This window comes from Oncorhynchus keta, chromosome 30 (genome assembly GCF_023373465.1).
Source record: "Oncorhynchus keta strain PuntledgeMale-10-30-2019 chromosome 30, Oket_V2, whole genome shotgun sequence".
NCBI lineage: Eukaryota > Metazoa > Chordata > Actinopteri > Salmoniformes > Salmonidae > Oncorhynchus > Oncorhynchus keta.
The window spans coordinates 14566816-14692021 of record NC_068450.1 but is presented as its reverse complement, the minus strand read 5'-3'; the positions used below and the strand labels follow the sequence as shown (position 1 = coordinate 14692021).

Below are 125206 nucleotides of genomic sequence, written 5' to 3'. Positions count from 1 at the left end.
TATTCACTTTGTATGTTGTCTACCTCACTTGCTTTGGCAATGTTAACACATGTTTCCCATGCCAATAAAGCCCTTGAATTGAATTGAATTGAGAGAGAGAGAGAGAGGGATAGGGATAGATGGAGAGAGAGAGAGAGAGAGAGAGAGAGAGGGATAGGGATAGATGGAGAGAGAGAGAGAGAGAGGGATAGGGATAGATGGAGAGAGAGAGAGAGAGAGAGAGGGATAGATGGAGAGAGAGAGAGAGAGAGAGAGAGGGATAGATGGAGAGAGAGAGAGAGAGGGATAGGGATAGATGGAGAGAGAGAGAGAGAGGGATAGGGATAGATGGAGAGAGAGAGAGAGAGAGAGAGAGGGATAGGGATAGATGGAGAGAGAGGGAGACAAATGTATAGATTAACAATTCCATACTAACACATCCCCCATGTTTTATTGCATCACAAACACCCCATTCCAATAAAACCACAATGAGAGGGAGGAGGGGTGTAATATCTGGTGCTGGGGGAAATTAAATCTGAAGTTCCTCGCCTCTGCTCGGGCACAAACACACATGCAGACACACACATTCAGTCACACACTCACGCACACACACAGAGACGTTAATCAGCAGCCCAGAGAGAAATCTAAGACCACATCTACACCCAGTGGAGGAAATCTGATACAACCGCTGCCCTCTCTTCTCCATCTCTTCTTCAATCCCTCTCTCTCTTCTCCATCTCTTCCTCAATCCCTCTCTGTCTGTTTCCCTCTCTTCTCCATCTCTTCCTCAATCCCTCTCTCTATTTCCCTCTCTTCTCCATCTCTTCCTCAATCCCTCTCTCTCTTCTCCATCTCTTCCTCAATCCCTCTCTCTCTTCTCCAACTCTTTCTCAATCCCTCTCTCTCTTCTCCAACTCTTTCTCAATCCCTCTCTCTATCTTTCTCTCTCTTCTCCATCTCTTCCTCAATCCCTCTCTTCTCCATCTCTTCCTCAATCTCTCTCTTCTCCATCTCTTCCTCAATCCCCCTCTCTCTCTTCTCCATCTCTTCCTCAATCCCTCTCTCTCTCTTCTCCATCTCTTCCTCAATCCCTCTCTCTCTTCTCCAACTCTTTCTCAATCCCTCTCTCTATCTTTCTCTCTCTTCTCCATCTCTTCCTCAATCCCTCTCTTCTCCATCTCTTCCTCAATCTCTCTCTCTCTTCTCCATCTCTTCCTCAATCCCCCTCTCTCTCTCTTCTCCATCTCTTCCTCAATCCCTCTCTTCTCCATCTCTTCCTCAATCCCTCTCTCTTTCCCTCTCTTCTCCATCTATTCCTCAATCCCTCTCTCTCTCTCTTTCCCTTTCTTCTCCATCTCTCTTTTTCTCTCCATTTCACTTCCTCTCTTATCTTCCTCAATCCCTCTGACTCTCTCTCCATCTCTTTCTCCTGGATAACGATGTGGTTATGATTCCGATATAATGCAATTATTTCAAATGTAAGTAGTGAAACTCATCAGGAGAGAATGATAAGTCCTTATTCAGTCTCCAGGCAAACATCAAAAAACCTCAAGCCTTGAAACGTTTATTTTTTCTGCTATTCTTCCAAACATGTTTCAGTGCCAAAAATAACCCTACTCTTACAGCTCGGAAAATAAATCATACTTTCAAGTAAAGACAAATACATGTTCCACTGGGACTTGCTGAGGTCATAGTGGGCCTTCTCTCTCTCTTCCCTCTCCTCCCGCTCTCCCTCCTTCTCCATCTCCCTCTCCTCCCTCTCTCTCTCTTCCCACTCTTCCTCCTTCTCCATCTCCTCCCTCCCTCTCCCTCCTCCTCTCTCTCTCTCCATCTATCCCCCTCTCTCTCGCTCTTTCTCCCTCCCTCCCTCTCTATCTCCCTACCTCTCCTCCCCCTCTCTCTCTCTGAGACTGGGAGTTTCCCTGAGCTATATAGTCCTACTGTCCACCCTGATCCCAGATCATAGAATAGGAACCAGTAAGCAGACATTCTAGTGTGAATGAGCTCGTAGGGCCTCGTGCCTTTGCCCACATCCTCTGTCTCAACACGCCCCAGACTGAGACCAGCTGTAGAAAGCTGACTTTCTCCTCATGTTGCAATCAGGTTGTCTCTCCAGGGTTGAATAGGTTACTTTCTAAATGTAATCCGTTACAGTTACTAGTTACCTGTCCAAAATTGTAATCAGTAACATAACTTTTGCATTACTCAAACTCAGTAACGTAATCTGATTATTTGCTCCTTAATTAAGAAGCGTTAGAAGACATAAAGCATCCATCAAACACATTTGGTGTGTCATCATAGTGGTCTCTGATTGGTGGTCATCATTTGGTGTGTCATCATAGTGGTCTCTGATTGGTGGTCATCATTTGGTGTGTCATCATAGTGGTATCTGATTGGTGGTCATCATTTGGTGTGTCATCATAATGGTCTCTGATTGGTGGTCATCATTTTTTGTGTCATCATAGTGGTCTCTGATTGGTGGTCATCATTTGGTGTGTCATCATAGTGGTCTCTGATTGGTGGTCATCATAGTGGTCTCTGATTGGTGGTCATCATTTGGTGTGTCATCATAGTGGTCTCTGATTGGTGGTCATCATTTGGTGTGTCATCATAGTGGTCTCTGACTAGCCTACTTCAGCAGTACTGTATCATTTTAATAATTTTAGTCAATAAGATTCTTGCTACGTAAGCTTAACTTTCTGAACATTCGAGACGTGTAGTCCACTTGTCATTCCAATCTCCTTGCATTAGCGTAGCCTCTTCTGTAGCCTGTCAACTATGTGTCTGTCTATCCCTGTTCTCTCCTCTCTGCACAGACCATACAAACGCTCCACACCGCGTGGCCGCGGCCACCCTAATCTGGTGGTCCCAGCGTGCACGACCCACGTGGAGTTCCAGGTCTCCGGTAGCCTCTGGAACTGCCGATCTGCGGCCAACAAGGCAGAGTTCATCTCAGCCTATGCCTCCCTCCAGTCCTCGACTTCTTGGCACTGACGGAAACATGGATCACCACAGATAACACTGCTACTCCTACTGCTCTCTCTTCGTCCGCCCACGTGTTCTCGCACACCCCGAGAGCTTCTGGTCAGCGGGGTGGTGGCACCGGGATCCTCATCTCTCCCAAGTGGTCATTCTCTCTTTCTCCCCTTACCCATCTGTCTATCGCCTCCTTTGAATTTCATGCTGTCACAGTTACCAGCCCTTTCAAGCTTAACATCCTTATCATTTATCGCCCTCCAGGTCCCCTCGGAGAGTTCATCAATGAGCTTGATGCCTTGATAAGCTCCTTTCCTGAGGATGGCTCACCTCTCACAGTTCTGGGCGACTTTAACCTCCCCACGTCTACCTTTGACTCATTCCTCTCTGCCTCCTTCTTTCCACTCCTCTCCTCTTTGACCTCACCCTCTCACCTTCCCCCTACTCACAAGGCAGGCAATACGCTCGACCTCATCTTTACTAGATGCTGTTCTTCCACTAACCTCATTGCAACTCCTCCAAGTCTCCGACCACTACCTTGTATCCTTTTCCCTCTCGCTCTCATCCAACACTTCCCACACTGCCCCTACTCGGATGGTATCGCGCCGTCCCAACCTTCGCTCTCTCTCCCCCGCTACTCTCTCCTCTTCCATCCTATCATCTCTTCCCTCTGCTCAAACCTTCTCCAACCTATCTCCTGATTCTGCCTCCTCAACCCTCCTCTCCTCCCTTTCTGCATCCTTTGACTCTCTATGTCCCCTATCCTCCAGGCCGGCTCGGTCCTCCCCTCCCGCTCCGTGGCTCGACGACTCATTGCGAGCTCACAGAACAGGGCTCCGGGCAGCCGAGCGGAAATGGAGGAAAACTCGCCTCCCTGCGGACCTGGCATCCTTTCACTCCCTCCTCTCTACATTTTCCTCCTCTGTCTCTGCTGCTAAAGCCACTTTCTACCACTCTAAATTCCAAGCATCTGCCTCTAACCCTAGGAAGCTCTTTGCCACCTTCTCCTCCCTCCTGAATCCTCCTCCCCCCCCCCCCTCCCTCTCTGCAGATGACTTCGTCAACCATTTTGAAAAGAAGGTCGACGACATCCGATCCTCGTTTGCTAAGTCAAACGACACCGCTGGTTCTGCTCACACTGCCCTACCCTGTGCTCTGACCTCTTTCTCCCCTCTCTCTCCAGATGAAATCTCGCGTCTTGTGACGGCCGGCCGCCCAACAACCTGCCCGCTTGACCCTATCCCCTCCTCTCTTCTCCAGACCATTTCCGGAGACCTTCTCCCTTACCTCACCTCGCTCATCAACTCATCCCTGACCGCTGGCTACGTCCCTTCCGTCTTCAAGAGAGCGAGAGTTGCACCCCTTCTGAAAAAACCTACACTCGATCCCTCCGATGTCAACAACTACAGACCAGTATCCCTTCTTTCTTTCCTCTCCAAAACTCTTGAACGTGCCGTCCTTGGCCAGCTCTCCCGCTATCTCTCTCAGAATGACCTTCTTGATCCAAATCAGTCAGGTTTCAAGACTAGTCATTCAACTAAGACTGCTCTTCTCTGTATCACGGAGGCGCTCCGCACTGCTAAAGCTAACTCTCTCTCCTCTGCTCTCATCCTTCTAGACCTATCAGCTGCCTTCGATACTGTGAACCATCAGCTCCTCCTCTCCACCCTCTCCGAGTTGGGCATCTCCGGCGCGGCCCACGCTTGGATTGCGTCCTACCTGACAGGTCGCTCCTACCAGGTGGCGTGGCGAGAATCTGTCTCCTCACCACGCGCTCTCACCACTGGTGTCCCCCAGGGCTCTGTTCTAGGCCCTCTCCTATTCTCGCTATACACCAAGTCACTTGGCTCTGTCATAACCTCACATGGTCTCTCCTATCATTGCTATGCAGACGACACACAATTAATCTTCTCCTTTCCCCCTTCTGATGACCAGGTGGCGAATCGCATCTCTGCATGTCTGGCAGACATATCAGTGTGGATGACGGATCACCACCTCAAGCTGAACCTCGGCAAGACGGAGCTGCTCTTCCTCCCGGGAAGGACTGCCCGTTCCATGATCTCGCCATCACGGTTGACAACTCCATTGTGTCCTCCTCCCAGAGCGCTAAGAACCTTGGCGTGATCCTGGACAACACCCTGTCGTTCTCAACTAACATCAAGGCGGTGGCCCGTTCCTGTAGGTTCATGCTCTACAACATCCGCAGAGTACGACCCTGCCTCACACAGGAAGCGGCGCAGGTCCTAATCCAGGCACTTGTCATCTCCCGTCTGGATTACTGCAACTCGCTGTTGGCTGGGCTCCCTGCCTGTGCCATTAAACCCTACAACTCATCCAGAACGCCGCAGCCCGTCTGGTGTTCAACCTTCCCAAGTTCTCTCACGTCACCCCGCTCCTCCGCTCTCTCCACTGGCTTCCAGTTGAAGCTCGCATCCGCTACAAGACCATGGTGCTTGCCTACGGAGCTGTGAGGGGAACAGCACCTCAGTACCTCCAGGCTCTGATCAGGCCCTACACCCAAACAAGGGCACTGCGTTCATCCACCTCTGGCCTGCTCGCCACCCTACCACTGAGGAAGTACAGTTCCCGCTCAGCCCAGTCAAAACTGTTCGCTGCTCTGGCCCCCCAATGGTGGAACAAACTCCCTCACGACGCCAGGACAGCGGAGTCAATCACCACCTTCCGGAGACACCTGAAACCCCACCTCTTTAAGGAATACCTAGGATAGGATAAGTAATCCTTCTCACCCCCCTAAAAGATTTAGATGCATTATTGTAAAGTGGCTGTTCCACTGGATGTCATAAGGTGAATGCACCAATTTGTAAGTCGCTCTGGATAAGAGCGTCTGCTAAATGACTTAAATGTAAAATGTAAATGTGGTGTGTCATCATAGTGGTCTCTGATTGGTGGTCATCATTTGGTGTGTCATCATAGTGGTCTCTGATTGGTGGTCATCATAGTAGTCTCTGATTGGTGTGTCATCATAGTGGTCTCTGATTGGTGGTCATCATTTGGTGTGTCATCATAGTGGTCTCTGATTGGTGGTCATCATAGTGGTCTCTGATTGGTGTGCCATCATAGTGGTCTCTGATTGGTGGTCATCATAGTGGTCTCTGATTGGTGTTCATCATTTGGTGTGTCATCATAGTGGTCTTTGATTGGTGGTCATCATTTGGTGTGTCATCATAGTAGTCTCTGATTGGTGTCATAATAGTGGTCTCTGATTGGTGGTCATCATTTGGTGTGTCATCATAGTGGTCTCTGATTGGTGGTCATCATTTGGTGTGTCATCATAGTGGTCTCTGATTTGTGTGTCATCATAGTGGTCTCTGACTGGTGTGTCATCATAGTGGTCATCATTTGGTGTGTCATTATAGTGGTCTCTGATTGGTGGTCATCATTTGGTGTGTCATCATAGTAGTCTCTGATTGGTGTGTCATCATAGTGGTCTCTGACTTGCTAAAGTGGGACAAACTTAAACTTGCGCCTTTTTGAGAAAACAGAAAGGTGTCATCTTGTTTTGTTTTTTTATGCAATCTGATTACGATATTTTTTATTAGGACACAAATGATGACATTTTTTGTAATCAGATTACATGTAATTTGTTATTCCCCAACCCTGCTCTCCATCTAATCTTCTCTATTCCCTTTCCACCTTCTCCAAACCATTTCCCCAGTCCTCTCTCTCTTTCTACCTCCTCCTCCCCTCGGGACAGTAGTGGAGAAGGTAGAACGTTTTAAGTTCCTCGGCGTACACATCACGGACAAACTGAATTGGTCCACCCACACAGACAGCATCGTGAAGAAGGTGCAGCAGCGCCTCTTCAACCTCAGGAGGCTGGAGAAATTTGGCTTGTCACCAAAAACACACAAACTTTTACAGATGCACAATCAAGAGCATCCTGTCAGGCTGTATCACCGCCTGGTACGGCAACTGCTCCGCCCACAACCGTAAGGCTCTCCAGAGGGTAGTGAGGTCTGCTCCGCCCACAACCATAAGGCTCTCCAGAGGGTAGTGAGGTCTGCTCCGCCCACAACCATAAGGCTCTCCAGAGGGTAGTGAGGTCTGCTCCGCCCACAACCATAAGGCTCTCCAGAGGGTAGTGAGGTCTGCTCCGCCCACAACCATAAGGCTCTCCAGAGGGTAGTGAGGTCTGCTCCGCCCACAACCATAAGGCTCTCCAGAGGGTAGTGAGGTCTGCTCCGCCCACAACCATAAGGCTCTCCAGAGAGTAGTGAGGTCTGCTCCGCCCACAACCATAAGGCTCTCCAGAGGGTAGTGAGGTCTGCTCCACCCACAACCATAAGGCTCTCCAGAGGGTAGTGAGGTCTGCTCCGCCCACAACCATAAGGCTCTCCAGAGGGTAGTGAGGTCTGCTCCACCCACAACCATAAGGCTCTCCAGAGGGTAGTGAGGTCTGCTCCGCCCACAACCATAAGGCTCTCCAGAGGGTAGTGAGGTCTGCTCCGCCCACAACCATAAGGCTCTCCAGAGGGTAGTGAGGTCTGCTCCGCCCACAACCATAAGGCTCTCCAGAGGGTAGTGAGGTCTGCTCCGCCCACAACCATAAGGCTCTCCAGAGGGTAGTGAGGTCTGCTCCGCCCACAACCATAAGGCTCTCCAGAGAGTAGTGAGGTCTGCTCCGCCCACAACCATAAGGCTCTCCAGAGGGTAGTGAGGTCTGCTCCACCCACAACCATAAGGCTCTCCAGAGGGTAGTGAGGTCTGCTCCGCCCACAACCATAAGGCTCTCCAGAGGGTAGTGAGGTCTGCTCCGCCCACAACCATAAGGCTCCCAGAGGGTAGTGAGGTCTGCTCCACCCACAACCATAAGGCTCCCAGAGGGTAGTGAGGTCTGCTCCACCCACAACCATAAGGCTCTCCAGAGGGTAGTGAGGTCTGCTCCACCCACAACCATAAGGCTCTCCAGAGGGTAGTGAGGTCTGCTCCACCCACAACCATAAGGCTCTCCAGAGGGTAGTGAGGTCTGCTCCACCCACAACCAGAGGGTAAGGCTCTCCAGAGGGTAGTGAGGTCTGCTCCACCCACAACCATAAGGCTCTCCAGAGGGTAGTGAGGTCTGCTCCACCCACAACCATAAGGCTCTCCAGAGGGTAGTGAGGTCTGCTCCGCCCACAACCATAAGGCTCTCCAGAGGGTAGTGAGGTCTGCTCCGCCCACAACCATAAGGCTCTCCAGAGGGTAGTGAGGTCTGCTCCGCCCCACAACCATAAGGCTCTCCAGAGGGTAGTGAGGTCTGCTCCGCCCACAACCATAAGGCTCTCCAGAGGGTAGTGAGGTCTGCTCCGCCCAACCATACTCTCCAGAGGGTAGTGAGGTCTGCTCCGCCCACAACCATAAGGCTCTCCAGAGGGTAGTGAGGTCTGCTCCGCCCACAACCATAAGGCTCTCCAGAGGGTAGTGAGGTCTGCTCCGCCCACAACCATAAGGCTCTCCAGAGGGTAGTGAGGTCTGCTCCGCCCACAACCATAAGGCTCTCCAGAGGGTAGTGAGGTCTGCTCCACCCACAACCATAAGGCTCTCCAGAGGGTAGTGAGGTCTGCTCCGCCCACAACCATAAGGCTCTCCAGAGGGTAGTGAGGTCTGCTCCGCCCACAACCATAAGGCTCCCAGAGGGTAGTGAGGTCTGCTCCACCCACAACCATAAGGCTCCCAGAGGGTAGTGAGGTCTGCTCCACCCACAACCATAAGGCTCCCAGAGGGTAGTGAGGTCTGCCATAAGGCTCTCCAGAGGGTAGTGAGGTCCACAACCATAAGGCTCTCCAGAGGGTAGTGAGGTCTGCTCCACCCACAACCATAAGGCTCCCAGAGGGTAGTGAGGTCTGCTCCACCCACAACCATAAGGCTCTCCAGAGGGTAGTGAGGTCTGCTCCACCCACAACCATAAGGCTCTCCAGAGGGTAGTGAGGTCTGCTCCACCCACAACCATAAGGCTCTCCAGAGGGTAGTGAGGTCTGCTCCACCCACAACCATAAGGCTCTCCAGAGGGTAGTGAGGTCTGCTCCACCCACAACCATAAGGCTCTCCAGAGGGTAGTGAGGTCTGCTCCACCCACAACCATAAGGCTCTCCAGAGGGTAGTGAGGTCTGCTCCACCCACAACCATAAGGCTCTCCAGAGGGTAGTGAGGTCTGCTCCGCCCACAACCATAAGGCTCTCCAGAGGGTAGTGAGGTCTGCTCCGCCCACAACCATAAGGCTCTCCAGAGGGTAGTGGGGTCTGCTCCACCCACAACCATAAGGCTCCCAGAGGGTAGTGAGATCTGCTCCACCCACAACCATAAGGCTCTCCAGAGGGTAGTGAGGTCTGCTCCACCCACAACCATAAGGCTCCCAGAGGATAGTGAGGTCTGCACAACACATCACCGGGGGCCATCAGACTGTTAAACAGCCATGACTAACATTGAGTAGGTAGTTGTGAAATTGTTAGATTACTTGTTAGATATAACTACATGGTCAGAACTAGAAGCACAAGCATTTCGCTACACTCGCATTAACATCTGCTTACCATGTGTACGTGACAAATACAATTTGATTTGATTTCTCCCTTTTTTCCCAACCCTCTACACCTTCTGTCCATCTTCTAGTCCTTTCCTTCTCTCCCTGTCCTTTCCTTCTCTCCCTTTCCTTTCCTTCTCTCCCTTTCCGTTCCTTCTCTCCCTGTCCTTTCCTTCTCTCCCTTTCCTTTCCTTCTCTCCCTTTCCTTTCCTTCTCTCCCTGTCCTTTCCTTCTCTCCCTTTCCTTTCCTTCTCTCCCTTTCCTTTCCTTCTCTCCCTGTCCTTTCCTTCTCTCCCTTTCCTTTCCTTCTCTCCCTGTCCTTTCATTCTCTCCCTTTCCTTTCCTTCTCTCCCTGTCCTTTCCTCCTCTCTCCTCCTCCTCTTCCCTCGATCAAGACCATTACACCAGTCCTCTCTCCTTATGCTACAGCTGAAAGCAGCTCATGTTCAAACACCCCTAGGACATCCTCCTTTAAACCACACACTGCCCCTCTCTCTCTCTCTCACTCCTAGAACATCCTCCTTTAAACCACACACACTGCCCCTCTCTCTCTCTCTCTCTCTCTCTCTCACTCCTAGGACATCTTACTTGAAACCACACACACTCCCCCTCTCTATCTCTCACTCCTAGAACATCCTCCTTTAAACCACACACTCCCCCCTCTCTCTCTCTGTCCTAGAACATCCTCCTTTAAACCACACACTCCCCCTCTCTCTCTCTCTCTCTCACTCCTAGGACATCTTCCTGTAAACCACACTCTCTCTCTCTCACTCCTAGGACATCTTCCTGTAAACCACACTCTCTCTCTCTCACTCCTAGGACATCTTACTTGAAACCACACACACTCCCTCTCTATCTCTCACTCCTAGGACATCTTCCTGTAAACCACACACTCCCCTCTCTCTCTCTCACTCCTAGGACATCTTACTTCAAACCACACACTCCCCCTCTCTCTCTCACTCCTAGGACATCTTCCTGTAAACCACATACTCTCCCTCTCTCTCTCTCACTCCTAGGACATCTTACATTAAACCACACACACTCCCCCCCTCTCTCTCTCCCTCTCACTCCTAGGACATCTTCCTGTAAACCACACACACTCCCCCTCTTTCTCTCTCTCTCTCACTCCTAGGATATCTTCCTGTAAACCACACACACTCCCCCTCTCACTCCTAGGACATCTTCCTGTAAACCACACACACTCCTCCTCTCTCTCTCTCACTCCTAGGACATCTTCCTGTAAACCACACACACTCCTCCTCTCTCTCTCACACTCCTAGGACATCTTCCTGTAAACCACACACACTCCTCCTCTCTCACTCTCACTCCTAGGACATCTTCATGTAAACCACACTCTCTCTCTCACTCCTCGGACATCTTCCTGTAAACCACACACTCTCCCTCTCTCTCTCACCCCTAGGACATCTTACTTTAAACCACACACACCCCCCCCCTCTCTCTCCCTCTCACTCCTAGGATATCTTCCTGTAAACCACACACACTCCCCCCTCTCTCTCCCTCTCACTCCTAGGATATCTTCCTGTAAACCACACACACTCCTCCTCTCTCTCTCACTCCTAGGACATCTTCCTGTAAACCACACACACTCCTCCTCTCTCTCTCTCACTCCTAGGACATCTTACTTGAAACCACACACACTCCCCCTCTCTATCTCTCTCTCTCACTCCTAGGACATCTTATTTCAAACCACACACACTCCCCCTCTCTCTCTCTCCCTCTCACTCCTAGGACATCTTCCTGTAAACCACATACTCTCCCTCTCTCTCTCACTCCTAGGACATCTTACTTTAAACCACACACACTCCCCCCCTCTCTCTCTCCCTCTCACTCCTAGGACATCTTCCTGTAAACCACACACACTCCCCCTCTCTCTCTCACTCCTAGGATATCTTCCTGTAAACCACACACACTCCCCCGCTCACTCCTAGGACATCTTCCTGTAAACCACACACACTCCTCCTCTCTCTCTCTCTCTCACTCCAAGGACATCTTCCTGTAAACCACACACACTCCTCCTCTCTCTCTCTCACTCCTAGGACATCTTCCTGTAAACCACACACACTCCTCCTCTCTCACTCTCACTCCTAGGACATCTTCATGTAAACCACACTCTCTCTCTCTCACTCCTCGGACATCTTCCTGTAAACCACACACTCTCCCTCTCTCTCTCTCTCACTCCTAGGACATCTTACTTTAAACCACACACACCCCCCCTCTCTCTCTCTCCCTCTCACTCCTAGGATATCTTCCTGTAAACCACACACACTCCCCCTCTCACTCCTAGGACATCTTCCTGTAAACCACACACACTCCTCCTCTCTCTCTCTCTCACTCCTAGGACATCTTCCTGTAAACCACACACACTCCCCCTCTCACTCCTAGGACATCTTCCTGTAAACCACACACACTCCCCCTCTCTCTCTCACTCCTAGGACATCTTCCTGTAAACCACACACACTCCTCCTCTCTCTCTCTCTCTCTCTCACTCCTAGGACATCTTCCTGTAAACCACACACACTCCTCCTCTCTCTCGCTCACTCCTCGGACATCTTCCTGTAAACCACACTCTCTCTCTCTCTCACACTCCTAGGACATCTTACTTTAAACCACACACACTCCCCCTCTCTATCTCTCACTCCTAGAACATCCTCCTTTAAACCACACACTCCCCTCTCTCTCTCTCACTCCTAGGACATCTTCCTGTAACCCCCCCCTCTCTCTCTCTCTCTCACACTCCTAGGATATCTTCCTGTAAACCACACTCTCCCTCTCTCACTCCTAGGACATCTTCCTGTAAACCACACACTCCCCCTCTCTCTCTCTCTCACTCCTAGGATATCTTCCTGTAAACCACACACACTCCTCCTCTCTCTCTCTCACTCCTAGGACATCTTCCTGTAAACCACACTCTCTCTCTCTCTCACACTCCTAGGACATCTTCCTGTAAACCACACACTCTCTCTCTCACTCCTAGGACATCTTCCTGTAAACCACACACTCTCTCTCTCTCACTCCTAGGACATCTTCCTGTAAACCACACACACTCCCCCTCTCTCACTCCTAGGATATCTTCCTGTAAACCACACACACTCCCCCTCTCACTCATAGGACATCTTCCTGTAAACCACACACACTCCTCCTCTCTCTCTCTCACTCCTAGGACATCTTCCTGTAAACCACACTCTCTCTCTCTCACACTCCTAGGACATCTTCCTGTAAACCACACACTCTCTCTCACTCCTAGGACATCTTCCTGTAAACCACACACTCTCTCTCTCTCTCTCTCTCACTCCTAGGACATCTTCCTGTAAACCACACACTCTCTCTCTCTCCTGGGACATCCTCCTGTAAACATACAGTGAGATGAGAAGGGCTGTCTGGTAAAATATTAATAGTCTGTTAATTGTTTGTTTATGGACTGGGTTGTGTTAATAGTCACAATAGTCCTGTTTATTACCATTCCACCACAGCCCTGTGAGCCCTGGCCACATAGTGTCGGGTTACACCTCCACAACTGGCTGATAAACCAGGACCAATGTCCCAAATGGCTCCCTGTTCACCATATAGTGCACTACTTTTGACCAGGGCCCGGACCAGGACATCTTCCTGTAAACCACACACACTCCTCCTCTCTCTCTCTCACTCCTAGGACATCTTCCTGTAAACCACACACACTCCTCCTCTCTCACTCTCACTCCTAGGACATCTTCATGTAAACCACACTCTCTCTCTCTCACTCCTCGGACATCTTCCTGTAAACCACACACTCTCCCTCTCTCTCTCTCACTCCTAGGACATCTTACTTTAAACCACACACACACTCCCCCTCTCACTCATAGGACATCTTCCTGTAAACCACACACTCTCTCTCACTCCTAGGACATCTTCCTGTAAACCACACACTCTCTCTCTCTCACTCCTAGGACATCTTCCTGTAAACCACACACTATCTCTCTCTCTCTCTCTCTCACTCCTAGGACATCTTCCTGTAAACCACACACTCTCTCTCTCTCACACTCCTAGGACATCTTCCTGTAAACCACACACTCTCTCTCACTCCTAGGACATCTTCCTGTAAACCACACACTCTCTCTCTCTCACTCCTAGGACATCTTCCTGTAAACCACACTCTCTCTCTCTCACTCCTAGGACATCTTCCTGTAAACCACACACTCTCTCTCTCTCCTGGGACATCCTCCTGTAAACATACAGTGAGATGAGAAGGGCTGTCTGGTAAAATATTAATAGTCTGTTAATTGTTTGTTTATGGACTGGGTTGTGTTAATAGTCACAATAGTCCTGTTTATTACCATTCCACCACAGCCCTGTGAGCCCTGGCCACATAGTGTCGGGTTACACCTCCACAACTGGCTGATAAACCAGGACCAATGTCCCAAATGGCTCCCTGTTCACCATATAGTGCACTACTTTTGACCAGGGCCCATTAGTGCACTATATAGTGAATAGGCTGCTATTTCTGACACAGCCAATATGTTGTGGAATTCAGAGTGTAGATGTTAATGTTAGTATTGTTTTATGTGCTGCTGCTTTGGTTTAGAATTGTTATTTTTTGTGCCCCAAGTCAAGTGGCCCAAAGGTTGACCACGTTGTCTCGTGAGATTTACTATCCTAAACATTCCCCTAATCAATTATGTTGTGGAACATTCTGTTAGCACAACGCCTACAATAGCCCAACCGCACAGGAAATCTCACAGGAATGTGACTTGTGACAATCTTACATAACAATCGTTTTACTGCAACAACAACAAAAATGAATATACAACTGCTGTACATTGAAATGGAACATATAAACTCATGAGACCATGTTGCAAACTAACACATAAGCAGTCAGAACTACAGAACTACTCCTTGGATATACATGTGGACTGTTTCTACTGTATGTTGTACTCTGGTGTGCATTGGGGAGAAATATACATCCGGTAGGAATGTAAACGAAGAGGGATATTTGTGACTATGATGTCACAAGTCTTGTCTCTACTCCCCAGTACTTCTACTACAGTGGAAATATATTCATGTACGAATGGCTGGAAGATTACAAACACACACAAATCAAATGGAATCTAAAAGTTCAAACGTAGTCGTCAACACGTGTATTTTTGATGATTTCAAATGTAGGAGACGCCAGTCCTTTGAAAGTCTTTTAAAGTCAAACCACAAGGGCAATGTTGCAAATAATATATTCGCCAGTCCTACGTCATTCATGAGGAGACAAATAGTTGTTAAGAGAGTTGGTTATAGAGCAGGAACTGAGAATGTGTGTGTGTATGAGTGTGTGTGTATGAGTGTGTGACAGTGTGTGTGTGTGTGACAGTGTGTGTGTGTACTTAACATGGCCGCCGTGCAGGATGTTACTCAGACAGATCTGGGCTTTTTACAGTCGGGTCTTTCGGATATCCAATCCAATGAACTAAAATAGACTAGTGGCGGTCAGTCAGAGTCATGTCACTCCTCCTCGCTGTGGCGTTCAGTCAGAGTCATGTCACTCCTCCTCGCTGTGGCGTTCAGTCAGAGTCATGTCACTCCTCCTCGCTGTGGAGAGATGTACTAAAACATTTCACTAACAGGATGTTTTTCATTTTTTATACAACCAGATAGTCTAGATGGACTGTTTTTTAAACCCACAGGAATCAGAGATTCAATGTGACATAGGTTCTGGTTTAGGCGGGTCTGTGGCTGCGTCCCAAATTAGACCATATTCACTGTATAGTGCACTAGTTTAACCAGAGGCCTGGTCAAAAGTAGTGCACTATAAAGGGCTCCATTTGGGACAACGCCTTGTAGACAAAGTGGCTGTTGAACTAGACTATTTCGGCCCTGTTCCAATCTCCATACAACTTAAGAGTACACGCTTCATACTAAGTGTCGTACTAGTGTGGACATTGGAACGCAGCTTAGGGGTTGAGCCAGCCCTTAAACCATATTCTTATCCGGTTTCATCAACATGTGAAGACTTCAACATAGAACATTGAGGGAAAGACAGATTGTAGAGGCATGTTCATGAATAATACATTAAGAAAGTTGTGAGATCAAAAAAGACGGTTTTGATTATAAGGAGTTCTTCATTTCGCATTCCTCTGCACATGATAATTTCCGTCTTTTCATGATGATATAAGATTGTTCCAGCATGTAGGACTAATGTGGTTGGTATCAATGTGGCGACTGTTTGTCTAACCCAGTCCGACATCACTGCCAGCTGGTCTTCATTTGCCTCTTGTTGCAGTAACAGGGCAGTCCACTAGATGGCGGTAGTTGAACACTGAACTTCTCTACTAACTTGTTGGTAATCATGTTTGCTGTGGGCTCTTTTTGTGCTGAGATATAAAAACTACAAGACCCATAAGCAGATGATCACTGGGGCCTATTCAGGATGCAACTTTTTTTCCCCCAGGAAGAGATAGAAATGTATTGTGTTTCTCAAGTAGAATTAGGGAATTGTGTTTGGCTTGGTTTCCTTCCTCCTGCAACATCGTGAACATATAACCTGAATAGAACACACCTTTTGGAATAGTGAGGTACGGTATTTATTTGGTAAGTAGACATATGAACTCAGATAGGATAAAGTATTGATGAAGCTCAATACTTCAATAGATGGTAACACCTTACCTGAGGGAGAAATATATGTTTTTTTATGGAAAATTGAGTCAGAAATTGGCACCCCATTCCCTATATAGTGCACTAGTTTTGACCAGAGCCCTATGGGTCCTACTCAAATGTAGTGCACTAAAAGGGTTGGATGTCATTTTGGATACAACCTGTATGTGTTTCCCTGTGACTTATAGAATACTTAAGATACAAATCACATGATGCCAAATAGAGACCCAGTGATGTGGAATATAGATAGTTATAGATAGTTTCATTTGTTAGAATTTTAAAGAAGTATGATTTGTTTTGATAGAATATGCAATGTATAATGCATTTCATATTTACAGATATTGTGTTATATATGAATGTCTGAAGAGTATGAATGATGTGTTATTCAGAAGAATTATGACTTATTTTGACAGTGTTAAACATATTACTACATTTACTGAAACTATGAAAGAGTATATAACAGTTAACTGAAAAGAGAGAAAACCAACAGTCTGAAATGTACATTCAGGATCAAACCCTAGCTTGAGATCAGGGGTTGTAATGTAATCAACCCTGGGGAGACCGACTGACCCCTCTCATTGAAGCCATGAAGTTCAAGGCCGACTGCGGTACTGAAGGCTGTTGTTTCCAGAAAGCAGGATCTCCCATAATAGTGAATGGGAAAATGGCAATCTTCGTTGTCAATATTAGAGAAAAAACTAAAAAAAACTAGCATTCAAACACAACCATGTTACCAATAATTGCTTATATTAGAACAGATGTATGTCCTTGAACTGATTATATATAAAAAAAAATACAATTGTACAAAGAAGTTATAAGGATAATTGAGTTGCTATTGTAGCCTGCAGTACCCTGGTCGGCCTTCGGTTGCAGGCAGCTCTGACCTATAGCCTGCAACGTCCCTTCCCGGAGTAGCTCAAACTGTGCATGTTATGTCGACATACATATCCCCAATGAGACGGCACTTTAGCAAGCTAAAACCGACTTCCTAACCTTCAAATGCGACATTGAGTCTTCACATAGGAATTAATGGTGGGACATCATTGACGGCTTTGCCCATTCATGTACAGACAATGGTTGGTCCTCTAGTAAGGTTTTTGTGATATATTGAACCAGGGCTGGCCCTAGCGTTTTGGGGCCCCACACCATGCGGGTAAAACATTTTATTGGGCCCCCTCTTGACGGCACAGATAAAGCAAATGTAAGTTTTAAAGTACATTTCCTGAAATTCACATTCGCATTTAGCTATGGGGCAGAAAATGTTGTGGTTTTAAATCACATTTTATCAAATTCTACACATTTTTCTTCAAATGGGACAGCCAGAAGATCTTGCAGATTTAAAGCACATTTCCAACAATTCTACAAATACTGCCAGGGGGTGGAGAGAAATGATCAAGTTTTAAAGCAAATTTCCTACAATTCTACACATTTTGCCATGACTTATGATATCTGAGTGAGAGTGACTGACAACATCAATAGAGGTCCCCTGGAGGTCAGGGTACATGCGTGCCTGGTCATTAGTTGGCCATGATTACTATAAGGCGTAGACAGCTGGCTAACTTACCAATCTAAATAAATGTTTGCTAACAAGGGCTAATTCAGAGACTGACACTGCTGATTCACTAACAAAAACTGCTGATTCACTAACAAAAACTGCTGATTCACTAACAGAAACTGCTGATTCACTAACAAATTAAAACATTTCACCTTGTGTATTTTACTTTAACTCTCAACATTAAGTTGAGACCCCGACTGAGTCCCCCCGCCCAAAAAAAAAAAGTACCTTGTGCCTAGGGCCTGCCCTGGGTTGAACCACTAGCAGGAAGTTTTGTGATAGGATGACCCTCTAACAAGGTGCATTGTGATAGGATGACCCTCTAACAAGGTGCATTGTGATAGGATGACCCTCTAACAAGGTGCATTGTGATAGGATGACCCTCTAACAAGGTGCATTGTGATAGGATGACCCTCTAACAAGGTGCATTGTGATAGGATGACCCTCTAACAAGGTGCATTGTGAAAGGATGACCCTCTAGCAAGGTGCATTGTGATGGGATGACCCTCTAGCAAGGTGCATTGTGATGGGATGACCCTCTAGCAAGGTGCATTGTGATGGGATGACCCTCTAGCAAGGTGCATTGTGAAAGAGGATTGGCTGAACTATGCCTGTGAGTATCTTGGGCACGTGAACGCTGACGATCTCAGAGATCATCTCTGGATAGCTGACTCTGGTGGGCAGAGACTGGGCCTGGATAAACAGATCATAGGTGAACTGGTGCAGCTTCCTCACAATCTGAGAGTGAGAGAGAGAGAGTGAGAGAGGGGGGGAGAGAGAGTGAGAGAGAGAGTGAGAGAGGGGGGAGAGAGAGTGAGAGAGAGGGAGAGAGGGGGAGAGAGAGTGAGAGAGGGGGAGAGAGAGGGAGAGAGGGGGGAGAGAGGGAGAGAGGGGGAGAGAGAGGGAGAGAGGGGGAGAGAGAGTGAGAGAGGGGGAGAGAGAGGGAGAGAGGGGGGGAGAGAGAGGGAGTCAATTGTCAGTAACACCAAAGCAGGGGGGGGGGGGGTTGAACAAGTCAGGGGTTAGTGGTTAGGGATAGAAGCAGGGCCGGCCCTGGGTATAGACGACATAAGCTGTTGCTTAGGGCCCCTGGCCACTACGGCCCCCAACCTCCCAAAATACTTTAGGAACTGAGTTGGGGTCTAAACTTACTGTTGAGAGTTATAACAGTAGAACACCAAGAGCTGTTGCTGGAACGTGCTGACCGGAAAACAGAACAAACCAAAGTTGTTCTCTTGTTTGACCTGGTCGCGGGTCGCGAAGGAACAAGGATGCGTCATATCAGGGTGTCTAGCTATAAGTTCAACCTGATCAATCAAACGGATGGGTGTAAGCAATTATGGTTATTCCAAATGCCCTCAACTAGGTGCCTTCGCTAGACAGACATAGAGAGGAGGGAGGAGGTAAGTGAGAAAGGATGAAAGTGAGAGGAGGTAGAAAAGAATGGAAGACAGACAGAGAGACAGACGAAGAGAGAGAAACAGAGAGAGAGAAAGACAGCAGTGTAAATGTACTTAGACTAGAGTATTTCAACACCTCTTCTCCTCCAACTTGTTAGGCAATCATATGTACCTACAGGGGAAGGTGGCCAGCCACACAGGAGGGTGATTTTTACTAAGGAGGAGGAGGCCGTGCTGACCAAGACGCATGCTAGCCATTTCGGAGCACATGATTGTCAAAATCAACCTACGCTTCTTCTGACAGGGAATTGTCTAGGAGGTGGACAGAAGGGAAATAACCTTTTATTTATCAATCACATTCTATTATATCTGAAATTATTAGGATTTCAATGAATATCATATCAGAGAGCACACAATGTTTCAATTTGTCACGTTGTGCCTAAAGGTCAGTACCCTGTCTAGCCTGCCAGAAGTTTGAGAGGGCGAAGACTGTGGAGCCGGAGTTGAAGCGCATCAAAGTTGTTTCATCATGGCACATGATCGGTGAGTGTCCCAATTCAAATTTCGGCCCGATAAGTTGTTTTGTAATGGTTGCTTTATTTGACCACAACAGTATTATAGAATGTGTGTGTGTGTGTGTGTGTGTCAGTAGCCTTACAAATATGAACATATGCATACTGTATGACACAGGTACGGATAAGAATAGAGTAATCTTCTCTCTAACACTTTAAATGTTAGAGGTGACCCTCATTGGACCTTTCACGAAATCCAGGAATGGCAACAGCTGCTGTCGAACGGCGACCCATCACTTTACCAAGTAGGTGGAGGCAATACCCATTAAGCTCAGTACAGGAAGAGAATGTGGAGGCAATACCCATTAAGCTCAGTACAGGAAGAGAATGTGGAGGCAATACCCATTAAGCTCAGTACAGGAAGAGAATGTGGAGGCAATACCCATTAAGCTCAGTACAGGAAGAGCATGTGGAGGCAATACCCATTAAGCTCAGTACAGGAAGAGAATGTGGAGGCAATACCCATTAAGCTCAGTACAGGAAGAGAATGTGGAGGCAATACCCATTAAGCTCAGTACAGGAAGAGAATGTGGAGGCAATACCCATTAAGCTCAGTACAGGAAGAGAATGTGGAGGCAATACCCATTAAGCTCAGTACAGGAAGAGCAGGTGGAGGCAATACCCATTAAGCTCAGTACAGGAAGAGAATGTGGAGGCAATACCCATTAAGCTCAGTACAGGAAGAGAATGTGGAGGCAATACCCATTAAGCTCAGTACAGGAAGAGAATGTGGAGGCAATACCCATTAAGCTCAGTACAGGAAGAGAATGTGGAGGCAATACCCATTAAGCTCAGTACAGGAAGAGAATGTGGAGGCAATACCCATTAAGCTCAGTACAGGAAGAGCATGTGGAGGCAATACCCATTAAGCTCAGTACAGGAAGAGCATGTGGAGGCAATACCCATTAAGCTCAGTACAGGAAGAGCATGTGGAGGCAATACCCATTAAGCTCAGTACAGGAAGAGAATGTGGAGGCAATACCCATTAAGCTCAGTACAGGAAGAGCATGTGGAGGCAATACCCATTAAGCTCAGTACAGGAAGAGAATGTGGAGGCAATACCCATTAAGCTCAGTACAGGAAGAGCATGTGGAGGCAATACCCATTAAGCTCAGTACAGGAAGAGAATGTGGAGGCAATACCCATTAAGCTCAGTACAGGAAGAGAATGTGGAGGCAATACCCATTAAGCTCAGTACAGGAAGAGCATGTGGAGGCAATACCCATTAAGCTCAGTACAGGAAGAGAATGTGGAGGCAATACCCATTAAGCTCAGTACAGGAAGAGAATGTGGAGGCAATACCCATTAAGCTCAGTACAGGAAGAGAATGTGGAGGCAATACCCATTAAGCTCAGTACAGGAAGAGAATGTGGAGGCAATACCCATTAAGCTCAGTACAGGAAGAGAATGTGGAGGCAATACCCATTAAGCTCAGTACAGGAAGAGCATGTGGAGGCAATACCCATTAAGCTCAGTACAGGAAGAGCATGTGGAGGCAATACCCATTAAGCTCAGTACAGGAAGAGAATGTGGAGGCAATACCCATTAAGCTCAGTACAGGAAGAGCATGTGGAGGCAATACCCATTAAGCTCAGTACAGGAAGAGAATGTGGAGGCAATACCCATTAAGCTCAGTACAGGAAGAGCATGTGGAGGCAATACCCATTAAGCTCAGTACAGGAAGAGAATGTGGAGGCAATACCCATTAAGCTCAGTACAGGAAGAGAATGTGGAGGCAATACCCATTAAGCTCAGTACAGGAAGAGAATGTGGAGGCAATACCCATTAAGCTCAGTACAGGAAGAGAATGTGGAGGCAATACCCATTAAGCTCAGTACAGGAAGAGAATGTGGAGGCAATACCCATTAAGCTCAGTACAGGAAGAGAATGTGGAGGCAATACCCATTAAGCTCAGTACAGGAAGAGAATGTGAAGGCAATACCCATTAAACTCAGTACAGGAAGAGAATGTGAAGGCAATACCCATTAAGCTCAGTACAGGAAGAGAATGTGAAGGCAATACCCATTAAGCTCAGTACAGGAAGAGAATGTGAAGGCAATACCCATTAAGCTCAGTACAGGAAGAGAATGTGGAGGCAATACCCATTAAGCTCAGTACAGGAAGAGAATGTGAAGGCAATACCCATTAAGCTCAGTACAGGAAGAGAATGTGGAGGCAATACCCATTAAGCTCAGTACAGGAAGAGAATGTGAAGGCAATACCCATTAAGCTCAGTACAGGAAGAGAATGTGGAGGCAATACCCATTAAGCTCAGTACAGGAAGAGAATGTGAAGGCAATACCCATTAAGCTCAGTACAGGAAGAGAATGTGGAGGCAATACCCATTAAGCTCAGTACAGGAAGAGAATGTGGAGGCAATACCCATTAAGCTCAGTACAGGAAGAGAATGTGAAGGCAATACCCATTAAGCTCAGTACAGGAAGAGAATGTGGAGGCAATACCCATTAAGCTCAGTACAGGAAGAGCATGTGAAGGCAATACCCATTAAGCTCAGTACAGGAAGAGAATGTGGAGGCAATACCCATTAAGCTCAGTACAGGAAGAGAATGTGGAGGCAATACCCATTAAGCTCAGTACAGGAAGAGAATGTGGAGGCAATACCCATTAAGCTCAGTACAGGAAGAGAATGTGAAGGCAATACCCATTAAGCTCAGTACAGGAAGAGAATGTGGAGGCAATACCCATTAAGCTCAGTACAGGAAGAGAATGTGGAGGCAATACCCATTAAGCTCAGTACAGGAAGAGAATGTGAAGGCAATACCCATTAAGCTCAGTACAGGAAGAGAATGTGGAGGCAATACCCATTAAGCTCAGTACAGGAAGAGCATGTGAAGGCAATACCCATTAAGCTCAGTACAGGAAGAGAATGTGGAGGCAATACCCATTAAGCTCAGTACAGGAAGAGAATGTGGAGGCAATACCCATTAAGCTCAGTACAGGAAGAGCATGTGGAGGCAATACTCATTAAGCTCAGTACAGGAAGAGAATGTGCTTAACTCTAAATTCTCTTCTGTATAACCCATTCAAAAAAGTGCTTGAAACCAAGAGTAGATTTTTGTTTGGTATGATACCCATCAAGGACGACTGGCGAGGACACCTCCAAGACAATGACGGACATCTTCAACACCCTCAGTCATGTTGAGTGACCGACGTCATGAACACTAGAACAAGTGATGGATGTTATAGGTTATTTTCTGTCACCAATGGTTTGTTTTATTTATTCTTTACTATTTGTTTTTCCGTGGTACATAAACAGACCTATTTCAATATCTTTCATTGTCAATAGATATTCCTTTCCTACCCCCTCCTCCAGGTTTGGTGAATGGACCAACCAGACCCTCATGTCATGGGCAAGTCCCTTGATTGGTACCAGGAAGGTTGGGAGAACTACTGGAAGGTAATTCTCTTTGCACACAACAGCAGCATCCAGGCCTCCACCGAGTACGGACAGGAGTCGCAGCTGTTGACTGAGGTAAAACAATGCAATTGTGTATACAATTATTGCATATACTGAGGTTGTTTGTCTATTGATATTTTTCTATAAGGTACTTTCAGATCACTGAAAGCCCACCTGATGTGGTGGAAGCTGTCGAACCAGCTCAGAACCCTTGAGGACTACAGTACCTGCAGGCACGGACTGAGGAGGATGTAGAGGTTTTTCACCAGGTAAAAATCATTGTCCGCTGTCAATTTATTTTCTGTCCCTCCAAGAGATATGTAAGAAATAGAATAGCATTTATTCCTGTTATCAGTCAATGTGAGACTGAACATGGACAAGGAGAAACAGAAGGAGAGCTACTGGAGCAGAATGAAGAAGGGGACCAAGTGCTGCGACTTCAGGGCCAATGACTAGGTTTGGAAGATGGAGGAAAGAAAGACGACACCTGGGAAACCTCACTGCTCTTTCGCTCCTAGCTGGGGTCACCATCAGTTAAAGTGAATATAGAAAATATCAGATGATAACTATTTGTATTTGCACACAAAATAACCTGAAGCTAGTTTTAGTTCCCCTAACACTGATATTTTTCTCTTTGTCTTCCTAGGGTTCCCTCGGTGGAAGCCAACAATCTTCTACAGTTGAAGCACTTGGACGGTCGACCACTGAAAGCACTGACGCCCTACACTTCAGTGAAGCCCAATAGACAAACTATGCTCAGCTTTGGTTGACAGAAACAATAAGAAAAGCAAGAAATAGTAGTTATGCTAAGCCTATAAAAATGTACTTCTCCAATATCCTACTCTATCATACTCTATTCTACTCTATCATACTCTATTCTACTCTATCATACTCTATCATACTCTATAATTCTCTATCATAGTCTATCCTACTCTATTCTACTCTATCATACTCTATAATTATCTATCATAGTCTATCATACTCTATCATTTTCTATCATAATCTATCATACTGGGCACATAATATGTGAGATACACAGATGGACTAAAAACACTCGCACTGCAAACACTCAGAACAAAGAGAGCATCAGTGCCTGAACTTTGCAGTCTCCCTCTTCAAGTCTCCCTTCTGAGACTGACTGCCTGTTGAGAATAGGTGACAGGCAGAACCACCCACCCACACAGCAACCCCCTCCTCTATATTGCACACACCAGAATTCAGTATTTTAGTCTATGATTGCCATGTTAGTGTAAAACAAATGAATGACACAACTGTACCAAAAACGATCTAAGTTTATGTATTAAAATCTGAAATATTGCTAGGTTGGTTTTCACAGCTGTTTCACACGGTGTTCATTGTTGTAAGGTATCCTTCGATGGTATTTATTTGTTCCACATGATTCATTGTTGTAAGGTATCCTTCGATGGTATTTATTTGTTCCACATGATTCATTGTTGTAAGGTATCCTTCGATGGTATTTATTTGTTCCACATTATTCATCGTTGTAAGGTATCCTTCGATGGTATTTATTTGTTCCACATGATTCATTGTTGTAAGGTATCCTTCGATGGTATTTATTTGTTCCACATTATTCATCGTTGTAAGGTATCCTTCGATGGTATTTATTTGTTCCACATTATTCATTGTTGTATCCTATGACCGACAATAAACACATATATATTCAACCACAAGGGTGTACCAATGAGCTATGTGAGATAGAACAACATTAATCCTAAAGGAGGTCTAGTGAAAATATATTATTTCAGCGTAGATAAGGGGAGGGACCGACAAGCCAGTGTATGAATCCAACAGATTTGCATATGAATGGAGTGGAAATTATCTGACTTCCTGGTCTGTAAGGTAAGTAACTTTAATGTGTCAAGCAGATTACACGTTTTATTTGACATTTCCGAAACGTAATAATGTTTAAGACATGGATTTCATGTTGTAATGTTAACAAGGTACCCAAAAGTAGTTTGAATGAATGTTTTCATTTTGTCAGCTAAATAAAACTTGTTTAAACAGCGAAATTGCTGCGGAAATCCGCCTTGTTTGCATAGCGATGATGAAAAGAACGTCATTTTAGGCTGTAATTAGGTAATCCCACCGTTGATATAGCAACGGAACGCTAATAATTTATCGAACTCCATTGTGACGCAGAAGGGGACACTATTTGGCCAAGGGACATTATTTGCCATGACAGGCCCACAAAAAGCTAGGCTGGCCCTTGGTAGTAGGTCTATATTATCTGCTGTAGGTAGTCCACTGGCTGGGTTAGCTAGAACAGGTGTTGAGTACGGGTTACGGGTTAGAGGTCAGGGATAGGTCAGTTCTGTGGTTGCCATGGCGCAGAGAGCTCTGTAAATATTGTACATATTTGAAGTTTTAGTTGTTTTCTTTTTTGATCAACTTTTTATTTTGTTAGCTAAGTAAGTTTTGATTGTATATATTGTAGCAATCCTGGGTTTATAAGTGCGGATATCGACTGCAAGAAGAGCATGTTGTTGCGTTCTGGGCTTCGGGCCAGAAGGTTGAGGGTTCGAGCCGCACTTCCTGCCTGATTCATTACAATATATTGATCCGCGGCAGTGCAAGATCGGCAAGTCAGTTATTTTACCAACTGAACCGAGAAGCTATTTAGCTACCAACTTTATTTGAAACAACAAGAGATGGCAGAGGCTTGGAGAATGTCCCAGTAGTTTAGGTTTTCCCCAGTAGTTTATTTCAAGGTGGACTATCACTTCTGACTGTAGTGAGCTTCATGCCATAAAGCTTAGCAGCTGCATTACTTCACCCAGGTTGGTGCTACATGTTTCTCAGAGGAGTTTCCAAGGGAAGAGGTGCCCTGACTTCTAACTTGTTTCCCCCCTGGATCTAAGCATCGTTTCACCCCTGCTCAACCCACATCTCGGCCCGCCCTTCATCTGGGCTTCAACCCTTCATCTGGGCCCCAGTTTTCATCTGGGCTTCAACCCTTCATCTGGGCCCCAGTCTTCATCTGGGCTTCAACCCTTCATCTGGGCCCCAGTCTTCATCTGGGCTTCAACCCTTCATATGGGCCCTAGTCTTCATCTGGGCTTCAACCCTTCATCTGGGCCCTAGTCTTCATCTGGGATTCAAACCTTCATCTGGGCCCCAGTCTTCATCTGGGCTTCAACCCTTCATCTGGGCTTCAACCCTTCATCTGGGCCCCAGTCTTCATCTGGGCTTCAACCCTTCATCTGGGCCCCAGTCTTCATCTGGGCCCCAGTCTTCATCTGGGCTTCAACCCTTCATCTGGGCCTCAACCCTTGGGCTCCCGAATGGCGCAGTGGTCTAAAGCACTGCATCTCAGTGCTTGAGGCGTCACTACAGACACCCTGGTTCGATTCCAGAGTCCCATACAGCGGTGCACAATTGGCCAAGTGTCATATGGGTTTGGCCGATGTAGGCTGTCCTTGTAAATAAGAATTTGTTCTTAACTGACTATCCTAGTTAAATAAAGGTTACATTTTTAAAATCATCTGGACCTCAACCCTTCATTTGGGCCTTGGTCGGTAGAGACGTGGACGGGTCAGGTAAGTGGACATGGAGAGTGGATTGGACACAGGATGTGACCTGTTGAACTGGCACCTGCCTCTGTGGATGACTGTGAAAGACTGTGGATGACTGTGAAAGACTGTGGATGACTGTGAAAGACTGTGGATGACTGTGAATGACTGTGGATGTGGATGACTGTGAAAGACTGTGGATGACTGTGAAAGACTGTGGATGACTGTGAAAGACTGTGGATGACTGTGAAAGACTGTAGATGACTGTGAAAGACTGTGGATGACTGTGGATGTGGATGACTGTGAAAGACTGTGGATGACTGTGGATGTGGATGACTGTGAAAGACCTTCCAGCTAGAACTGTCAATAGGCTAACTGAAAGATTAGACTGTTTTAAGATTGAGATTCTTGCTGTAATGAAAAGCGCTATACTAATTAATTATCATTATTATTATCATTAAATTACCGGACGTAGTTGTGTTAGCTGGAACAGGCGGTGTGTATGGGTTAGGGGTTAGAGGTCAGGGTTAGGTAATATTACCGAGTGTAGGAAGTCCAGTAGCTGTGTAAGCTGGAACAGGCGTTGTGTATGGGTTAGGGGTTAGAGGTCAGGGTTAGGTAATATTACCGGGTGTAGGAAGTCCAGTAGCTGTGTTAGCTGGAACAGGCGTTGTGTATGGGTTAGGGGTTAGAGGTCAGGGTTAGGTAATATTACCGGGTGTAGGAAGTCCAGTAGCTGTGTTAGCTGGAACAGGCGTTGTGTATGGGTTAGGGTTAGAGATCAGGAGGGGTGTCCAGGGTTAGCTGGAACAGGCGTTGTGTATGGGTTAGGGGTTAGAGATCAGGGTTAGGTAATATTACCGGGTGTAGGAAGTCCAGTAGCTGTGTTAGCTGGAACAGGCGTTGTGTATGGGTTAGGGGTTAGATTAGGGTTAGGAAGTCCAGTAGCTGTGTTAGCTGGAACAGGCGTTGTGTATGGGTTAGGGTTAGAGGTCAGGGTTAGGTAATATTACCGGGTGTAGGAAGTCCAGTAGCTGTGTTAGCTGGAACAGGCGTTGTGTATGGGTTAGGGGTTAGAGGTCAGGGTTAGGTAAACAGGCGTTGTGTATTTACAGGGTTAGGTAATATTACGGGTGTAGGAAGTCCAGTAGCTGTGTTAGCTGGAACAGGCGTTGTGTATGGGTTAGGGGTTAGAGGTCAGGGTTAGGTAATATTACCGGGTGTAGGAAGTCCAGTAGCTGTGTTAGCTGGAACAGGCGTTGTGTATGGGTTAGGGGTTAGAGGTCAGGGTTAGGTAATATTACCGGGTGTAGGAAGTCCAGTAGCTGTGTTAGCTGGAACAGGCGTTGTGTATGGGTTAGGGGTTAGAGGTCAGGGTTAGGTAATATTACCGGGTGTAGGAAGTCCAGTAGCTGTGTTAGCTGGAACAGGCGTTGTGTATGGTGTTTTTCTCCATGTTGGCTGGCCAGACAAACAAGCTCCTTGATGTAAGAGATCCTCAGCTCGTCAAAACACTTCTGATTCCTCAGACCCTCCACAGGGACTAAAAGACACAAAGAAATAAGCAAATATTGAAACAGATAATGATACAGTCACTTGGGTGTCAGTGTGTCAGTGATGTGACTCACTGATGCTGAAGAGGAGCAGAGCCTTCATACAAAGGAACTCTTCCTGGGTGACTCTGAGCAGACAGAACCTCTGGGACAGCAGACGGAACTGGACACAGTGTTCGTACATACTGGACACACGCATCCTCTGACTGGGGTGGGGGGGTGGAGAGAAGAGAGAGACAGACAGACGGAGAGAAAGAGGGTGAGGAGAGAGAGTGTAATGTTTGTTTATTTCTAGTCCCATTTTTTTATTGTCTATTCCATTTGGTAACATGTGTTTCCCATGCTAATAAATTGAATTGCGAGGGAGAGAGAGGGGGAGTTAGGATGAGAGGGAGTGAAAATTGATTCAGAGAGTGTTGTTATATAACCAATAATACAACATTTCAAATTTCAAACATTTCCCTTGTCTATTGTCTAGAGACAGAGAGAGATTGTCATCAATATTGTATTCAGCAAGACAATAGTACTCACTCGTTAAAGATGAGGTCAGGAGCGAAGTAGAGCTCTCTAGCATCTGTGTTAGTGTAAGACCTCCAGCCCAGAGCGAACACCATCAACCCCAGCCATGAAGACTGGATCACTGACATCTGGTCTTCTACATGCAGCTGTCTGAAACCTACACAGAGAACATCATCAACCCCAGCCATGAAGACTTGATCACTGACATCTGGTCTTCTACATGCAGCTGTCTGAAACCTACACAGAGAACATCATCAACCCCAGCCATGAAGACTGGATCACTGACATCTGGTCTTCTACATGCAGCTGTCTGAAACCTACACAGAGAACATCATCAACCCCAGCCATGAAGACTGGATCACTGACATCTGGTCTTCTACATGCAGCTGTCTGAAACCTACACAGAGAACATCATCAACCCCAGCCATGAAGACTGGATCACTGACATCTGGTCTTCTACATGCAGCTGTCTGAAACCCATTGTGCAGGGAGAATAAAATATGTGATGAGTAGAGCCCCCTCTGGTGGGAAGGACATAGAAAACTAGAACCGAGGCTACAGCACTGATATCAGTCATACACAGACCAGCTCTCTGTCCCCCAGCTCTCTCTATCACACCTGGGTTAGTGGGTTGGTACCATGTAGTGGTTAGGTAACAGTAGGATACAGGGTTAGTGGGTTGGTAACATGTAGTGGTTAGGTAACAGTAGGATACAGGGTTGGTAACATGTAGTGGTTAGGTAACAGAAGAATACAGGGTTGGTAACATGTAGTGGTTAGGTAACAGTAGAATACAGGGTTGGTAACATGTAGTGGTTAGGTAACAGTAGGATACAGGGTTGGTAACATGTAGTGGTTAGGTAACAGTAGGATACAGGGTTAGTGGGTTGGTAACATGTAGTGGTTGGTAACAGGTAACAGTAGGATACAGGGTTAGTGGGTTGGTAACATGTAGTGGTTAGGTAACAGTAGGATACAGGGTTAGTGGGTTGGTAACATGTAGTGGTTAGGTAACAGTAGGATACAGGGTTGGTAACATGTAGTGGTTAGGTAACAGTAGGATACAGGGTTGGTAACATGTAGTGGTTAGGTAACAGTAGGATACAGGGTTGGTAACATGTAGTGGTTAGGTAACAGTAGGATACAGGGTTGGTAACATGTAGTGGTTAGGTAACAGTAGGATACAGGGTTGGTAACATGTAGTGGTTAGGTAACAGTAGGATACAGGGTTGGTAACATGTAGTGGTTAGGTAACAGTAGGATACAGGGTTGGTAACATGTAGTGGTTAGGTAACAGTAGGATACAGGGTTGGTAACATGTAGTGGTTAGGTAACAGTAGGATACAGGGTTAGTGGGTTGGTAACATGTAGTGGTTAGGTAACAGTAGGATACAGGGTCAGTAACATGTAGTGGTTAGGTAACAGTAGGATACAGGGTTAGTGGGTTGGTAACATGTAGTGGTTAGGTAACAGTAGAATACAGGGTTAGTGGGTTGGTAACATGTAGTGGTTAGGTAACAGTAGGATACAGGGTTAGTAACATGTAGTGGTTAGGTAACAGTAGGATACAGGGTTAGTGGGTTGGTAACATGTAGTGGTTAGGTAACAGTAGGATACAGGGTTGGTAACATGTAGTGGTTAGGTAACAGTAGAATACAGGGTTGGTAACATGTAGTGGTTAGGTAACAGTAGAATACAGGGTTGGTAACATGTAGTGGTTAGGTAACAGTAGGATACAGGGTTGGTAACATGTAGTGGTTAGGTAACAAGTGGATACAGGGTTGGTAACATGTAGTGGTTAGGTAACAGTAGGATACAGGGTTGGTAACATGTAGTGGTTAGGTAACAGTAGGATACAGGGTTAGTGGGTTGGTAACATGTAGTGGTTAGGTAACAGTAGGATACAGGGTTGGTAACATGTAGTGGTTAGGTAACAGTAGGATACAGGGTTGGTAACATGTAGTGGTTAGGTAACAGTAGGATACAGGGTTTGGTAACATGTAGTGGTTAGGTAACAGTAGGATACAGGGTTGGTAACATGTAGTGGTTAGGTAACAGTAGGATACAGGGTTGGTAACATGTAGTGGTTAGGTAACAGTAGAATACAGGGTTGGTAACATGTAGTGGTTAGGTAACAGTAGGATACAGGGTTGGTAACATGTAGTGGTTAGGTAACAGTAGGATACAGGGTTGGTAACATGTAGTGGTTAGGTAACAGTAGGATACAGGGTTGGTAACATGTAGTGGTTACGTAACAGTAGGATACAGGGTTAGTGGGTTGGTAACATGTAGTGGTTAGGTAACAGTAGGATACAGGGTTGGTAACATGTAGTGGTTAGGTAACAGTAGGATACAGGGTTGGTAACATGTAGTGGTTAGGTAACAGTAGGATACAGGGTTGGTAACATGTAGTGGTTAGGTAACAGTAGGATACAGGGTTGGTAACATGTAGTGGTTAGGTAACAGTAGGATACAGGATTAGTGGGTTGGTAACATGTAGTGGTTAGGTAACAGTAGGATACAGGGTTGGTAACATGTAGTGGTTAGGTAACAGTAGGATACAGGGTTGGTAACATGTAGTGGTTAGGTAACAGTAGAATACAGGGTTGGTAACATGTAGTGGTTAGGTAACAGTAGGATACAGGGTTGGTAACATATAGTGGTTAGGTAACAGTAGGATACAGGGTTGGTAACATATAGTGGTTAGGTAACAGTAGGATACAGGGTTGGTAACATGTAGTGGTTAGGTAACAGTAGGATACAGGGTTAACATGTGGGTTAGGTAACAGTAGGATACAGGGTGGTTGTAGGGTTAAACAGTAGGATACAGGGTTAGTGGGTTGGTAACATGTAGTGGTTAGGTAACAGTAGGATACAGGGTTGGTAACATGTAGTGGTTAGGTAACAGTAGGATACAGGGTTGGTTGGTAACATGTAATGGTTAGGTAACAGTAGGATACAGGGTTGGTAACATGTAGTGGTTAGGTAACAGTAGGATACAGGGTTAGTGGGTTGGTAACATGTAGTGGTTAGGTAACAGTAGAATACAGGGTTAGTGGGTTGGTAACATGTAGTGGTTAGGTAACAGTAGGATACAGGGTTAGGTAACATGTAGTGGTTAGGTAACAGTAGGATACAGGGTTAACAGTAGTGGGTTGGTAACATGTAGTGGTTAGGTAACAGTAGGATACAGGGTTGGTAACATGTAGTGGTTAGGTAACAGTAGGAATACAGGGTTGGTAACATGTAGTGGTTAGGTAACAGTAGAATACAGGGTTGGTAACATGTAGTGGTTAGGTAACAGTAGGATACAGGGTTGGTAACATGTAGTGGTTAGGTAACAGGAGGATACAGGGTTGGTAACATGTAGTGGTTAGGTAACAGTAGGATACAGGGTTGGTAACATGTAGTGGTTAGGTAACAGTAGGATACAGGGTTAGTGGGTTGGTAACATGTAGTGGTTAGGTAACAGTAGGATACAGGGTTGGTAACATGTAGTGGTTAGGTAACAGTAGGATACAGGGTTGGTAACATGTAGTGGTTAGGTAACAGTAGGATACAGGGTTGGTAACATGTAGTGGTTAGGTAACAGTAGGATACAGGGTTGGTAACATGTAGTGGTTAGGTAACAGTAGGATACAGGGTTGGTAACATGCAGTGGTTAGGTAACAGTAGGATACAGGGTTAGTGGGTTGGTAACATGTAGTGGTTAGGTAACAGTAGGATACAGGGTTGGTAACATGTAGTGGTTAGGTAACAGTAGGATACAGGGTTGGTAACATGTAGTGGTTAGGTAACAGTAGGATACAGGGTTAGTGGGTTGGTAACATGTAGTGGTTAGGTAACAGTAGGATACAGGGTTGGTAACATGTAGTGGTTAGGTAACAGTAGGATACAGGGTTGGTAACATGTAGTGGTTAGGTAACAGTAGGATACAGGGTTGGTAACATGTAGTGGTTAGGTAACAGTAGGATACAGGGTTAGTGGGTTGGTAACATGTAGTGGTTAGGTAACAGTAGGATACAGGGTTGGTAACATGTAGTGGTTAGGTAACAGTAGGATACAGGGTTGGTAACATGTAGTGGTTAGGTAACAGTAGGATACAGGGTTGGTAACATGTAGTGGTTAGGTAACAGTAGGATACAGGGTTGGTAACATGTAGTGGTTAGGTAACAGTAGGATACAGGGTTGGTAACATGTAGTGGTTAGGTAACAAGTGGATACAGGGTTGGTAACATGTAGTGGTTAGGTAACAGTAGGATACAGGGTTGGTAACATGTAGTGGTTAGGTAACAGTAGGATACAGGGTTGGTAACATGTAGTGGTTAGGTAACAGTAGGATACAGGGTTGGTAACATGTAGTGGTTAGGTAACAGTAGGATACAGGGTTGGTAACATGTAGTGGTTAGGTAACAGTAGGATACAGGGTTGGTAACATGTAGTGGTTAGGTAACAGTAGGATACAGGGTTGGTAACATGTAGTGGTTAGGTAACAGTAGGATACAGGGTTGGTAACATGTAGTGGTTAGGTAACAGTAGGATACAGGGTTGGTAACATGTAGTGGTTAGGTAACAGTAGGATACAGGGTTAGGGGTTGGTAACATGTAGTGGTTAGGTAACAGTAGGATACAGGGTTGGTAACATGTGGGTTGGTAACATGGATAGTGGTTAGGTAACATGTAGGATTACAGGGTTTGGTAACATGTAGTGGTTAGGTAACAGTAGGATACAGGGTTAGTGGGTAACATGTAGTGGTTAGGTAACAGTAGGATACAGGGTTGGTAACATGTAGTGGTTAGGTAACAGTAGAATACAGGGTTGGTAACATGTAGTGGTTAGGTAACAGTAGAATACAGGGTTGGTAACATGTAGTGGTTAGGTAACAGTAGGATACAGGGTTGGTAACATGTAGTGGTTAGGTAACAGTAGGATACAGGGTTGGTAACATGTAGTGGTTAGGTAACAGTAGGATACAGGGTTGGTAACATGTAGTGGTTAGGTAACAGTAGGATACAGGGTTAGTGGGTTGGTAACATGTAGTGGTTAGGTAACAGTAGGATACAGGGTTGGTAACATGTAGTGGTTAGGTAACAGTAGGATACAGGGTTGGTAACATGTAGTGGTTAGGTAACAGTAGGATACAGGGTTGGTAACATGTAGTGGTTAGGTAACAGTAGGATACAGGGTTGGTAACATGTAGTGGTTAGGTAACAGTAGGATACAGGGTTGGTAACATGTAGTGGTTAGGTAACAGTAGGATACAGGGTTGGTAACATGTGGGTTGGTAACATGGATAGTGGTTAGGGGTTAACATGTAGGGTTATACAGGGATACAGGGTTGGTAACATGTAGTGGTTAGGTAACAGTAGGATACAGGGTTGGTAACATGTAGTGGTTACGTAACAGTAGGATACAGGGTTAGTGGGTTGGTAACATGTAGTGGTTAGGTAACAGTAGGATACAGGGTTGGTAACATGTAGTGGTTAGGTAACAGTAGGATACAGGGTTGGTTGGTAACATGTAGTGGTTAGGTAACAGTAGGATACAGGGTTGGTAACATGTAGTGGTTAGGTAACAGTAGGATACAGGGTTGGTAACATGTAGTGGTTAGGTAACAGTAGGATACAGGGTTGGTAACATGTAGTGGTTAGGTAACAGTAGGATACAGGGTTGGTAACATGTAGTGGTTAGGTAACAGTAGGATACAGGGTTGGTAACATGTAGTGGTTAGGTAACAGTAGATACAGGGTTGGTAACATGTAGTGGTTAGGTAACAGTAGGATACAGGGTTGGTAACATGTAGTGGTTAGGTAACAGTAGGATACAGGGTTGGTAACATTTAGGTAACATGTAGTGGTTAGGTAACAGTAGGATACAGGGTTGGTAACATGTAGTGGTTAAGTAACAGTAGGATACAGGGTTAGTGGGTTGGTAACATGTAGTGGTTAGGTAACAGTAGGATACAGGGTTGGTAACATGTAGTGGTTAGGTAACAGTAGGATACAGGGTTAGTGGGTTGGTAACATGTAGTGGTTAGGTAACAGTAGGATACAGGGTTGGTAACATGTAGTGGTTAGGTAACAGTAGGATACAGGGTTAGTGGGTTGGTAACATGTCAGTGGTTAGGTAACAGTAGAATACAGGGTTAGTGGGTTGGTAACATGTAGTGGTTAGGTAACAGTAGGATACAGGGTTGGTAACATGTAGTGGTTAGGTAACAGTAGGATACAGGGTTAGTGGGTTGGTAACATGTAGTGGTTAGGTAACAGTAGGATACAGGGTTGGTAACATGTAGTGGTTAGGTAACAGTAGAATACAGGGTTGGTAACATGTAGTGGTTAGGTAACAGTAGAATACAGGGTTGGTAACATGTAGTGGTTAGGTAACAGTAGGATACAGGGTTGGTAACATGTAGTGGTTAGGTAACAGTAGGATACAGGGTTGGTAACATGTAGTGGTTAGGTAACAGTAGGATACAGGGTTGGTAACATGTAGTGGTTAGGTAACAGTAGGATACAGGGTTAGTGGGTTGGTAACATGTAGTGGTTAGGTAACAGTAGGATACAGGGTTGGTAACATGTAGTGGTTAGGTAACAGTAGGATACAGGGTTGGTAACATGTAGTGGTTAGGTAACAGTAGGATACAGGGTTGGTAACATGCAGTGGTTAGGTAACAGTAGGATACAGGGTTAGTGGGTTGGTAACATGTAGTGGTTAGGTAACAGTAGGATACAGGGTTGGTAACATGTAGTGGTTAGGTAACAGTAGGATACAGGGTTGGTAACATGTAGTGGTTAGGTAACAGTAGGATACAGGGTCAGTAACATGTAGTGGTTAGGTAACAGTAGGATACAGGGTTGGTAACATGTAGTGGTTAAGTAACAGTAGGATACAGGGTTAGTGGGTTGGTAACATGTAGTGGTTAGGTAACAGTAGGATACAGGGTTGGTAACATGTAGTGGTTAGGTAACAGTAGGATACAGGGTTGGTGGGTTGGTAACATGTAGTGGTTAGGTAACAGTAGAATACAGGGTTGGTAACATGTAGTGGTTAGGTAACAGTAGGATACAGGGTTGGTAACATGTAGTGGTTAGGTAACAGTAGGATACAGGGTTGGTAACATGTAGTGGTTAGGTAACAGTAGAATACAGGGTTGGTAACATGTAGTGGTTAGGTAACAGTAGAATACAGGGTTGGTAACATGTAGTGGTTAGGTAACAGTAGGATACAGGGTTGGTAACATGTAGTGGTTAGGTAACAGTAGGATACAGGGTTGGTAACATGTAGTGGTTACGTAACAGTAGGATACAGGGTTAGTGGGTTGGTAACATGTAGTGGTTAGGTAACAGTAGGATACAGTGTTGGTAACATGTAGTGGTTAGGTAACAGTAGGATACAGGGTTGGTAACATGTAGTGGTTAGTTAACAGTAGGATACAGGGTTGGTAACATGTAGTGGTTAGGTAACAGTAGGATACAGGATTAGTGGGTTGGTAACATGTAGTGGTTAGGTAACAGTAGGATACAGGGTTGGTAACATGTAGTGGTTAGGTAACAGTAGGATACAGGGTTGGTAACATGTAGTGGTTAGGTAACAGTAGAATACAGGGTTGGTAACATATAGTGGTTAGGTAACAGTAGGATACAGGGTTGGTAACATGTAGTGGTTAGGTAACAGTAGGATACAGGGTTGGTAACATGTAGTGGTTAGGTAACAGTAGGATACAGGGTTGGTAACATGTAGTGGTTAAGTAACAGTAGGATACAGGGTTAGTGGGTTGGTAACATGTAGTGGTTAGGTAACAGTAGGATACAGGGTTGGTAACATGTAGTGGTTAGGTAACAGTAGGATACAGGGTTGGTGGGTTGGTAACATGTCATGGTTAGGTAACAGTAGGATACAGGGTTGGTAACATGTAGTGGTTAGGTAACAGTAGGATACAGGGTTAGTGGGTTGGTAACATGTCGTGGTTAGGTAACAGTAGAATACAGGGTTAGTGGGTTGGTAACATGTAGTGGTTAGGTAACAGTAGGATACAGGGTTAGTAACATGTAGTGGTTAGGTAACAGTAGGATACAGGGTTAGTGGGTTGGTAACATGTAGTGGTTAGGTAACAGTAGGATACAGGGTTGGTAACATGTAGTGGTTAGGTAACAGTAGGATACAGGGTTGGTAACATGTAGTGGTTAGGTAACAGTAGGATACAGGGTTGGTAACATGTAGTGGTTAGGTAACAGTAGGATACAGGGTTGGTAACATGTAGTGGTTAGGTAACAGTAGGATACAGGGTTGGTAACATGTAGTGGTTAGGTAACAGTAGGATACAGGGTTGGTAACATGTAGTGGTTAGGTAACAGTAGGATACAGGGTTAGTGGGTTGGTAACATGTAGTGGTTAGGTAACAGTAGGATACAGGGTTGGTAACATGTAGTGGTTAGGTAACAGTAGGATACAGGGTTGGTAACATGTAGTGGTTAGGTAACAGTAGGATACAGGGTTGGTAACATGTAGTGGTTAGGTAACAGTAGGATACAGGGTTGGTAACATGTAGTGGTTAGGTAACAGTAGGATACAGGGTTGGTAACATGCAGTGGTTAGGTAACAGTAGGATACAGGGTTAGTGGGTTGGTAACATGTAGTGGTTAGGTAACAGTAGGATACAGGGTTGGTAACATGTAGTGGTTAGGTAACAGTAGGATACAGGGTTGGTAACATGTAGTGGTTAGGTAACAGTAGGATACAGGGTTAGGGGTAACATGTAGTGGTTAGGTAACAGTAGGATACAGGGTTGGTAACATGTAGTGGTTAGGTAACAGTAGGATACAGGGTTGGTAACATGTAGTGGTTAGGTAACAGTAGGATACAGGGTTGGTAACATGTAGTGGTTAGGTAACAGTAGGATACAGGGTTGGTTGGTAACATGTAGTGGTTAGGTAACAGTAGAATACAGGGTTGGTAACATGTAGTGGTTAGGTAACAGTAGGATACAGGGTTAGTGGGTTGGTAACATGTAACAGTAGGATACAGGGTTAGTGGGTTGGTAACATGTAGTGGTTAGGTAACAGTAGGATACAGGGTTGGTAACATGTAGTGGTTAGGTAACAGTAGGATACAGGGTTAGTGGGTTGGTAACATGTAGTGGTTAGGTAACAGTAGGATACAGGGTTGGTAACATGTAGTGGTTAGGTAACAGTAGGATACAGGGTTAGTGGGTTGGTAACATGTAGTGGTTAGGTAACAGTAGGATACAGGGTTGGTAACATGTAGTGGTTAGGTAACAGTAGGATACAGGGTTAGTGGGTTGGTAACATGTAGTGGTTAGGTAACAGTAGGATACAGGGTTGGTAACATGTAGTGGTTAAACAGTAGGATACAGGGTTAGTAACATGTAGTGGTTAGGTAACAGTAGGATACAGGGTTGGTAACATGTAGTGGTTAGGTAACAGTAGGATACAGGGTTGGTAACATGTAGTGGTTAGGTAACATTAGGATACAGGGTTAGTGGGTTGGTAACATGTAGTGGTTAGGTAACAGTAGCATACAGGGTTGGTAACATGTAGTGGTTAGGTAACAGTAGGATACAGGGTTGGTAACATGTAGTGGTTAGGTAACAGTAGGATACAGGGTTAGTGGGTTGGTAACATGTAGTGGTTAGGTAACAGTAGAATACAGGGTTAGTGGGTTGGTAACATGTAGTGGTTAGGTAACAGTAGAATACAGGGTTAGTGGGTTGGTAACATGTAGTGGTTAGGTAACAGTAGGATACAGGGTTGGTAACATGTAGTGGTTAGGTAACAGTAGGATACAGGGTTAGTGGGTTGGTAACATGTAGTGGTTAGGTAACAGTAGGATACAGGGTTGGTAACATGTAGTGGTTAGGTAACAGTAGGATACAGGGTTAGTGGGTTGGTAACATGTAGTGGTTAGGTAACAGTAGGATACAGGGCTGGTAACATGTAGTGGTTAGGTAACAGTAGGATACAGGGTTGGTAACATGTAGTGGTTAGGTAACAGTAGAATACAGGGTTGGTAACATGTAGTGGTTAGGTAACAGTAGGATACAGGGTTGGTAACATGTAGTGGTTAGGTAACAGTAGGATACAGGGTTGGTAACATGTAGTGGTTAGGTAACAGTAGGATACAGGGTTGGTAACATGTAGTGGTTAGGTAACAGTAGGATACAGGGTTGGTAACATGTAGTGGTTAGGTAACAGTAGGATACAGGGTTGGTAACATGTAGTGGTTAGGTAACAGTAGGATACAGGGTTGGTAACATGTAGTGGTTAGGTAACAGTAGGATACAGGGTTGGTAACATGTAGTGGTTAGGTAACAGTAGGATACAGGGTTGGTAACATGTAGTGGTTAGGTAACAGTAGAATACAGGGTTGGTAACATGTAGTGGTTAGGTAACAGTAGGATACAGGGTTGGTAACATGTAGTGGTTAGGTAACAGTAGGATACAGGGTTGGTAACATGTAGTGGTTAGGTAACAGTAGGATACAGGGTTGGTAACATGTAGTGGTTAGGTAACAGTAGGATACAGGGTTAGTGGGTTGGTAACATGTAGTGGTTAGGTAACAGTAGGATACAGGGTTGGTAACATGTAGTGGTTAGGTAACAGTAGGATACATGAAGAATGGTTTACCTGGCATGGCTTTAGCCCAGTTCACCACAGACACCAGTTGTCTCTCTCCCAGCTCGTTGAGGCTGGACAGTAGGGAGGCGAAACAGTCTGGCTGGGAGGTGTCATGGCCTGCGTTGACCATTCCTGGCTCAATGGAACTCAGAATGTTGAGGAGGGAGGGGCGTAGACTGGGGGAGGGACCAAGAGCGAGAGCCTGCGACGCAGCACAGCCTGCAGAGAGGGATATGAGATGAAACAAGGCAAGGTGAATTGAGACATGAGATGAGAGACTAAATGAAACCAGTTGAGACTGAATATGTGCTGCCTTTCAACCAGGGTCGGGGTAAATTCTGAATTGAGTTGTAACTGCTTTCTTAGTCAGGGCTCACTTCAAAAAATAGCATTCTGGATAAGAAAAATATTTTACATATGGTAATATTGATCCTCACATTTAGCCTGTGGGGAAACGGTGGATAACTGTAATCCCCCAGTCCCCTCTCCAGTCCTCTCTCCTCCCCTCTCTCCAGTCCTCTCTCCAGTCCTCTCTCCAGGTCTCTCTCCTCCCCTCTCTCCAGTCCTCTCTTTGCCGGGTGCCTGTGTTCCCCCCTCCACTCCTCCTTTCAGCGGGCCAGCTCCCCTCAGCTTGCGGCCTGAAATGCACCACACACAGAAGTAGGACAGAGAGAAAGGCCCCATTACCACTAAGAGATATAAAGGAGTCTGAGGAGCGGGGTGGAGAAAAAGAAAGCTATTTTTCCATTCACATTACATCATTGCCGTGGCTGCTGGCCATGTGACATTCTTGGTCCGTAGCTCAAATTGACCGTAAATATCACAGTAGCCACTAGCGAGAAGGCACAAACTATTTAACAATGACAAGAGACTTTTCTTCCAAAATATTACACTACTTGATAATGCAACAATTCACAAGCATGTACAATACAACCAGAAAGCATTCAGACCCTACTTATTCTAAAATTGATTAAATATATTTTTTCCCTCAACATTCTACACACAATAAATACCCCATAATGACAAAGTGAAAACGGGTTTTTAGAAATATTTGCAAATGTATTAAAAATTAAAGAAAAGCTGAAATACCTTATTTACATAAGTATTCAGACCCTTTGCTATGAGAATCGAATTTCTGCTCAGGTGCTCATCCTGTTTCCATTGATCATCCTTGAGATGTTTCTACAACTTAATTGGAGTCAACCTGTGGAAATGGGAGAACCTTCTTTGAAGGACAACTATCTTCGCAGCTCTCTACCAATCAGGCCTTTATGGTAGAGTGGCCAGACGGAAGCCACTCTTTAGTAAAAGGCACATGACAGACACATTTTGACATGACACATTTTTGCTTTGTCATTACGGGGTATTTTGATGTCATTACGGGGTACTGTGATGTCATTACGGGGTATTGTGATGTCATTACGGGGTACTGTGATGTCATTACGGGGTATTGTGATGTCATTACGGGGTACTGTGATGTCATTACGGGGTATTTTGATGTCATTACGGGGTACTGTGATGTCATTACGGGGTATTGTGATGTCATTACGGGGTACTGTGATGTCATTACGGGGTATTGTGATGTCATTACGGGGTACTGTGATGTCATTACGGGGTATTGTGATGTCATTACGGGGTACTGTGATGTCATTACGGGGTATTGTGATGTCATTAAAAGTACAAAGACCTACTTTACAACTAACCAGACTTCATTTGGATCAATATCATGCAAACCATTACATGTGGCAAAGGCTAAATGTGACTGAAAACATGGGTATCAATGACTCCGCTGCAATGACCTGTTTTATGGGTGATTGTCATGAAATCAGTTTTAAACATGTATGGAGCTAATTGAATTACAAAACCATGATGCATCTGCAAAAATCAACTATCATTCTGAGGACTAAGATGTCTAGTTTTTAATACATTTTTGCCTGAATTTTGTACATTTTTCCATATTCTCATTACCGCAATGCGTCTGGATTAAATTATTGGGTCATTTTATAAAATTGTACTTTCGAAAAACCTAACTGATTTGAATAAAACACAAAATATGTCACTACAGTTTGTCCATAAATAGAGTTGCAAAGGGTTGGAAACTTCCCGGTAAATTTCCAGAAATTTTCCATGGGAAGTTAAGCCTGGGAATTTTGCTTAAATTCATCAAAAAAGTTAGCTTATAACAGTGAACCTTTTTTGTGGGATACACATTAAGGCAATTCTAGGTCTTGTGGCATATTTTGGTTAAACTATCCCCAATTCAATGGAATTGCAACCCTCTGCATGCACAGTGTATTCTTCCATCACATGTACAGCTGATTCTCAAGATCTCCACACTAATGAGATGCTATTGAGCCCACACTACTACACTGTCTGAGCCAAGGACTACATGCTTTCTGGTAAGTTTGGATTACAATACTGGGTGGGGTGAATATACACTACCTTTCAAAAGTTTGGGGTCACTTAGAAATGTCATTGTTTTTTATAGAAAAGCTCATTTTTTGTCCATTAAAATAACATCAAATAGATCAAAAATACAGTGTAGACATTGTTAATGTTGTAAATGACTATTGTAGCTGGAAATGGCAGATTCTTTATGGAAAATCTACATAGGCCCATTATCAGCAACCATCACTCCTGTGTTCCAATGGCACATTGTGTTAGCTAATCCAAGTTTATCATTTTAAAAGGCTAATTGATCATTAGAAAACCCTTTCGCAATTATGTTAGCACAGCTGAAAACTGTTGTCCTTATTTTTATTATTTTTATTATTTATTACAAAAAACACAAGGAAGGGGTAACACTAAAGTATTACATGTGAGGATGCGTGTGCATCAGTGATATAAAATATATGTCATAGTTTCCTTTTTCATGATCAAAATCTTGTGAAACCCAAACCCTCCAAGATCCCCCCACAGTTCCCCAATAGCTGTCCCTCAACCATTCAAGACCCCTCCCACAGTCTCCCCCAGAAAAAATAAAATAAAAATACAACTAATTCCATTCCCTACCCCCAAGAACCCCCCAATGCACCAACAACCAAGAACCCCCCAATGCACCAACAACCAAGAACCCCCCAATGCACCAACCACCAAGAACCCCCCAATGCACCAACCACCAAGAACCCCCAATGCACCAACCCCAAGTACCCCCCAATGCACCAACAACCAAGAACCCCCCAATGCTCCAATAACCAAGAACCCCCCAATGCACCAACAACCAAGAACCCCCCAATGCACCAACCACCAAGAACCCCCCAATGCACCAACAACCAAGAACCCCCAATGCACCAACCACCAAGAACCCCTAATGCACCAATAACCAAGAACCCCCCAATGCTCCAACAACCAAGAACCCCCCAATGCACCAACAACCAAGAACCCCCCAATGCACCAACCACCAAGAACCCCCCAATGCACCAATAACCAAGAACCCCCCAATGCTCCAATAACCAAGAACCCCCCAATGCACCAACAACCAAGAACCCCCCAATGCACCAATAACCAAGAACCCCCAATGCACCAACAACCAAGAACCCCCCAATGCACCAATAACCAAGAACCCCCCAATGCACCAACAACCAAGAACCCCCCAATGCACCAACCACCAAGAACCCCCCAATGCACCAACAACCAAGAACCCCCCAATGCACCAACAACCAAGAACCCCCCAATGCACCAACTAACAACAATGCAAAAAAATATATATAATTATACATTTAAAACAAAGGACATAAAGGACAACTGAAATCATAACAGCAAAGCCAACTATATATGTTTGTGTGCATGTCTGGCACTATTACATGTATGTGTGTGTTCTTGTTTGTGTTTATTTGAATGAGAGTGTGTGTATATGTGTACAAACACCTGCACGGCATCAGCCTCTGGCAAACCGCCATTCGTTGGAAAAACACTGCCACAGTGTCATTCAAATGTACTTTTATTATGTTTTATTTAGACCCCCCTTTATCTTTGACCATGATTCTCTCTCACACAGCAACTCCACTCCCACTTGTCTCCAATTCCACATCCCAACCCTCAGCTTCCCTCAGACGATCCCATCTATCTCTGCTGGCTACCCACTTCGTGTTTTTACGCAACACATATCTTTCAACTATGCTATGATATTTAACATACAATTTCAATCTATCTAATTAAATCTACAGATTGCGTGTTGAAGATAAATACTTTTACTAAGAGTATTAGTATATTAGTAATTGACTGACCCGGTCTCTCCAGATCTCCTAACAGTACTATTTGTAGGGTCAATTTTAGATCAATGCTATTCATTTTCAGCCATTCCTGAACTTCAGACCAGAAACAGGCTACCTGAGGACAATACCAAAATAAATGGTCTATTGATTCTGTATCCACACAAAAAAAGCATGAAGTCTTGAATCTTGCGTTGTTTTATATATCAACTCATACACCCTGTACCATGGAATCGGTACATAAAAATATATATATATATTTTGCAATCTGTATGACACAGTTGTCAACATCCTGGTCCTCAAATGAAACCGGTTTACTTTCCTATTTATGCTATTTTTATTCCTCTGCCAGTTTTGATCCTTTATATTGGGCAGACAGACCAGTTCCCTACCTCCTCCCGCTGCCACCTGCCTCCTCCCGCTACCTCCTGCCTCCTCCCACTACCACCTGCCTCCTCCCGCTGCCACCTACCTCCTCCCGCTGCCACCTGCCTCCTCCCGCTGCCACCTGCCTCCTCCCGCTACCACCTGCCTCCTCCAGTTTTGATCCTTTATATTGGGCAGACAGGCCAGTTCCCTGCCTCCTCCCACTGCCACCTGGCTCCTCCATTTTTGGGGCAATGCTGTAATCCATTGGTTGTACTCTTGGAATGAGCAGACCTTCCCTTACTTACAATTCTGATAACTCCATGAAGGACATAACTCTACCATTACAATTTACAATATCATTTAATATCATTTTCAAACATCTTTCCCATAAATACAGGTATTTTATCAAGCAGCACATTTGAGTTCAGCCATAATATTTGTTGTAATATTTGTTCTATCTTTTCAGGGGGATGAAATTGTAATTGTAGCTCTGCAATGCTTGTTTGAAAAAAACAGATACTTTGAAAAAAGTATCACTTTCAATGAATCGAAAATGAGACACGGCAAACTGCACAAAGGCCATTTTAAACAATGGATGAGCTTTTCTTATTAATCTACTTGAGAACCATTTAGGGTTCAAATAAAACTTTTGAATAAGTGAAGCTTATTCCCACCCAATTCATATTCATTGTATAGATAGGCTCGTTTTATTTTGTCTGGTTCAGTGTCCCAGATAAAGCGTAATATTTTTTGCTCATATGATTTGAAAAACGAATCATCAGCAGTAGGCAGCACCATAAGTAAGTAAACTGAGATATATAAACTTTAAATAGACAGGTATTTACCTCTCCAGGGTTGAGATATGACTAAGGAGCTAATCAGGGCAATTTTTCCATAAATAGACAGGTATTTACCTCTCCAGGGTTGCAGGAATTTGTCTATTTTTACAAGTTTTCTATTGAAATTCATTGTGGAGAGCGTATTTATATATTTTGTGATGTGAATACTGAGTATGTGTACTTAACCATCAGCCCATTTTATAGGTAAGCTGCAGGGTAATGTAAAAGTTGCATTTTTTAAGTATCCAATACGTAATATTGTACACTTATCATAATTAGGTTTTAGTCCAGAGTCCAGTTTTTGTGTGATGCAATGAATCATTGGGGATCATTCATTATTCCCTTTCTTTTGTTGTTCAGTGAAATCATCCCATGTGAAGAGTCAACTCATTTAATTAAAGTTCAATGAGAAACAAAATTGTTTTTTTATTTCTATTGGAAGGACTTAATCATTTGCAATTATGTCTACTTATGATAAGGTAAAATGTTTATGTTTCTGTCTCCATATGATGTGGTAAATATATCCAATGCAAAAAACATCTACATTTAAATGGTATTACCATTCATTTGCCTATATTTCCATTAATTTGCATATATTTCCATTAATTCCCATATATCCCCGTTAATTCCCATGGAAAGTTTCCACCTCTGAATATTCCCCAAAATGTGCAACCCTATCCATAAATCCTAAAAATATTATACTAGTTGAAGTTTACATTAAACTATAATATTTATTAAGTGTAAATCATTACCGTAACCCTTTTATCAACTTCCTGTAGAAACTCCATAAAGTTTCATCCACCCATGATGCATCACCACTATCTTGAGGAGTAGTAGGATTTAATGTATCTACTTATATGCCTTCAGAATGCGGTTCTTATTCTCAAACAACCCCTTTACCCCATTTGGCCTTTTCATTACTGGAATGGTTAACAAGCTCAAATTTAGAAAAAGTCCAATTTAATTTAATTATAATTGTATAATTTAATTTTGTATATTTTGATTTTCGGTGCATTTTTTTTTTTAAATCAGGCATTTTCATTCGGGAAGCAATGTAAGAAATATTGGCAATTGATTTGTTTATTACTTTTTGGGGATTGTTGCAGTGATGGAATTGTGGAATTTGTGGTAAAATGCATAATATCTTCTAAAATAATATAATAATAATAATAATATAATATAATAATAATAATAATAATAATAATATAAATATAATAATATATGCCATTTAGCAGACGCTTTTATCCAAAGCGACTTACAGTCATGTGTGCATACATTCTACGTATGGGTGGTCCCGGGAATCGAACCCACTACCCTGGCGTTACAAGCGCCATGCTCTACCAACTGAGCTACAGAAGGACCACATAAAACAACATAATGATAATTATGAAAAATGCTCTGATCCCATCTGAGCCAGGGGAAACGTACATGTTTTTATAGCCTAAGCTATGCATTTATAGCCTAAAATAGGCCCATTTATTTGTGTCCTGAGAAAATGTGAATGTGATCAAACTTCGTGTAGCTAGGCTACCTAGGCCTTTTTAATCCAAAACGATTGGCTTGAACTAATGAATTAACACAATAGTGATGACACACTGTATGAGTATCTTTTCCATGACAGATGTAAAACCCAACACCATACACAGCCAGCTCAGCCCTGCTAGTCTCTGTCCAATCCCAGTTGTTCTCTATGTGTAAAGGGTTTTCATCCTTCCTAGGGCCAGAAGTTTTTCCAGGAATTTTTTTAAATGACCTTACAGCTGATTTATTACAACAACTAGGGATCTGGGAGTTGGTTAAGGTTACTACAAGCTAAACTCTGTTCATCTACTTGCGTGTACGTGGGTGGACTAGGATTCTATTTTTGGCGTGTACGTGGGTGGAGTAGGATTCTATTTTTGGCGTGTACGTGGGTGGACTAGGATTCTATTTTTGGCGTGTACGTGGGTGGACTAGGATTCTATTTTTGGTGTGTACGTGGGTGGACTAGGATTCTATTTTTGGCGTGTACGTGGGTGGACTAGGATTCTATTTTTGGCGTGTACGTGGGTGGAGTAGGATTCTATTTTTGGCGTGTACGTGGGTGGAGTAGGATTCTATTTTTGGCGTGTACGTGGGTGGAGTAGGATTCTATTTTTGGCGTGTACGTGGGTGGAGTAGGATTCTATTTTTGGCGTGTACGTGGGTGGACTAGGATTCTATTTTTGGCATGTACGTGGGTGGAGTAGGATTCTATTTTTGGCGTGTACGTGGGTGGAGTAGGATTCTATTTTTGGCGTGTACGTGGGTGGACTAGGATTCTATTTTTGGCGTGTACGTGGGTGGAGTAGGATTCTATTTTTGGCGTGTACGTGGGTGGACTAGGATTCTATTTTTGGCGTGCACGTGGGTGGAGTATGATTCTATTTTTGGCGTGTACGTGGGTGGAGTAGGATTCTATTTTTGGCGTGTACGTGGGTGGAGTAGGTTTCTATTTTTGGCGTGTACGTGGGTGGAGTAGGATTCTATTTTTGGCGTGTACGTGGGTGGAGTAGGATTCTATTTTTGGCGTGTACGTGGGTGGAGTAGGATTCTATTTTTGGCATGTACGTGGGTGGACTAGGATTCTATTTTTGGCGTGTACGTGGGTGGAGTAGGTTTCTATTTTTGGCGTGTAAGTGGGTGGACTAGGATTCTATTTTTGCATATAAAAAAAATGAATATGATAAATAATACAAAATAAAATATACCCAGGTAATATTCGTCTACTTGCCGGTGTAACCTAAAACATTATTCCAGTTAAATATGCTGCTTGTGTATGTATTCCCACATCAGCCTACAGCACTTTCTACCATTTTATAATAGCCTGTAATCACAAGTTATTACTGCTAAACAAAATACCTTTTTGGGTAGATTCTAACAAGGCTACAATGTTGTTTGGTTTGTTGTTTGAACAGTAGCTCAGATTATATTTGCTTATCATTGCAAAATATGCTTCTTTGATGCATAGCCTATAGCCTATACTGTTGATCAGATGAAGGAATCAAGCAAACATCATTGCCTACACAACACTGCCCCCACGGGAAGGGTACGTGGAATGTCAGTGCGCACTGCAAGGAGCCTCCCCTTTCATAACAAAAAACAACATTGCGACACTATGCTACGTCGCCGCCATTTGAGTATTCTGTGTAGTAACCTTTTGGTTAGCCTACTACCAGATCAAGAAAACTCTGAGCCCCAGGAAAATAACTCCCCCCCCACAACTGGGACCTGTGGTGCCACATCTGAAATCACTACACAATGTTGCAAACAGTTTTGCCAACTATTTTTTTGATATCTGCTATTGGCCCCTTGATTTCTCTCTAGATGACGCTTTTGCTGTTGCCACGACGACATCACAGCACCATTTTGACTTGCTGCTGCACAGCTGCACTCCCCGACATAACGTTTTCCCCTCCTCTCTCACCGCACACCCCCTCCCCTGGTGCTTCTCTGCCTGTGCATGCCCCATTGCTGTGACTTCTGTTGCACAGACCGCTTCTCCCACTCTTGTATGTGGCAGAATTGAGTTGGGAAAAGTAGATACATGCTGTCAAAACTCCCCAAAGCAGCCTGAAAAGCAGCCTGAAAAGCAGCTGAATTTACCAATGAAAGTCACAGGATAGGGAGTAAAACACATGGTCAATTAAAACCTACCTAAAGACCTAGTCATGATTCCTGCTTCTTCAAAGACCCTGTAACCAAAATACAAGTAGATGTGTCTAGCCTTCCTCCCCTCTTATTCTCTGCTCCCCTCTTCTCCCCCTTCTTTTTCATGATCTCTTTCTCTCCCTCTCTCCATTCAACGGCCATGTATGTTATGGTAAAAGTTGTAACCTTTGAGGCTCATTCCAGACCGGAAGCATCTGCTGAGACGACAGGAAGGACAGTTCTTCCTCCTCAGCTTGTCGATGGTGCAGTCGTTACGGCTGGCGCACAGGTGATTCTGCTTACCTGGGGACACAAAAACAAACAAGGCCGCTACAGGGAAGTTGGATATCCCATTTCCTGTATGTGTGTGGGGCTCCCGAGTGGTGCAGCGGTCTAAGGCACTGCATCTCAGTGCCAGAGTAGTCACTAAAGACCCTTGTTCGATTCCAGGCTTTATCTCAACATGCTGTGATTGGGAGTCCCAAAAGGCGGCACACAATTGGCCCAGGGTCGTGGTGAGGGTTTGCCCGTGGGTAGGCCGTCATTATAATTAAGAATTTGTTCTTAATTAACTGACTTGCCTAGTAAAATGAATGTAAACAAAGTGATATATGTGTGTGTGTATGGCTCACCCTCTGCAGCCCTCTTGAAGAACACCTTGCAGCTCCCACAGGTAACAGCTCCATAGTGACAGCCTGATGCCTCGTCTCCACATACCTTACACACCCTCCGGTCAGAGAAGTACACTGGCAACATATCCTCACATCTGAAACAAACACACATCTGTAAACACCTAACACTCTTTCAGATCTTACAGATACACTCTCACTGGCAACATATTAGAGGGCGACCGATTATGATTTTTCAACACCGATGCCGATTATTGGAGGACAAAAGAAGCTGATACCAATTAATTGGACGATTTTTAAAATGTATTTGTAATAATGACAATTACAACAATACTGAATGAACACCTATTTTAACTTAACATATAAGTTAAAATAATAAAATCAATTTAGCCTCAAATAAATAATGAAACATGTTCAATTTGGTTTAAATAATGCAAAAACAAAGTGTTGGAGAAGAAAGTAAAAGTGCAATATGTGCCATGTAAGAAAGCTAACGTTTCAGTTCCTTGCTCAGAACATGAGAACATATGAAAGCTGGTGGTTCCTTTTAACATGAGTCTTCAATATTCCCAAGTAAGAAGTTTTAGGTTGTAGTTAATATAGTATTTATAGGACTATTTCTCTCTATACGATTTGTATTTCATATACCTTTGACAATTGGATGTTCTTATAGGCACTTTAGTATTGCCAGTGTAACAGTACAGCTTCCATCCCTCTCCTCACCCCTACCTGGGCTCGAACCAGGAACACATTGACAACAGCCACCCTCGAAGCAGCGTTACCCATGCAGAGCAAGGGGAACAACTACTCCAAGTCTCAGAGCGAGTGACGTTTGAAACGCTATTCGCGCACACCCCGCTAACTAGCTAGCCATTTCACATCGGTTACACCAGCCTAATCTCGGGAGTTGATAGGCTTGAAGTCATAAACAGCTCAATGCTTGAAGCATTGCGAAGAGCTGCTGGCAAAACACACGAAAGTGCTGATTGAATGAATGCCTACGAGCCTGCTAGTGCCTACCATCGCTCAGTCAGACTGCTCTATCAAATCAGACTTAATTATAACATAATAACACACAGAAATACGAGCCGTAGGTCATTAATATGGTAGAATCCGGAAACTATCATCTCGAAAACAAGACGTTTATTCTTTCAGTAAAATAAGGAACTGTTTCGTATTTTATCTAACGGGTGGCAACCTTAAGTCTAAATATTCCTGTTACATTGCACAACCTTCAATGTTATGTCATAATTACATAAAATTCTGGCAAATTAGGCGGCAGTAAATGTTGCATATACACTGACTCTGCGTGTAATGAATGCAAGAGAAGTGACACAATTTCACCTGGTTAATATTGCCTGCTAACCCGGATTTATTTTAGCTAAATATGCAGGTCTAAAAATATATACTTCTGTGTATTGATTTTAAGAAAGGCATTGGTGTTTATGGTTAGGTACACGTTGGAGCAACGACAGTCCTTTTTCTCGAATGCGCACCGCATCAATTAATTACTGCATTCGCGTAACAGGCAGGCTCCTCTTGGAGTGCAATGAGAGGCAGGTGGTTAGAGCATTAGACTAGTTAACTGTAAGGTTGCAAGATTGAATCCCCGAGCTGACAAGGTAAAAATCTGTCGTTCTGCCCCTGAACAAAGCAGTTAACGCACCGTTCCTAGGCCATCATTGAAAATAAGAATATGTTCTTAACTGACTTGCCTAGTTAAATAAAGATTAAATAAAGGTGTAAAAAAATATATATATATATTTTATATCGGCCAAATCGGTGTCCAAAAATATAGATTTCCGATTGTTATGAAAACTTGAAATCGGCCCTAATTAATCGGCCATTCTGATTAATCGGTCGACCTCTACTGTAAACAGAGGTCGACGTGGGTAACACTCTTTTAGATCTTACAGCTACACTTCATAACCACACACACACACACAGACGGACGTACACACACACACACACACACACACACACACACACACACACACACACACACACACACACACACACACACACACACACACACACACACACACACACACACACACACACACAGACAGAAACACACAAATCACACAACACACACCTAACACTATTTCAGATCTTACAGCTACACCCTCACATCTGAAATGCACCTAATGCACCTACCTGCCTATACCTGCTGATCTGCACATACTTGTCTATTGATGTGGGATTGAGTCATGCAGATTCTGTCTAATTCAGTTAGCAGCAGAATCTGTTAACCAGACGGTGTGGACTACGGGCTCAGATCAACATTACACTACTTTTGAGGTATAACAAGTCTGACAAACTTTACATTTTAAATTAGCCAGCTACCCGTTTAAAGGGTGACTGCGCTTCCTGAATTGGCCTCGTTTTAAATTTGGTTCATTAATAAATGCTAGGGGCCATGACTGAATTCAAACGCGAGTTGGTTTCGGGGTGTGGTTTGATGTGGGTACCTCGTGTGTGTTTGCAGGTGGAAAGAGGTAGACAAATTATTTAGCCAATTACTGTCAGTAAGCTGGTGTGCGACTGTGTCAAAGTTGGTTTGACTTTGGATAGCCTTTCTATAAATTAAATGGTCCTTGAATGTGAATTAATTCAACTTGATCCGTATCCGCTACTAGATCTTTGACTGACCCACCACACCACAGCATTGGCAATAAGTGTGATATCATTATGAAAGCTGCAATATATATATGTTTTTGGGCGACCTGACCAAATGCACATAGAAATGTGAGTTATAGATCCGTCATTCTCATTGAAAGCCAGTCTAAGAAGCGGTAGATCTGTTCTATGTGCGCTATTTCTATGCTTCCCGTGCTTAAGTTTTGTTTTTGTGCGTTTTACTTTCGGTTTTGTACAACAGCTTCGAACAATTGAAAATACAATATTTCTAGTTATGGAAAACATATTTCACAGCGGTTTAGATGACACAATGATTTTCTACACAATACTTGCTTGTTTTATCACATTAACTGAAATTAGAATTTAACTATTAGAATTTTAGCAACCAGGAAATGTCTGAGCGATTTCTGCACAGTGCATCTTTTAGTGAGTGTTGCCTTATGTCCTACTGGGCCTTGTTGATTGAGACTAAATACATTACACCTGGTTAGTTGAAGGCCAGCGTAAAGTCAGCTGGAAGCCTATTACTCTAATACTCATGAAATAAACACTGGTTAGGGAGGTAAACAGTGGTGTCAGAGACAGACACACTGCTGGGTCGCAGTCACGAGACTGGCCATGCTGAAAGGGACAGTGGCTATAACCTATCACTTGCAGTCTGTCCTCTCCAGCATGGGGATATTGTCGTGAGTCTCTGTGGCAGCTGGTGCAGGGAATTTAGGTCATTATAACAGATAGCATAAATGCTATTATAACCTGGGTGGTTCGAGCTCTGAATGCTGATTGGCTGACAGGCATGGTATCAGGCAGTATACCATGGGTATGACAAAACGTTTATTTTTTTTACTGCTCAGGAGTTTGTGGTATATTTATTTAACTAGGCAAGTCAGTTAAGAACAAATTCTTATTTTCAATGACAGCCAATGAACGGTGGGTTAACTACCTCGTTCAGGGGCAGAAAGACAGATTTTTACCTTGCCAGCTCGGGGATTCTATCTTGCAACCGTTCAGTTAGAAATCCAACACTCTAACCAGATATGGCCACATACCACACCCCCTCGTGCCTTTTTGCTTCATTGAATTTGACATATTATAACATCTGATATTACTGTTGTTTTGTTATGATTACATAGTTAGAGAAGCTCAATTAATTTGCCTCTGGTCCGCTTGGTCTTACGTGAAAACAAAACAAAGAAACAATTGAAATAATATGTCTTATAAAGAGTATATCTACTACCTCAGCCCGGAGTCAGCACTCATCCATCCAGAACTCTCCTTCTTGATAGCGGAGTGATACACTTGTTGAAGACCGCTTTCATGCATCACACTTTGGTAACTTTGATCCTGGACATGACCCTCTTGTGGCATCCCAGGGTCATAGTCCTGATAGTTAACCCCAGGGGGACAGGCTTTACGTGCTCCACAAGACATGCAATTTCCGTTGTCCAAATATTTACAGAACCAAGATCCACCCGCCACCGGACAGGGTCCCTCGTGTCCTGGTTCGGTTTTGTTCAGGCTGCTTTTGATGAGGCCATTGACGGTCGATTGATCTGTAAATTCCCTATCAAATAACTGGGTTGGGGCGTCTTTACGGAATGGAGAAGGTAACAGTTCGTCAAACTGAGAGGGCACCGAGAGCGCAATAGCGTTATCCAAATTCACGAACATGTCCGAGTTTTTACGGAGACCTCGGGCCATTTCCAACTCGTGCATAGGCCTCGTCACCTTCCATGCGCTGTCCCTTTCGCGCTCGAGGGTCTGTAAAAAACCGACATAATTTTGTCCACAAATGTCTTGATGTACTTCGAACGATGGCCCGAGATCATTTGATTTAATTCTCGTTTTCCTCTGCATCTGGGTGGTTAACTCTGAGGTCATACTTGCGCCAGCACCAAACTCTGGAGAAGACTCCTCGGAGACTGAAAAATGGTTTCCATGATTTGGGCCGCAGTCTGCAGAGAAGGCAGGGCCGCTCCGTCCATTATCCACTATCTCGTTTAACTGCGAACTCAAACCTAAAGATACTGACACCGCGTCACATAACTCCTTGGCTGTATCTGATATATTGGTGCAACTCTGCATTGTTGTTTTGATTTCTTCCCAGGCGCGGAGAGTTCCAAAAAAAGACTTGCTCTCGAGGTCTCCGGTTTTCACTGTAGGCCTAAAGCACGAGGAGCTACTACATTTTTTTTCCCGTGGTGAGAGTAGACGCAACTACGTTAAATCTTAACGTAACCGTGTAACCAGAGACTCCTGTTATGTCGTTATGTCGGGCCACCACCTATAACCTCCCCGAGCTGAACTACGGGAGACTACAGGACATGAACAACAAATCCCTTCTTACGCCTCTGCGTTTTGCTCATTCGTTGTGACCTCGGGGAGGGAAAGGCTGGCGCGTGTCCAAGTTGTGACTCGTGTAGGGTAAAGTGCATTCTCTACCGTGTTATTACTGTCTGTTTATAACACCGTGTTCTTCATCTATCAGTTACTTATTTGACGGTTACAATGACTGTAAAGTATATTTAAAATATATTTTAAATAAAGTTGTAGAGAGTCTGAGTGTTGTTGCTGGTTCGTCATATCTCACAGTCAAAACAGACGTGTACACTCTTCCTCCAGTGCAATAACACAACGATAGTGAGTTGTCCATGTTTTTCGGACCCACAGACACTCCTGTAATCTGTTTAGAAACAGCGATTGAGAGCTATGGCACATCCTTCGTTCTGTTTGTGTCACATGACAGCAACATGTCAGCTGTCATAAGATGACTAATAATTATATGGTATCTGTTAAGACAGCATTATGAATTTATGTAGCCTATTTTACAACCTAACATATTTTCTGGAAAAATGTACTAACTATGACTGAAACTGTTTGTCCCACCTAACTATGTGTGCTCTTGAGCGGCGCGAGGCGTCACTACAGATCCTGGTTCGATCCCGGGCTGTATCACAACCGGCCGTGATCGGTAGTCCCAATAGTGCGCAGCACAATTGGCCCCCTGCGTCATCCAGGTTAGGGGAAGGTTTGGGCCGTCATTGAAAAATAAGAATTTGTTCTTAACTGACTTGCCTAGTTAAATAATGGTTAAATATTAAACTATTTTAAGATGAATTCACTAACTGGGAGTCTGCTCTTGTAACTGAGCTGTTCAATGGCCTACTTCTCACAGAAGATAACTGTATTTTCCTGAGAGAGAGATATTGTCTTCCAGTGTAGTAGACCTCAGATTTCATAACACTTTAAAAAACTAAAAGACGATGTTGTTTCAACGTCAGGCAGCCAGCTACAATAGGATTGTGAGTTTTGTTCAATAACATTTTTGTTGAACAAACTCACAATCCTATTGCAGCTGGTTTTCTTACAGTTCTACTTTGAATCACAATATATATATATATATTTTTTACAGCACTTACTGTATCCTATCAGTCATATCAGGCCTACTGAAAAAAACACTCCTTACAAACAAATGTCACACACATACTGCAGACACAAACACATGACACACACTGCAGACAAACACATGACACACACACGTACACACTGCAGACACACACACACACACACACACACACACACACACACGTACGTACACACTGCAGACACAAACACACACACACACTTCAATCATAATAGCCTATAACAGATGACCAGAGTGACAATCATAACAGATTGAGACAGTAGCTATATGCACAGCACTCAACACATATTCAACATTGGTTAATGGTATTTATTTGACTCATAGCAAAACACTTAACAAATGTGGTGCTCATTTATATCTGTGAAATGACATCCATTGTAAATAACCTCTAACCGTTCCTCTCACTAAACTATGCATACACAAAAATATGGGTTTTATAGTGTATCAGCTAAGGATTATTTTGCATAGATGCATTTCAAGATTGCAAAACCCAAAAGCAACAGGAATGATGTAGTAATAATGTCATCACTCACTTTGATTGTTGAACTAGTAGCCTACAGTCTGTAGTCCACAGAATTTGACTTTAGCAAACATACAGCCAGTAGATGGCAATCTTTAGTCACAGTGGACAAAACACTACTGGGAAGAGGCAGTGGGGTCTTACAAAGTCAATAAAGCAATGTTGACGTTATAATTACACTGTACCTGTTGACGTTATAATTACACTGTACCTGTTGACGTTATAATTACATTGTACCTGTTGACGTTATAATTACACTGTACCTGTTGATGTTATAATTACACTGTACCTGTTGACGTTATAATTACACTGTACCTGTTGATGTTATAATTACACTGTACCTGTTGACGTTATAATTACACTGTACCTGTTGACGTTATAATTACACTGTACCTGTTGACGTTATAATTACACTGTACCTGTTGATGTTATAATTACACTGTACCTGTTGATGTTATAATTACACTGTACCTGTTGACGTTATAATTACACTGTACCTGTTGACGTTATAATTACACTGTACCTGTTGACGTTATAATTACACTGTACCTGTTGACGTTATAATTACACTGTACCTGTTGACGTTATAATTACACTGTACCTGTTGACGTTATAATTACACTGTACCTGTTGACGTTATAATTACACTGTACCTGTTGACGTTATAATTACACTGTACCTGTTGACGTTATAATTACACTGTACCTGTTGACGTTATAATTACACTGTACCTGTTGACGTTATAATTACACTGTACCTGTTGACGTTATAATTACACTGTACCTGTTGACGTTATAATTACACTGTACCTGTTGACGTTATAATTACACTGTACCTGTTGATGTTATAATTACACTGTACCTGTTGATGTTATAATTACACTGTACCTGTTGACGTTATAATTACACTGTACCTGTTGACGTTATAATTACACTGTACCTGTTGACGTTATAATTACACTGTACCTGTTGACGTTATAATTACACTGTACCTGTTGACGTTATAATTACACTGTACCTGTTGACGTTATAATTACACTGTACCTGTTGACGTTATAATTACACTGTACCTGTTGACGTTATAATTACACTGTACCTGTTGACGTTATAATTACACTGTACCTGTTGACGTTATAATTACACTGTACCTGTTGATGTTATAATTACACTGTACCTGTTGACGTTATAATTACACTGTACCTGTTGATGTTATAATTACACTGTACCTGTTGATGTTATAATTACACTGTACCTGTTGACGTTATAATTACACTGTACCTGTTGACGTTATAATTACACTGTACCTGTTGACGTTATAATTACACTGTACCTGTTGACGTTATAATTACACTGTACCTGTTGACGTTATAATTACACTGTACCTGTTGATGTTATAATTACACTGTACCTGTTGATGTTATAATTACACTGTACCTGTTGATGTTATAATTACACTGTACCTGTTGACGTTATAATTGCACTGTACCTGTTGACGTTATAATTACACTGTACCTGTTGACGTTATAATTACACTGTACCTGTTGACGTTATAATTACACTGTACCTGTTGACGTTATAATTACACTGTACCTGTTGACGTTATAATTACACTGTACCTGTTGATGTTATAATTACACTGTACCTGTTGACGTTATAATTACACTGTACCTGTTGATGTTATAATTACACTGTACCTGTTGATGTTATAATTACACTGTACCTGTTGACGTTATAATTACACTGTACCTGTTGACGTTATAATTACACTGTACCTGTTGATGTTATAATTACACTGTACCTGTTGATGTTATAATTACACTGTACCTGTTGACGTTATAATTACACTGTACCTGTTGATGTTATAATTACACTGTACCTGTTGATGTTATAATTACACTGTACCTGTTGACGTTATAATTACACTGTACCTGTTGACGTTATAATTACACTGTACCTGTTGATGTTATAATTACACTGTACCTGTTGACGTTATAATTACACTGTACCTGTTGATGTTATAATTACACTGTACCTGTTGACGTTATAATTACACTGTACCTGTTGATGTTATAATTACACTGTACCTGTTGATGTTATAATTACACTGTACCTGTTGATGTTATAATTACACTGTACCTGTTGACGTTATAATTACACTGTACCTGTTGACGTTATAATTACACTGTACCTGTTGATGTTATAATTACACTGTACCTGTTGACGTTATAATTACACTGTACCTGTTGATGTTATAATTACACTGTACCTGTTGACGTTATAATTACACTGTACCTGTTGATGTTATAATTACACTGTACCTGTTGATGTTATAATTACACTGTACCTGTTGATGTTATAATTACACTGTACCTGTTGATGTTATAATTACACTGTACCTGTTGACGTTATAATTACACTGTACCTGTTGATGTTATAATTACACTGTACCTGTTGACGTTATAATTACACTGTACCTGTTGACGTTATAATTACACTGTACCTGTTGACGTTATAATTACACTGTACCTGTTGACGTTATAATTACACTGTACCTGTTGACGTTATAATTACACTGTACCTGTTGACGTTATAATTACACTGTACCTGTTGACGTTATAATTACACTGTACCTGTTGATGTTATAATTACACTGTACCTGTTGATGTTATAATTACACTGTACCTGTTGACGTTATAATTACACTGTACCTGTTGATGTTATAATTACACTGTACCTGTTGACGTTATAATTACACTGTACCTGTTGACGTTATAATTACACTGTACCTGTTGACGTTATAATTACACTGTACCTGTTGACGTTATAATTACACTGTACCTGTTGACGTTATAATTACACTGTACCTGTTGATGTTATAATTACACTGTACCTGTTGACGTTATAATTACACTGTACCTGTTGATGTTATAATTACACTGTACCTGTTGACGTTATAATTACACTGTACACCTGTCTATATGACTTCCATTCAAATACAGATTCAGTACAGACTCTTGTTCTCTCTCTCTCACTCACTCACTTCTCTCACTCACTCATTCTCTCACTCACTCATTCTCTCACTCACTCATTCTCTCACTCACTCATTCTCTCTCTCTCACATGGACTCAAACTCGTCGATGCGTTGCTTGGTGTTGCCCTGTCGTATCAGACGGAGGGTCCTGTACTTGTCCCGGCCGGCCTTAACGTTCTCCGCGTGGATCAGGTCGTTGGGAGTATTCTTACTGTCGTCTCGAGCGCTGGCCAACTCACTACTCAGGACCTGAGGACAACCGGAGAACAAGGACACAAATAAACTGGTGGAGCGTCAACATAATGTACTAAAACATTGGACAGAATGTGTAGGACATGTGTAACGCATGTGGTCTCAGAACTATATCTCTCAGCTCAGAGCGGGAGGACATTTTTACATTTAGTCAGGATGGAACCCAACCAGGTATAAAGGGTTATTGTTAGGTTAAGGTCATAGGTTAAATGTTAAGGTAGGGTCTGACCTTTGTATAGCCATTCATTCTTCTGGGCCTCTGTTATAGTCATGAATTAGGGTCATGGGTTAGGGTTAAAGTTCATGGCTTATGGGTTAAAGGGGAACGCCACTCAAAAACTATCTTGTGGTATTTGTTTAATTAGTCCACTGATGATACAGTTCCAAAATGATTAGCATGTCAGCAGACAAGTTTTCAAGATATTGGACTTTCAGGAAGAGGTGTTCACGTCATCACGATGATGTGTCCCAGTGACACTTTGCTTCTTGAGAACTTGACTGTTGGCCAGTGACACTTTGCTTCTTGAGAACTTGACTGTTGGCCAGTGACACTTTGCTTCTTGAGAACTTGACTGTTGGCCAGTGACACTTTGCTTCTTGAAAACTTGACTGTTGGCCAGTGACACTTTGCTTCTTGAAAACTTGACTGTTGGCCAGTGACACTTTGCTTCTTGAAAACTTGACTGTTGGCCAGTGACACTTTGCTTCTTGAGAATTTGACTGTTGGCCAGTGACACTTTGCTTCTTGAAAACTTGACTGTTGGCCAGTGACACTTTGCTTCTTGAAAACTTGACTGTTGGCCAGTGACACTTTGCTTCTTGAAAACTTGACTGTTGGCCAGTGACACTTTGCTTCTTGAGAACTTGACTGTTGGCCAGTGACACTTTGCTTCTTGAGAATTTGACTGTTGGCCAGTGACACTTTGCTTCTTGAGAATTTGACTGTTGGCCAGTGACACTTTGCTTCTTGAGAATTTGACTGTTGGCCAGTGACACTTTGCTTCTTGAAAACTTGACTGCTGACAATGCAAAACATTTTGTGGGACTAATGGGAAAAAAGTTCCTAGAGTTCCCCTCTGTGTTTCTGACCTTGAGGTGTTTCTGTAGCCGCTTGTTCTTCTGAGCCTCCGTCATGCGTTCCTCCTCGCTGCGGTCTCTGACCATGCCTGGTGATGTCAGCTCGGCGCTGGCCTCGTCGCTGCTCTCGTCGGTCTCGTCGTGGTCCCCCTGCACACAGTCCTGGATGTCTTTAGTCTTCAGAACGTCTTTGGCCCGCTCCAAATCAACCTCCACCATGACCGTCTGACGACAAACACACACATGACCGCTCACAGTGGATAGTGCTATCACACATACACACACACACACACACACACACACACACACACACACACACACACACACACACACACACACACACACACACACACACGCTCGCTCGCATTGAAGCACTGTGGTTAGATAGAGGGTTGCGTCAACACACACACACACATTCATTTATTCTCTCTCACCCTTTTCTGCCATCTCTTTGTATTGTCGTCCTTCTCCTTCTTTACGTCCTCCAGAAAGGAGATGTTAGAGGTCAGCAGCTCGGTGGCCTGGAAGGAGAACCTTAGAATAATACAGGAGCCTCCTAATGTGTATGTGGTTGTCTATCTGAATGTCTGTGCACGTGTCTGTGTGTGGCTATCTCTGTCTGTCTGTCTGTCTGTCTGTCTGTCTGTCTGTCTGTCTGTCTGTCTGTCTGTCTGTCTGTCTGTCTGTCTGTCGCTATCTGACTGTCTGTCTGTCTATCTGTCTGTCTGTCTGTGGCTATCTGACTGTCTGTGCACGTATCTGTGTGTGTGGCTATCTGACTGTCTGTGCACGTATCTGTGTGTGTGGCTATCTGACTGTCTGTGCACGTATCTGTGTGTGTGGCTATCTGACTGTCTGTGCACGTATCTGTGTGTGTGGCTATCTGACTGTCTGTGCACGTATCTGTGTGTGTGGCTATCTGACTGTCTGCGCACGTATCTGTGTGTGTGGCTATCTGACTGTCTGCGCACGTATCTGTGTGTGTGGCTATCTGACTGTCTGTGCATGTATCTGTGTGTGTGGCTATCTGACTGTCTGTGCATGTATCTGTGTGTGTGGCTATCTGACTGTCTGTGCACGTATCTGTGTGTGTGGCTATCTGACTGTCTGTGCATGTATGTGTGTGTGTGGCTATCTGACTGTCTGTGCATGTATCTGTCTGTCTGTCTGTGTGTGGTGGCTGTCTGTCTGTGTGTGGTGTCTGTCTGTCTGTGCGTGTGTGGCTGTCTGTCTGTGTGTTGTGGCTTTCTGTCTGTGTGTGGTGGCTGTCTGTCTGTGTGTGGTGTCTGTCTGTCTGTGCGTGTGTGGCTGTCTGTGCATGTATCTCTGTGTGTGTGTGTACCAGGTTCTCCTGGTTCTTCATCTGGCTCTCTGACTGCTGTAGGAGGGATGCCTTGGCCTCTTCCGCTGCTCTGCGCTCTTTCTCCAGACGCTCTGTCTCCTCCTGGGCAAACGTCCTCTCCTTCTCCAGCTCCAGGGCCCTGCGAGTCTGCTCCTCCAGCTCTATATATATATATATATATATATATATATATATATATATATATATATATTTATACACACACACACACACACACACACACACACACACACTGTCAGAAGACAGAAAGAGTCTGACCTTCCTGAGCTTTCTTGGTCTCTTCCTCAATCTGTTTCAGTCTACCCATCAGCTCCATGGTTTCTCTGGCGATCTTCTCCGTCTCCTTCTCCGCATTCACTCTCTTCTTCTTCTCGCTCTCAAGCAGAGCTCTGGAACGAGGGATATGAGGGATGAGTAAACACCTGCTAACAACATTATCTCTCTCTCTCTTTCCCCCTCTCTCTGTCCTCACTTATCCATCTGTCTCTTAGCCTTCTCCTCTCTGGCCTGGGCCTTCATCTGCTGGACCTCGATGGTGTCTGGCTTCCTCCTCCTCATGTACAGGTCATGGTTCCCCATGCACAACGCCAGGATACGTTTGTTGATCCGCAGACGAGGGGCGTAGAACACAAAATCCTGAAAGAGACCCAGTCACCACAAATGTAGTTATCAGTGCCTCTTGTGGTTATCAGTGCCTCTTGTGGTTATCAGTGCCTCGTGTGGTTATCAGTGCCTCTTGTGGTTATCAGTGCCTCTTGTGGTTATCAGTGCCTCTTGTGGTTATCAGTGCCTCTTGTGGTTATCAGTGCCTCTTGTGGTTATCAGTGCCTCTTGTGGTTATCAGTGCCTCTTGTGGTTATCAGTGCCTCTTGTGGGTATCAGTGCCTCTTGTGGGTATCAGTGCCTCTTGTGGGTATCAGTGCCTCTTGTGGGTATCAGTGCCTCGTGTGGTTATCAGTGCCTCTTGTGGTTATCAGTGCCTCTTGTGGTTATCAGTGCCTCTTGTGGTTATCAGTGCCTCTTGTGGTTATCAGTGCCTCTTGTGGGTATCACCGCGTCTTGTGGGTATCACCGCCTCTTGTGAGTATCAGTGCCTCGTGTGGTTATCAGTGCCTCTTGTGGTTATCAGTGCCTCGTGTGGTTATCAGTGCCTCTTGTGGTTATCAGTGCCTCTTGTGGTTATCAGTGCCTCGTGTGGTTATCAGTGCCTCTTGTGGTTATCAGTGCCTCGTGTGGGTATCAGTGCCTCTTGTGGGTATCAGTGCCTCTTGAAAAAATAATGTGACCTTTATTCTGTACTTAACAAACTATCAGAGGTTTGAATTATAACCAAATATACAGCAGACAAAGAAACAGAGGTGACGTACTGGGGCTTTCTTGTCCATGGGCTTTATAACAAACTTCCTGTCGTTGAAGGAAATGTTTCTGATCTCACTCCATGGGAAGCCGATCTTAGGGGTCATCCTATAAAGAAAACACTGTAGAATAGTTCACTCCAAAAGCAAAGTTTATCCAATGGTTTCACACTTCAAAAGTAGTCTAATATCATGATGAACATATGGGGAATTCAGATGTAATTAAAGGTTCCTACCTGTCAGTGTTCTGGTATATATTGAGGCCCAGAGCGTCTACCCCCAGCCACAGCTCTGAACCCTTCTTGTTCTTGATGCTGAAGTAGTTGACTCCATACATCTCTAGATCCTGAGCTATCTTCAGATACTCCACCATGGCATCCTCCCTAGAGACAGACAGACAGACACAAACACATGTACAGGACCAGATACAGACACACACAGACAATCAGTGCAATAGAAGTAAGCCAGTGTTAATTTGGATTGGACTGTGAGTAGAGAGGACTGTGAGTGAGGACTGAGAGGACTGTGAGTGAGGACTGAGAGGACTGTGAGTGAGGACTGAGAGGACTGTGAGTAGAGAGGACTGTTAGTGAGGACTGAGAGGACTGTGAGTCAGGACTGAGAGGACTGTGAGTGAGGACTGAGAGGATTGTGAGTGAGGACTGAGAGGATTGTGAGTGAGGACTGAGAGGACTGAGTGATCTTACCTCAGCACTCCCTTGTGTTCCTCATGCCACACCTTTATTCTATTCTCCCACTGCTCCTTGTTCAGCTTGTGCTGCTCCAGAACTCTGGGGGTAGAGGACATGAGAAGGGTTTGATTAAAGGGGTAGAGAGAGGATGGTAGACTAGCGGTTAAAATGTTGGGCCAGTAAACCAAAAAAAGGTTGTTGTTTCAAATCCCCTAGCCGACTAGGTGAAAAAATCTGTTGATGAAAGACACTTAACCCTAATTGCTCCTGTAAGTCTGCTAAATGAAATGGAATTGACCCCAACACTAATCTAAGTATGGGAGACAACAATCAGAGGAACGTTCAGGGAGACTTGGAATAGATCTCTCTTCAAAATGATCATAGAAGATCAACAAATTCAGTGGACCATTTCACCAGTGCAGCTTCTGTTTGTGGGCTGAGGTATGTCACACAGGGGGATGTGGAGAGATGACACACCTCTGGGGAAGCAGCTTGTCCCTGCTGAGGTATGTCACACAGGGGGATGTGGAGAGATGACACACCTCTGGGGAAGCAGCTTGTCCCTGCTGAGGTATGTCACACAGGGGGATGTGGAGAGATGACACACCTCTGGGGAAGCAGCTTGTCCCTGCTGAGGTATGTCACACAGGGGGACTGGGAGAGATGACACACCTCTGGGGAAGCAGCTTGTCCCTGCTGAGGTATGTCACACAGGGGGACGTGGAGAGATGACACACCTCTGGGGAAGCAGCTTGTCCCTGCTGAGGTATGTCACACAGGGGGATGTGGAGAGATGACACACCTCTGGGGAAGCAGCTTGTCCCTGCTGAGGTATGTCACACAGGGGGATGTGGAGAGATGACACACCTCTGGGGAAGCAGCTTGTCCCTGCTGAGGTATGTCACACAGGGGGATGTGGAGAGATGACACACCTCTGGGGAAGCAGCTTGTCCCTGCTGAGGTATGTCACACAGGGACGTGGAGAGATGACACACCTCTGGGGAAGCAGCTTGTCCCTGCTGAGGTATGTCACACAGGGGGATGTGGAGAGATGACACACCTCTGGGGAAGCAGCTTGTCCCTGCTGAGGTATGTCACACAGGGGGATGTGGAGAGATGACACACCTCTGGGGAAGCAGCTTGTCCCTGCTGAGGTATGTCACACAGGGACGTGGAGAGATGACACACCTCTGGGGAAGCAGCTTGTCCCTGCTGAGGTATGTCACACAGGGGGATGTGGAGAGATGACACACCTCTGGGGAAGCAGCTTGTCCCTGCTGAGGTATGTCACACAGGGACGTGGAGAGATGACACACCTCTGGGGAAGCAGCTTGTCCCTGCTGAGGTATGTCACACAGGGGGATGTGGAGAGATGACACACCTCTGGGGAAGCAGCTTGTCCCTGCTGAGGTATGTCACACAGGGGGACGTGGAGAGATGACACACCTCTGGGGAAGCAGCTTGTCCCTGCTGAGGTATGTCACACAGGGGGATGTGGAGAGATGACACACCTCTGGGGAAGCAGCTTGTCCCTGCTGAGGTATGTCACACAGGGGGACGTGGAGAGATGACACACCTCTGGGGAAGCAGCTTGTCCCTGCTGAGGTATGTCACACAGGGGGACGTGGAGAGATGACACACCTCTGGGGAAGCAGCTTGTCCCTGCTGAGGTAACCAGGGAAGTGGTAGTCCTTCTTGTAGTCTCCATGTTTGGTCTGAACAGAGTAGGAGGCCAACAGCACAGCCGTCTCCGGAGGACAGTAGATATCATCATTCAGGATGCCTTCCTTCACCTGCAGTGACAAACAGTGTGTGACCAGCTCGTATGTTTGTCTGACCTGTGTACATCCTTATACACATACATGTACTGTATGTGTAGGGGAGAGTGGGGTAAGTGGAGCCACCCTTGTTTCTAGAAAACCATACATAAAATAAATTATGTGACCAAATATTTAGGAAGAGGTCATCGGAGTTTGTGAAGGAAGAAACCACATGGAAAAAGTGGGAAGCAAGTTAGGTCCAGCATTTTTTTTTGCACAAAGTCAAATATGAGTATTTTGTTGTAGGTTTCGTGATGCTTGTATCTAAACTATATATTGTATCTAAAAAATATATTGTTTTAAAATGTTCTATTGATCAGTTGGGGTCTCTATAAGCTACAATATGAGGTCCTAAACCTGGCATGAAAGTGCATCCTTGTAGCTGTATGGGTTAATATAGTCAAAATGTTTGCCTTAGAGTAAGTTGAGCCAATGGCCACCGTACGCGATACAAACGATGATCACATTTAGTCCGTTTTATGTATAATGTGCATAGTATTTTTGCAATGTATCATGCAAATGAACTCAAGATAGTACTTTTTTTATTGTTAAAGAGCAAACATCCTCATGCTCCGTGTATACAGACGTAAAACAAGCAGGGTTCTAGCCCCCCCGCGAGGTTCTTCAGAGAGCAGCCAAGGAAGTGAGAGAAGGGAAGAAGTCCATTAGAGCAGCAGAAAGGGAGGAAAACATAGACTGAATGACATCGAAGAGGTACTATGGTGGAGAAATTACAAGATTATGTTGCATCGAGTAGTTGTTTTATGCAATAGAATAGGCTTCTATTAGTACTTGCTCATCTGTGTCTGTGACCTGAGAGGAGCCTCTGAGGCTTATTCGCTGACAATTGATTTAATGGGTTGGTGATAGAACCGACAGCATGCATTTCCTAGAATGAGTTGGTGTTTGTTCTGTAAGGTACCGGGGAGAGACGGCTCGGGTATGAGAGGATAGTGATGAGGAACCTTGTCTCAGGGGCCAAACTCTGGTTTCTATACAATAAGAACAGTCTTCACAGCAAATGCTATCTGGCTGGGGGAAACTCCTTTCTCATATATCAAGTCTCACCTTTTGACCCATTCCACACATCTGTTGTTTGTCATGTAGACTAAGAAGGTGTATCTTTGCTATAAGAGATATTTGTATTCGTTCTCTGTCAGAGCTACTCAAACGTGTTGGGTCGACCAGCCTCACTCGCTGTTTTATTAGTATCTTTTGAGTAAAGTAAAATACTGATTGGTGATTGACCTTGTTTCTCCTCATTATTGATTCCAATTCCACGACAGTACATTGCCAAAAAAGATAACGAACATGTACCTGGGCCTCTGGGCCTCAATATGAATGTAGGCATACATTTAAGATATACCATACACCACACCCCCATTCCATGAATTCAACTTTGACCTACCAGCAACCACACCATCACCGACTTACCCCCAAGGCGACTCAACTTCCCCTGTCCCTATGCTCAACATACCCCATAAGTTGTGCCAAGAGATCAGCTCGAATGTTTACATGAATTCTGATTATTTACAACAGAGATGGGCAACCTTGATTGGGTTGCCCCACCTCCCACCCAAAATCTGAACACATCATGAGGGGCTGCAGTGGCTCGAAGGTCTGCATAACCTCCCTGGCAGTGAGAGCCGGCCCTGGCCTTTTGAGGGACCTACATGACATTTTGTTGATTTAAATGTTCCTAAGTGAAATGTTGTATAGATCCTTCTTGACAGCGGAGAGGAAATGGGACATTTTAGTGGAGAAATGCTGTAATTCTACACATCTTTCCATGCGTCAAAGAAGATTTATAACTAATTCCATGCCATTCTACTGATTTTGTCATGGGGTGTAGAGAATTTTCTTCACATTTTGTCATAGTGTGGGTAGAAATGTTTGCGGTTTTTAATATGATATCTGAGTGAGAGTGACCTAGTATTGACTCCGTTTTTAATATGATATCTGACTGAGAGTGATCTAGTATTGACTCAGTTTTTAATATGATATCTGAGTGAGAGTGACCTAGTATTGACTCAGTTTTTAATATGATATCTGACTGAGAGTGATCTAGTATTGACTCAGTTTTTAATATGATATCTGAGTGAGAGTGACCTAGTATTGACTCAGTTTTTAATATGGTATCTGAGTGAGAGTGATCTAGTATTGACTCAGTTTTTAATATGATATCCGAGTGAGAGTGACCTAGTATTGACTCAGTTTTTAATATGATATCTGAGTGAGAGTGACCTAGTATTGACTCAGTTTTTAATATGATATCTGAGTGAGAGTGACCTAGTATTGACTCAGTTTTTAATATGATATCTGAGTGAGAGTGACCTAGTATTGACTCAGTTTTTAATATGATATCTGAGTGAGAGTGACCTAGTATTGACTCAGTTTTTAATATGATATCTGAGTGAGAGTGACCTAGTATTGACTCAGTGCTCTTTATAAGAGCCTATTTTGGATTTTCTATTCCTTTACCTTTGATATTGAACATTGCATTGTTGAGGAAGAGCTTGTAAGTAAACATTTAATCTGTACTGTTCACGCCTGTTGTTTCCTGTGAACGTGACACATAAACCTTGATTTGATGTACAGTATGTGTGTGTGTCTGGCCAGCTCATGTGTGTGTGCGCTTGTGTGTATGACCTGCAGGAAGAAAAGTCGTTGCGTGGCCTCTTGGATCAGTTCCTCAGCTACATCTTCAGGGTAGAACTTGGCCCTGAACTTTATCAACAGAGGGTTCTCCCTGCGTACATCCTGAGCTGTCACCTGGGAACATTGCAACAACATGAGTGAGTAAATAAGTGAATGAATGAACGTGGAAGTGTGTGAGACAGTTCTGTATGTTGTTACTGTCTGAGCAGAGTAGATAGGATGTACTCACCCTCTTGTTGAGTTTGAGCCAGGTAGAGAAGCCTTTGCTGTCCTGGTACTGTAGGCCAAAGAACCAGGTCTCTCTCAGCCCGATGGTTTTCACTATCTACACAACAATGAAGAAAAAGATTGTCCGTTGTGCAGGAAACAGAGATTTTTCTGTCTGTCTGACTGCCAGTCTGTCTGTCTGTCTGCCCGCCAGTCTGTCTGTCTGTCCGTCTGTCTGCCCATCTGTCCGTCCGTCCTTCAGTCTGTCCGCCAGTCTGTCTGTCCCCCAGTCTGTCTTTCCGCCAGTCTGTCTGTCCGCCAGTCAGTCTTTCCCGCCAGTCTGTCTGTCTGCCAGTCTGTCTGTCCGCCAGTCTGTCTTTCCGCCAGTCAGTCTGTCCACCAGTCTGTCTTTCCGCCAGTCTGTCTGTCTGCCAGTCTGTCTGTCCGCCAGTCTGTCTTTCCGCCAGTCAGTCTGTCCACCAGTCTGTCTTTCCGCCAGTCAGTCTTTCCGCCAGTCTGTCTGTCCGCCAGTCTGTCTGTCCGCCAGTCTGTCTTTCCGCCAGTCTGTCTGTCCGCCAGTCTGTCTTTCCGCCAGTCAGTCTGTCCACCAGTCTGTCTTTCCGCCAGTCAGTCTGTCCACCAGTCTGTCTTTCCGCCAGTCAGTCTGTCCACCAGTCTGTCTTTCCGCCAGTCTGTCTGTCTGCCAGTCTGTCTTTCCGCCAGTCAGTCTTTCCACCAGTCTGTCTGTCCGCCAGTCTGTCTGTCCGCCAGTCTGTCTTTCCGCCAGTCAGTCTGTCCGCCAGTCTGTCTTTCCGCCAGTCTGTCTGTCCGCCAGTCTGTCTGTCCGCCAGTCTGTCTTTCCGCCAGTCAGTCTTTCCGCCAGTCTGTCTGTCCATGTACCTGGTTGAAGAGTTGTTTGCCAGTGGTGCTGGGCAGGATGGCGAACTCCAGCTCAGCGTCCATGGTGGTGACGCGAACATTGATCTACCAGAGGGCATTCACACAAACTGGAGTATGAATGGGAGGAGAGAGAACTTAATAGCCTATTAAAACACATAGCTCGAGTAATGGTTAGTATAATGGGTAGTTTGGCTTATAATAGGGGACAGGCATGCAATGTACTAAGAGGCTAATCGAATTGTATGTCTCTTAATATTATTGTAAAATGGTGTGCTAGGTTTTTTGTGAGGTAAAAGGCCCCAAAAATATAATATAATTATGTTTCTTACATTTTTCTGTTCAACCTGCAGGATCATCCAATCGCAAGAGGTCGTAGGGGACTACAATCAAAACATGAAGCCCACAAGGTATTTTTAAACGTGAAATATTGTTTAGGGAGAATTCTCAGAACAAAATAGAGTTGAGAGTATTCTCAGAACAGGGGAAGGTTTATTCTAGGATTCCATGATCCACACAGAACTGTAGTGTAGGTTTCTGTTGTTGCGGTCATTGTTTTAATGTCAATCATGTTAGTGAAAGTTCCCACATTGTGTGGACAATAACTTTTTTCTAATAAAGTCTAATCTACCCCAGGTATCCACCGCTAGGGTTTCTGAAGTGGGTTTTAACACTGATTATGGAGCAAACTGGAATAAAGTTACGAAACAGCAGAGATCAGAGCGGGCCATGCCAACTAGGGAGGCCCATAAGTAGTCCAATTCTCATATGTTTTATGTTGATCATATCGGTCTACTCTGGCCAGAATACTTCAACCACAAAAAATATGGAATGTTTCTACAAGTAAAATGTTTATATTACTCAAAAGAGCTAAGATATAAAAGATTGAGTTTCAAAATTGAGTGAACTCACTGTACTACAAGTATCACACAGAACGATATACTGTTGTGTTGAAGCTCAAACTTATAAAAACCATTTGTGTCTGATTTGAGTGGTTAACAAACGATCACTTCACTTATAACAAACACGGTATAACTCAGGGTAGTAACATGGTAAGCCTTTAAAATGGCTGAAAACAAACACGGTATAACTCAGGGTAGTAACATGGTAAGCCTTTAAAATGGCTGAAAACAAACACGGTATAACTCAGGGTAGTAACATGGTAAGCCTTTAAAATGGCTGAAAACAAACACGGTATAACTCAGGGTAGTAACATGGTAAGCCTTTAAAATGGCTGAAAACAAACACGGTATAACTCAGGGTAGTAACATGGTAAGCCTTTAAAATGGCTGAAAACAAACACGGTATAACTCAGGGTAGTAACATGGTAAGCCTTTAAAATGGCTGAAAACAAACACGGTATAACTCAGGGTAGTAACATGGCTGAAGCCCTTTAAAATGGCTGAAAACAAACACGGTATAACTCAGGGTAGTAACATGGTAAGCCTTTAAAATGGCTGAAAACAAACACGGTATAACTCAGGGTAGTAACATGGTAAGCCTTTAAAATGGCTGAAAACAAACACGGTATAACTCAGGGTAGTAACATGGTAAGCCTTTAAAATGGCTGAAAACAAACACGGTATAACTCAGGGTAGTAACATGGTAAGCCTTTAAAATGGCTGAAAACAAACACGGTATAACTCAGGGTAACATGTAAAATGGCTGAAAACAAACACGGTATAACTCAGGGTAGTAAAAAAATGGCTGAAAACAAACACGGTATAACTCAGGGTAGTAACATGGTAAGCCTTTAAAATGGCTGAAAACAAACACGGTATAACTCAGGGTAGTAACATGGTAAGCCTTTAAAATGGCTGAAAACAAACACGGTATAACTCAGGGTAGTAACATGGTAAGCCTTTAAAATGGCTGAAAACAAACACGGTATAACTCAGGGTAGTAACATGGTAAGCCTTTAAAATGGCTGAAAACAAACACGGTATAACTCAGGGTAGTAACATGGTAAGCCTTTAAAATGGCTGAAAACAAACACGGTATAACTCAGGGTAGTAACATGGTAAGCCTTTAAAATGGCTGAAAACAAACACGGTATAACTCAGGGTAGTAACATGGTAAGCCTTTAAAATGGCTGAAAACAAACACGGTATAACTCAGGGTAGTAACATGGTAAGCCTTTAAAATGGCTGAAAACAAACACGGTGGCTGAAAACAAACAAACACGGTATAACTCAGGGTAGTAACATGGTAAGCCTTTAAAATGGCTGAAAACAAACACGGTATAACTCAGGGTAGTAACATGGTAAGCCTTTAAAATGGCTGAAAACAAACACGGTATAACTCAGGGTAGTAACATGGTAAGCCTTTAAAATGGCTGAAAACAAACACGGTATAACTCAGGGTAGTAACATGGTAAGCCTTTAAAATGGCTGAAAACAAACACGGTATAACTCAGGGTAGTAACATGGTAAGCCTTTAAAATGGCTGAAAACAAACACGGTATAACTCAGGGTAGTAACATGGTAAGCCTTTAAAATGGCTGAAAACAAACACGGTATAACTCAGGGTAGTAACATGGTAAGCCTTTAAAATGGCTGAAAACAAACACGGTATAACTCAGGGTAGTAACATGGTAAGCCTTTAAAATGGCTGAAAACAAACACGGTATAACTCAGGGTAGTAACATGGTAAGCCTTTAAAATGGCTGAAAACAAACACGGTATAACTCAGGGTAGTAACATGGTAAGCCTTTAAAATGGCTGAAAACAAACACGGTATAACTCAGGGTAGTAACATGGTAAAATGTAACATGGTAAGCCTTAGTAAAATGGCTGAAAACAAACACGGTATAACTCAGGGTAGTAACATGGTAAGCCTTTAAAATGGCTGAAAACAAACACGGTATAACTCAGGGTAGTAACATGGTAAGCCTTTAAAATGGCTGAAAACAAACACGGTATAACTCAGGGTAGTAACATGGTAAGCCTTTAAAATGGCTGAAAACAAACACGGTATAACTCAGGGTAGTAACATGGTAAGCCTTTAAAATGGCTGAAAACAAACAAAATGGCTGGTATAACTCAGGGTAGTAACATGGTAAGCCTTTAAAATGGCTGAAAACAAACACGGTATAACTCAGGGTAGTAACATGGTAAGCCTTTAAAATGGCTGAAAACAAACACGGTATAACTCAGGGTAGTAACATGGTAAGCCTTTAAAATGGCTGAAAACAAACACGGTATAACTCAGGGTAGTAACATGGTAAGCCTTTAAAATGGCTGAAAACAAACACGGTATAACTCAGGGTAGTAACATGGTAAGCCTTTAAAATGGCTGAAAACAAACACGGTATAACTCAGGGTAGTAACATGGTAAGCCTTTAAAATGGCTGAAAACAAACACGGTATAACTCAGGGTAGTAACATGGTAAGCCTTTAAAATGGCTGAAAACAAACACGGTATAACTCAGGGTAGTAACATGGTAAGCCTTTAAAATGGCTGAAAACAAACACGGTATAACTCAGGGTAGTAAACATGGTAAGCCTTTAAAATGGCTGAAAACAAACACGGTATAACTCAGGGTAGTAACATGGTAAGCCTTTAAAATGGCTGAAAACAAACACGGTATAACTCAGGGTAGTAACATGGTAAGCCTTTAAAATGGCTGAAAACAAACACGGTATAACTCAGGGTAGTAACATGGTAAGCCTTTAAAATGGCTGAAAACAAACACGGTATAACTCAGGGTAGTAACATGGTAAGCCTTTAAAATGGCTGAAAACAAACACGGTATAACTCAGGGTAGTAACATGGTAAGCCTTTAAAATGGCTGAAAACAAACACGGTATAACTCAGGGTAGTAACATGGTAAGCCTTTAAAATGGCTGAAAACAAACACGGTATAACTCAGGGTAGTAACATGGTAAGCCTTTAAAATGGCTGAAAACAAACACGGTATAACTCAGGGTAGTAACATGGTAAGCCTTTAAAATGGCTGAAAACAAACACGGTATAACTCAGGGTAGTAACATGGTAAGCCTTTAAAATGGCTGAAAACAAACACGGTATAACTCAGGGTAGTAACATGGTAAGCCTTTAAAATGGCTGAAAACAAACACGGTATAACTCAGGGTAGTAACATGGTAAGCCTTTAAAATGGCTGAAAACAAACACGGTATAACTCAGGGTAGTAACATGGTAAGCCTTTAAAATGGCTGAAAACAAACACGGTATAACTCAGGGTAGTAACATGGTAAGCCTTTAAAATGGCTGAAAACAAACACGGTATAACTCAGGGTAGTAACACGGTAAGCCTTTAAAATGGCTGAAAACAAACACGGTATAACTCAGGGTAGTAACATGGTAAGCCTTTAAAATGGCTGAAAACAAACACGGTATAACTCAGGGTAGTAACATGGTAAGCCTTTAAAATGGCTGAAAATCACAACTCACAAAATCACAAATCCAACAAAAACAGCCAAGAAACTAAGCACTGTGTCCAGAACAGATCCTAGAATAAACTTTTCTAGCCCATTATTCTGTGTCACAGAGAAACAGAGACAGGGCTATGGGAAAAATGTAGCCTTGTCTTACTGTCAAATGCTAAATGTACACAATCTCACACTAATCTTACACAGACAGCCACATTTTAACTTCAAGCCAGATGTTGTAGGATAAAGACAATAAATGGATACTCACAGAAGACATTTGTAGATCTTTAATCTACTATGTTATTAAGTTCCTGAGAGGTCCTTCTTTAGGCATTAGCTTCCTCTACACAGTCATATGAAAGTGCTTGCAATATTCACTGGGATTATGGTGAATTTAAAAAATCCATTGTTGTGTTCTCAGGAATAATCCAATGGCAGCCCAGGAATCTAATTTAAAGTGGATTAGGGCAGTGTACTAACACTTGACCCTCACAGGCTCACCGCAAAATAGCACCCAAGACACTGATTTTACATCCACCTTTAGAATACAATAATTTCGAATGAGATATACGATAAGACAATGTTGATAATATACTGTAGTACTGCCTTAACATTAGACCACATTGCCACTAGCCAAGGTAAAAGTACTTACTAAGCCCAACACTCAAGGCATTTTTTCCTAGTTCTATGTACAGTTGAAGTCGGAAGTTTACATACACTTAGGTTGGAGTCATGAAAACTCGTTTTTCAACCACTCCACAAATTTCTTGTTAACAAACTATAGTTTTGGCAAGTCGGTTAGTCCTTGTTCGGGCGGCGTGTCGGCGATCGATGTCCCCGGCTTTTTCGCCATCGCCGCTCCATTTTTCATATGTCCATTTGTTTTGTCTTGTCCCATACACACCTGGTTTTCATTCCCTAATCAATCTACATTTAATTAGCCCTCTGTTTCCCATCATGTCTTTGTGTGTAATTGTTTATTGTTATGTGGTTTGTCATGCGCACTACTTTTGTTATTTCCGTGGTTTTGGCACTTTTATTGTGCTGTCAATTTGGAAGCAAATTAAAGTGCGCCTGTTTGCTACACTCTGCTCTCCTGCACCTGACTTCGCCTCCGCTACACACTCTTAACAGAATTACACACCGAACCATAGAGTCAGCAGGAGCAGGTACCCTAGTTAGAGGAGTCGAGAAGCACGCCCAGGAACATTCGTCAATGTTAAATCAACTTGGTGCCATGATGGATCGCACTGTTCAAACCATGGACCGCTGGGAGAGACAGGGAGTCTCTCCAGTGCCTCGACCAGCACAACCTCTACCAGTCCCAGGCCGGAGCCAGTCCCAGTGGGATCCGTCTCTCCCTTCCCAGGGAGTATGATGGAACAGCAGTACAGTGCCAGGGATTCTTGTTACAACTGGACCTCTATCTGGCCACTGTGCACCCAGCTCCCTCAGGAAGGGAGAGAGTGGCTGCCCTCGTCTCCTGCCTCACGGGAAGAGCGCTGGAGTGGGAAAACTCTGTGTGGAGTGAAGGACCACTTCGAGGAGTACACCCGTCGCTTCCGGGCCGTCTTCAACCATTCACTTGAGGGTAGAGCGGCGAGGGAGAGGCTCTTCCATTTGAGGCAGGGGACGAGGAGCACCCAGGAATTCGCCCTGGAATTCCGGACCTTGACCCCCGGAGCAAGCCGGAACGACCACTATCGATGCAGCCTACGAGGGGGCGTCTGACGTGAGCTGGCCAGCAGGGATGCCACCATCTCCTTTGACCAACTGGTGGATTTGTCCATCCGGTTGGATAACCCGCTGGTCACCCGCGGACGTCCAGAGGGGGCTCTGTCGGTTCCATCTTCCAGCACCTCCGCTTCAGGCACAGCTTCAGGCACAGCTGGGAATTTTATCGACAGAGCATTAGCCATTAGGTTAGGAATCCCCATTTTTCCTGAAGTTAGACCCTTCCCAGTACACACTCTGGATAGTCTACCATTAGGGTCCGGGCTAATCAGGGAGGCCACCATCTCCTTGGCCACGGTTAAGCAGGGGGATCATGAGGAGAGAATCAGCCTCTTCCTCAGCCTTCCCTGGTTGGCTCTGCATAACCCCACTATTTCCTGGCAACAGAGGTCTCTCACAGGGTGGTCGCGAGAGTGCTCGCGAGGTGTGTAGGGGTTGCCGTTGGTGCTACCATGGCACCAACACCACGGTGGAAAGTCCAGACCGGGTCTCCACCGTGCACATCCCCCCAGAATATGACGATTTGGCTCTCGCCTTCTATAAAAAGAAGACGACTCAATTACCACCTCATCGATGGGGGGGGGGGATTGTGCAATAAATCTCCTGGCAGACGCTGCGCTTCCCAGGAGTCACGTGTATCCCCTGTCGCAAGTGGAGACAGTGGCTATGAATACATATGTCTCTGAATCCCTGCGTCAGGGGTACATTCGGCCCTCTATTTCACCTGCATCCTCAAGTTTATTTTTTGTGAAGAAGAAGGATGGAGGTTTACACCAGTGTATTGACTATAGAGGTCTCAATCAAATCACGGTGAGGTACAGTTACCCCCTACCTCTTATTGCCACGGCGATTGAGTCAATGCATGGGGCGTGCTTCTTCACAAAACTGAATCTGAGGAGTGCGTATAACCTGGTGCGTATCTGGGAGTGAGACGAGTGGAGGACAGGGCATTATGAGTACCTCGTCATGCCGTACGGGTTGATAAATGCTCCATCAGTTTTCCAATCCTTTGTAGACAAGATTTTCAGGGACCTGCACGGGCAGGGTGTAGTGGTGTATATCGATGACACTCTGATTTACTCCGCTACACGCGCCGAGCATGTGTCCTTGGTGCGCAAGGTACTTGGACAACTGTTGGAGTATGACCTGTATGTCAAGGCTGAGAAATGCCTGTTCTTTCAGCAGGCTGTCTCCTTCCTAGGGTATCGCATTTCCTCATCAGGGGTGGAGATGGAGAGCGACCGCATTGCAGCTATGCGTAATTGGCCGACTCCCACCACGGTAAAGGAGATGCATCGCCTTTTAGGGTTTGCCAATTACTACCGGAGAGATTTATCCGGGGTTTTGGCCAGGTTTCTGCTCCCATTACCTCACTGCTGAAGGGGGGTCCTGTACGGTTGCAGTGGTCGGCTGAGGAGGACAGGGCTTTTGGGCAGCTAAGAGCTCTGTTTACTGCGGCTCCCGTGCTGGACCATCCGGATACCTCTTTGGCATTCATAGTGGAGGTGGATGTGTCCGAGGCTGGGATAGGAGCCGTGCTCTCACAGCGCTCGGGTACGCCACCGAAACTCCGCCCCTGTGCTTTCTTTTTGAAGAAGCAGGAGATATGGAGTGCAGATCCGGGGAAGCTCAGATGAGTGGTAGGAAACTAGATGTGGAGGCTGAGGTTGAAGTGAGCTGGGTTGGAACAGGGTAAACAGGTATGGAGAGGAATCCAATGGAGTGGTGGTGTGGTGAATCCAGAACAGGGTAGCAGGGTGGTGAGATGTGGAACAGGATACTGGTACCAGAGTCAGAGCGGCAGAACTGCAGTGAGAGGATAAACAGCGTTGGGCAGGGTAACAGGATCTTGAATAATCACAAATTGCTAGAATCATAAACTGACTGAGCAGAGATTACGATCTGGCAGAGTGGAAGTGGCAGGACTGAGTATTTGTAGAGGTCTTGATTATGGAACGGGTTGCAGCTGGTGAGGATCCGCTCTGACTCCAGCACACCTGTCTCCAACCACACAATTACAAACAAACAGAAAGGGAGGGGGATAGAGAGAGTGCACTGGAGGAGTGGCTGCAGGTCAAGGAGACACCGGATGTCCACTAGGGTGTGTGGCAGAAGCAGATGTGACACTTCTGACCCACTGGAAATGTGATGAAAGAAATAAAAGCTGAAATAAATCATTCTCTCTACTATTATTCTGACATTTCACATTCTTAAAATAAAGTGGTGATCTTGACTTAGAACAGGGAATTTTTACTCGGATTAAATGTCAGGAATTGTGAAAAACTGAGTTTAAATGTATTTGGCTAAGGTGTACGTAACCTTCTGACTTCAACTATATGTCTCTCATTATTTTTTAAACTCTACGGGATTGGTTGAACTAACTAGAGCTAATGTGATTTGCATGACGCTGTAAGTAAAAAAGAACATTTCCTCAGGACATAGGGGCAGAAAGCTTAAATTCTTGTTAATCTAACTGCAATTTACAGTAGCTATTAGTGAAAAAATGACATGCTATTGTTTGAGGAGAGTGCACAACAACAACAAAAACTTTTATCACAGTAACTGGTTTGATACATTCCCATCTGAAGGTAAAATAAGGTTGTAGTGGCTTCGTCTTTACCATAGCCACTGCCCAAGCCTGAAGCGGGGTTGTTTGGTACGCATACAGTCCACACTCAAGGTTTCCAAACGGCCAAACATTCGATGACATCCAGGGATATGGTGCAACAAAAATGTTTATTCTTCTTATATCTAACAAATAAATGATTCTCCAATCAACTTAAAGCATAGATGACTTTATATGGAAAATACATATTATGACCTGTCTGTATGTCTGTATGGTAAAGACGAAAGGAAGCCACTACAATCAAGTCAAAAAACTATACCGCTCCCGCATCTAGCAAGGACTCCCTCTCCCGAAGGCCCAACTTCCTGCCTTTATCCTAACACACTTAGGATAAATGAACAGGCAAGAGGGGGGGCCAAATGGCTGAGTTACACTAACAACAAATTAATATATCTCAATCAGGTAAATATAAATCTTTTTTTATTTTTTTTATTTTACCTTACCAGGCAAGTCAGTTAAGAACATATTCTTATTTTCAATGACGGCCTGGGAACAGTGGGTTAACTGCCTGTTCAGGGGCAGAACGACAGATTTGTACCTTGTCAGCTCGGGGGTTTGAACTCACAACCTTCCGGTTACTAGTCCAACGCTCTAACCACTAGGCTACGCTGCCGCCCCATCATAAAGGTACGTACATAATATTTCATCATTTACATTAATATTTAATATATTTACACAAATATACATGGAGCTCCATATGTTCGGTCTTTTATACAAATATGTCCAAATCGGCTCTAACAAAGGTACTTCAGTAATCTTGCTCTGATTTGTCATCCTGAGGGTCACAGAGATAAAAAATGTAGCATAGTTTTTAGTCTGATAAAATCCATTTTCATATTCAAATGTAGGAACTGGGTTCTACAGTTTGAACCCCTGCTGTGTCTGCCCAGTGGTAAGCTAATTATCCATCATTATGACATTCCTGTGAGTGTGTAAACTATAAAAATGTATGTTCTCTATAGTTACGTACTTGAAAATGTATCAATTTATCAATTTGGGCACCTTTGGGCAGACTTGATACAACATTTTGAACAGTAATGCTGTGGTTCATTGGATGGTTCATCGGATCAGTCTAAAACTTTGCACATACACTGCTGCCATCTAGTGAACAAAATCTAAATTGCGCCTAGACTCCTAAATTATATTGTCAGAGTCGTGTGTATAGGTGGCAGGGAAGTCAGGCGCAGGAGAGTCAAGCCACGTAACATGCTCCATAACACTAATAAGAATAGAATATAAACAAACATGGGTACGAGGACCCGTCGCGCACCTATACAATAAACACAACACTGACAATATACAATCTCTGACAAAGACATGAGGGGAAACAGAGGGTTAAATACACAACAGGTAATGAATGGGATTGAAAACAGGTGTATGGGAAGACAAGACAAAACCAATGGAAAATGAAAAATGGATCAATGATGGCTAGAAGACCGGTGACGTCGACCGCAGCCCACCGCCCGAGAGGCAACGACTTCGGCAGAAGTCGTGACATATATAATGGCCTTTCTCTTGCATTTCAAAGATGGAGATTATTTTGGGGGGAAAACAAATGTTTTTGTCATTGCATTATCTTTTACCATATTTTACGAAAACTAATTTCACATTTCCACAAACTTCAAAGTGTTTCCTTTCAAATAGTATTGTAGCGACCCGCACAGACAGCTGTGTGTTATGTGTTAGGCTAGGAGGTGGTTGTGTTGTACTGACCAGTACCCGGTGTTCGCGGGGTCCGACCTGTCAATCAACCTGCTATCTGCCAATCACGGGAATGCCTGGAATGTTCTGATGCCGGGCATCCTGGTGGTTGGCGGAGTGGCGTGGAGGGGGGTTGGACAGGGGGGTGGAGCATTGGAAGTTAAGACCAGGTTCAGCCTTTGTTCTCTCTCTCTTACGTCTGGGTTTCACAAGAGAAGGTCACGATTGGCTTGTGGGTTATCTGTCATCTATTTGGCGTGTGCTACGGCCCAAACAGTAGCCTGTGTAAAGTTGGTGTAATAAACCGTCAATTCGTAAACTCAAGCCTCTGTCTGGACAATTGTTCATTTATGATCTAGTCAGGTCATTACAGTATCAAGAACATGCACATGCTTGCTTCAGGTCCTGAGCTACAGGCAGTTAGATTTGGGTATGTATTTTAGGCGAAAATGGAAAAAAAGAGTCCGATCCTTAGTTGTTATTTGGTTAAAAAAAAATAGAATATATATAAGCACCTTTATGAGTAATGTAGAGTTTAGACAGTTTACACCATCATAAAGAGGATTACATTCAAACAATGCAACCGTTTCTATTAAAAGGCTAGAACAACAATACAACCGTTTCTATTAAAAGGCTAGAACAACAATACAACCGTTTCTATTAAAAGGCTAGAACAACAATACAACCGTTTCTATTAAAAGGCTAGAACAACAATACAACCGTTTCTATTAAAAGGCTAGAACAACAATACAACCGTTTCTATTAAAAGGCTAGAACAACAATACAACCGTTTCTATTAAAAGGCTAGAACAACAATACAACCGTTTCTATTAAAAGGCTAGAACAACAGTATAACCGTTTTTATCAGACAGTGTCTGTCTGAAACAATGTAACAGTTTCCAGCTGGGGTCACTGAAGTACAATACACTTCGCCACTGTTTCTCCGCGCATGCGTGGTGCTTCACAGCGACTGTTACAGCTGACGGGATTGTTTTGATTAGCTGGTCGGCAGACCACCCTGGCCTTCAATTAAGATCTAATTTATCAGTCTAAAGACAAAACCATGGGGGACGAACAAGACATAATGTGCAAACTAGAAAACATTATGGAAATACGGTAAAAAATAATCAATAAAGTATATTCTTCTTCAAAGAAACCACATCTGGTAAATGTAGCTGGATGGCTCAGGAAAAGATCAGAGAGAGGAATTGTCTCGCCAGCTGATATTAGCGTCTTGGCTTTGTTATTGGGCGAGGAAGCTAGCTATATGTGTCGACAGAGCCTCGAGCAAGGTTAGCAAGCGGAGGAACTGCAAAAAAAACATGTTACAGAATAGCTTGCTAGCTGTGCATTATATATAATCAATCCAACTGTTTGCATCAACAAAAATCCAGATGCGAAGTGCTTTGCCAGATTAGCGGCTACCTGGCATTTTAGCTAGCAAGCTTTTTGTCATTAGCCAGGTTGTTAATTGGCTAACCATGGTTCATTCTTTTGGAACCAGTTACAAATGTACATATTGTTGAATAGATGTGCCGCTGTATAGCTTCGCGTCAGTAACATCAGTAGAAAAAATATATAGTTACACCAGTTATAACAATGTCATATGGTGCACGTCCATCTTTATGTCGGCTATGCATGCATTCTATTACTTATTCCCATGACAAATAGTATCTCTCCTTATTTCACAGTAAACTAATCGATTGCAACAGAAAACAGGTCTCTTGAAAAATGTGTATCTATCTGAAGAGACTAACCAGGTTAAATAATGTAGAAACAATAGAAGATGCCTTAGGGCAATTGGTTTCTTATTAAGCATGATTGAGTGACAGGAAGTTGACTGACAGAACGTTGTCTTTGTGCCTTCTTCCCTGTAATCAAAATAAGTGCATTAGTAAATAGCCCAGTGGTAGGTTAACGACCTAATGTTGTGTAATTGGTAACTAGTGCATTAGTAAATAGCCCAGTGGTAGGTTAACTACCTAACGTTGTGTAATTGGTAACTAGTGCATTAGTAAATAGCCCAGTGGTAGGTTAACGACCTAATGTTGTGTAATTGGTAACTAGTGCATTAGTAAATAGCCCAGTGGTAGGTTAACGACCTAATGTTGTGTAATTGGTAACTAGTGCATTAGTAAATAGCCCAGTGGTAGGTTAACTACTTAACGTTGTGTAATTGGTAACTAGTGCATTAGTAAATAGCCCAGTGGTAGGTTAACTACCTAACGTTATGTAATTGGTAACTAGTGCATTAGTAAATAGCCCAGTGGTAGGTTAACTACCTAACGTTGTGTAATTGGTAACTAGTGCATTAGTAAATAGCCCAGTGGTAGGTTAACGACCTAATGTTGTGTAATTGGTAACTAGTGCATTAGTAAATAGCCCAGTGGTAGGTTAACTACTTAACGTTGTGTAATTGGTAACTAGTGCATTAGTAAATAGCCCAGTGGTAGGTTAACTACCTAACGTTGTGTAATTGGTAACTAGTGCATTAGTAAATAGCCCAGTGGTAGGTTAACTACCTAACGTTGTGTAATTGGTAACTAGTGCATTAGTAAATAGCCCAGTGGTAGGTTAACTACCTAACGTTGTGTAATTGGTAACTAGTGCATTAGTAAATAGCCCAGTGGTAGGTTAACTACCTAACGTTGTGTAATTGGTAACTAGTGCATTAGTAAATAGCCCAGTGGTAGGTTAACTACCTAACGTTGTGTAATTGGTAACTAGTGCATTAGTAAATAGCCCAGTGGTAGGTTAACTACCTAACGTTGTGTAATTGGTAACTAGTGCATTAGTAAATAGCCCAGTGGTAGGTTAACTACCTAACGTTGTGTAATTGGTAACTAGTGCATTAGTAAATAGCCCAGTGGTAGGTTAACTACCTAACGTTGTGTAATTGGTAACTAGTGCATTGGTAATAACTACTGTGTATTGTTGGTAACTACTGTTTTGCAGTGATAACTAACTAGTAATGCATTGGTAATAACTACTGTTTTACAGTGATAACTAACTAGTAATGCATTGGTAATAACTACTGTGTATTGTTGGTAACTACTGTTTTACAGTGATAACTAACTAGTAATTCATTGGTAATAACTACTGTGTATTGTTGGTAACTACTGTTTTACAGTGATAACTAACTAGTAATGCATTGGTAATAATTACTGTTTTACAGTGATAACTAACTAGTAATGCATTGGTAATAACTACTGTTTTACAGTGATAACTAACTAGTAATGCATTGGTAATAACTACTGTTTTACAGTGATAACTAACTAGTAATGCATTGGTAATAACTACTGTTTTACAGTGATAACTAACTAGTAATGCATTGGTAATAACTACTGTTTCACAGTGATAACTACCTAGTAATGCATTGGTAATAACCACTGTTTTACAGTGATAACTAACTAGAAATGCATTGGTAATAACTACTGTTTTACAGTGATAACTAACTAGTAATGCATTGGTAATAACTACTGTTTTACAGTGATAACTAACTAGTAATGCATTGGTAATAACTACTGTTTTACAGTGATAACTAACTAGTAATGCATTGGTAATAACTACTGTTTTACAGTGATAACTAACTAGTAATGCATTGGTAATAACTACTGTTTTACAGTGATAACTAACTAGTAATGCATTGGTAATAACTACTGTTTTACAGTGATAACTAACTAGTAATGCATTGGTAATAACTACTGTTTTACAGTGATAACTAACTAGTAATGCATTGGTAATAACTACTGTTTTACAGTGATAACTAACTAGTAATGCATTGGTAATAACTACTGTTTTACAGTGATAACTAACTCGTAATGCATTGGTAATAACTACTGTTTTACAGTGATAACTAACTAGTAATGCATTGGTAATAACTACTGTTTTACAGTGATAACTAACTAGTAATGCATTGGTAATAACTACTGTTTTACAGTGACAACTAACTAGTAATGCATTGGTAATAACTACTGTTTTACACTGACAACTAACTAGTAATGCATTGGTAATAACTACTGTTTTACACTGACAACTAACTAGTAATGCATTGGTAATAACTACTGTTTTACACTGACAACTAACTAGTAATGCATTGGTAATAACTACTGTTTTACACTGATAACTAACTAGTAATGCATTGGTAATAACTACTGTTTTACACTGATAACTAACTAGTAATGCATTGGTAATAACTACTGTTTTACACTGATAACTAACTAGTAATGCATTGGTAATAACTACTGTTTTACACTGATAACTAACTAGTAATGCATTGGTAATAACTACTGTTTTACAGTGATAACTAACTAGTAATGCATTGGTAATAACTACTGTTTTACAGTGATAACTAACTAGTAATGCATTGGTAATAACTACTGTTTTACAGTGATAACTAACTAGTAATGCATTGGTAATAACTACTGTTTTACAGTGATAACTAACTAGTAATGCGTTGGTTAAACTGTGTTTTCTGTCATTTCAGGAATAAGACGGTACAGATGCAGAAGATCAAGTCTCGTCTGAAGTCAGAGTTTGAGTCCCTCGAGTCTGAGGAGAAACATCTGAAGGAATACAAACAGGAGATGGACCTCCTAATGCAGGAGAAGATGGCCCATGTAGAGGAGCTACGACTTATACACGCTGATATCAATGTGGTGGGTAAAGAGAGACAGAGAGAGAGAGAGTGTGTGAGAGGAAGAGGCAGAAACCACTATTTTACTATTTGATCTGTTTTTTTTTAATGGAAAACCAGATGTGTTAGGCTTAGTTATAGCGAAACACATCCATTCAGTTCTTAATTTTTAAGTTGATTGCAATAGTGATATACCCTGGGTGAACCAAACATTAAGAACACCTTTCTAATGTTGAGTTGCACCCTGCCACACTTTTGCCCTCAGAACAGCCTTACATTTTCTGGCATGGACTTTAAGTGTGGAAAGCACTCCACAGGGATGCTGGCCCATGTTGGCTCCAATGCTTCCCACAGTTGTGCCAAGTTGGCTGGTTGTCCTCAGGGTGGTGGACTATTCTTGATACACATGGGAAATTGTTGATCGTGAAAAACCCAGCAGCATTGCAGTTCTTGACTACCATACCCCTTTCAAAGGCATTTCAATCTTTTGCCATTAACCCTCTGAATGGCACACATTCACAATCCATGTATCAGTTGTCTCAAGGCTAAAAATCCTTCTTTAACCCGTCTCCTCCCCTTCATCTACACTGACTGAAGTGGATTTAACAAGTGACATCAATAAGGGATCATAGCTTGTAATGTTCATAATGTTTTGTCCACTCAGTGTATTTTGGTCTTTTAGTAGTAAATATAGTTTGTTTTCACCCCTAGTGTTTCAATTCCACCACTGGAATCGTGACGTAGAGGCACCTTGAGAAGGTTCCTATACATCATCTCAAGGGAGGGGTTCGGTATGAAATACACTCCCTTCTAGATGTGCTGGGTGGTACCACCTCGAGGGAGGGGTTCGGTATGAAATACACTCCCTTCTAGATGTGCTGGGTGGTACCACCTCGAGGGAGGGGTTCGGTATGAAATACACTCCCTTCTAGATGTGCTGGGTGGTACCACCTCGAGGGAGGGGTTCGGTATGAAATACACTCCCTTCTAGATGTGCTGGGTGGTACCACCTCGAGGGAGGGGTTCGGTATGAAATACACTCCCTTCTAGATGTGCTGGGTGGTACCACCTCGAGGGAGGGGTTCGGTATGAAATACACTCCCTTCTAGATGTGCTGGGTGGTACCACCTCGAGGGAGGGGTTCGGTATGAAATACACTCCCTTCTAGATGTGCTGGGTGGTACCACCTCCAGGGAGGGGTTCGGTATGAAATACACTCCCTTCTAGATGTGCTGGGTGGTACCACCTCGAGGGAGGGGTTCGGTATGAAATACACTCCCTTCTAGATGTGCTGGGTGGTACCACCTCGAGGGAGGGGTTCGGTATGAAATACACTCCCTTCTAGATGTGCTGGGTGGTACCACCTCGAGGGAGGGGTTCGGTATGAAATACACTCCCTTCTAGATGTGCTGGGTGGTACCACCTCCAGGGAGGGGTTCGGTATGAAATACACTCCCTTCTAGATGTGCTGGGTGGTACCACCTGCAGGGAGGGGTTCGGTATGAAATACACTCCCTTCTAGATGTGCTGGGTGGTACCACCTCGAGGGAGGGGTTCGGTATGAAATACACTCCCTTCTAGATGTGCTGGGTGGTACCACCTCGAGGGAGGGGTTCGGTATGAAATACACTCCCTTCTAGATGTGCTGGGTGGTACCACCTCGAGGGAGGGGTTCGGTATGAAATACACTCCCTTCTAGATGTGCTGGGTGGTACCACCTCGAGGGAGGGGTTCGGTATGAAATACACTCCCTTCTAGATGTGCTGGGTGGTACCACCTCGAGGGAGGGGTTCGGTATGAAATACACTCCCTTCTAGATGTGCTGGGTGGTACCACCTCGAGGGAGGGGTTCGGTATGAAATACACTCCCTTCTAGATGTGCTGGGTGGTACCACCTCCAGGGAGGGGTTCGGTATGAAATACACTCCCTTCTAGATGTGCTGGGTGGTACCACCTCCAGGGAGGGGTTCGGTATGAAATACACTCCCTTCTAGATGTGCTGGGTGGTACCACCTCCAGGGAGGGGTTCAGTATGAAATACACTACCTTCTCGATGTGCTGGGTGGTACCACCTCGAGGGAGGGGTTCAGTATGAAATACACTACCTTCTCGATGTGCTGGGTGGTACCACCTCGAGGGAGGGGTTCGGTATGAAATACACTCCCTTCTCGATGTGCTGGGTGGTACCACCTCCAGGGAGGGGTTCGGTATGAAATACACTCCCTTCTAGATGTGCTGGGTGGTACCACCTCGAGGGAGGGGTTCGGTATGAAATACACTCCCTTCTAGATGTGCTGGGTGGTACCACCTCGAGGGAGGGGTTCAGTATGAAATACACTCCCTTCTCGATGTGCTGGGTGGTACCACCTCGAGGGAGGGGTTCAGTATGAAATACACTCCCTTCTCGATGTGCTGGGTGGTACCACCTCGAGGGAGGGGTTCGGTATGAAATACACTCCCTTCTAGATGTGCTGGGTGGTACCACCTCGAGGGAGGGGTTCAGTATGAAATACACTCCCTTCTCGATGTGCTGGGTGGTACCACCTCGAGGCTTACTATAAAAGCAGGTGACAGTGTGCCTTATTTGGTAATGGTCTTGGTAAGTGGAGTGTGCCAGTATATTTAGCATGATGCTTCCTTGACCAGACTGTTGACGTTACACAACATTCAAAAGGGCAGTAAAGGCACATTTCTGCATTGGAACAAATTCTAGGTTTTTGTTGACCATTTCATACACATCTATGTGCTTTTATGAAGAAGAACAAATCATATACAGAGGCAAGAAGAAAAGTATGTGAACCCTTTGGAATTAGCTGGATTTCTGCATCAATTGGTCATCAAATTTGATCTGATCTTCATTTTAGTCACAACAATAGACAAACATAGAGGGATTAAACTAGTAACACACAAATTAGTGTATTTTTCTTATCTATATTGAATAAATAATTTAAACATTTACAGTGTAGGTTGGAAAAAACATGTGAACCCCGAGGTTAATGACTTCTCCAAAAGATCATTGAAATCAGGAGGCTGCTAACCTGGAGTCCAATCAATGAGTATGAAATACACTCCCTTCTCGATGTGCTGGGTGGTACCACCTCGAGGGAGGGGTTCAGTATGAAATACACTCCCTTCTAGATGTGCTGGGTGGTACCACCTCCAGGGAGGGGTTCGGTATGAAATACACTCCCTTCTAGATGTGCTGGGTGGTACCACCTCCAGGGAGGGGTTCGGTATGAAATACACTCCCTTCTAGATGTGCTGGGTGGTACCACCTCGAGGGAGGGGTTCAGTATGAAATACACTCCCTTCTAGATGTGCTGGGTGGTACCACCTCGAGGGAGGGGTTCGGTATGAAATACACTCCCTTCTCGATGTGCTGGGTGGTACCACCTCGAGGGAGGGGTTCAGTATGAAATACACTCCCTTCTAGATGTGCTGGGTGGTACCACCTCGAGGGAGGGGTTCGGTATGAAATACACTCCCTTCTAGATGTGCTGGGTGGTACCACCTCGAGGGAGGGGTTCGGTATGAAATACACTCCCTTCTAGATGTGCTGGGTGGTACCACCTCGAGGGAGGGGTTCGGTATGAAATACACTCCCTTCTAGATGTGCTGGGTGGTACCACCTCGAGGGAGGGGTTCAGTATGAAATACACTCCCTTCTAGATGTGCTGGGTGGTACCACCTCAAGGGAGGGGTTCGGTATGAAATACACTCCCTTCTAGATGTGCTGGGTGGTACCACCTCCAGGGAGGGGTTCGGTATGAAATACACTCCCTTCTAGATGTGCTGGGTGGTACCACCTCGAGGGAGGGGTTCGGTATGAAATACACTCCCTTCTAGATGTGCTGGGTGGTACCACCTCGAGGGAGGGGTTCGGTATGAAATACACTCCCTTCTAGATGTGCTGGGTGGTACCACCTCGAGGGAGGGGTTCGGTATGAAATACACTCCCTTCTAGATGTGCTGGGTGGTACCACCTCGAGGGAGGGGTTCGGTATGAAATACACTCCCTTCTAGATGTGCTGGGTGGTACCACCTCGAGGGAGGGGTTCGGTATGAAATACACTCCCTTCTAGATGTGCTGGGTGGTACCACCTCGAGGGAGGGGTTCGGTATGAAATACACTCCCTTCTAGATGTGCTGGGTGGTACCACCTCGAGGGAGGTGTTCGGTATGAAATACACTCCCTTCTCGATGTGCTGGGTGGTACCACCTCCAGGGAGGGGTTCGGTATGAAATACACTCCCTTCTAGATGTGCTGGGTGGTACCACCTCGAGGGAGGGGTTCAGTATGAAATACATTCCCTTCTAGATGTGCTGGGTGGTACCACCTCGAGGGAGGGGTTCACAGTATGAAATACACTCCCTTCTCGATGTGCTGGGTGGTACCACCTCGAGGGAGGGATTCAGTATGAAATACACTCCCTTCTAGATGTGCTGGGTGGTACCACCTCGAGGGAGGGGTTCACAGTATGAAATACACTCCCTTCTCGATGTGCTGGGTGGTACCACCTCGAGGGAGGGGTTTCACAGAAGACTGGCTTTGTGCAGATAGCCAACAATTTACGACGTTTGGAATGAGACTAACGTGAGGTAAAGTAAATAATTCATTAATTCGAAGACTAATTGATCAGATAAAATATCTGAAAAGTTATTTTAGGAAATGATAACTTTGTAATCTGAATATTTTTCCTTGGTTCCCCCCACTTCCTAGTTAATTAGTTACGCGATTAATCAGTTGATTGCGTAATAACTAATTACAGAGAATCTTTGATAAAAACTATAAGTCTTCAGTTAATGAGAGTAAAGACACGACAGGAGGAATGGTCCAAAATTCCTCCTGACCGTTGTGCCGGTCTGATCCACAACTACAGAAAACATTTGGTTGAGGTTATTGCTGCCAAACCGGTTATTACATCGAAAGGTCCACATAGTTTTTCCACCCTGTACTTGTACACAGTGTGTTCAATAAAGACATGACAACGTAGAATTATTTGTGTGTTATTAGTTGAAGCAGACTGTGTTTGTCTATTGTTGTGACTTAGATAAAGATCAGATACAATTTTATTACCAATTTATGCAGAAATTCAGGTATTTCCAAAGGGTTCACAAACTTTCTCTTGCCACTGTAGGTTCTGAAAATCATGTTAAATTCATAGCCACAGCCATCGTAACAAGAAATAGATGACAATGGTGGTCAAATCAACTCATTGTATTTTTTCCCAACTGCTACGGCTGATTGGCGTTGCAGTCTGCTAAAACAGGTGGCTCATAGTTCAATGGTTGTGAGCAGTAATCTCACATGGGGCAGATTTTTGTTATTTACAATAGCCATCCCATGCCCACACACTTCCAATTCTGAAAAATGAAAGCCTACCTGTGAGAGGGGTAACCCTGGCAGTAGTTTTAGGATTTTATACACTACTGAAAACCAATTTGTGAGTTAATTTGACCATTGGAAAAGCACTAATGGGTTTGATTGAATTGAGCCTCTAATCTTAATTTTCAAAATGATGCACTTTTCTCCCCAACACCACAATAAATGTGAGTCCACATTCCCAATGGGGAATTCAATTTTACACTGTTAGTGGTACTAGATGTCAGTAACTCTGCACCTCAACACAGTCAGATAACTGTCCAGAGTTGTGTTTGGTAATAGATGTCAGTAACTCTGCACCTCAACACGGACAGATAACTGTCCAGAGTTGTTTGGTAATAGATGTCAGTAACTCTGCACCTCAACACAGTCAGATAACTGTCCAGAGTTGTTTGGTAATAGATGTCAGTAACTCTGCACCTCAACACAGTCAGATAACTGTCCAGAGTTGTGTTTGGTAATAGATGTCAGTAACTCTGCACCTCAACACAGTCAGATAACTGTCCAGAGTTGTGTTTGGTAATAGATGTCAGTAACTCTGCACCTCAACACGGTCAGATAACTGTCCAGAGTTGTGTTTGGTAATAGATGTCAGTAACTCTGCACCTCAACACAGTCAGATAACTGTCCAGAGTTGTGTTTGGTAATAGATGTCAGTAACTCTGCACCTCAACACAGTCAGATAACTGTCCAGAGTTGTGTTTGGTAATAGATGTCAGTAACTCTGCACCTCAACACAGTCAGATAACTGTCCAGAGTTGTGTTTGGTAATAGATGTCAGTAACTCTGCACCTCAACACGGTCAGATAACTGTCCAGAGTTGTGTTTGGTAATAGATGTCAGTAACTCTGCACCTCAACACGGTCAGATAACTATCCAGAGTTGTGTTTGGTAATAGATGTCAGTAACTCTGCACCTCAACACGGACAGATAACTGTCCAGAGTTGTGTTTGGTAATAGATGTCAGTAACTCTGCACCTCAACACTGTCAGATAACTATCCAGAGTTGTGTTTGGTAATAGATGTCAGTAACTCTGCACCTCAACACAGTCAGATAACTGTCCAGAGTTGTGTTTGGTAATAGATGTCAGTAACTCTGCACCTCAACACTGTCAGATAACTGTCCAGAGTTGTGTTTGGTAATAGATGTCAGTAACTCTGCACCTCAACACGGTCAGATAACTGTCCAGAGTTGTGTTTGGTAATAGATGTCAGTAACTCTGCACCTCAACACGGTCAGATAACTGTCCAGAGTTGTGTTTGGTAATAGATGTCAGTAACTCTGCACCTCAACACAGTCAGATAACTATCCAGAGTTGTGTTTGGTAATAGATGTCAGTAACTCTGCACCTCAACAAGGTCAGATAACTGTCCAGAGTTGTGTTTGGTAATAGATGTCAGTAACTCTGCACCTCAACACGGTCAGATAACTGTCCAGAGTTGTGTTTGGTAATAGATGTCAGTAACTCTGCACCTCAACACAGTCAGATAACTGTCCAGAGTTGTGTTTGGTAATAGATGTCAGTAACTCTGCACCTCAACACGGACAGATAACTGTCCAGAGTTGTGTTTGGTAATAGATGTCAGTAACTCTGCACCTCAACACGGTCAGATAACTGTCCAGAGTTGTGTTTGGTAATAGATGTCAGTAACTCTGCACCTCAACACGGACAGATAACTGTCCAGAGTTGTGTTTGGTAATAGATGTCAGTAACTCTGCACCTCAACAAGGTCAGATAACTATCCAGAGTTGTGTTTGGTAATAGATGTCAGTAACTCTGCACCTCAACACGGTCAGATAACTGTCCAGAGTTGTGTTTGGTAATAGATGTCAGTAACTCTGCACCTCAACACAGTCAGATAACTGTCCAGAGTTGTGTTTGGTAATAGATGTCAGTAACTCTGCACCTCAACACGGACAGATAACTGTCCAGAGTTGTGTTTGGTAATAGATGTCAGTAACTCTGCACCTCAACACGGTCAGATAACTGTCCAGAGTTGTGTTTGGTAATAGATGTCAGTAACTCTGCACCTCAACACGGTCAGATAACTGTCCAGAGTTGTGTTTGCTCACAATGCACAACATTTTATTCTCAGATTGCTTCAGTGGACTTCTGGCAATTACACTTTAGTGAGAAAGTGTTGGGGTCAGGTACAACTACATTTACCCAATCCCAAAATTAATATTCATGAACAACTCCCTCACCCACAACTTCTCACCTGAAAGCATTTTTGCAAAATGTGAAGGGATTGGGCAAAGGCTGAAATTGGGTTGAGATTTACAGAAAAATAACAAACTATTTAAGGTTCTTTCTCCTCTCTCTCTCTCCCCTTCTTCTCCTCCCTCCTTCTCCTCTTCTTCCTTCTCTCTCCCATCTCTCTCCTTCTCCTCTTCTTCTTCCTTCTCTCTCCCATTCTCTCCTTCTCCTCTCCCTTATTCTCTCCTTCTCCTCTCCCCTTCCATCTCTCTCCTTCTCCTCTCCCCTTCCATCTCTCTCCTTCTCCTCTTCTTCTTCCTTCTCTCTCCCATTCTCTCCTTCTCCTCTCCCCCATTCTCTCCTTCTCCTCTCCCCTTCCATCTCTCTCCTTCTTCCTTCTCTCTCCCATTCTCTCCTTCTCCTCTCCTCTTCCATCTCTCTCCTTCTCCTCTCCTTCTTCCTTCTCTCTCCCATTCTCTCCTTCTCCTCTCCCCTTCCATCTCTCTCCTTCTCCTCTTCTCCTTCCTTCTCTCTCCCATTCTCTCCTCCTCTCCCCTATTCTCTCCTTCTCCTCTCCCCTTCCATCTCTCTCCTTCTCCTCTTCTTCTTCCTTCTCTCTCCCATTCTCTCCTTCTCCTCTCCCCCATTCTCCCCTTCCATCTCTCTCCTTCTCCTCTACCCTTCCATCTCTCTCCTTCTCCTCTTCTTCTTCCTTCTCTCTCCCATTCTCTCCTTCTCCTCTCCCCTTCCATCTCTCTCCTTCTCCTCTCCTTCTTCCTTCTCTCTCCCATTCTCTCCTTCTTCCTTCTCTCTCCCATTCTCTCCTTCTCCTCTCCCCTTCCATCTCTCTCCTACTCCTCTCCTTCTTCCTTCTCTCTCCCATTCTCTCCTTCTCCTCTCCCCTTCCATCTCTCTCCTTCTCCTCTTCTCCTTCCTTCTCTCTCCCATTCTCTCCTTCTACCTTTTCTCTCCTTCTCCTCTCCCCCATTCTCTCCTTCCTTCTCTCTCCCATTCTCTCCTTCTTCCTTCTCTCTCCCATTCTCTCCTTCTCCTCTCCTCCTCTCCTTCTTCCTTCTCTCTCCCATTCTCTCCTTCTTCCTTCTCTCTCCCATTCTCTCCTTCTCCTCTCCCCTTCCACCTCTCTCCTTCTCCTCCCCAGATGGAGAGCACTATAAAGCAGTCAGAGAACGACCTGAACAAGCTACTGGAGACGACGCGGAGGCTCCATGATGACTACAAACCCCTGAAGGAACATGTAGACGCCCTGAGGATGACCCTGGGCCTTCACAGACTTCCCAACCTCAACGAAGAGGAGGAGAAACTCTCTCTGGAGTCAGTACACTTACTATACACACACACACGGTCGCACAGGCCCTCACACACACATCAACTTGTTCTCTGTGCTATCTTCTATCTGTTGCCATAGTTACTTTGAGAAACAGAAGGCAGAGTGGCAGAAGGAGCCTCATGAGCCCACAATCCCAGAATCCCTTGCAGCAGCGGCTGCTGCGGCCCAACAACTCCAGGTCTCCCGGAAACAAGACGCCCGCCAGACTGCCACTTTCAGACAACAGCCCCCTCCCATGAAGGTACACAATACACACCCTCCCATGAAGGTACACAATACACACCCTCCCATGAAGATACACAATACACACCCTCCCATGAAGGTACACAATACACACCCTCCCATGAAGATACACAATACACACCCTCCCATGAAGGTACACAATACACACCCTCCTATGAAGGTACACAATACACACCCTCCTATGAAGGTCCATAGTACACACCCTCCCATGAAGATACACAATACACACCCTCCCATGAAGGTACACAATACACACCCTCCCATGAAGATACACAATACACACCCTCCCATGAAGATACTCTGCACCTCAACACAGTCAGATAACTGTCCAGAGTTGTGTTTGCCTTGCACAATACACACCCTCCCATGAAGGTACACAATACACACCCTCCCATGAAGGTACACAATACACACCCTCCCATGAAGATACACAATACACACCCTCCCATGAAGGTACACAATACACACCCTCCCATGAAGGTACACAATACACACCCTCCTATGAAGGTCCATAGTACACACCCTCCCATGAAGATACACAATACACACCCTCCCATGAAGGTACACAATACACACCCTCCCATGAAGGTACACAATACACACCCTCCTATGAAGGTCCATAGTACACACCCTCCCATGAAGATACACAATACACACCCTCCCATGAAGGTACACAATACACACCCTCCCATGAAGATACACAATACACACCCTCCCATGAAGATACACAATACACACCCTCCCATGAAGGTACACAATACACACCCTCCCATGAAGATACACAGTACACACCCTCCCATGAAGATACACAATACACACCCTCCCATGAAGGTACACAATACACACCCTCCCATGAAGATACACAATACACACCCTCCCATGAAGGTACACAATACACACCCTCCCATGAAGATACACAATACACACCCTCCCATGAAGGTACACAATACACACCCTCCCATGAAGGTACACAATACACACCCTCCCATGAAGATACACAATACACACCCTCCCATGAAGGTACACAATACACACCCTCCCATGAAGGTACACAATACACACCCTCCCATGAAGATACACAATACACACCCTCCCATGAAGGTACACAATACACACCCTCCCATGAAGATACACAATACACACCCTCCCATGAAGGTACACAATACACACCCTCCCATGAAGGTACACAATACACACCCTCCCATGAAGATACACAATACACACCCTCCCATGAAGGTACACAGTACACACCCTCCTATGAAGGTCCATAGTACACACCCTCCTATGAAGGTCCATAGTACACACCCTCCTATGAAGGTCCACACCCCCTATGAAGGTCCATAGTACCCACCCTCCTATGAAGGTACACACCCTCCTATGAAGGTACACAGTACACACCCTCCTATGAAGGTACACAGTACACACCCTCCTATGAAGGTACACAGTACACACCCTCCTATGAAGGTACACACCCCCCTATGAAGGTACACAGTACACACCTTCCTATGAAGGTCCATAGTACCCACCCTCCTATGAAGGTACACAGTACACACCCTCCTATGAAGGTACACACCCCCTATGAAGGTACACACCCCCCTATGAAGGTACACACCCCCCTATGAAGGTACACACCCTACTATGAAGGTACACACCCTCCTATGAAGGTACACACCCCCCTATGAAGGTACACACCCCCCTATGAAGGTACACACCCTACTATGAAGGTACACACCCTCCTATGTAGGTACACACCCTCCTCCACCCATCTGTACCTACACAATAATGACACTGTACTGACTTGTGTATGGACATAGTAATGACACACTATAACATCTCTGTCCTCTCTCCAGGCCTGTCTGTCATGCCACCAGCAGATCCATCGTAACGCTCCTATCTGTCCACTGTGTAAGGCCAAGAGTCGCTCCCGCAACCCCAAGAAACCCAAGAGGAAGCCTGACGAGTAGACACACACACACCTCATATTGCTACATTTCAGTAAAACACATCTTCATAACCTTCTCCATGCCATGGAACCTGCATTTAGTATTAACTTCATTATCCTAAGTGTTTTTTAATGGTGCTAAAGTGTTGAAATGTAATTGGTTAAGGTTTAATAGACCGTAACCATGTTATATGCAATAATACAAACCATTATACTGTAGCTGTACCCATGTTGTGATTGGTTCAGGCATTATAAATGTAAAACTGACTGAATGTACTTGTTACTCTGTATTTAGTATGTTTACATTGCATGAACACTTTCCCTGGCTGAGCTATAATGACTGTGTTGTAACTGTTTGTGATGATATGAAAGAGGGTTTTATTGTTGCAGCGTATAACCCAGGAAGTTGTTCTAATGTTTACTGAACACATAAGGAAGGGGTGGTCAAGGACTGAGAAAACCATGACGCTTGTTTGCTTTTAACAGTGTTGTAATGTGAAACTTTAAAACAAGAATTCAAAAATAAATGGCTGTTTTGTACTGCAGTTGGAATTGTATTTTCTTCTAGACGAAGGTGAACCTCATTATAATACAGGGTCACACACAGGGCTCTGATCAGAAGTAGTGCACTATATGGGGAATATTTCAGATAGGTCCGCATGTTGTATAGTGCCAGTATGAAGGTACCTTCAGCTCAGTTCTTGTACTGTCATCAAGAAGTCGTCAGGTTAACATTCTGGGCCTTCAGGGTAATTCTTTATTGACATTCTGTTGGCAGGTTACATCCAGATTCCTGTTCCGTCTCCAAGGTAACCCCAGGTTGCTGTGACTCCCTGCTGGGGGTCAGAGGTCTTGTGGAGGCTCCTCAGCAGCTCACCCAAATTGCACACTGGGAGAATCTCATTTACATACTCCTGGCATCCTCTCTCCTTACCTCGTCAAAGCCCATTGGATGAGAAAGCCAGAGGTCCATCCCCTCTGACCTTCTCCTCCAATCGGTTTAGAGAAATAGAGAGGACGTGAGGAGTATGTAAATGAGATTCTCCCACGGCGTCCTCCAACACCAAAACACAGACTGATTTACCTAAATGAGGGACATTCTGTTCCCATAGGGCTTCTGCTTCTTGGGATTGTTTGCAGTTAAGAGAGCCGGTTAAGTGTACAAGAACATAAGGACAGAAACGGATTATAATAACATGGCAGCAGCTACAGAACCAAAACAGAAAAGAACACACATACTATGAGCAGTCTGGATGGTACCGTGTGTGTAGTACCCTGTTGTAGAGGTGTGTGCTGTGTTGTACCCTGTTGTAGAGGTGTGTGTGGTGTTGTACCCTGTTGTAGAGGTGTGTGTGGTGTTGTACCCTGTTGTAGAGGTGTGTGCTGTGTTGTACCCTGTTGTAGAGGTGTGTTGTACCCTGTTGTAGAGGTGTGTGCTGTGTTGTACCCTGTTGTAGAGGTGTGTGCTGTGTTGTACCCTGTTGTAGAGGTGTTGTGTTGTACCCTGTTGTAGAGGTGTGTGTTGAGTTTTACTCTGTTGTAGAGGTGTGTGTTGAGTTTTACCCTGTTGTAGAGGTGTGTGTTGTGTTGTACCCTGTTGTAGAGGTGTGTGCTGTGTTGTACCCTGTTGTAGAGGTGTGTTGTACCCTGTTGTAGAGGTGTGTGCTGTGTTGTACCCTGTTTTAGAGGTGTGTGCTGTGTTGTACCCTGTTGTAGAGGTGTGTGCTGTGTTGTACCCTGTTGTAGAGGTGTGTAGTACCCTGTTGTAGAGGTGTGTGTTGTGTTGTACCCTGTTGTAGAGGTGTGTAGAGGTGTGTGCTGTGTTGTACCCTGTTGTAGAGGTGTGTGCTGTGTTGTACCCTGTTGTAGAGGTGTGTTGTACCCTGTTGTAGAGGTGTGTGCTGTGTTGTACCCTGTTTTAGAGGTGTGTGCTGTGTTGTACCCTGTTGTAGAGGTGTGTGCTGTGTTGTACCCTGTTGTAGAGGTGTGTAGTACCCTGTTGTAGAGGTGTGTGTTGTGTTGTACCCTGTTGTAGAGGTGTGTGCTGTGTTGTACCCTGTTGTAGAGGTGTGTGTTGTGTTGTACCCTGTTGTAGAGGTGTGTAGTACCCTGTTGTAGAGGTGTGTGCTGTGTTGTACCCTGTTGTAGAGGTGTGTGCTGTGTTGTACCCTGTTGTAGAGGTGTGTGTTGAGTTGTACCCTGTTGTAGAGGTGTGTGCTGTGTTGTACCCTGTTGTAGAGGTGTGTGCTGTGTTGTACCCTGTTGTAGAGGTGTTGTACCCTGTTGTAGAGGTGTGTGCTGTGTTGTACCCTGTTGTAGAGGTGTGTGCTGTGTTGTACCCTGTTGTAGAGGTGTTGTACCCTGTTGTAGAGGTGTGTGCTGTGTTGTACCCTGTTGTAGAGGTGTGTGTTGTGTTGTACCCTGTTGTAGAGGTGTGTTGTACCCTGTTGTAGAGGTGTGTGGTGTGTTGTACCCTGTTGTAGAGGTGTGTGTTGTGTTGTACCCTGTTGTAGAGGTGTGTTGCACCCTGTTGTAGAGGTGTGTGGTGTGTTGTACCCTGTTGTAGAGGTGTGTGCTGTGTTGTACCCTGTTGTAGAGGTGTGTTGTACCCTGTTGTAGAGGTGTGTTGTACCCTGTTGTAGAGGTGTGTGCTGTGTTGTACCCTGTTGTAGAGGTGTGTGCTGTGTTTTACTCTGTTGTAGAGGTGTGTGTTGAGTTTTACCCTGTTGTAGAGGTGTGTGTTGTGTTGTACCCTGTTGTTGAGGTGTGTTGTACCCTGTTGTACATTTACATTTACATTTAAGTCATTTAGCAGACGCTCTTATCCAGAGCCACTTACAAATTGGTGCATACACCTTATGACATCCAGTGGAACAGCCACTTTACAATAGTGCATCTAAATCTTTTAGGGGGGTGAGAAGGATTACTTACCCTATCCTAGGTATTCCTTGAAGAGGTGGGGTTTCAGGTGTCTCCGGAAGGTGGTGATTGACTCCGCTGTCCTGGCGTCGTGAGGGAGTTTGTTCCACCATTGGGGGCCAGAGCAGCGAACAGTTTTGACTGGGCTGAGCGGGAACTGTACTTCCTCAGTGGTAGGGAGGCGAGCAGGCCAGAGGTGGATGAACGCAGTGCCCTTGTTTGGGTGTAGGGCCTGATCAGAGCCTGGAGGTACTGAGGTGCCGTTCCCCTCACAGCTCCGTAGGCAAGCACCATGGTCTTGTAGCGGATGCGAGCTTCAACTGGAAGCCAGTGGAGAGAGCGGAGGAGCGGGGTGACGTGAGAGAACTTGGGAAGGTTGAACACCAGACGGGCTGCGGCGTTCTGGATGAGTTGTAGGGGTTTAATGGCACAGGCAGGGAGCCCAGCCAACAGCTAGTTGCAGTAATCAAGACAGGAGATGACAAGTGCCTGGATTAGGACCTGCGCCGCTTCCTGTGTGAGGCAGGGTCGTACTCTGCGGATGTTGTAGAGCATGAACCTACAGGAACGGGACACCGCCTTGATGTTAGTTGAGAACGACAGGGTGTTGTCCAGGATCACGCCAAGGTTCTTAGCGCTCTGGGAGGAGGACACAGTGGAGTTGTCAACCGTGATGGCGAGATCATGGAACGGGCAGTCCTTCCCGGGAGGAAGAGGAGCTCCGTCTTGCTGAGGTTCAGCTTGAGGTGGTGATCCGTCATCCACACTGATATGTCTGCCAGACATGCAGAGATGCGATTCGCCACCTGGTCATCAGAAGGGGGAAAGGAGAAGATTAATTGTGTGTCGTCTGCATAGCAATGATAGGAGAGACCATGTGAGGTTATGACAGAGCCAAGTGACTTGGTGTATAGCGAGAATAAGAGAGGGCCTAGAACAGAGCCCTGGGGGACACCAGTGGTGAGAGCGCGTGGTGAGGAGACAGATTCTCGCCACGCCACCTGGTAGGAGCGACCTGTCAGGTAGGACGCAATCCAAGCGTGGGCCGCGCCGGAGATGCCCAACTCGGAGAGGGTGGAGAGGAGGATCTGATGGTTCACAGTATCGAAGGCAGCCGATAGGTCTAGAAGGATGAGAGCAGAGGAGAGAGAGTTAGCTTTAGCAGTGCGGAGCGCCTCCGTGATACAGAGAAGAGCAGTCTCAGTTGAATGACTAGTCTTGAAACCTGACTGATTTGGATCAAGAAGGTCATTCTGAGAGAGATAGCGGTAGAGCTGGCCAAGGACGGCACGCTCAAGAGTTTTGGAGAGAAAAGAGAGAAGGGATACTGGTCTGTAGTTGTTGACATCGGAGGGATCGAGTGTAGGTTTTTTCAGAAGGGGTGCAACTCTCGCTCTCTTGAAGACGGAAGGGACGTAGCCAGCGGTCAGGGATGAGTTGATGAGCGAGGTGAGGTAAGGGAGAAGGTCTCCGGAAATGGTCTGGAGAAGAGAGGAGGGGATAGGGTCAAGCGGGCAGGTTGTTTGGCGGCCGGCCGTCACAAGACGCGAGATTTCATCTTGAGAGAGAGGGGAGAAAGAGGTCAGAGCATAGGGTAGGGCAGTGTGAGCAGAACCAGCGGTGTCGTTTGACTTAGCAAACGAGGATCGGATGTCGTCGACCTTCTTTTCAAAATGGTTGACGAAGTCATCTGCAGAGAGGGAGGAGGGGGGATTCAGGAGGGAGGAGAAGGTGGCAAATAGCTTCCTAGGGTTAGAGGCAGATGCTTGGAATTTAGAATGGTAGAAAGTGGCTTTAGCAGCAGAGACAGAGGAGGAAAATGTAGAGAGGAGGGAGTGAAAGGATGCCAGGTCCGCAGGGAGGCGAGTTTTCTTCCATTTCCGCTCGGCTGCCCGGAGCCCTGTTCTGTGAGCTTGCAATGAGTCGTCGAGCCACGGAGCGGGAGGGGAGGACCGAGAGCCGGCCTGGAGGATAGGGGACATAGAGAGTCAAAGGATGCAGAAAGGGAGGAGAGGAGGGTTGAGGAGGCAGAATCAGGAGATAGGTTGGAGAAGGTTTGAGCAGAGGGAAGAGATGATAGGATGGAAGAGGAGAGAGTAGCGGGGGAGAGAGAGCGAAGGTTGGGACGGCGCGATACCATCCGAGTAGGGGCAGCGTGGGAAGTGTTGGATGAGAGCGAGAGGGAAAAGGATACAAGGTAGTGGTCGGAAACTTGGAGGGGAGTTGCAATGAGGTTAGTGGAAGAACAGCATCTAGTAAAGATGAGGTCAAGCGTATTGCCTGGCTTGTGAGTAGGGGGAAGGTGAGAGGGTGAGGTCAAAAGAGGAGAGGAGTGGAAAGAAGGAGGCAGAGAGGAATGAGTCAAAGGTAGACGTGGGGAGGTTAAAGTCGCCCAGAACTGTGAGAGGTGAGCCGTCCTCAGGAAAGGAGCTTATCAAGGCATCAAGCTCATTGATGAACTCTCCAAGGGAACCTGGAGGGCGATAAATGATAAGGATGAGGTGTGAGGTAGAGGTGTGTGTTGTGTTGTACCCTGTTGTAGAGGTGTGTGCTGTTTGTACCCTGTTGTAGAGGTGTGTGTTGTGTTGTGTTGTACCCTGTTGTAGAGGTGTGTGCTGTGTTGTACCCTGTTGTAGAGGTGTGTAGTGTTGTGTTGTACCCTGTTGTAGTGGGTGTGTTGTGTTGTACCCTGTTGTAGAGGTGTGTTGTACCCTGTTGTAGAGGTGTGTAGTTTATCTCCAGTGTGTTAATGTCCAGTTGCGTAGCCTTCTTCCTGATGAAGGTGTTCAGGGCTGCCTGCTGCTACATACACACACACACACACACACACACACACACACACACACACACACACACACACACACACACACACACACACACACACACACACACACACACACACACACACACACACACACACACACACACACACACAGCATGCATGTGTCAGTAAATTAGTCAGCCAGTAGAGACATACAGCTCAAAAGATAAGAGACAGTCATGTGATGAGAAAGATTATTTTACCCGTCTCATCTCCTCTGTGAATGTCTGGGGCTTCAGGACAGACATGAGCTGTAGGGGACCAGTGGGGCCCAGTCTGGGGCTTCAGGGCAGAGATGAGCTGTAGGGGGACCAGTGGGGCCCAGTCTGGAGCTTCAGGGCAGAGATCAGCTGTAGGGGACCAGCTGGGTCCCAGTCTGGGGCTTCAGGGCAGAGATGAGCTGTAAGGGGACCAGCTGGGTCCCAGTCTGGGGCTTCAGGACAGAGATGAGCTGTAGGGGGACCAGCTGGGTCCCAGTCTGGGGCTTCAGGGCAGAGATGAGCTGTAGGGGGACCAGCTGGGTCCCAGTCTGGGGCTTCAGGGCAGAGATGAGCTGTAGGGGGACCAGCTGGGTCCCAGTCTGGGGCTTCAGGACAGAGATGAGCTGTATGGGGACCAGCTGGGTCCCAGTCTGGGGCTTCAGGGCAGAGATGAGCTGTAGGGGACCAGCTGGGTCCTAGTCTGGGGCTTCAGGGCAGATATGAGCTGTAGGGGGACCAGCTGGGTCCCAGTCTGGAGCTTCAGGGCAGAGATGAGCTGTAGGGGTACCAGCTGGGTCCCAGTCTGGGGCTTCAGGGCAGAGATGAGCTGTAGGGGGACCAGTGGGGCCCAGTCTGGAGTTTCAGGGCAGAGATGAGCTGCAGGGGGACCAGCTGGGTCCCAGTATGGGGCTTCAGGGCAGAGATGAGCTGTAGGTGGGGCCCAGTCTGGAGTTTCAGGGCAGAGATGAGCTGCAGGGGGACCAGCTGGGTCCCAGTCTGGGGCTTCAGGGCAGAGATGAGCTGTAGGGGACCAGCTGGGTCCCAGTCTGGGGCTTCAGGGCAGAGATGAGCTGTAGGGGGACCAGCTGGGTCCTAGTCTGGGGCTTCAGGGCAGATATGAGCTGTAGGGGGACCAGCTGGGTCCCAGTCTGGAGCTTCAGGGCAGAGATGAGCTGTAGGGGTACCAGCTGGGTCCCAGTCTGGGGCTTCAGGGCAGAGATGAGCTGTAGGGGGACCAGTGGGGCCCAGTCTGGAGTTTCAGGGCAGAGATGAGCTGCAGGGGGACCAGCTGTGTCCCAGTCTGGGGCTTCAGGGCAGAGATGAGCTGTAGGGGGACCAGCTGGGTCCCAGTCTGGGGCTTCAGGGCAGAGATGAGCTGTAGGGGGACCAGCTGGGTCCCAGTCTGGGGCTTCAGGGCAGAGATGAGCTGTAGGGGTACCAGCTGGGTCCCAGTCTGGGGCTTCAGGGCAGAGATGAGCTGTAGGGGGACCAGTGGGGCCCAGTCTGGAGTTTCAGGGCAGAGATGAGCTGCAGGGGGACCAGCTGGGTCCCAGTCTGGGGCTTCAGGGCAGAGATGAGCTGTATGGGGACCAGCTGGGTCCCAGTCTGGGGCTTCAGGGCAGAGATGAGCTGTAGGGGGACCAGCTGGGTCCCAGTCTGGAGCTTCAGGGCAGAGATGAGCTGTAGGGGTACCAGCTGGGTCCCAGTCTGGGGCTTCAGGGCAGAGATGAGCTGTAGGGGGACCAGTGGGGCCCAGTCTGGAGTTTCAGGGCAGAGATGAGCTGCAGGGGGACCAGCTGGGTCCCAGTCTGGGGCTTCAGGGCAGAGATGAGCTGTAGGGGGACCAGCTGGGTCCCAGTCTGGGGCTTCAGGACAGAGATGAGCTGTATGGGGACCAGCTGGGTCCCAGTCTGGGGCTTCAGGGCAGAGATGAGCTGTAGGGGGACCAGCTGGGTCCTAGTCTGGGGCTTCAGGGCAGATATGAGCTGTAGGGGGACCAGCTGGGTCCCAGTCTGGAGCTTCACGGCAGAGATGAGCTGTAGGGGTACCAGCTGGGTCCCAGTCTGGGGCTTCAGGGCAGAGATGAGCTGTAGGGGGACCAGTGGGGCCCAGTCTGGAGATCCAGGGCAGAGATGAGCTGCAGGGGACCAGCTGGGTCCCAGTCTGGGGCTTCAGGGCAGAGATGAGCTGTAGGGGACCAGCTGGGTCCCAGTCTGGGGCTTCAGGGCAGAGATGAGCTGTAGGGGGACCAGCTGGGTCCCAGTCTGGGGCCTCAGGGCAGAGATGAGCTGTAGGGGTACCAGCTGGGTCCCAGTCTGGGGCTTCAGGGCAGAGATGAGCTGTAGGGGGACCAGTGGGGCCCAGTCTGGAGTTTCAGGGCAGAGATGAGCTGCAGGGGGACCAGCTGGGTCCCAGTCTGGGGCTTCAGGGCAGAGATGAGCTGTATGGGGACCAGCTGGGTCCCAGTCTGGGGCTTCAGGGCAGAGATGAGCTGTAGGGGGACCAGCTGGGTCCCAGTCTGGAGCTTCAGGGCAGAGATGAGCTGTAGGGGTACCAGCTGGGTCCCAGTCTGGGGCTTCAGGGCAGAGATGAGCTGTAGGGGGACCAGTGGGGCCCAGTCTGGAGCTTCAGGGCAGAGATGAGCTGTAGGGGGACCAGCTGGGTCCCAGTCTGGGGCTTCAGGGCAGAGATGAGCTGTAGGGGGACCAGCTGGGTCCCAGTCTGTGGCTTCAGGGCAGAGATGAGCTGTAGGGGGACCAGTGGGGCCCAGTCTGGGGCTTCAGGGCAGAGATGAGCTGTAGGGGGACCAGTGGGGCCCAGTCTGGAGCTTCAGGGCAGAGATGAGCTGTAGGGGGACCAGCTGGGTCCCAGTCTGGGGCTTCAGGGCAGAGATGAGCTGTAGGGGGACCAGCTGGGTCCCAGTCTGGGGCTTCAGGGCAGAGATGAGCTGTAGGGGGACCAGCTGGGGCCCAGTCTGGGGCTTCAGGGCAGAGATGAGCTGTAGGGGGACCAGTGGGGCCCAGTCTGGAGCTTCAGGGCAGAGATGAGCTGTAGGGGGACCAGCTGGGTCCTAGTCTGGAGCTTCAGGGCAGAGATGAGCTGTAGGGGGACCAGCTGGGTCCCAGTCTGGAGCTTCAGGGCAGAGATGAGCTGTAGGGGGACCAGTGGGGCCCAGTCTGGGGCTTCAGGGCAGAGATGAGCTGTAGGGGGACCAGTTGGGTTGGTCCTGTCCTCGCTCTTGCAGGGTCCAAAGACTTTCTCGGTCTACACTGCATACTCTTCTGCAGGGCTTTTTCTGTGTCTCCCTCTGTCCTTCAGGGTCTTCCTCTGCAGGGCTTTCCTTCTCTCCCTCTGTCCTTCAGGGTCGGGGCTTCCCTCTGCAGGGCTTTCTCCTGTCTCTCCCTCTGTCCTTTAGGGTTGGGGGCTTCCCTCTGCAGGGCTTTCTCCTGTATCTCCCTCTATCCTTCAGGGTTGGGCGGCTTCCCTCTGCAGGGCTTTCTCCTGTCTCTCCCTCTGTCCTTCAGGGTTGGGGGCTTCCCTCTGCAGGGCTTTCTCCTGTCTCTCACTCTGTCCTTTAGGGTCGGGGGCTTCCCTCTGCAGGGCTTTCTCCTGTCTCTCCCTCTATCCTTCAGGGTTGGGCGGCTTCCCTCTGCAGGGCTTTCTCCTGTCTCTCCCTCTGTCCTTCAGGGTCGGGGTGCTTCCCTCTGCAGGGCTTTCTCCTGTCTCTCCCTCTGTCCTTCAGGGTTGGGGGCTTCCTCTGCAGGGCTTTCTCCTGTCTCTCCCTCTGTCCTTCAGGGTCGGGGTGCTTCCCTCTGCAGGGCTTTCTCCTGTCTCTCCCTCTGTCCTTCAGGGTCGGGGGCTTCCCTCTGCAGGGCTTTCTCCTGTCTCTCCCTCTGTCCTTCAGGGTCGGGGGCTTCCCTCTGCAGGTATTTCTCCTGTAGAGGGAAATATTTCCCCCTCATCAATCTACACACAATACCCCATAGTGACAAAGTGAAAACAGGTTTTTCAAAAATGTTGCTAATTTATTTTTAAAATAATAACAGTAAGTATTCAGACCCTTTGCTATGAGACTTGAAATTGAGCTCAGGTGCATCCTGTTTCCATTGATAATCCTTGAGATGTTTCTATAACTTGATTGGAGTCCACCTGTGGCAAATTCAATTGATTGGACATGATTTGGAAAGACACACACCTGTCTATATAAGGTCCCACAGTTGACTGTGCAAAAACAAGATCACGTTTGGAACCACCAAGACTCTGCCTAGAGCTAGCCTCACAGCCAAACTGAGCAATCAAGGGAGAAGGGCCTTGGTCAGGAGGTGACCAAGAACCCAATGGTCACTCTGACAGAGCTCCAGAGTTTCCCTGTGGAGATGGGAGAACCTTTGTTAGAGGAATTTAGTTCGGCTTGTTGGCTTCAGATGACAGGGACAGATATTTAGATCCTGCTCGAAGGACCAATTGTTAGAGGAATTTAGTTCCTATGTGTTCATTAACCAATTCAATTAAAACACTCTGTCCGTTTCTAAGAATTTGTTATGTTCTTATTTACATAAAATAGACAAGAGACCAGTCATCAACATTAACCAATAGTGTTTATTCTCGAGAGCTCTGCTGATAATACCATGTACATTGGTTTATATACATCACATTTTGTCATAAATGTCCCTCCTCCTCTCAGATACAATGGCAATATAGTTCACAAGCCTTCTCACATTGTCTGCCACCTGTTAAACAACAACCTACTACAAGCCCCTCCCTGGGTGGGGACAGAATGTCCTGTAAGGAACACAGTATTCCAGCCGGTCAGACGATAGCTCCATTAGTTTCTAACAAGGAACAGAAAGTCCTTGTTCTAATTCTTGACTAAAACTACACACATTATATTCAGTGTTTTGATTATAATACGATTCATTCATACAATGACAGGGTAGTATTCTGTTTAGTTATAGTTCTACGTTAAATGTATACATGATTTAGTCATTATTCATAAAAATCCCCTAACAATCCACACTTAGACTAAATATTATACACACAAGCACACATCTATTTTTATTAGATAACAATCCACACTTAAACTAAAAATTAAAAATCACACCTATTTTTATTAGAAATATCTCTAGTTATCCAAATTCAACCAACAAAGACCAATATATATATTTACATTGACTGTTCTAGGACAGAATCATACCTCTTCTTATCAGGATTGTCATTATAATCTTTATCAAAGAAACAGTCTAAACATCAAAAATGGTCTCCTCCAACATAGGCTCCTCGTATGTGAATGAGCCGGGTCCATCTACTAGATCTGGAGTCATGTATTCATCATTCTACTGGTCAGAGCTCGGAATCGGTCCCTATCTCACCTTCTGTTGTCTCATCGATTTCTCCAGAGTCCTGGAGATGAGACCTTTCACGCACATCCACACAAAACTAACACAGTCACACAGGTGAAGGTTGCCCACAACACAGGGATCATTACATTTATTCATTTCCCAAACACACTATCAAACCAATTTGTTAGAGCATTATCTACCACCGAGTTCTCTGCCAGAGCCTTGGTCACTGATCCGTCTGGAGCTGTGTCATTTTGGGATGAAAGTACAACATTCTGTTCTGAACCTCATACACCCCCAGCCTTTTCAACCATTAACATGTCCAAGGCTTTTCTATTCCGACATCCCATCAACCTAGTTGCAGCTGTTATCACCAGAAGATGCTTGATTCCAATCCAGAACCCATCAGGTAATCTCCTTGGAACTCCCATGATATCAATGTAAACTCTAGGGTCAAAAAGATCCTGACAGAGCACTCCTTCTCTCTCTTCGACCTGGCTCTGGGTAAGGGTGAAGAGCAGGCCTAGCTGCACTAGTGCACAACTACCGGTCCAATTGGTAGGCAGGTTATGTCACAGTCTCACACCCCCACAAACCACCAGACATCCACTCATCTGCCAGTCAAGTCCCTCATTGTCTTGTCGGTTGTAACATTCTCTGTCCTATTGCATGTTCTTACTTCCCCTACGTCCCATCCGTGTGTGATGTAGCGAGCCATACAATAATAATGTCCTTACTTCCCCTACGTCCCATCCGTGTGTGATGTATCGAGCCATACAATAATAATGTCCTTACTTCCCATCCTCTTCCCCTACGTCCCATCCGTGTGTGATGTATCGAGCCATACAATAATAATGTCCTTACTTCCCCTACGTCCCATCCGTGTGTGATGTATCGAGCCATACAATAATAATGTCCTTACTTCCCATACAATAATAATGTCGTCCCATCCGTGTGTGATGTATCGAGCCATACAATAATAATGTCCTTACTTCCCCCTCGTCCCATCCGTGTGTGATGTCGAGCCATACAATAATAATGTCCTTACTTCCCCTACGCCATACAATAATAATGTCCTTACTTCCCCTATGTCCCATCCGTGTGTGATGTAGCGAGCCATACAATAATAATGTCCTTACTTCCCTACGTCCCATCCGTGTGTGGAGTAGCGAGCCATACAATAATAATGTCCTTACTTCCCTACGTCCCATCCGTGTGTGGTGTGGCGAGCCATACAATAATAATGTCCTTACTTCCCCGTCCCATCCGTCCCATCCGTGTGTGGGAGTGCGAGCCATACAATAATAATGGCGAGCCATCCGTGTGTGATGTAGCAATAAATAATGTCCCATCCGTACTTCCCCCCTACGTCCCATCCGTGTGTGATGTCCTTACTTCCCCTACGCCCATCCGTGTGTGATGCCATACAATAATAATGTCCTCCTGTAACTGTGAAAGGGGGAAGTCTGGATGTAATGGGCATATGGGGAAATAGATAATGCAGTTCAATGCAACTGTCACTGTCTGGCTTCCCTGCCCTCATGACCATTCAGGTCCGTGAGAGCTGGAATTATTACTGGTTGGTAGGTGATCAAATACTTATTTCATGCAATAAAATGCAAATTAATTACTTAAAAATCATACAAATGTGATTTTCTGGATTTTTGTTTTAGATTCCGTCTCTCACAGTTGAAGTGTACCTATGATAAAAATGACAGACCTCTACATGCTTTGTAAGTAGGAAAACCTGCAAAATCGGCAGTGTTTCAAATACTTGTTCTCCCACTGTATATGTGCTTGTCTATTTAAACAGTCATCTTTCTCTCCTTTCTTATTTCACAGACACTAGTCAATGCTACTATTTCGACCTGATTGTGCAGAATAATTTCCGGGAAATGTTTCCGTGTTTAACACCTCAGTTCCTGAAACCAACTAAGTTTTACTCCACTCAGTAACTTATCTACCCATTCTGTGTCACTCCTATCTTGCTCATTTCCTGACCACCCTTCTCCACTTTCTCCTCTCTGCTCTCAAACCCTCAAGGTCTCAGCAGTGCGGGGAGGGTTCCTCCATCTGCACCTTCCTCCTCTCTGTCTGTCGCTCTTTCTCATAACAGTCCGTAACAACTATGTGTTGTTTCCAAATATTAACTAAGTGTCTCACTGTTTGGCTTTATCTGAACTCATGGATTTCTTGGAAAAACATGTCTATGGTGGCAATTTCTAAAGTCCTTACGTAGGTTAATTAAGGTTATCTCGATCTTATCAATAATCCTGAATCACAGCAGATGTCATTTATACCTGTCCTGTTGGCCTTGATTAGGTTCTAAATACTTAACATAAGTCTACCATTAATCCAGGGCTATGCCATTTCTTTATTTTCATTGGTTCAAATTACAATTATGTCAAAGAGCTATAAACTCCATCATAATTAAGTTACCTTAAAATCAGTATCACAAATGACCACACATTCTTTATCCAAATGGCCCTCCCCTGAGGCTGATCAGACCACAAGGGAATGCCACGATAGAGGTCAAAGGTCATGCCACCTTTTACAGCCGTGTTCCATTCTATATTAGACATATTAAAGAACCCTTTATCTAAATATTTCAAGTGTTTAATTCAAACTCAGAAAACAAAACCTCTAATATTCTATATGTGTGTACCACTTTAAGATATTGTGTCTCTAGGAAAATGGAAATCTCCCTAATGTTTACTACAAACAAAACCTAATAATAATGATAATTCTATTTTACTCCCTCAAATCATTAGTTTTACATTTCCTCAATGGTTATATCTAAGATCCCATTCAGTCTCTCTTCAAATAGTCTCCCAAAATGCTTGGTAGGAACACCCTGCCATTAGACACACAACTGTGATAAACGTGCACTGTCCCTTTAAAATAAAATGAACTCAACCTGCAATCCACTTTGCTGACCTGTCATGGTTCCACGTAATGGAAACAGATTATAATGTTAGTATATCTTAACTTCCTGTTAAATTTCACTGGTGTTACCTAAACAATCAAACCAAAAATCAATAAATCGGGAACTATTCACTATTCATAAAACTTTTACGATTCAACTATTCAGACCTCCCTCTCTTATAGCCAAATATAGCCCAGTGAGCGCCACCAACCAGTGATTTTGTTGCTAGTTTTAGCATCTTTCCAGACTACCCTGACGAATTTAGCTACTTAAAAAAAATTTATTTGGAACTTTTAACAACTTTTTGATTAGTGACTCAAAGCTATAATGAACGCATTCCCCTCTAAATGACAAAAACAATTGTCTCTGTCACCCTCAGTCACCACATCATTGCCTGGCTGCAAAAGTGCATTGTGAGTGCCGTCAGCAGCAGGCTGAGCGCCCGTGCCCAGGCAGCAGCAACTTCAGCGAACTGCAAATCAATGTTGGCTGACTGCAGCAGCAGTAGTACGGGTTCGACAAGCCAAACCCAATTAATCACAAATGTTTGACCTTGAACAGAACTTACAACATCAGTCAACTTCTCTCAATCAAAACTGTACTGCCAAAAGTACAGAAAAGAGTGTACCTGAACAACTGTCAAATCAATTTGAGTAACGTTATTGTGTATTCAACGTAATGACGCAGTTTTACGTTATCACGCAACAATTCAACCTACCTCTAGGCAAAGATATGATTGAGTCTGCTTTAATCCTATCGTAAAAGTAAAATCAAACTTTCCAACTTTCTCTAATCCAAAATGTAAACGTACCATGTACTTCACTAAATTTATAACGTATGTCAGTCAATCCATAAGAATAATAACATTTCGATGGGCACAACTCTATCGTAATGATCTCTTCGTTATTATTTAGAATTCATTAGATTTAGGTAACTGTCTCTTCTATGATTCAGCATTTTATATACGACTCCATTCCTAATACGTTATTCCAGCGGGGTATTTAGGCAAGACAGCGTATTCCAACGTCATCGCCCCGCTATTATTTATAATGATTGGTCTTTCAATTTAACCTAAACAAGCTATTAAAACGTTCCGTTTCTGTCCTAAACAAACACTACCTAACCGTATCTCTCCCGGCAAAACATATCAGTATTTGAATTATAATCAGAATACATTTTAGTCTATCGGTGTCAAGGCTGAGATACGAACCTGAGTCTCTCTCAGTGTAGGTAAGAGTTCCACCGCTCGACCACCATCACTATTGGAATGACAGAGCCTTCCCGCCAATAGTCGCAAACTCAGGCACCTAGACAATTCCCTGAAAATAGCCCTAATTTAAAGGTCCAAGCTCTTCCCCAGCGAGGATCTCTCTCTCTCTCTCTCTCTCTCTCTCTCTCTCTCTCTCTCTCTCTCTCTCTCTCTCTCTCTCTCTCTCTCCCCTCTGTCCTGGGGTTCCCCTTTTACAGCCGCTCAAGCCTTTTCTCATCTTCTTCTATGTGTATGTGCTTTTTGCCTTCTATGTGTGTGTTCTTTTCTACCACTATCCAATTACTATAGTTATGTTCTACATGTACTATAAAAATCTAACTTTCATTAAATCACACATGTAAGATACCAAATTAAAGCTACAGTACACTCGTTGTGAATCCAGCCAACATGTCAGATTTCAAAAAGGCTTTTCGGCGAAAGCATAAGATGCTATTATCTGATGATAGCACAACAGTAAACAAAGCGAGAATTTCACCCTGCAGGCGCTACGCAAAACGCAGAAATAAAATATAAATCATGCCTTACCTTTGACAAGCTTCTTTTTCTTGGCACTCCAATATGTCCCATAAACATCACAAATGGTCCTTTTGTTCGATTAATTCAGTCGATATATATCCAAAATGTCCATTTATTTGGCGCGTTTGATCCAGAGAAACACAGCTTTAAACTTTCGCAACGTCACTACAAAATATCTAAAAAATTACCTGTAAACTTTGCCTAAACATTTCAAACTACTTTTGTAATACAACTTTCATTCAAGATGGCCGTACTTCATTCATTACACAAAGGAATATAACCTCAACCAGTTTCCGAAGACTGGTGACATCCAGTGGAAGCGGTAGGAACTGCAAACAAGTCCCTTAGAAATCTAGTTTCCCAATGAAACCTCATTGAATAGACAGTGACCTCAAAATAAAATATCTGAATGATTTGAATGATTACTATATCCCGCCTTAATAACCCCATTGGCCTCCAAAGGCACTAGGATCTATTAAGATATTTTCATTTATCGTAGTGCACCTTAACTCAGGTCATTTCAGACCTGCCGCGTTATCGATATTGGTTTACTAAAACCCAATGTATTTATGGTTTACAAAACCTCGCATGAATCTGTTTGGAATATCGTTAAGCTCCCATTATTGATCAATTCTAAAACTTAGAACGTCAAATCAAAGATATCTTAATTCATTCCCCCCAAATTCGAGAATAAAGACCTGGTCTCGCAGACCGGGAAAAGCAATGCCGGTTGGATCACCGTTCCTGTCAACCTGGGGTGTATACCGGCCTGTTATAGAGCCCCAATTTTCAGGGGACAGGACTTTGTTTTACGGGACCACGGACCGCCCGTGCACGGTTCTTGGCTTCTTACTTTCAGAGACAGGAACAGATATTTAGATCCGGCTTCGAAGGACCAAATGTTAGATGAATTTAGTTCTTATGTTAAAATCCTTAACCAATTAAATTAAAACACTCTGCCCGTTTCTAAGAATTTGTAAGGTTCTTATTTGCATGAAATGGACAGAGACCAGTCATCACCATTAACCAATAGTGTTTATTCTCGAGAGGTCTGCTCATAATACCATGTACATTGGTTTATATACCTCACATTTTGTCATAAATGTCCCTCCTCCTCTCAGATACAATGGCAATATAGTTCACAAGCCTTCTCACATTGTCTGCCACCTGTTAAACAACAACCTACTACAAGCCCCTCCCTGGGTGGGGACAGAATGTCCTGTAAGGAACACAGTATTCCAGCCGGTCTGACGATAGCTCCATTCGGTTCTAATTCTTGACTAAGACTACACACATTATATTCAGTGTTTTGATTATAATACGATTCATTCATTCATACAATGACAGGGTAGTATTCTGTTTAGTTATAGTTCTACGTTAAATGTAGATATAATTTAGTCATTATTCATATAAATCCCATAACACCTTCCAGAAGGACAACCATCTCTGCAGCACTCCACCAATCAAGCCTTTATGGTAGAGTGGCTAGATGGATGCCCCTCCTCAGTAAAAGGCACATGACAGCCCACTTTGAGTTTGCCGAAAGGCACCTAAAGGACTCTCAGACCATGAGAAACAAGATTCTCTGATCTGATGAAATCAAGATAGAACTTTTTGGCCTGAATGCCAAGCGTCACTTCTGGAGGGAACCTGGCACCATCCCTACGGTGAAGCATGGTGGTGGCAGCATCATGCTGTGGGGACGTTTTCAGCAGAGAGGAACTGGGAGACTAGTCAGGATTGAGGGAAAGATGAATAGAGCAAAGTACAGAGAGATCCTTAATGAAACCCTGCTCCAGAGCAGTCAGGACCTCAGATTGGGGTGAAGGTTCACCTTCCAACAGGACAACGACGCTAAGCATACAGCCAGGAAAAAACAGGAGTCTCTGAATGTCCTTGGCCCAGCCAGAGCCCGGACTTGAACCCAATCGAACATCTCTGGAGAGATCTAAAAATATCTGTACATCGACGCTCCCCATCCAACCTGACAGAGCTTGAGAGGATCTGCAGAGAAGAATGGGAGAAACTCCCCAAATACAGGTGTGCTAAACTTGTAGCGTCATACCCAAGAAGACTCAAGGCTGTAATCGCTGCCAAAGGTGCTTCAACAAAGTACAGAGTAAAGGGTCTGAATACTTATGTAAATGTTATCAGTTATTTCTTTGGTTTATAAAATTGCCAACATTTCTAAAAACCTATTCATGCTTTGTCATTATGGGGTATTGTGATGTCATTATGGGGTATTGTGATATAATTATGGGGTATTGTGATGTCATTATGGGGTATTATGATGTCATTATGGGGTATTGTGATGTCATTATGGAGTATTGTGTGTAGATTGACGAGGGTAAAAACAAACAATTGAATCCATTTTACAATGAGGCTGTAACTTCAAAAGTCAATGGGTCTGAATACTTTCTGAATGCCCTGTAAGCCTTTTCAGAATTGACATTTTTACAAGTATCGACTGATGGTGACTCAATTTTGTTGCTAGCAAATTACGCAACCAGTTATCAAAACTCAACTCCGCTTCGATGTAAGCGAACGGAGTTCAGCATTCCTCTGCTAATGTTGTGATTGGTTCAGGCATTATAAATGTAAAACTGACTGAATGTACTTGTTACTCTGTATTTAGTATGTTTACATTGCATGAACACTTTCCCTGGCTGAGCTATAATGACTGTGTTGTAACTGTTTGTGATGATATGAAAGAGGGTTTTATTGTTGCAGCGTATAACCCAGGAAGTTGTTCTAATGTTTACTGAACACATAAGGAAGGGGTGGTCAAGGACTGAGAAAACCATGACGCTTGTTTGCTTTTAACAGTGTTGTAATGTGAAACTTTAAAACAAGAATTCAAAAATAAATGGCTGTTTTGTACTGCAGTTGGAATTGTATTTTCTTCTAGACGAAGGTGACCTCATTATAATACAGATGATCAGTGACACTCACTGTAGGTCACAGGCTGCAATCCACTTCCTCATTGGGCTGTCTCGATGCAAAACAAGTTCATTACACAGGGAAATGGGTGCGATTTCTGATGTGCTCAGTCACACGACCAGCATGAGGGTACCTTTAGCTCAGTTATTGTACTGTCGTCAGGGTAACCCCAGATTCCTGTTCTGTTGCCAAGGTAACCCCAGGTTGCTTTGTGCTCTCCCCCTGGCATGCTGTTATTCCCATATCCTACTTGGAGTGTCAGAGGGCTTGGGGAGGCCCTTTAGCAACTCTCTGAACAGACACACAGCGTTTGACAACACATGAGAACACAGGTTACTTCAAACCATATTTTTTTTCAGGGACTGCTGGTAGTTTAGATTGTCCTGAAACGGTAGAAACTGAAAATAATAACATAGCTAAGATGGGAATGTATTGACGAGACAGAAGCATGAAGGAACACTGCATATGAAGAGCCTTTACTCTATGTGTAGTCTGTCTTCCTCTGTTGTACCCTGTTGTAGAGGTGTGTTGTACCCTGTTGTAGAGGTGTGTTGTACCCTGTTTTAGAGGGGTGTTGTACCCTGTTGTAGAGGGGTGTTGTACCCTGTTGTAGAGGTGTGTGTTGTGTTGTACCCTGTTGTAGAGGTGTTGTGTTATACCGTGCTATGGAGGTGTGTTGTACCCTGTTGTAGAGGGGTGTTGTGCCCTGTTGTAGAGGGGTGTTGTACCCTGTTGTAGAGGTGTGTGTTGTGTTGTATGTACCCTGTTGTAGAGGTGATGTGTTATACCCTGCTATGGAGGTGTGTTGTACCCTGTTGCAGAGGGATGTGTATGTGTTGTGTTGTACCCTGTTGTAGAGGTGTGTGTGTGTGTGTGTGTGTTGTACCCTGTTGCAGAGGTGTGTGTTGTACCCTGTTGCAGAGGTGTGAGTTGTACCCTGTTGTATAGGTGTGTGTGTAAATACAATGAGACTAAGCTAGAGTAGACCCAACAGAACATATATCGTTCCTATACCCAGACAACGTGTCTGTCTCACGTGTCTCATCTCCTCTGTGAAAGTATTCATCTTCAAGGCAGAAGTGAGCTGTAAACTGACATGCTCTGGTCCTCACACTCCCTCTTTTCCTTCTGCCTCTTCCTTCCGGCCTCCTCCTGAGGGCTGCTCTCCCCCCGAGGGCTGCTCTCTCTAACCTTGTACGTGAAAGAAAGAAAATGTTGACGCAATTGTGTATCCCCAAACTTTGTGATGAATTAGCTAGCTTTTAGAATAAAAATACTTTTGCTAGCTACACACCCACAACTACAACAGAAGCAACCATTTTCTTCTTGTGAGCGCAGTGCCGCTACCAATGATTATTCACCGCCACCTGGTGGAGTGGAGTGGGATTGAGGAAGGGGGTCCAAAAAATGAAAAGTTCACATTTTGAAACACTTTTGGCAAACCTCAGTTTATCTGCCTGCTTACATTATTTTATATGGCTACTTAAATATGGTCCCCAATCAGAGACAACGATAAATAGCTGCCTCTGATTGGGAACCAATCTAGGCAACCATAGACATATAAACACCTAGACCTACAAAAACCCCTAGACAATACACAACTACACAAACCTCCCTTGTCACACCCCGACCTAACCAAAATAATAAAGAAAACAAAGATAACTAACTCATTTTCCTTCCCTGTGTTTTTTGAGAGGCGGAAACAGATTTCACCTCCCAAAATGGAATGTGTAGATCTAGTGGCATGTTGGAAAAGAATGCAAGATGCCATACCTGTGCAGAGCTCTTCTTAATCATGGATCTGAGGGCAGGGCTGGGCTGTGTGACCAGCTGATCATGGTTCTGAGGGCAGGGCAGGGCTGGGTGACCAGCTGATCATGGATCTGAGGGCAGGGCAGGGCAGGGCTGTGTGAACAGCTGATCATGGTTCTGAGGGCAGGGCTGTGTGAACAGCTGATCATGGATCTGAGGGCAGGGCTGGGCTGTGTGACCAGCTGATCATGGATCTGAGGGCAGGGCAGGGCTGGGTGACCAGCTGATCATGGTTCTGAGGGCAGGGCAGGGCTGGGTGACCAGCTGATCATGGATCTGAGGGCAGGGCTGGGCTGGGTGACCAGCTGATCATGGTTCTGAGGGCAGGGCTGGGTGACCAGCTGGTCATGGATCTGAGGGCAGGGCTGGGCTGGGTGACCAGCTGATCATGGACATGAGGGCAGGGCAGGGCTGGGTGACCAGCAGATCATGGATCTGAGGGCAGGGCAGGGCTGGGTGACCAGCAGATCATGGATCTGAGGGCAGGGCAGGGCTGGGTGACCAGCAGATCATGGATCTGAGGGCAGGGCAGGGCTGGGTGACCAGCTGATCATGGATCTGAGGGAAGGGCAGGGCTGTGTGAACAGCTGATCATGGTTCTGAGGGCAGGGCAGGGCTGGGCTGGGTGAACAGCTGATCATGGATCTGAGGGCAGGGCAGGGCTGGGCTGTGTGACCAGCTGATCATGGTTCTGAGGGAAGGGCAGGGCTGTGTGAACAGCTGATCATGGATCTGAGGGCTGGGCAGGGCTGGGTGACCAGTTGATCATGGTTCTGAGGGAAGGGCAGGGCTGGGTGACCAGCTGATCATGGTTCTGAGGGCAGGGCTGGGCTGGGTAACCAGCTGATCATGGTTCTGAGGGCAGGGCAGGGCTGGGTGACCAGCTGATCATGGTTCTGAGGGCAGGGCTGGGCTGGGTGACCAGCTGATCATGGATCTGAGGGCAGGGCAGGGCTGGGTGACCAGCTGATCATGGATCTGAGGGCAGGGCAGGGCTGGGTGACCAGCTGATCATGGTTCTGAGGGCAGGGCAGGGCTGGGTGACCAGCTGATCATGGATCTGAGGGCAGGGCTGGGCTGGGTGACCAGCTGATCATGGTTCTGAGGGCAGGGCTGGGCTGGGTGACCAGCTGATCATGGATCTGAGGGCAGGGCTGGGCTGGGTGACCAGCTGATCATGGACCTGAGGGCAGGGCAGGGCTGGGTGACCAGCAGATCATGGATCTGAGGGCAGGGCAGGGCTGGGTGACCAGCAGATCATGGATCTGAGGGCAGGGCAGGGCTCGGTGACCAGCAGATCATGGATCTGAGGGCAGGGCAGGGCTGGGTGACCAGCTGATCAAGGATCTGAGGGAAGGGCAGGGCTGTGTGAACAGCTGATCATGGTTCTGGGGGAAGGGCAGGGCTGGGTGACCAGCTGATCATGGTTCTGAGGGCAGGGCTGGGCTGGGTAACCAGCTGATCATGGTTCTGAGGGCAGGGCTGGGCTGGGTGACTAGCTGATCATGGATCTGAGGGCAGGGCTGGGCTGGGTGACCAGCTGATCATGGTTCTGAGGGCAGGACTGGGCTGGGTGACCAGCTGATCATGGATCTGAGGGCAGGGCTGGGCTGGGTGACCAGCTGATCATGGACCTGAGGGCAGGGCAGGGCTGGGTGACCAGCAGATCATGGATCTGAGGGCAGGGCAGGGCTGGGTGACCAGCAGATCATGGATCTGAGGGCAGGGCAGGGCTGGGTGACCAGCAGATCATGGATCTGAGGGCAGGGCAGGGCTGGGTGACCAGCTGATCATGGATCTCAGGGAAGGGCAGGGCTGTGTGAACAGCTGATCATGGATCTGAGGGCAGGGCAGGGCTGGGTGACCAGCTGATCATGGATCTGAGGGAAGGGCAGGGCTGTGTGAACAGCTGATCATGGTTCTGAGGGCAGGGCAGGGCTGGGCTGGGTGAACAGCTGATCATGGATCTGAGGGCAGGGCTGGGCTGGGCTGTGTGACCAGCTGATCATGGTTCTGAGGGCAGGGCTGGGCTGGGCTGTGTGAACAGCTGATCATGGATCTGAGGGCTGGGCAGGGCTGGGTGACCAGCTGATCATGGTTCTGAGGGAAGGGCAGGGCTGGGTGACCAGCTGATCATGGTTCTGAGGGCAGGGCTGGGCTGGGTAACCAGCTGATCATGGTTCTGAGGGCAGGGCAGGGCAGGGCTGGGTGACCAGCTGATCATGGTTCTGAGGGCAGGGCAGGGCTGGGTGACCAGCTGATCATGGTTCTGAGGGCAGGGCTGGGCTGGGTGACCAGCTGATCATGGATCTGAGGGCAGGGCAGGGCTGGGCTGTGTGACCAGCTGATCATGGTTCTGAGGGAAGGGCAGGGCTGTGTGAACAGCTGATCATGGATCTGAGGGCTGGGCAGGGCTGGGTGACCAGCTGATCATGGTTCTGAGGGCAGGGCTGGGCTGGGTGACCAGCTGATCATGGATCTGAGGGCTGGGCAGGGCTGGGTGACCAGCTGATCATGGATCTGAGGGCAGGGCAGGGCTGGGTGACCAGCTGATCATGGTTCTGAGGGCAGGGCAGGGCTGGGTGACCAGCTGATCATGGATCTGAGGGCAGGGCAGGGCTGGGCTGGGTGACCAGCTGATCATGGTTCTGAGGGCAGGGCTGGGCTGGGTGACCAGCTGATCATGGATCTGAGGGCAGGGCTGGGCTGGGTGACCAGCTGATCATGGACCTGAGGGCAGGGCAGGGCTGGGTGACCAGCAGATCATGGATCTGAGGGCAGGGCAGGGCTGGGTGACCAGCAGATCATGGATCTGAGGGCAGGGCAGGGCTGGGTGACCAGCAGATCATGGATCTGAGGGCAGGGCAGGGCTGGGTGACCAGCTGATCATGGATCTGAGGGCAGGGCAGGGCTGTGTGAACAGCTGATCATGGTTCTGAGGGAAGGGCAGGGCTGGGTGACCAGCTGATCATGGTTCTGAGGGCAGGGCTGGGCTGGGTAACCAGCTGATCATAGTTCTGAGGGCAGGGCTGGGCTGGGTGACTAGCTGATCATGGATCTGAGGGCAGGGCTGGGCTGGGTGACCAGCTGATCATGGTTCTGAGGGCAGGGCTGGGCTGGGTGACCAGCTGATCATGGATCTGAGGGCAGGGCTGGGCTGGGTGACCAGCTGATCATGGTTCTGAGGGCAGGGCTGGGCTGGGTGACCAGCTGATCATGGATCTGAGGGCAGGGCTGGGCTGGGTGACCAGCTGATCATGGACCTGAGGGCAGGGCAGGGCTGGGTGACCAGCAGATCATGGATCTGAGGGCAGGGCAGGGCTGGGTGACCAGCAGATCATGGATCTCAGGGAAGGGCAGGGCTGTGTGAACAGCTGATCATGGTTCTGAGGGAAGGGCATGGCTGGGTGACCAGCTGATCATGGTTCTGAGGGCAGGGCTGGGCTGGGTAACCAGCTGATCATGGTTCTGAGGGCAGGGCTGGGCTGGGTGACTAGCTGATCATGGATCTGAGGGCAGGGCTGGGCTGGGTGACCAGCTGATCATGGTTCTGAGGGCAGGGCTGGGCTGGGTGACCAGCTGATCATGGATCTGAGGGCAGGGCTGGGCTGGGTGACCAGCTGATCATGGACCTGAGGGCAGGGCAGGGCTGGGTGACCAGCAGATCTTGGATCTGAGGGCAGGGCAGGGCTGGGTGACCAGCAGATCATGGATCTGAGGGCAGGGCAGGGCTGGGTGACCAGCAGATCATGGATCTGAGGGCAGGGCAGGGCTGGGTGACCAGCTGATCATGGATCTGAGGGAAGGGCAGGGCTGTGTGAACAGCTGATCATGGTTCTGAGGGCAGGGCAGGGCTGGGTGAACAGCTGATCATGGATCTGAGGGCAGGGCTGGGCTGTGACCAGCTGATCATGGTTCTGAGGGCAGGGCTGGGCTGGGCTGTGTGAACAGCTGATCATGGATCTGAGGGCTGGGCAGGGCTGGGTGACCAGCTGATCATGGTTCTGAGGGAAGGGCAGGGCTGGGTGACCAGCTGATCATGGTTCTGAGGGCAGGGCTGGGCTGGGTAACCAGCTGATCATGGTTCTGAGGGCAGGGCAGGGCTGGGCTGGGTGACCAGCTGATCATGGTTCTGAGGGCAGGGCAGGGCTGGGTGACCAGCTGATCATGGTTCTGAGGGCAGGGCTGGGCTGGGTGACCAGCTGATCATGGATCTGAGGGCAGGGCAGGGCTGGGCTGTGACCAGCTGATCATGGTTCTGAGGGAAGGGCAGGGCTGTGTGAACAGCTGATCATGGATCTGAGGGCTGGGCAGGGCTGGGTGACCAGCTGATCATGGTTCTGAGGGAAGGGCAGGGCTGGGTGACCAGCTGATCATGGTTCTGAGGGCAGGGCTGGGCTGGGTGAACCAGCTGATCATGGTTCTGAGGGCAGGGCAGGGCTGGGTGACCAGCTGATCATGGTTCTGAGGGCAGGGCTGGGCTGGGTGACCAGCTGATCATGGATCTGAGGGCAGGGCAGGGCTGGGTGACCAGCTGATCATGGATCTGAGGGCAGGGCAGGGCTGGGTGACCAGCTGATCATGGTTCTGAGGGCAGGGCTGGGCTGGGTGACCAGCTGATCATGGATCTGAGGGCAGGGCAGGGCTGGGCTGTGTGACCAGCTGATCATGGTTCTGAGGGAAGGGCAGGGCTGTGTGAACAGCTGATCATGGATCTGAGGGCTGGGCAGGGCTGGGTGACCAGCTGATCATGGTTCTGAGGGAAGGGCAGGGCTGGGTGACCAGCTGATCATGGTTCTGAGGGCAGGGCTGGGCTGGGTAACCAGCTGATCATGGTTCTGAGGGCAGGGCAGGGCTGGGTGACCAGCTGATCATGGTTCTGAGGGCAGGGCTGGGCTGGGTGACCAGCTGATCATGGATCTGAGGGCTGGGCAGGGCTGGGTGACCAGCTGATCATGGATCTGAGGGCAGGGCAGGGCTGGGTGACCAGCTGATCATGGTTCTGAGGGCAGGGCAGGGCTGGGTGACCAGCTGATCATGGATCTGAGGGCAGGGCTGGGCTGGGTGACCAGCTGATCATGGTTCTGAGGGCAGGGCTGGGCTGGGTGACCAGCTGATCATGGATCTGAGGGAAGGGCAGGGGCTGTGTGAACAGCTGATCATGGTTCTGAGGGAAGGGCAGGGCTGGGTGACCAGCTGATCATGGTTCTGAGGGCAGGGCTGGGCTGGGTGACCAGCTGATCATGGTTCTGAGGGCAGGGCTGGGCTGGGTGACCAGCTGATCATGGATCTGAGGGCAGGGCTGGGCTGGGTGACCAGCTGATCATGGTTCTGGGCTGGGCTGGGTGACCAGCTGATCATGGTTCTGAGGGCAGGGCTGGGCTGGGTGACCAGCTGATCATGGATCTGAGGGCAGGGCTGGGCTGGGTGACCAGCTGATCATGGACCTGAGGGCAGGGCAGGGCTGGGTGACCAGCAGATCATGGATCTGAGGGCAGGGCAGGGCTGGGTGACCAGCAGATCATGGATCTGAGGGCAGGGCAGGGCTGGGTGACCAGCAGATCATGGATCTGAGGGCAGGGCAGGGCTGGGTGACCAGCTGATCATGGATCTGAGGGAAGGGCAGGGCTGTGTGAACAGCTGATCATGGTTCTGAGGGAAGGGCAGGGCTGGGTGACCAGCTGATCATGGTTCTGAGGGCAGGGCTGGGCTGGGTAACCAGCTGATCATGGTTCTGAGGGCTGGGCTGGGTGACTAGCTGATCATGGATCTGAGGGCAGGGCTGGGTGACCAGCTGATCATGGTTCTGAGGGCAGGGCTGGGCTGGGTGACCAGCTGATCATGGATCTGAGGGCAGGGCTGGGCTGGGTGACCAGCTGATCATGGACCTGAGGGCAGGGCAGGGCTGGGTGACCAGCAGATCATGGATCTGAGGGCAGGACAGGGCTGGGTGACCAGCAGATCATGGATCTGAGGGCAGGGCAGGGCTGGGTGACCAGCAGATCATGGATCTGAGGGCAGGGCAGGGCTGGGTGACCAGCTGATCATGGATCTGAGGGAAGGGCAGGGCTGTGTGAACAGCTGATCATGGTTCTGAGGGCAGGGCAGGGCTGGGCTGGGTGAACAGCTGATCATGGATCTGAGGGCAGGGCTGGGCTGGGCTGTGTGACCAGCTGATCATGGTTCTGAGGGCAGGGCTGGGCTGGGCTGTGAACAGCTGATCATGGATCTGAGGGCTGGGCAGGGCTGGGTGACCAGCTGATCATGGTTCTGAGGGAAGGGCAGGGCTGGGTGACCAGCTGATCATGGTTCTGAGGGCAGGGCTGGGCTGGGTAACCAGCTGATCATGGTTCTGAGGGCAGGGCAGGGCTGGGCTGGGTGACCAGCTGATCATGGTTCTGAGGGCAGGGCAGGGCTGGGTGACCAGCTGATCATGGTTCTGAGGGCAGGGCTGGGCTGGGTGACCAGCTGATCATGGATCTGAGGGCAGGGCAGGGCTGGGCTGTGTGACCAGCTGATCATGGTTCTGAGGGAAGGGCAGGGCTGTGTGAACAGCTGATCATGGATCTGAGGGCTGGGCAGGGCTGGGTGACCAGCTGATCATGGTTCTGAGGGCAGGGCAGGGCTGGGTGACCAGCTGATCATGGTTCTGAGGGCAGGGCTGGGCTGGGTGACCAGCTGATCATGGTTCTGAGGGCAGGGCAGGGCTGGGTGACCAGCTGATCATGGTTCTGAGGGCAGGGCTGGGCTGGGTGACCAGCTGATCATGGATCTGAGGGCAGGGCTGGGCTGGGTGACCAGCTGATCATGGACCTGAGGGCAGGGCAGGGCTGGGTGACCAGCAGATCATGGATCTGAGGGCAGGGCAGGGCTGGGTGACCAGCGGATCATGGATCTGAGGGCAGGGCAGGGCTGGGTGACCAGCAGATCATGGATCTGAGGGCAGGGCAGGGCTGGGTGACCAGCTGATCATGGATCTGAGGGAAGGGCAGGGCTGTGTGAACAGCTGATCATGGTTCTGAGGGCAGGGCAGGGCTGGGCTGGGTGAACAGCTGATCATGGATCTGAGGGCAGGGCTGGGCTGGGCTGTGTGACCAGCTGATCATGGTTCTGAGGGCAGGGCTGGGCTGGGCTGTGTGAACAGCTGATCATGGATCTGAGGGCTGGGCAGGGCTGGGTGACCAGCTGATCATGGTTCTGAGGAAGGGCAGGGCTGGGTGACCAGCTGATCATGGTTCTGAGGGCAGGGCTGGGCTGGGTAACCAGCTGATCATGGTTCTGAGGGCAGGGCAGGGCTGGGCTGGGTGACCAGCTGATCATGGTTCTGAGGGCAGGGCAGGGCTGGGTGACCAGCTGATCATGGTTCTGAGGGCAGGGCTGGGCTGGGTGACCAGCTGATCATGGATCTGAGGGCAGGGCAGGGCTGGGCTGGGTGACCAGCTGATCATGGTTCTGAGGAAGGGCAGGGCTGTGGCAGCTGATCATGGATCTGACCAGCTGGGTGACCAGCTCATGGTTCTGAGGAAGGGCAGGGCTGGGTGACCAGCTGATCATGGTTCTGAGGGCAGGGCTGGGCTGGGTAACCAGCTGATCATGGTTCTGAGGGCAGGGCAGGGCTGGGTGACCAGCTGATCATGGTTCTGAGGGCAGGGCTGGGCTGGGTGACCAGCTGATCATGGATCTGAGGGCTGGGCAGGGCTGGGTGACCAGCTGATCATGGATCTGAGGGCAGGGCAGGGCTGGGTGACCAGCTGATCATGGTTCTGAGGGCAGGGCAGGGCTGGGTGACCAGCTGATCATGGATCTGAGGGCAGGGCTGGGCTGGGTGACCAGCTGATCATGGTTCTGAGGGCAGGGCTGGGCTGGGTGACCAGCTGATCATGGATCTGAGGGCAGGGCTGGGCTGGGTGACCAGCTGATCATGGACCTGAGGGCAGGGCAGGGCTGGGTGACCAGCAGATCATGGATCTGAGGGCAGGGCAGGGCTGGGTGACCAGCAGATCATGGATCTGAGGGCAGGGCAGGGCTGGGTGACCAGCAGATCATGGATCTGAGGGCAGGGCAGGGCTGGGTGACCAGCTGATCATGGATCTGAGGGAAGGGCAGGGCTGTGTGAACAGCTGATCATGGTTCTGAGGGAAGGGCAGGGCTGGGTGACCAGCTGATCATGGTTCTGAGGGCAGGGCTGGGCTGGGTAACCAGCTGATCATAGTTCTGAGGGCAGGGCTGGGCTGGGTGACTAGCTGATCATGGATCTGAGGGCAGGGCTGGGCTGGGTGACCAGCTGATCATGGTTCTGAGGGCAGGGCTGGGCTGGGTGACCAGCTGATCATGGATCTGATGGCAGGGCTGGGCTGGGTGACCAGCTGATCATGGTTCTGAGGGCAGGGCTGGGCTGGGTGACCAGCTGATCATGGATCTGAGGGCAGGGCTGGGCTGGGTGACCAGCTGATCATGGACCTGAGGGCAGGGCAGGGCTGGGTGACCAGCAGATCATGGATCTGAGGGCAGGGCAGGGCTGGGTGACCAGCAGATCATGGATCTGAGGGCAGGGCAGGGCTGGGTGACCAGCAGATCATGGATCTGAGGGCAGGGCAGGGCTGGGTGACCAGCTGATCATGGATCTGAGGGAAGGGCAGGGCTGTGTGAACAGCTGATCATGGTTCTGAGGAAGCAGGGCTGACCAGCTGATCATGGTTCTGAGGGCAGGGCTGGGCTGGGTAAGCTGGGTTCTGAGGCTGGGCTGGGTGACCAGCTGATCATGGATCTGAGGGCTGGGCTGGGTGACCAGCTGATCATGCAGGGCTGGGCTGGGTGACCAGCTGATCATGGATCTGAGGGCAGGGCTGACCAGGATCATGGACCTGAGGGCAGGCAGGGCTGGGTGACCAGCAGATCATGGATCTGAGGGCAGGACAGGGCTGGGTGACCAGCAGATCATGGATCTGAGGGCAGGGCAGGGCTGGGTGACCAGCAGATCATGGATCTGAGGGCAGGGCAGGGCTGGGTGACCAGCTGATCATGGATCTGAGGGAAGGGCAGGGCTGTGTGAACAGCTGATCATGGTTCTGAGGGCAGGGCAGGGCTGGGCTGGGTGAACAGCTGATCATGGATCTGAGGGCAGGGCTGGGCTGGGCTGTGTGACCAGCTGATCATGGTTCTGAGGGCAGGGCTGGGCTGGGCTGTGTGAACAGCTGATCATGGATCTGAGGGCTGGGCAGGGCTGGGTGACCAGCTGATCATGGTTCTGAGGGAAGGGCAGGGCTGGGTGACCAGCTGATCATGGTTCTGAGGGCAGGGCTGGGCTGGGTAACCAGCTGATCATGGTTCTGAGGGCAGGGCAGGGCTGGGCTGGGTGACCAGCTGATCATGGTTCTGAGGGCAGGGCAGGGCTGGGTGACCAGCTGATCATGGTTCTGAGGGCAGGGCTGGGCTGGGTGACCAGCTGATCATGGATCTGAGGGCAGGGCTGGGCTGGGCTGGGTGACCAGCTGATCATGGTTCTGAGGGCAGGGCTGGGCTGGGTGACCAGCTGATCATG

The 125206-nt window shown here is 46.0% G+C and overlaps 3 protein-coding genes and 5 long non-coding RNA genes across 91 annotated transcripts; 5 read left to right on the top strand and 3 right to left on the bottom strand.

The window, feature by feature from the left end:
- Window positions 1–6667: 6667 nt before the first annotated feature.
- On the top strand, window positions 6668–10903 carry LOC127913742 (uncharacterized). Of its 8 annotated transcripts, XR_008086620.1 has the most exons (6): window positions 6668–7150; window positions 7371–7546; window positions 7679–7765; window positions 8034–8165; window positions 8294–8513; window positions 8797–9098. It is a non-coding gene; the product is annotated as an uncharacterized LOC127913742 (long non-coding RNA). The 8 variants fall into 8 exon arrangements; XR_008086624.1 differs by lacking the exons at window positions 6668–7150; window positions 8797–9098 and adding an exon at window positions 9105–10903 and having other exon boundaries at window positions 7206–7546; window positions 8294–8469; XR_008086627.1 differs by lacking the exons at window positions 6668–7150; window positions 7371–7546; window positions 7679–7765 and adding exons at window positions 7206–7370; window positions 7809–7940 and having other exon boundaries at window positions 7990–8165.
- Window positions 10904–16019: 5116 nt separating this feature from the next.
- On the bottom strand, window positions 16020–54090 carry LOC118372980 (progesterone receptor-like). Of its 2 annotated transcripts, XM_052487801.1 has the most exons (10): window positions 52885–54090; window positions 49011–49144; window positions 48565–48681; window positions 39828–39928; window positions 39728–39791; window positions 39300–39509; window positions 28665–28809; window positions 28209–28339; window positions 27972–28123; window positions 16020–18398 (listed from the first exon to the last, which is right to left on the bottom strand). In XM_052487801.1, exons 1-10 carry the CDS (start codon window positions 53730–53732, stop codon window positions 18231–18233), a joined length of 2070 nt encoding a protein of 689 aa, XP_052343761.1. In that variant the 5' UTR covers window positions 53733–54090; the 3' UTR covers window positions 16020–18230. The 2 variants fall into 2 exon arrangements, with proteins under 2 accessions (XP_052343761.1, XP_052343760.1); XM_052487800.1 differs by having other exon boundaries at window positions 39728–39928; window positions 52885–54087.
- LOC118380844 (uncharacterized) lies at window positions 19474–27880 on the top strand. 9 transcript variants are annotated; one of them, XR_008087285.1, is made up of 6 exons: window positions 19523–19877; window positions 22733–22859; window positions 22967–23050; window positions 23199–27285; window positions 27584–27670; window positions 27788–27880. It is a non-coding gene; the product is annotated as an uncharacterized LOC118380844 (long non-coding RNA). The 9 variants fall into 9 exon arrangements; XR_008087280.1 differs by having other exon boundaries at window positions 19474–19603; window positions 19799–19877; window positions 22733–27285; XR_008087284.1 differs by having other exon boundaries at window positions 22967–27285.
- Window positions 54091–55359: 1269 nt separating the features above from the next.
- Window positions 55360–96176, bottom strand: LOC118372979 (moesin-like). 50 transcript variants are annotated; one of them, XM_052487787.1, is made up of 17 exons: window positions 95829–96176; window positions 68943–69026; window positions 68065–68160; window positions 67827–67949; window positions 64999–65150; window positions 63373–63456; window positions 62902–63048; window positions 62678–62774; window positions 61783–61946; window positions 61569–61699; window positions 61293–61453; window positions 60385–60471; window positions 59963–60175; window positions 57129–58870; window positions 56869–56972; window positions 55959–56010; window positions 55360–55906 (listed from the first exon to the last, which is right to left on the bottom strand). In XM_052487787.1, exons 2-14 carry the CDS (start codon window positions 69003–69005, stop codon window positions 58706–58708), a joined length of 1683 nt encoding a protein of 560 aa, XP_052343747.1. In that variant the 5' UTR covers window positions 69006–69026; window positions 95829–96176; the 3' UTR covers window positions 55360–55906; window positions 55959–56010; window positions 56869–56972; window positions 57129–58705. The 50 variants fall into 50 exon arrangements, with proteins under 50 accessions (XP_052343747.1, XP_052343718.1, XP_052343737.1 ...); XM_052487758.1 differs by having other exon boundaries at window positions 56089–57050; window positions 57155–58870; XM_052487777.1 differs by having other exon boundaries at window positions 56505–57050; window positions 57155–58870.
- LOC118372982 (zinc finger C4H2 domain-containing protein-like) lies at window positions 80340–95686 on the top strand. 3 transcript variants are annotated; one of them, XM_052487798.1, is made up of 5 exons: window positions 80340–80507; window positions 83878–84049; window positions 92768–92940; window positions 93035–93197; window positions 95050–95686. In XM_052487798.1, the coding sequence occupies exons 1-5, from the start codon at window positions 80455–80457 to the stop codon at window positions 95161–95163; spliced, it is 675 nt and encodes a 224-aa protein (XP_052343758.1). In that variant the 5' UTR covers window positions 80340–80454; the 3' UTR covers window positions 95164–95686. The 3 variants fall into 3 exon arrangements, with proteins under 3 accessions (XP_052343758.1, XP_052343757.1, XP_052343759.1); XM_052487797.1 differs by having other exon boundaries at window positions 93035–93224; XM_052487799.1 differs by lacking the exon at window positions 80340–80507 and adding an exon at window positions 80523–80683 and having other exon boundaries at window positions 93035–93224.
- Window positions 80710–82252, top strand: LOC127913921 (uncharacterized). Of its 12 annotated transcripts, none has more exons than XR_008087277.1 (4): window positions 80710–81304; window positions 81365–81424; window positions 81665–81724; window positions 81845–82252. It is a non-coding gene; the product is annotated as an uncharacterized LOC127913921 (long non-coding RNA). The 12 variants fall into 12 exon arrangements; XR_008087266.1 differs by having other exon boundaries at window positions 81785–82252; XR_008087275.1 differs by lacking the exon at window positions 81365–81424.
- A 49-nt stretch (window positions 96177–96225) lies between the features above and the next one.
- On the top strand, window positions 96226–97996 carry LOC127913741 (uncharacterized). 6 transcript variants are annotated; one of them, XR_008086616.1, is made up of 5 exons: window positions 96226–96404; window positions 96548–96799; window positions 97013–97148; window positions 97463–97709; window positions 97740–97996. It is a non-coding gene; the product is annotated as an uncharacterized LOC127913741 (long non-coding RNA). The 6 variants fall into 6 exon arrangements; XR_008086617.1 differs by having other exon boundaries at window positions 97382–97709; XR_008086614.1 differs by having other exon boundaries at window positions 97013–97291; window positions 97493–97709.
- A 6216-nt stretch (window positions 97997–104212) lies between these two features.
- On the bottom strand, window positions 104213–110488 carry LOC127913740 (uncharacterized). Its single transcript, XR_008086613.1, has 3 exons — window positions 110338–110488; window positions 104922–105011; window positions 104213–104797 (listed from the first exon to the last, which is right to left on the bottom strand). It is a non-coding gene; the product is annotated as an uncharacterized LOC127913740 (long non-coding RNA).
- Window positions 110489–125206: the final 14718 nt, after the last annotated feature.

Bases quoted from the DNA above. Each gene is read 5' to 3' on its own strand.
- LOC118372980 (XM_052487800.1), bottom strand. From the start codon at position 53,732: ATGCAGAGTTGCACCAATATATCAGATACAGCCAAGGAGTTATGTGAC. The intron at 28,810-39,299 runs GTAAACCATTCT...TTCTCTGTGTAG, and splicing joins CTGGGCTAAAGCCATGCCAG to GTTTCAGACAGCTGCATGTA. The intron at 28,124-28,208 runs GTGAGTCACATC...TGTGTCTTTTAG, and splicing joins TCTGCTCCTCTTCAGCATCA to TCCCTGTGGAGGGTCTGAGG.
- LOC118372979 (XM_052487792.1), bottom strand. From the start codon at position 69,005: ATGGACGCTGAGCTGGAGTTCGCCATCCTGCCCAGCACCACTGGCAAA. The intron at 61,947-62,677 runs GTACGTCACCTC...GGTCTCTTTCAG, and splicing joins CCATGGACAAGAAAGCCCCA to GATTTTGTGTTCTACGCCCC. The intron at 58,871-59,962 runs GTCAGAAACACA...GGTTGTCCTCAG, and splicing joins GGCTACAGAAACACCTCAAG to GTCCTGAGTAGTGAGTTGGC.
- LOC118372982 (XM_052487797.1), top strand. From the start codon at position 80,455: ATGGGGGACGAACAAGACATAATGTGCAAACTAGAAAACATTATGGAA. The intron at 92,941-93,034 runs GTCAGTACACTT...CTGTTGCCATAG, and splicing joins GAGGAGAAACTCTCTCTGGA to TTACTTTGAGAAACAGAAGG. The intron at 93,225-95,049 runs GTACACAATACA...TCCTCTCTCCAG, and splicing joins ATACACACCCTCCCATGAAG to GCCTGTCTGTCATGCCACCA.